This window comes from Lipophrys pholis (genome assembly GCF_963383615.2).
Source record: "Lipophrys pholis genome assembly, chromosome: 19".
Classification (NCBI taxonomy): Eukaryota; Metazoa; Chordata; class Actinopteri; order Blenniiformes; family Blenniidae; genus Lipophrys; species Lipophrys pholis.
The window spans coordinates 5,165,262-5,306,391 of record NC_137647.1 but is presented as its reverse complement, the minus strand read 5'-3'; the positions used below and the strand labels follow the sequence as shown (position 1 = coordinate 5,306,391).

At 41.3% G+C, this 141,130-nt stretch overlaps 8 protein-coding genes across 9 annotated transcripts; 7 read left to right on the top strand and 1 right to left on the bottom strand.

Moving 5' to 3' along the window:
• The first annotated feature begins 31,480 nt into the window (after positions 1 to 31,480).
• Positions 31,481 to 35,979, top strand: pvalb6 (parvalbumin 6). The gene is made up of 4 exons (XM_080487760.1): positions 31,481 to 31,543; positions 33,928 to 34,060; positions 34,189 to 34,298; positions 35,220 to 35,979. The coding sequence occupies exons 1-4, from the start codon at positions 31,483 to 31,485 to the stop codon at positions 35,243 to 35,245; spliced, it is 330 nt and encodes a 109-aa protein (XP_080343886.1). The 5' UTR covers positions 31,481 to 31,482; the 3' UTR covers positions 35,246 to 35,979.
• A 418-nt stretch (positions 35,980 to 36,397) lies between these two features.
• On the bottom strand, positions 36,398 to 51,686 carry baiap2l2a (BAR/IMD domain containing adaptor protein 2 like 2a). The gene is made up of 14 exons (XM_080488257.1): positions 51,452 to 51,686; positions 50,950 to 51,025; positions 49,349 to 49,435; positions 47,496 to 47,557; positions 46,245 to 46,316; positions 45,959 to 46,036; positions 45,714 to 45,845; positions 44,171 to 44,278; positions 42,643 to 42,694; positions 41,943 to 42,147; positions 40,401 to 40,466; positions 39,628 to 39,853; positions 38,102 to 38,142; positions 36,398 to 37,651 (listed from the first exon to the last, which is right to left on the bottom strand). Exons 1-14 carry the CDS (start codon positions 51,503 to 51,505, stop codon positions 37,570 to 37,572), a joined length of 1,341 nt encoding a protein of 446 aa, XP_080344383.1. The 5' UTR covers positions 51,506 to 51,686; the 3' UTR covers positions 36,398 to 37,569.
• A 4,958-nt stretch (positions 51,687 to 56,644) lies between these two features.
• nptxra (neuronal pentraxin receptor a) lies at positions 56,645 to 64,212 on the top strand. Its single transcript, XM_080488640.1, has 5 exons — positions 56,645 to 57,715; positions 60,942 to 61,224; positions 61,632 to 61,873; positions 62,667 to 62,846; positions 63,904 to 64,212. Exons 1-5 carry the CDS (start codon positions 56,990 to 56,992, stop codon positions 64,132 to 64,134), a joined length of 1,662 nt encoding a protein of 553 aa, XP_080344766.1. The 5' UTR covers positions 56,645 to 56,989; the 3' UTR covers positions 64,135 to 64,212.
• A 20,536-nt stretch (positions 64,213 to 84,748) lies between these two features.
• Positions 84,749 to 92,962, top strand: LOC308124290 (extracellular serine/threonine protein kinase FAM20C-like; the record flags this gene model as incomplete). Its single annotated transcript, XM_080487213.1, has 10 exons — positions 84,749 to 85,299; positions 86,058 to 86,236; positions 88,027 to 88,105; positions 88,347 to 88,439; positions 88,933 to 89,048; positions 89,152 to 89,332; positions 91,629 to 91,738; positions 91,836 to 91,917; positions 92,527 to 92,586; positions 92,728 to 92,962. The coding sequence occupies 10 exons, from the start codon at positions 84,749 to 84,751 to the stop codon at positions 92,960 to 92,962; spliced, it is 1,686 nt and encodes a 561-aa protein (XP_080343339.1).
• Positions 92,963 to 95,697: 2,735 nt separating this feature from the next.
• LOC308125111 (uncharacterized protein) lies at positions 95,698 to 104,588 on the top strand. Of its 2 annotated transcripts, none has more exons than XM_080488627.1 (7): positions 95,698 to 95,998; positions 97,216 to 97,387; positions 98,139 to 98,255; positions 98,368 to 98,466; positions 99,932 to 100,065; positions 100,328 to 100,352; positions 102,278 to 104,588. In XM_080488627.1, the coding sequence occupies exons 1-7, from the start codon at positions 95,855 to 95,857 to the stop codon at positions 103,507 to 103,509; spliced, it is 1,923 nt and encodes a 640-aa protein (XP_080344753.1). In that variant the 5' UTR covers positions 95,698 to 95,854; the 3' UTR covers positions 103,510 to 104,588. The 2 variants fall into 2 exon arrangements, with proteins under 2 accessions (XP_080344753.1, XP_080344752.1); XM_080488626.1 differs by having other exon boundaries at positions 98,368 to 98,481; positions 102,278 to 104,582.
• Positions 104,589 to 105,761: 1,173 nt separating this feature from the next.
• aldh16a1 (aldehyde dehydrogenase 16 family, member A1) lies at positions 105,762 to 119,101 on the top strand. Its single transcript, XM_080488870.1, has 17 exons — positions 105,762 to 106,034; positions 108,898 to 108,997; positions 109,590 to 109,716; positions 109,812 to 109,969; positions 110,049 to 110,126; positions 110,979 to 111,166; positions 111,255 to 111,413; positions 111,491 to 111,649; positions 112,494 to 112,650; positions 113,174 to 113,249; positions 113,631 to 113,736; positions 113,867 to 113,991; positions 114,067 to 114,237; positions 115,851 to 116,055; positions 116,138 to 116,323; positions 116,574 to 116,699; positions 117,428 to 119,101. Exons 1-17 carry the CDS (start codon positions 105,945 to 105,947, stop codon positions 117,587 to 117,589), a joined length of 2,373 nt encoding a protein of 790 aa, XP_080344996.1. The 5' UTR covers positions 105,762 to 105,944; the 3' UTR covers positions 117,590 to 119,101.
• Positions 119,102 to 121,699: 2,598 nt separating this feature from the next.
• Positions 121,700 to 123,412, top strand: LOC308124183 (ferritin, middle subunit). Its single transcript, XM_080487055.1, has 4 exons — positions 121,700 to 122,236; positions 122,564 to 122,710; positions 122,810 to 122,935; positions 123,014 to 123,412. Exons 1-4 carry the CDS (start codon positions 122,135 to 122,137, stop codon positions 123,167 to 123,169), a joined length of 531 nt encoding a protein of 176 aa, XP_080343181.1. The 5' UTR covers positions 121,700 to 122,134; the 3' UTR covers positions 123,170 to 123,412.
• Positions 123,413 to 124,644: 1,232 nt separating this feature from the next.
• Positions 124,645 to 140,307, top strand: LOC308125192 (histone acetyltransferase KAT7-like). The gene is made up of 15 exons (XM_080488742.1): positions 124,645 to 124,851; positions 126,559 to 126,703; positions 129,356 to 129,586; positions 131,538 to 131,819; positions 132,100 to 132,182; positions 133,103 to 133,189; positions 135,269 to 135,367; positions 135,480 to 135,590; positions 136,258 to 136,449; positions 137,186 to 137,275; positions 137,416 to 137,556; positions 138,407 to 138,500; positions 138,665 to 138,811; positions 139,793 to 139,899; positions 139,972 to 140,307. The coding sequence occupies exons 1-15, from the start codon at positions 124,837 to 124,839 to the stop codon at positions 140,068 to 140,070; spliced, it is 1,923 nt and encodes a 640-aa protein (XP_080344868.1). The 5' UTR covers positions 124,645 to 124,836; the 3' UTR covers positions 140,071 to 140,307.
• The last annotated feature ends 823 nt before the right edge of the window (positions 140,308 to 141,130 follow it).

Sequence of the window (141,130 nt, the reverse complement as noted above, 5' to 3'; positions counted from 1 at the left end):
TCTGCATGCTTTCAATGAAATGCTTAAACATGTGAAGAAATGCCCCCTGACTTCCCAGAGTTTAGCCGATATAGATGTAATATATATAATAATGTGTTTATTGAATGCTCAGGAATCTTACAATGGCAATGATAAGGCCGGCAGTTTGTCTGCCTCATGTTAGGGGGCGCGCGTGAGGCCAGAGACTCTTGTGCTACAACTGCAGAGGAAGAAACCGCGAGCTCAACCCTTGTTTACAATATCCAATTTTTACACTATGAGGGATTATGTATCCTATTTTCTACTTTCAATCTAAGCGGAAAGTAAATAATTCAAGGGATTTTTGTCCCGAAGAATCTGCATATGAACTCCGTTTATAAGTAAAGGTAAGAGCTAATAAGCGTCACGTGGTCTACAGTTTGTAGCACTTCCTGTTGTTTGCTATGTTTCCATTCACTGTTTTTACCACCTGTAAACCTGTTTTCTTTTTCGCTTTTGGTTTCTTTCTTCCTGGTGTGTTGATGAGTTTTACTCTGCTCTGACCAACATGCACAAGTGAGCACTTATTTTATGTTGAATGTCCAGCTGGTTTATTTACAGGAATCAGCTGATTGCTTCTTTGTAAATAGTTTTTACTGTCAAACCTTTCACTGTGAATATAATTATTAACTATTTGCCATGTAAATATTACTAGTTCTGTGTGCATATTGATATTTACTTAATTTATATTTTATTCTTACTTATTTTATATTTTAATATTATATTCTGTTCATATACTATTCTACCCCCACCCCAAATAGTGAATAGTATTGTTTCCAGTTGCCCATACTTGATCTAAAATATCAGACAAATTAAGGAAATCCATCATCTCCAAATAAAGAGCACTGTTATACTCTATGCAAATGTCATCCTGCGAGTGCTCCAGGACAATGAGTCTGCACTACAACACGGTGAGGAGCAAAACTCAGTTTTTCTGCATGAGCAGTCTGTCTGAAGTGCCTCTGAGCAAGATGCTGAAAGGGACTGTTCCCTGTCATCAAGGACAAGACCTGTGACATAGTGACCAAGGCATGGGTGAAGCAAGCTGTTAGTCTTAACAAGGCAAGGTTGTCCTGTGCCCCTTACAGACACTCTGCACTGAGTCAGAGGTCTCAGCCCATCGGCTCTCATTAAAATCATCAGAAAGGAGATGGCTGCCACTCACCCCATAGGATCTTTTGCTTTGTCTGCGGGGTAGAAAGGCGGAAAGGCAATGTTCGTCAACTCGTCAGCTGCCCTTTACATTTGTTCCTTTTCAACACCTGACAAAACAGAATAAAGGATGATCAGGATCAACATCAAAAAGCAAAGGATGTTTTTGTTAGTTTTGTTTCTTTGTGAAATGCCCAACTTTTATATTCGGCTTGTGTGTGTCTGTGTCTGTGTCTGTGTCTGTGTCTGTGTGTCTGTGTGTCTGTGTGTGTGTGAGAGACCATAGAGCCTGAAAATGTGGTTGCCTGTATGAGTAACACAAGAGACACGACTCTATCCGACCCCTTTAACCACACAGATCAAACCATATTTGTGTTACAATGCCCTGAGTGCAACAACAGCTACTATGCTCACAAGCTATGTCTCACTGGATTTAATGCATTGCCAAAACAAAGCCTTAGACAAACTGGACTCCACCACTTTAAAGCAGCCGAAGAAGAAGAAGAAAAAACAGAAAGAAAGGGAGGCCCTTACATCACACTGCTGTGAGGCAGCCGGGCGTGACGAAGACTGCAGTATTTTCAGCCGGGGAGACACAGACCCATATACACTCACCACAGTGCTGAGACGATATGGAAAGACAGTGACGTAAATAAAAACCTCTTTAATGTTGCACATTCATTCATAAAATAAAGACAATTACAGATTTCTTTTTTCTTTCACCTTACCCGTTCAGATGAATGTTAGAAACAGTTAATAAATCCGGCGATCAAACATGTCGTCAGATAGTGGCCTTGTTTTTGTGTATTATCTGCTGTGTTATTTTACGTGTGCGTATCTTTCTAAACACAAAGCTTCTATATCTCTTGTCTTCCGTGAACTACACATGAGTTGTTCCACACAAGTTTTGGCTTCACTCCAGTGGATAGCAGCTCTTAGAGGGCATGTATGTTTGATTGTGTGGCTGGATGGCTTTTTGTGTGTGTGTGTGTGTGTGTGTGTGGGTGTATGTGTTTGTGTGTGTTTTGGCAGTATTCTTGCCTTCAGGCTCCATCTCTTGCAGTCGATAAGAGAAAAAAAAAAAAGCTCAAAAGAACAAGACAGTAAAAGGGATGAGGCCGCGCTGTAAAGTGACAGAGATCCTTCTGATTGACGTGCAGCGTTCAGGATGGTGACACTGATCGCACAAAACACTTTAAAACAGAGATTTCACAGTCAAAGTCAAGGTGCTTCTGGAGTGGAAGAGTAAACTACAGTCAAGGTTTACATCGTGTTTTCATAATGAATATCTTCTGCATCAAATTTAATTTATAACATTAAAGAAAACACCAAATAATTGAACCGATTTTCAAACCAGTCAAAGAAAAAAAAGGAAATCTAATTTATTTGATCTTTCATCCAGACTCTCAATTTTCAATCTCAAAGTCCAATTTTCTCTTGACTGGCTCCCAAAGAAAGACATCAAGTGTTTGTAATTTAACACCGGCCTCACCCACTTTTCAGCATACCGAGTACCTGGAGCCGATGGCCATATAGACAACTGTGACAGACTTGTGTAAACGTGATCCGAATGCAACTTTTTTAAGTTGCTGATTTGATGCTATTTCGTGTCATTTAGTTTCCACCAGACATTATAACACTGTAAATACAACAGAAGATGTCGAAAAGTGACACTTTTAAGTTAGTATTTTAATATTGCGTTGTGGTCAATTGGACATGAACCTTCACTGTTTATTGCATCCAGTTACTCAGCTCCAGCGCTCCTGTGTGTGAGCATTTAGAGAGCGACTGACTTTAGCGTTAACATTCAAGACAGGATGAGGTGCAGCAGCAAACTTTTTTTTTTTTCTCCACATTTAACATTTAAATTCTATGTAACTCCGAAGGCAGATTGTCAGTGGCATTTATACGGCTGCCATGACGAGGGCTTTTCTAATAGGCCTCTAATAAGTTCCTGTGCTAAAGTCAGTTTCTGATGTTATTCTTTGGAAAAAGAGTTCTTAACCTTGTCAGCAGCCTGACGCAGAGCCTGCCCTGAGCCCATTATCTGCTTCTGCAATAGAAGAGTCCGTCTCGGTATCATTCAAACCACTCTTCATGCCACAGAAGAAAATGCCAGAGCGTGTATATACTGAACGCGAACCATCTTCTGCAATGACGAGCACTGCATAAATACACAAGACTGCACGCAAGGGGTGAAAGTATTGTTTATTTGAGACTGAGACGGGATAAATTAGACATTTAACTTCTTCTGCCGACACTGGTTTGCAGACGTACTCTGCATTTCAGAACGATTTATCGGCTCCGTCTGATTTGAATTATTAACAGCGGGGTTCATTTTGTGATTAATGTAGAAAACTGCACAAATCTGTCCCTCAAGCCAGTCTCACACAAACTATCAATGGAAAAGTAATTAATTCAGAAGTTGTCACCAGCAGCTGCATGTGTTTTACTGATTGCTACTGTTGAAGATAACGTCCATTCAAAAACTTGCGTCCCGATTATGGCGATTCTTCTGTGTTCCCCAACAAGTTATTATAGCCATTTTTACACCTCATTGAGCCTCGAGGCAAAATTATGACGGTGCCATATTGATGTTGTTGTCTATTTAATCAGCGAGATGAATTAATTCATTTGGAATTGGAAGAAAAGGGACGGCGGAAGGGAGGGGGGAGGGGAGGTATAGAGTAATGGCTTGGCTTTGGACCGAGTGAATGGGGAGACGGCATCGGAGACACATTTGTCACTGGGCCCCGAAAAGGGATTGGACCATGCTTGTTTTTGTGTGCGCTCTTTCATATCCATTTTGGGTTTTGGATGCTGGCTACATGCATGGAATGTGTGTTTTTACATTTACCCACAGAGTGAGAATGTTGTCCAAACCTCATATTGTAGCCGAGGCTGACTGGCGGAACATGACAGACTCTTTTCTTGGAAAGAGAGAAAAGAAAATAAAGGAAGTGTTGGTGCAATGATGGGGCTGCACTTAGTGCGTGTGTGTGTGTGTGTGTGTGTGTGTGTGTGTGTGTGTGTGTGTGTGTGTGTGTGTGTGTGTGTGTGTGTGTGTGTGTGTGTGTGTGTTACACACGGTCCTCCTGTGGTCATCATTCAGTGCAGCACACCTGGAGTTTAAGAGCCCATCAGCTGTGAGCAAATGATCCAACCAGCAGGACAAAGAAAGAAAGAAAGAATTAAAAAAAAGGAGTGTTAAGGAATTAGGAGTGAGAGAAAAGATGAGATGCAAAATGTGCAATGAGGAAGTGATGACGGTCCGGCTTTAGGTGTGTGTTGCCAATGAGAATAAAAGCGTAAAATTAATGGGGGGCGAGTTGGGGAATGAGGGAAAAGGACAGCCAAATGAGAAGGAGTAGACGGATGGAGAGGCAGGAAGACAGATGAGGGTGTTAATTTGGTTTGCAGGGACACATTGTTTCTGTAGCTTCAAGAGGATGGAAAGCAGCCATGGCGATAAATGAGGGAGATGGAATTTTCCAAAATAAGAGATGGATGTGAAAAGAAAAAAAAACAAGAATGAGAGGGAAGATTACGTCAAATTGTGAATGATAAATATAGAAAACGTGCGATGGACAGAGCAGGTGGGAAAGCCTCAGAGGAGTTCTGTTCAGTGCTTAATGTTTTTAACTCTGCTGCTCAGTGTGGCTCCAGTCCCACTGGATGACGTCAAAGCGCTACGCTAAATGTGTTCTCGCATTGCTCTGGCATTAAAAAGATAAAAGTTAAATTAAAACACAGCCACCTCTTCCCTCAACTACAAACTCACTGTGAAAAGCACCTTCAATCATGTAGCTGGCAGACACACGCGCTGATTATTGTTTTAATCTTGAGGCGAGAAACATTTCTTCTGCTTGTGTTTTTCCTGTCATGGAATGAAAGAAAATGGCACATTGTGTTAGAATAAGACTCCCTTTTGTGCAAGTTGAACCCAAAAATGTTTCCTGTGGGTTGAAACTGTCCTGCAAGGGGTTCTGATCTGGTCTGTAAAAACCACCAAGCAAATTGTAAAAAAATTCAAGGAAAATATTGATTAAAAGAAGAACTAATTTAAGAGTAGTGGAAACAACACAACGCTGAGACCCGAGCTGAGATATTGGTGATGCTGCCATGAAAGAAATCTATCTGGTTCCTATCAGACGAGCCTCATCGCCATGTTGTCAGGGTGAGTTTGTAAAAACACCCATAATGCAACAGCGAAAGGAGAACTGCTTTGGACATTTTACTGTGTTTTGTATCAGATGGTGTTGCATCGATAGAATTGGCTTTATGTTGAGATTCTAATCATCTTCAGTGGTAATTGTTTGGCTTTGTGGAAACACAGACATGTTCATTATGGACTCTCTGTGCCACACCAACTAAATGGCACTATTGTACTGGTCTGTCCCAGTCAAGATGAACTTGTGGTGTTTGCGGCCTCTGAACTAAGATGGAGATTTAAAATGGAAATATGTATTCAAGAGTGAAAACTTCAGTCCTATCGTTTGTAACTATGTTACTGGGTCACAAACATAAATTTGTAATGCCCTTTGAACTCAAAATCGAGCGGGTCAAAAGACAGGGTTGCAGATCAGAGGGTGCTCGGGGTTCAGTATTGTGTTGTGATTTTGTGATTCACCAATGGACAGTTTGGTGCTCGTACTGTTAATCGTGAGAGACGTGAAAAGTCATTCACACCTTGAAGGGGTCATATTGTGCAAAATTGACCCTCTAATGGATTTCCGACAATAATATGTCAATTAGCCAATCCCAATTAGGCAGCTCTGCTCTGGCACATGGCACCAAGAGAGGAAATACTTCCTCCTCCTCCCAAGATGGGCATGTGTGGGCGGAGCCAGTCCGGCTCACACAGACACAGCAGATTTTTTTGACCATGTGAAAGTGTTGAAAAGCTGTAGAACGTGACCCCCTTTAAGGCATTTTAGAGTCGCCACACACCCAAGCTGAGCACGCTTTAGATTCCGGAATGTACTTGGAGAGATATTTACTGGTTGTGTTCAGGTTTTGTCATTGTGAGGTGAAAGTGCCAACCACTGCTCCACCAGGTGACCCGGAAGAAGGTCAGTTTCTCATGAAAGGATTTATGAAGTTGTGCTTGCTAAAATAAACAGATTCACACAGACCCGATAATGAAATCCCTCAGTTGACCAGCAGGCTCGGACGCTTGCATGTCAGTCTTTTGTATATTTGAGTTTTTTTTGGTGATCCTTTGGAAGCTGCTTGAGATGCAGAGAGACACCTGCCCATTGAGGCGCAGCATATGATCGTACCTCGTCTCGGCTGAATAGACGACGGCATAGTGATGAAATGAGAGAAATGAGGAAATCATCGAAGACCTTGACTCGACTGACAGCTGCCAGCCTCCAGCTGGGGGAGAGAGAGAGAGAGAGGAGAGAGAGAGAGAGAGAGAGAGAGAGAGAGAGAGAGAGAGAGAGAGAGAGAGAGAGAGAGAGAGAGAGAGAGAGAGAGAGAGAGAGAGAGAGAGAGAGAGAGAGAGAGAGAGAGAGAGAGAGAGAGAGAGAGAGAGAGAGAGAGAGAGAGAGAGAGAGAGAGAGAGGAGAGAGGAGAGAGAGAGAGAGAAAAAGAGAGAGACACACCTGCAGAGGAACAGTGACTCTAACAACAGATGTTACCTTGAGTATAGAGAGGATTGAAAGAAGAGTAACAATATAAAAGAGGGAGAATGGAAGGGGTAAGCAAAGGGAAACAGAATAGAAAAGTGTGTTTGCTGTATGTTTAATGAAGTGAAAGATACGGTTCTCACATTTTTTGAAGGACGACTGGCTGCTCGCCTGGAAAATGCTTCAAACATTAGTCTAATTAATTTTACCAATAATACAAGCAATCGATCTTTATTTATATTGCACCTTTGATGCAAGTTAATGCAATTGTATTTTTTAAATTGTATAATTAGAACACAAAGAAAAAAGACATAAAAAAATTTAAATGGAAAACAAATACTCCTACGAATGCAAATGAATGAAGGTTGAATGTTAAAAATGACAAAAGGAATTTATAACTGATATCAAAAAACAGATAAAATTAAATTTGAAAATTCTGATTTGATTACATGAAAGCTAATTAACATGAGTTTTTAAGAGGAATGAGCCAATAAAATAGCTCGTATAATAAAGTTGAAGTATTAACATAGAGCACATTCGCTCAGTCACATTTTGGTTGTTGCACAGTAGCATTGTACGTTTGTAGAAGACAGTGATGTGTCCAACGTGTAGTGATGCTTCACAGACTGTGTCTCTGTATTTACAGGTTAATAAAAGTAGTAACCAGATAGAATGAAGCAGCAGTGAATAATTTGTTATGGTTGGAATAGTAGAGTACAACAAAATGGACAACATATGAATGTCATTTTCCTCAAGTACTTAGTGAGACGTTGCACTAATAATTGAAGCTCACTGAGAAATCACCACTTAGGATAACAATAATACATTTCTCACCAAAATCTCATGATGCTCCATCCATCAGCCGGTGAGCTGTTTCAATCTGGAATGGAAAGTAATGGATGAACTTACAAGACCACTGAGAGCAAAAAAAAGAAAAAGAAAAAGAATGGGAGATAATTTAAAAGGTCCAGAAAGGTCTGCCCCATTATTGGCTTCATTAAACTGTCAGCACTGCAGTTGAATAATTTTATTCCTGTACGGCCGCTGCTTTGTTTATGCTTTCTCTTTCACGTCAACCGTTTCCTACGTCTGTTCTCCACTTCATTCATGCACCCTCCTCCTCCCCCCATCACACGCCTTTCCTAATTACTCCCCCTGTCTGTCTCCCTGTCACCCGTCCTCTCCCCCACCGTCCCTCCCCCTCCTCACCTGCCTCATCTGTCACCTCTGATTCGGAGTCAGGAGTGCTTATTGGCACGCCCAGTTGAGGAGTTACTCCAGCCGCAGTCCTCGCCGTCTCAGCGGGGGTGCGTGTGATGTGACTCAAGGCAGGAAGAAGGAGAGAAAGAAGCGTGTGTGTGTGTGTGTGTGTGTGTGTGTGTGTGTGTGTGTGTGTGTGTGTGTGTGTGTGTGTGTGTGTGTGTGTGTGTGTGTGTGTGTGTGTGTGTGTGTGTGTGTGTGCGCGCAACTGGCAGCTCCTGTTCATCATCAGGTGCGTGCAGGGAGGACCGACAAACCGCTCCTGAACAAAGGAACGAATGATAAACTAAAGCTTAGAGTGGGGATCAGAGGAAAATCTCTGAGTGGAGCGCAGCGCCTTCTCTTTCTGACTCCCGGTCGCTTTGCATGCTGCTCTGTCCCTCGTTCACTTATCAGCTTATCTGCTCTGTATTCACTCCATCTCTGTTTCTTCTGCTGTGTGGCAGAAGTGGGGAGCGAGGGATCTTCACACGCACGCACACACACACACACACACACACACACACACACACACACACACACACACACACACACACACACACACACACACACACACACACACACACACACACACACACACACACACACACACACACACACACACACACACACACACACACACACACACACACAGTGGGAAAAGTGTGCGGACACTGACATGCAGAGGTGTAAGTTTTGATCCAGGGTGCTGAGCACTGAATCCCCCGGGTGTTGAATCTACCCTTGAGAGAGAACAACAAAAGGTCAAAGTATTGATCATTATTCATCCTCAGGAGCTCTACGAGTGAACAGTATTTCCTTTTTCTTGTATATATACACACACACACACACACACACACACACACACACACACACACACACACACACACACACACACACACACACACACACACACACACACACACACACACACACACACACACACACACACACACACACACTTCTTTCTCGCTCCAGGCTAAATGATAACGAACACTTTACATATCACATCCGCACACAATTAAAGCAGCAACAAATCCAATCACATATGCTCATGTAAACATGCGTTCAGCCATGCAGACACAAACATTAATATTTACTCCGTTCTTATGCACCAGATAATTAGCATTATGTAACGTGTCCCAAAGGCAGGTAAACGGGTCAGAGAAGAAATGCAATCACTGGATTGTCACTTTGTGTTTGTTATATTAATGTGCTATGAGGGTTTCCATCTGCTCTGCGGCAGGTGAGGAAGGCTAATGTAAAAGAATGAAGAGGGTATATTCATCCCCATGACCTCATAGTGCTAAAAACAACTCTGAGTGGAGTGTGTGTGTGTGTGTGTTGTGTGTGTGTGTGTGTGTGTGTGTGTGTTCAGAGGAATGAACAAGTCAAAGGGGCTAAAAGCCAGAAGCAGACAAAGCTGCAATTGCGTGAGGCCGTTTGATCCAAAGCAAACTTGCACAAGAGAAAGAGACGAAAAAAGAAATTGAATCCTGAGGCTGCTGGATGCTGTTCTCTATGCAAAGACACTGTGAGAACTCTTCTCTTCTCTTCTCTTCTCTTCTCTTCTCTTCTCTTCTCTTCTCTTCTCTTCTCTTCTCTTCTCTTCTCTTCTCTTCTCTTCTCTTCTCTTCTCTTCTCTTCTATTAAGTTAGATAAGGACTCACGTTTAAAAGCATACCTCATTGAATTAACTGTTCTAAAGTATGCGTTGTCCAACGGGTACCGAGGGGATTTTTTTTTTTTAACCTTCCATTAGCTGTATTACATTAGTAAAAAGTAACCAATTCATATGCTTACATGTGCTTTAGAACAGGTGCAATTAGGATTTAGCCTAATGTTTGAACCAGCCAGAAAATATTCTAAAAGGACAACACACACGTGTCTTTCTGGCTGCTTTGATTACACTTTCACAAGACAAGGAACAGCGAGAGGAAATGTTCCCTGGAAGATTTATGATATCCCTTTATCAGAGAAGTGCGTTCAAAGGCTTGAAGACACCTCATCCGAACAGCTCAATTATAACTATTCCCCGCACTATTTGTTCCATAAAGTGCATTGCAGCTGCTTTCATTTCATCCCAGGAATTCAAATGAGAGGTTTATTTTTTTCAGGGCATGGAATTCATTACACTGCAACATTCACATTTTAAAATTTGAGACGAGAGAAGAGAAAGGTGGGCATTGTTTTGTCGACTACATTAAACCGTCCTTGCTGCCGCTGATGCAGCATACAGTTACAGGACCAGTGGTTCAGCGTGAACGATACCCTTTTATCTCATCAGATCTTACTGTGGCTGTAGGTGTGCACTTAATAAGTCTAAGGAGTCATACCACCATGTGACATTAACACGGAGTGGATCGATGCACACGAGAAGCCAGTGCATTAACTTGACTTAATTACAGTGTCTCTCTGGTGTCAAACCGTCCTCCTACTCTGCAGCATACAAATAGCCTACACTCGTGGGTTATATACTCAATACACCAAGCTTCCATCAATGATAGAGCTTTCTGGACTGGTTATATATATATATATATATTATTTTTTTTTTTTTTGGGTGCATTATTGAAAAGAAAAAGCTATGTATTCAGTTGACATGGCAAAAACTAGGCGAGTAATTGACTAGGCTATTAATCAATGACAATTTTAATATGGGTAATTAGTTTGACTAGTTTGACCAGTTTATCCTGTTAAAAGCTCCGCAATGGTGAGGGAGGTAAGACGCTTTGATGTTGATGGTAAGTGCTTGTTTGATCAATAATCTGAGAAAGGCTGGAAAAGAAAATCCCTACTTTTGGTTGGATTAGAAAATGTGTGATTCCTTCAACGTGGTCTACAAATGCTGATTGTCTAAATGTGCCGTCAGGAGTGGAACTAAATGCAAACATATCCAGGAAAACCTTCCGCTGTGTGCTGACAATATATTAAGACAACATACGTGAACCTGAGATCTCAAGCTGAAGCCATTGACTTAATTATTTACCCTTTCAAAAAAACAGAAAATACCCAGAATAATCTCTCATCCAGGTATGTCCTTGAAGGAATTAGGACTATAACTGCAATGCGGCTGGCTTTCAGCGCACAACAAACTGTTGTCCAGCAGGCATAATGTGTGTTAATGGAGCGTTCACTTAGGGATGTCTCTAAAACCTACACTGTCCATAAAGAGCAAACGAAGTCGGACAGGATGGGAGAGCAGTGCTGGTGCTCTCGTCTTTATGGATGTCGTCCTTCTTGTCACTCTATTTCCTCTAATATACAGCATCAGCGTCACAACAACAAAAGGCCTGCTTGAACGTCGAGGTGCATCTGACAGACAGTCCACCTTGGTTATTATCATAACCCGCTGATGCAATTCAAGTTTCCGAGGATTTAAGAGGGGAGTTATATCGAGAGATTTTCCCTTTTATTATTACCTGACACAAGTGATTTGCTCCCGCCTCACACCTGTCCTGCTGAAGACGTTTTCTCTGCTCGCTGATCTTCAAGGTCAAACAGTTCCTCCAGTTCCTCCTTAATTTTGTAAAGACACATGTTTTCAGTTTGTGTGCAGGCTTGTGGTTGCAAGGGGACATTTTGTCCTGATGTTAATGTTAGAGCCCAGTTTCAATCACAAGTATCGGATGGAAGAATAAGCGGTGCAACAATAGATGTTGGGAATAAAACCTGACCCATGTGGTGACATCCAACACAACTGTAGCTGAAATTGCTGCAGAAATGAATGCTGGGTAATGCCAGAAATTCATCAGTAAAGCTCAGGTTGTTGTGCATAGACCATCCACCAGCAAATATTCTACTGAACTGAACATAGAGCAATGGTTGAAGGTGGCCTGCACATTGCTATACTCAGTCTTACTTAAATTAAATTTGTGGCTCTAGTCTCGAACACATTTTTTTTGTGTTAGGGACAGAGTGGCTGAATCCCAAAAGCATCAACACACTTGTTTTCAGGATATAAAGGATTCAAGATTCAAGGATAAAACTGGTTCAGCATTCACACAGTGTCATATCTGGCTGCTGGAACTCATATGGCCTCTGAAGTCAGTCTCAACTACTCAGGCACCTGTTGCCTGAGTTCACACCATTCCTCCAGCCAAGGCTGGCACCAGATACTGTGTGAATCACACAATCAACCCCCGTCTCCCATGTCGGGAGTGCACTTCACACACTGCAGCTCTCCTCAGTATTCCTGCTGTGTGCACGAGCCGGCATGCATATGTTAAGCTGATGTAACACCCTGCTTCTTACAGATGTTTTTTTTTTTTTTTCCCACTACACAAAAAGGTTCACCTCAAAAAGGTTTTGACGATGTCTAAGATATGAACAAAAAGGTGGGACAAGGCCTTGTTTGTCCAATCCTCTTGTCAACAACCGTAAACATCTGGGAGGTGAAGGAATGGAATGAGGGCACATGAAAACAAATAGATTTGGTTTGTTTAAAGCCCGATTTACACAACAATGACAACGGTTCAACGGAGCCACTGAAAGTGCAACTTGTCGATAACGCTCCAATTGGGGGAAAATGCAACTTTTTTAAAACTCTGCCATTGCTCATGTGCACCACGGCCGTAGTAAATACTTTTTCTGCACAAATGCAAGGAGATGGACAATAACAACAATGTTTTCCTCCTGAGAGCCATGACTCCCAGTCCATGCTCTCCTAGGACTTGGAAGTTTTATAGTTGACAGTCACTGTGATTTCACAATCCAACTCGGTCGTCCATACAAATGTCCATGTACTCGCCTTTGTTAAGGTTAATGCTGTTGTCGTCATACATGTGTGTCGGGTTCCATTTCAAACAAAAAACAGCAAAACGATGTATTTTCACATGAAATGTCTTGTCAGTAGGGCCTAAACCAATGAACAAATCAATTGACAACCATACATTTATCACTGCAGTGCTGAGATGCTTCACTTTGATTGGATTTATCCAGATAGAAGTTGTGTTGAGTTTGTATTTGTGGGTCTGCCTGTCCACTTCATTAGGCATTAATGTATTCCCCGAGGAATAACTCAGCAATTACTTTGGCAATCAAACAACTTTTCCACTATTTGATAGTTCGAAATCCTTATTTGTATAAAGTTTTGGTAAATTACTTCCTCCAAAAGTCATGACATGAGCTGTGCTTCTTGTTCAGTCCTAAACAGAGACAGTGAGGAAGATTTAGTCACTGTGGTCTGCCCTCTAAAGCCTCATAAATGTGTATCACCACATTAAATCTCCATCAACTGTTTTTATTACATCTGACTTAATGTTATCGTTTGAGAGATCTGAGATTGTAAGCCAACAATATTGAGATAAGTTTCCTTTAAGTAAATCGTACAATTTTTCCACCTGTTGAGCAAACAGGATGACGTTATCAATACGATGAAGATGGAGATGAAGATAAAAAAAAGGAATGAAATGTGTTGTGTCACACAGCTTAGCATAAACATCCCATTTTTTTCAGACTGGGACAAATTGCCTGATGTGGAGATGGATAACTGACAGGCCTGTTTCACCTCTTTCATACATCTTTCTCCTTGAAGGACATCCGGCAATTCCTCTTTCCTTGTTTTGCCCTCTTTCAGCCTATCTCCTCTCCATCAGCGCAGCATCCCTCAGTGTGTAGATATGGGCGGGTCAGTCATTCCGCCTGTCGTCCAGTTCCTCTGCTATCTTTGCACAGCGGACAGCGGGTGTGTTCTGTCCAACATCAGCAGGCGACAAGTGGTTCCTTTGTATCGGAACGTGCTCGACTTGTGAGGCCTCGTATCGTTACAGGATATCTTTTTGTAGCGTAGGAGGTGGGGAGGACTTTTCTAAATGCCTTGATATTTAATCTGGGGGAACAATGATTAAGCGGCATTGTGCTTTCGAAGCAGCAGGTGACCGCATTGACACGGACACACAAAAAGACATCCACTAAAACCGACAGGGGATGAGATTGGATTGGATTTCCTATTAACACCAGAATCATTGCTCTCATCTGCTGTCTCATTCTCAATTATTTTCCATCAAATCTCATATCCCACCCACATCATTTGTCTATTTATGTTAACTAGCTATCTTGACTTGATTTGTTTTTTTCTGTCATTACAAAGTGTCTTTATGATTTGTATTTGCTTGTAAATTGTACATTGTATTGCCTCATCATCACAATTATGTACTTCTATGCACACAGATACATTAAACGTCTTTGTTTGGACCACAAAAAATGTTCTTAGCTCCCCCCAAAAAAATGTTTGAATGTGCCGACCACAATAGAAATTATTGCTCTTTCTGCAAACACTTTCACTTCCATGTTTTGTCCTTCTCTCCTGTTCTATGCCACTTTATTTTTCCATGCTTCCCTTTCCCTCCATTGGTAGAAGCTTTCCAATGCACCTTTCCAATGTGAGGGAGACATTGAAGGGACTGCTGAGGCGGAGTAATATAATAGTGCACATGGAGGCCAAAGATGGTGCCATGTCACAGCTCTATTCTGTCCTGTTGTCTCCTTCGTGGCTGCCTGTGTACCTCAGTCATGATGCATTGTGACAAACCTTCCCTTAGAAATCAGGCGTATTTCTTCTTTTTATATTACCATATCCCATTTATTGCCGTTTTTGTAGCTCAGAAATGATTTATTGATATTGCGAAGTAAAGTTTTTCATCACCTGCCATCCATAAGGGCACACTTGACCATTTCTCAAATGGACCTTGACAATATTTATGTACACACAGCACGTAAAAATCTTAAAGCAAGCCTCAGAACTAAATGCCTTTCACTTCAAAAGTACTCAAGTGTTACCCCCGTGAGATGGTTTGTGCCTGCTTCAGCATTTATTCCACACTGCCTTTTCTCCCCTCTATCGTGTCTGTGTCTATCAGTCCTGTCACTTCACTGAAGTTCCAGCGCCTGAGTTAAATAAATCAAACAAAAAGGCTGGAAAGAACTATGCCGAAGGTCGGACTTTGTTTTGATCAGTTGTTAAGAAAAGAAAAGAAAATCACTCTCTTGTGTTTAGATAACCTGCGCCGCACTGACAAGGAGTTGGTAAAGTTGAGTGTGTAATCTATAGAGTAGATACCATAAGAGTGAATCAGGCATCCATCTTTTACTGAGCTGTGCTAGAGAAGCGCTGCAGAACGTCGGAGGCTCAAGAATACACTGTGGACAGGTCACCAGTACATCGCAGGACTCACTTTAACACAGCAATTAACCTTGAATGCATGTTTTTGAACTTTGGGAGGAAACTGGATAATCCAGGTCAGACCAAAAAACCCGGGATCCTTCCTGATATGAGACAAGAATGCAAACCATCATCATGATTACTGTGCTGCAGTGGGTGAACAAAGAGAATCCCTTATGAGGTGATAACAGTGTTTTGGAAGGCAATCAAAATCACACAGCTAAGTGTGTAGGTAAATTATTAATGAAGAGGGATTAGACTCAAAACATGGAGAGACAATGGTCTGTAAATACGTTTTAATTCCCACATGGATTCTTTTTTTCTCGAAATAGTGTTATATGCTCGAAAACTGCTCTTTTATTGTGGTGTAGGTGTTTGTGTTCTTCCACTGTGATCTGCTTAATAACCAGTGTTGTGTGTAATTATACCTCATTATAACATCACTATAATGACATGACATGATATTCCTCTCTAATGTATTATGGTGAGATAGTTACCCATCAAACAAGCATGTTTGTATTGCATAATATACATTATTGGATGACCTCCATAATCAGCTGTTCGAGCTTGCTTCTCATGCATGCACTTAATGCACACTGACACTCAAACCACTTGACTTCTTGTCACACAACTCCGGCAAAACCTAACGTAAGAAACGATAGTGAGGGATGACAGAGCCGCTCACAACTGCTGAAGGCAGAGACAGAGAGACTGCCGATCGAAAGGACAAGAAGACAGTGATATGCAAAACGTACTGGCAGCCAAGCTTTGTTGTGGCCTTAATATTTCCCTGTTTTGTGCTGCTATTTTCTTGAAAAGTTTAAAAGAAGGAGGATGAGTCTGCCTCTTTTAATATGCCAGGAATCCATGTTGAGGATCAGTGTTAATGGCGTTTTGTTTTAAACATTTTTTATTGATATTATGGTGATTGGAAATGAGAAGTAATATGATCGAGTGATGATCCAGGTGGAGGCAGTTGATACAATGATGCTGATGGTGTTTGTTGGTGGAGACATGTCGGATGTTCTGCTGGAGTATTGGAGAGACTTTCTGACCTCAATGAAGGTTATAAAAAACAAACTGACCACGGGAAGATAATTGCACAAATCACAAGCTGAGGCTCTTTTAACAGGTTGGATATGTGGTCACAAAGAAGAATGTGGCTAAATTAAGACAAGATATGAGTGGGGAGAGAGTCTTCACTCAATTTATGTTTCAATACAAGTTTCAATACTTTCTATTGGGAAAGAAAGCATGTAGGGGTTAGTACTCCTGCGTTAAAGAGAAAATATCCCCAAATCAAGTCTGTCTTGGTTCTGAATGTTATTTATCAATTTTTTGTGGGGTTTTTTGTCCAATGCTAAAAGCAGTGGATTGTGGGGAGCTACGATGGGTCAATAGCCAAAGGACCACAGTGGTAGTAATCTGCTGGCCGTGGGATTCAAACATGCAAACTTAGGTTTTTTATGCTCCAATGTTCTCAGCACCGAATACAGTCCGACATGGACGGAGCTTTTTGTTGGTTTTCTGTATCATAAGATCAACTTGGTACGTTTCTGGGGAGCTTACTGATGCTTAGCAAATGGAGAATTACCACTTATCACCTTTGGGGGCAGTGTTGTGTTGTATTTATCATGTGCGACCAGCGAAAGGAACAAAAAAGTCAACTTGAAATGAACATCCCCTTGAGGAAAGACTGCAAATCGTGTGTGTGGATACAAGCAAATCTACAATGTTACCTCATCTGGATGACTCGTGTGAACAGTTTATAAACGTCTTCCCTCAAAACCTTTAAAATATTATGCAGTCATTTACCACCCAGACCAGTTTTTAGAGACACAAGTACTTATTTTAGCAGGTTTGAACCTCTTAAATCGATATTTAGATTAGAAGTGTTGTCCTAAGAGAAAACAACAACATGCACTAAAATTGCGTCAGTATTAGAAATGCACATACAGATTAATGGAAAGCAATTATATTTGGCTTTTGAGTTTCCGGGAGAACACTCCATGTGCATGTGCATTTCCCCCGTGTACTCCGATTTCTCCGATTATCTTTTTTTGCAAAGTAACTCATCATATGTAATTTCTTTTCGATCGATGAGCCCACAATCTCTGGTGGTGGTGCAGACAGTTGTTATCGGCGCTGGTTTTGTTGTCGCTGAAAGAGAGACTCTGGAGGCGGGATTCACAAATGATGGACAAGGTTGTGGAGGACAAATGGATCTTTCAGTCAGGCATACTGCGAATCATTCTTCAACCTCTGTGTCAGGGGCAGGAAAAAGAAAACGAGATGTCATCTTCTCAGCGGGACACTGGCATGTCCTGTAGAGTGTCGTCGACAAAGAAGACATTCATATCAGATGACAACAGGATGGCGGAACAGATTTTTAAAACATCATATGAAGGCCAAGGGGGCCTGCTGTAAGTTGATACGGAGGCAGGCAGTTGTTTGTGAGCGAAAAAAGACGGCGTCTCTGTGAAACATTAAGAAGAAAGCAAGTCTGGCCAAGAGATCCCAAGGTCTACAAAGGTATCGATGTCAGAAACAAGATAATCACAGAGAACATCTGAGGAATTGAAGGTGGAAAGAGGTGACAGAATGGGGTTAAAAAAACAGATCAGAATTGGCCAAATGTTGACAAATATTTAGTAAATACTGTCGGTAATTTTCGATTATTATTTTACAAAGCTTGGTGAGTAAAATTAAAATGTGTTGGGGAAAAAGAAAGCTATAAATACACTTAGTGTGTCCCTTTGTTCAGGTTCACAGTGTGTCCACATTATGCTGGCTGGCTTACCTGGACTCCGGTTGAAAGGAATTTCTCTCCCTCCTGTTTCCTGACATCTGTTGTTAGCATAACTCTCCATTTTCCTCTCAGGAATTCTGCCTCATGCTCTGTTTTATCTTCCTGCTGATCCCAAGAATAAGTTCCCTTTGTTCTGAGTTACGTGACGAATGTAACCTCATGTTTTACTCAAAAGCTGCGTTGGAAAAGTTACAAGCCATAAGTTGAGGTTGAGGATAAGTGGAAATTAGTAGTCAGAGACAGTCTCAAGACTCACCTAAGTCCAAATTAGAAATGTAATTAGTGTATTTTTTATTTTTTATTTTTTTTACATTTCGCCCTACAGAAATAAATATTAAATCATGATTTGACTGATAAACAAAGTCAGAAGCCCTCTGGAGAGTTTCATAATGAGCAGAGAGCTAGTTTGCATGATTACCAGTTGATCTGGTGATGGTTTGCGTGACGGCTGAGAAAAGCCCCCGTGGCAAATTAATGTAAAACAACAAGGGAGCAAGGTCGGAATTTTCCACTTGCTTTGCCAGTCGGCACACAACACATCCGTATCCAGCTTAAAACAATCCGAAACACCCCTCAACAAATAGGTAATCACAAAGCCTCTTAATGGCAGCAGTGCAGCTGAAGGTCAATTAGGACTAAAAGTCAGTCAGAGCTGGAGAACAGACGATTCTCCTTTGATGAGAAAAACTGTTTCATCTATTCGATCTCCAAATGTAAGTCAGGGCTTTAGGGTGAATTCAAACCTGTCACGTTTGGTCCGGTTAACCCTTTATATGGCAATCAATTAGATACCACAGCGTACATACTATTAAAAAATTTGAATTCTACTTAATGTACCTTGACGACATCTTACTTAAAGCGGTGGGAAAGTTGAAGCTTGCACTTATTTTTCATCGGTTTTCTGAAGTTCTTTTTTTTAATAATTTTTTTATATTCACGGTAAATGCATCAGTCAACATATGTACCGCAGCTCTGATCTCAATGTTAAGCAAATTATTTTAGTAATGTATTTTATGATTTTCATCAAAATACAAGAAACAGCACAAGTATAAACGCTTCTATCTGAACCCAGTATGGGCACAAAACAAACAGTCTGGGTACATTTGAAAGTCAGATCTCAGTGCTACCAAGCAAAATCTGGTGTGAATAAAGTTTCATCCCAGATGTCTGAACACAGGAGGAAAGGAAGATGTCAAGCAGACCATTTTACACAAAAATGCTTTGTTTGTGTTGGTTGTAAAATATATGGGAAACATTCTCTTTTTTTATGATAATTGCCACACCTGTATATTTTATACACGGTTTAAGATTGGTAAAGAATGTCTACACAATAACCCAACGTTTCATTTAATCCATCACACATGAATCTAGTGGGAGATTTTCCAGAAAAGAAATGTCCTAACAGCCGTCCAGCCTGCGTTATTTATCTACTTTTAGGATAAAACTGCAAATAGTATTACAAAGAAAACTGAACTACAGTGCAAACTTTTTGATTTTTTTTTTCTCCAAACTGTGTTACACAGTCATGGAGTCTGATTAGTTCTTTGGTCTTTCCTTTTGCTCACTTCTGCTCTCCTCCCGTCCACACCCCACCTACCACCGACACTCCCTGGCGAGATCCACCGTCGACCTCTCACCCTTCACCACTTCAGTCGGCCTCATATCTCCCCTTCTTACTTTGGCTCTTTCGCTCGCTTTGCCTTCTTCTTTCAATCTCCCCTTTGCCATTGCTATTTTAATTCCACCTTTTTCATCACGCACCTCCATGTCCCTACAGTTTTCGCTTGTCACTACGCTGTCACCTCCCTCCATCTCTCTCCCTCCTTCCTTCTGTCACCCTGCCCCATGCCTTGGCAGGCGGCTGAGAGAAGCAGCCGGGCACATCATGGGATCAAGGCAACCCTCTCTGCGGCCCGTTGGCTGCTGCTCGAAGGTGGAGCGGGTGATAAATTTGGAGGAGTAGGCCACAAGAAAGAGCAGTGGACTGATGAAGCAAGAGAGTGAGAGAGAGGAGTAGAAATCCTGGTCATCAAATTTAGATGAAGATAGTTGAGAAATAAATGAGAGCGTGGAGTGTCCGAAAGATTCACCGCCTTGTGGTGAAGCTCTGTGCCTGTGAGCAGTTTGAATACCAAACAAGTTTGGGGAAAACTCGCAAAATGGCTTTCATTACTGAAGAAAGGTTTCTTGAAGGGACTTTCTATTATGATTAAGTGACAGGGGTAATAAATCTGTCCTCATTTAAACACAAATCTGTCTTAAAAAAAAAAAAAAACACATCCAATGCCAATAAAAATAAAATCCCAGCATTAAATCAGACAAGTGGCTCATAAATTAAACATATTGACAGTCACCGAGATAATACCACCTGTTGTTAGAGGTCGTCCACAGGCAAGAATGCACAATCGCTCTTTTTTTTTTTATTTCTCACACATTCACACCAGTCCCCACTCCCTTCATCCACACATGAAACTCAAACTCACATAAATCTATACCTCCCAATAAAACTTATTTACAGCCTTCCCATACACACAGCGTCCCTGCAGTGCGTTATCGGCCCGGCTCCGCCGGAGCTTCCTAAAGGTCAGCGCAAGAGGTTCCTCAGTAATTTTGCAGGTGGAGACAGCTGACGCGTGCTCTGATCTGTAATCACTTCACATCTATAAGTGTGCCTCGGGCAGTATTCAATATCCCACCAGGATGTGTGCACTCTGTAAGTGTGTTGTCAGTGTTTGTGATGAAACGGCTCTGCGGCCGCATTGCAGGTTCTTCCTCTGCAAAGTCAGAATTAGGCCTGCGTGGTGGACTGTGGAGGTCGGGACCTCTGAATGTCTCAGTCTGGGTGTTGCTCAGTGGCAGTTTGGGCAATTTAACTTGGTGGATTTTGAGAGTAACATTGACCAATGCATGGCAGCATATTGCTGAACTTTCCAAAAACGTTGCTACAAGTAGAAGAACATTATATCATTTGTTTGTTTAACACCTTGAGGACGTGTATTTTTTTACTGTATGCAATAATATATACCTTGTTGGGTTTTACACACTTCTTATACACGTCACCAGAAACCAGAAGATCTTAGCTTTAATTTATAGCACAATGTATGGATGATAAACACTTGTCGACAATAAGCTTTGGCATTTGGAGATGTATAATCACAGAAACTCAACTCACAATAGATCAAATCAATTAACTTTAAAGTTGAAATAAACAAGTCCAAAAAAACTTCAGTTCCTTTCACCTTGCAGCTTAAAGAGTCCCACAATGTTTCTCATATATTTCCTTGAGATAAAGCACATTGACAGCAACTTCTGCAGTTGATTCTAATAGTGCAAATGTACTGCATGCATACATATTACTTATACGAATAGCAAAGAGAGCAACTCCATATTGATCCAAACATCAAGCTGACAAGATGAACAGGTGAGAGCATTAAATATACTGGTGCTTGTCAAGTCCAAAACCCCCTAAAAATCCCATCAGGAATTACATTCATGGCTCTGATTGGAAAACAAAAATCAAGTATGCACTTATATGTGAAAGGACAAACATACAGCTTGCAATGTGCACAGAGACACATAAATGTGACGAACAAACGTCCTTATGTCAACTGTTTGGTCACAACAGTAGTGGAACTATTCGAGCTAAAATATCAGAGGATATAAGTTCAAATCTTCGGATAAGCCTTGCAGTATCGGTGAAAATTAAGATTTTGTAATTTTTCATTTCTGATTTGACACAGACAAAGCAGTTAAACTGTTGATAAACAAAACACCACGTTGCTGTTATAGTTTAAAGACTGCTAACCATGACACATATTAGTGGCTTCAGTTAGAAATCTAGGATGCTTTTTTTTCCCAGCTCAAAATGAAGCTTTGAATTTTAAGAAACCGTACAAATCGGCTTCTTTCAAACACAAACAAGCTTCTGCTCGCAGTTTAAATTGGAAAGAGAGAAATCGGCCATGATAGAGACGGAAAGCCGGGCCGAGTCATTTGTCACCGATGATGCAAACTGCCTTGAGAGAGTTAAAGGTGGACGGGAATAAAGAGTGAAAATTAAAAGTTTGGGCCAGAAGAGACAGCGAGGCAAAGAGAAGGAGAAGAAGCCGAGATGAGATCAGAGGGGGATTAGAGGACGGAGAGAGATCCCTTGAGTGGAAGGTGTGAGGAAATTAGGTGGAGAAATCAAATGGCTGCGAGGAGGGAGCGTTGGAGGGAGGGAGGGAGGAGAAAGGGTGGACACAAGAAAAGAAACCTGGCTGGACTGAAGGGTGGAGATTGATGATTATTATTAGTAATCTTTGATTAGCATGAGTGAAGCCAGTAAAGCGATACGGCCCGGCATAGCTGCCTGAAAACACCGACCCCACACTGAGCTGGGAGCCCTCCTCAGATAGGTGGAGGAGGTTCATCTATAAAACAGAAAGAGCAGAAGCTCTGATCTTTTACTGGACGTGCCTCCTGCACCCTGCGAGGTAAGAGATAAAACATATGAAAACAGAGGGAGAGAGATTTGACAATGAGTGATTCTAAGCATTAGCAGGTTACCAATAACACACGGCAAATGTGCATCTTTAATGGTTAATTTTTAAAGACAGCTGGTGTTGCTTTGTAATCAGAGGCTGTGATGGATTTACTTAATGGCGAAGGTTTAAGAGGGAGACGTGCCAGGAAAGCTAATGCATCTCACTTTACCGGCCTCTCTAAAATTCAGATAAGCTTAAGATAAAGAGAGCTATATCTAAAAGTAATTGCGTTCCGATAGCGACGGTTTGCTGCCGTAATAAGAAACACAGGTGTTATTTCTGGGCCTTACTTTGTGATATCCTTCCAAGGTCAAATTTTAATTACAACTAATGAGATTGGACGGCGCCTCACATCTCCGCTTCAGGGTAACGCAACTTTGTCAAAATGCTGATGCAGGAAAAGGCTGAGCGGCTCCTCTTGAGAATGAATCGATGTGCGTTTATTCAACATTTGATCACAGAGAATTAAAAAATGTAGCATGCACTCATACTGCCAGACCGTGGCGTGAATATTCATGGGCAGAACAACACTTAAATGGAGGCCGTCTCAGTTAATTAATGATGATGTACGTTATTTTGTTTGGGCATTAGGATGAAATATGTGTATCTTTAATGCTGATGCTTTCTCTGGCAGATTAAATAGAATTTACATCTTTAATTTGTTTGGTGATATTTTATGCAAATGTGTGCCGAGTTTGATTGCGTACGATTGTTTTTGTCATATTTTTCTGCCACATGTGTGTTCTGCAAACTCATTAGAGTTAATTATGAATATAATTGCCCCCAACTAAAGTGTTCACCTGTACATCTTGAAGTGCTGGGTTCTTTTTCAGCATCGACTCAATACGGCGCTGAACATGTGTGTTTGGTTTATATTTACATGACAGCGCGACACGGCTGGAACAGCTGCACATAACTGATATGAATCTCTTGTGCCGCCACGTCCCAAAAGTGCTCCAGTTTCTGAACATTTTGGTTTTGTGTGCTTGTGGAAGATGAGGAACTGTGGCTAGAAAGAGATTAAAAAAAAAAAAGAAATTCTCTTCTCAGGTGTGTGTGCTTCTGTATCAAGGTTAAACATGTTTCTCATTCAGAAAGATGTTTTTTTTTCTGATCCACTCCCCGTATTCGACATCACTCTACCTGAAAATACAATTGGATCAGCCCTTTGTGACACACAAGTGTCCTGTTTACACAACATTTCAAGTGAAAACTCATTGTTTCTTCATTTCGTGACAAGTCTATCTTGTCATTTTTCTCGGTCTCGTCTGTGTGTGTGTCATGGTTTTAGACAGAAATTGGTGTTTTGGGTGTCAATCCAAAAATTTGGAGTGTCCAAAATGTATTTGTTGGGGGGGTTCAGCTTCATAAGAGTAATATAATTCCTCCTTCTTCCTCCTCTCTGCTTAAGCATTTGAACGTGCCCGGATGAGTCAGAGAATTACGAACCAATCAGAGGCCGCCTTTAAAAAGGTATGGTATCAATTGACCAATCACATTGCTCGTTACTGGGCGTAATACAAAACCGGAAGTCAGTTGCAAGTTGTGTACACGAGCTGATATTTTGCTATATTTCGACAAAAAAATTATGAATTTAGGCAAAATTAGACTGTGGTGAGTAGTGATGGCCATTATACGCATATTTTAGAGGCTTTGAGCAACATGTCCGCTGATGGCTCGCTGCCTAAAACCATGGTGTGTGTTTGTGTGTCTGCTGCTCCTGTGCATCTTCCTTCATGTTTTCAATCATCCCTACTCTGTGCGTCTAATTACCCTCATGTGGCTCACGATGACCCCCCCCCCCCCCCGTATAAATACCTCCCGCCCTACCTCTTGTATCTGAGCCAGATCGTCTCGTTTCTCAGCATTCAGAGATTCAGCAAACACCTCATGTGAGTTCCTAGTGTTCCCTAGTGTTTTTGGACTTTATGCCTTTTCACTTGAAAGCGCTGTCGAGTAACAGGCCGTTTTACTCCCAAACACATTCACCCAGAGACAACTCATTGTGTAATTCTTTGTTAATCACCTTAATCACCCTAAAACAGAAAACTCGATCAATTTGATTATACATTTAAATCACCCCTATACAAGATCCTCAGGTCTTTTAGTCTATAAACAATTAATCAACAATTAACTTTAAAGTTGAAATAAACAACCAATTAGGCTTCAGTCAGTTTCACCCTGCAGCTTAAACACTGAGCACAATTTAAAGTATGTATTGAAACAAAAATGAGCTCTTAAACTGACTTAAATCCCTCCACTGAACTCCACATCATCTGTCTGGAGGCCACAGGTCAGACTCATAATACAGAACATCACAGGAGTCAGTTATCATAAGCATCCTCCAGTCGAACTTATACTTGAGATTGAAACGATCTGATTTCTTGATAGACTGAACCAGACAGGTTCAGTTTGAGGTTGATGAGAAAGGAAGGTTACAGGTCGCACAAAAACAAGGACTTTCTAAAGCAATCAGATCGATCAACATGTTTTTGCTTGAGTTTATGGAGGTGCTGGAAAGAAATTGAAATTTAAATGTTTTTTTAAAGATGATGTTTCATTAAATTTAGAGACATTTAAAAAAAAAAAAAAAGGTTTAACTTTCATTGTTGCTCACTTGCAATGAATCATGTAAAAAGGACGTTTGGTGGCTCAACCACATTCACCTTGACTGGAACGTTTTAATTTTCTCATGAACAAACGGTCATTTAACGATTTACACACACACACACACACACACACACACACACACACACACACACACACACACACACACACACACACACACACACACACACACACACACACACACACACACACACACACACACACACACACACACACACACACTTTGCCGCACCACAAACACGAGGCTATTATTGTTGGCACGCTGTAACTGTGTGGTTAAGCTATCCCGTCCTGTACCTGCCAGAGGATTAAGCAGTGAACAGCAGCGATAACGGCCACATGATCCCTGAGTCTCTGCGCTCCTCTTATCAAATCCATTTCTCCTCGCTGTGCGTTGGTGGTTGCGCGTGGCTGCATGCGTCTCTATTTCTCTCTGTTTTTGAACAAACACCATTGTCCTTTCCCTTTCTATCAGCGGCCATATAAAATCAATAGACTATGTAATGCATACTGAAGAGGCTTTAGCTTACATTTAGCCACTGAGCTTATTTTTAAGATCAACTGTGCAGATCAGTGGCCGTTCTGATAAAAAGCTTTCGCAGAGGAAGAAAACCGCCGGGGTCTCTGCTTGCTGCAGCAAATGGCCTGTTTCAATTGTTCATCATCCTCACATTAATGGTCTGACTGCAGCTGTCGGGGCTCTTTAAGGAAGCTGCCGCTGTCCGGGGCATAGCTATAGGGACTATGATAAATATCTGTAACATACACTTCGTATAATTTATGGTTGGAGCAAGAAAAAAAATAACTTGGATTTCAAGGTGAAGAAAGCTCCCGGCGCTTTTCCACCAGTACCTGTTCGCCTTTTAGGCTTTTCCATTTCGTGTTAGTAGCTGATACCAAGTACTTTCATGGTTCCTCCTCGACCGCGGTTCCAAGCGAGCTGAGGCGAGTAGACAAGGTGACGACGACAGATTGCAGGCCGCTGATTGGCCGGCGCGTGACGACACACTTGATTCAGGAGAGCAGCTCGTCTAGTCAGCTGTCTGGTGGCCAAAGCAGGAGCTATGTGTCCATAAAATATACATAAAAAATACAAAGTATCAAGGTCACATGACCCACATTCCAATAATAATTCCACAAAACAATGTTTATTTAATTGCCTTTTGCTTAAACAGGAAAAAAGCTCAACACAATACCATCAAAGCTCACGTCTGCAGAAGGTTCATTTCTAGTTCATGCTGCAACATTACAGAAGAGCTGTACTTTTCCGCCGCATTATATATCTCCCTCTCCTCTGAAACCTGACATTCCCGCAGCTTTTCTATTGAGCGCTTCTCAAAAAATTCACTCTCAGATGAACACAAGAGGGTCAGATTTGAGAGAGTGGAAGTATATTCTTCTTTAAGCCTCATCTTGGCACCTCAGTAACACACACACACACACACACGCGTGCACACATATGTGCACGTTCACGCAGCTGTTACAGTTAACTAGAGAGCTGGCAGTCCTGCAGCACGGTTGGGTTAATCACACCGAACAAGATCATCATGCTCATAAGACTTGAAAGGCTGCGCAGGTCAACCTCAGAAGCTCTGGGCCGACAACTCAGATCTTATCTCATCGGGTAGAAATGCCATTTTTAGGTCACATTGTCTTGTTTGTTTTTTTCTTCCCTCTTTTTCCTCCATATGCAGTCATATGTGTTCTTTGAACCATTTTCTAAACATCTGGACTGTGTAATTATTTTTAATTACCCTTGTTTCAGTAATAATGACAGTGAATCGTGAATTTGAGGCTGTGTGTAATGTAAAGCAGTTCCAATTCAGATGTGCTCAAGTATTTATGCACAGCGGAAAAAAGAAGAAAAAAAAACCTCTCAAAGAAGGAGTCCGTACTGATAAAAATGGGGACTTTCTGACAACTTAAGCAAAGTTTTAGTTTTCAGGTACATGCTTTCTCTGCACCCTGTCTCTCTGAAGCATTTTGCCTCAGGATGAAAATGTTGATTCGAAGTGAGATTAAAGAGGAAGTAAACACCACACCTCAGGGACAAACTTTCAGGTCTACAGAAATCGGTGTTGCTAAGAATAAGCAAAAAAAAAAAAAAACAACAACAAGGGCATTCAGTACAATTCAGGTTGATCTCACAGAGATTAAGGTTACTCAACAGCAATGACTAAACAATAACCTCCTGCTGCGCATACCAACAGAGCAATGGCAGATAACCTTGGTGATGCCAGACTTATGTTCATATCACACCTTCTTATGTACAATGGAAGATTAAAAAGGGTATTTTATCTCTTAAAATTGCGTTTTCACAAGTTAGTAAATCATCTCTAGGCTTAGACCGGGAAGGTCGGAAGAAGCAAGTTTTCAAAACTGTAATTTTCTGAAGAAAATAAGACTTATGTTGTGTAACTACATATGAACCTTGGAGTCTATAAATCTCTATATATCCAATCCAGTCACATGTGACTAAATTGAGAAAGGCGGACTGGAACGTGGATGAATGGATGGATACTGTAAGTTAATTAATCACGAGTCAAGGCATTGTTGTCACTTCCTCATAAACAATCAGATAAATATTCATCTTTAAGTTTTACAATATTATTATGAGTTGTTTAATAACTTTTGTACTTAATTATTAACTGAAAGCTTTACCGGAACTGATACCTGAACAGGCTACAATATTTCCATTCATGTCTTCATTAAGTTAAAAATTCTTCCGTGCTTCCCTGACGACGTTTCAAAACAACATAACTAGAAAGTTTGTATGAGAAACCAAACGGCCGTTCTGCATTAAAACTTCTACCAAAACCAATTTGATTATTCTTTTAGATAGCGTTGTATCACGTATCAAATGCTATTATTTCAAAAGCTGTAGCTTATTCCTGTAATAATTCACGAGGTTTCTTTGGGGCGTTTGATTTCTAGCACAAGATGAGCATGTTTAATCCTAAAATGTACCGATGTTCACATTAAATCAGAACTATTTCTTTATTGTCAATTCTTTATTTGAGTCCTGTTATTTATCTCTGTGGATTTTTGCCACACTTGAGCACAATCATACTGAATAGTTCTTCTCTTCATTCATCACCGACATGATGGCTCCAGCTCTGCTTTTCATCAAACTTTTTTGCAAGACAGTGAACGAGTGATACTCTGAAAAGGGACGGCTTCTATTAAATCCTCCCTGAGTGGATGATCATTCACCATGCACAAACATTAGCACAACCGCCACCGCTGGTCTGCTATTCTGTTAAACGGATCAACGTGCCATACTTTATACAGTTCCACCGGCAGTACGCGACAGAGATATCTCAGTAAATCAATCTCATCCTCCTCATTTCGCAGCGAATTGTTTCTTTTCCCAACGGACACCTTTGTGGTAAAGGTCAGGGAAGAAGGCTGTGCTTTTAGAATGGCAAACGATTGCATGTGTGGCCACGCAGGTGGAGAACCGTTCACTATTGATCTGCGTGTGCAGCCATATGTTACCGGAGCAGATAACGCTGTCGTCCTGCAGAAGCTCATACATCACGGTGTTACGCCGCCACAAACAATCTATGAACTAGTGGGTAACACTTCATTTATTTCTCAGTGGCTTATATCTAAAATCACTGAAGAAGCTGCCTGATATGGTGTGATAGCCTTTGATATGTATGTTTGGATATTTCACCTGGTTTGGAAGGGATCCAGTCGTGTAGACGAAGCTTTCAAAAAGAGTTTCAATGCTTCAATGGTGGGAAAACATCGGAGCATGACAGAGCAAAAAAAACGGACATACAAGCAACCCGGACTGTATTTCCAACTGAGAAGGACGAATTAATGATATTGGCCAGTTCAGCATTATCTGTTGCCCAGACAGTACACAGTGATGATGCTGTTACAAGGTGATGGAGTCACTCCTTTGACCTCTGGACGAGAGGGTTCACCGTCATTTACTTTGTGGCAGCGTCAGCGGTTTATTCTTTCTCTTGTCTTTTATGACAGTGTGAATATGGCGACTCAAACACACTGTAAGCATAGACAAGAAAAATGTATCCTATTCAATCAATTGATGAAATAAGTCAAATTTTATTCAGGAATTACCTTTCATTCAAGTGTTTCACTTCAACCCGATATCACAAGTCTTTTGGATGGACGATTTATGAAGAGACAAAATGTCACTTTTCTGAAATTATATTGGAGCACAAAAAAAAATAAATCCAAAATACCAGAATCACAAAAACCTGGAGATCACAGACACGATCATTGAGACACTGTAAACCAACCCACAACACTCAAAATAACACAGGAAGTGAAATGTGTGACAAAATCGTGATAGAAAACAGAAAAAAATGTCAGTTTAAAGCTGATATTTGCTTTTTTTTAAACGGTTGTAATTTCTATATGCTAAAGACGACCTACATTTTTCTACAATAAGCAAACAGCCATGAGTGTGTGAGGTGTGACTGTTACAGGGTGATATAAAAAGGACCTACTCACCTGACTTCCTGCAGTTAGCGTGCCTTTTCACCGATGGATTCAATCAACTGTGAAAAAAAGAATCATGTAAGAATTTAGAAAGTGCGAGAATAACCAAAACCACGTGCCATCTGCGATATTAGAGTTAATAGTGTGGCTTTAAAGTGGATTTATGCAAGTTTGCAGGAAGGAATAGCTGTGTAGTAGTTAGTTCGGTTGCAACTTCATTATTACAGATTTTTGGCTTGATTTCAGGTTTCTTCAATGTTTTTACAATATTAAAACATCATTTTTAATAGTCCACAAGCAATAAAGTGCACAATGAGCTTGCTTTCTTGAATTTCAGTTTTTATTTACTGCTGCTTTTATAACAGTGTTATTGTGATTGAGGGTACTGTCATTGTCACTTTCTTCTGCATGTTGATTTAATGTACTTTCATACAGCTCAGATGTGCACAGGACGTCAAGTTGGGAGCTACAACTTGTAATAATGCCGCAAAATTTTTTCTGTAATTTATTGTCCAAGCAGTAACATATAAAATCAATTTATCATTTTGCCTCTCTAAAGAAGGTAAGAGACTAAATTCGCTCAACAAATTGCTTCGACTCCTAATGGTTTTGTTTGATGTTTGTATCTGCCAAATCAGTCGAATTAAGTTTTTTTTTATTATTATTGCTCCAACTTCATAAATATTTGATTCCAGTAATTATTTGCCACTAGTGAGTCAGATGGAGCCAATTTGTCTTCTGTTAGCATTCAGCTTTCCTCTGTTTCCCAATTAGTCGTGTTGACGACTTTACAGTGCGAGAAAATATATCCGCCGACAATCTGCGACGCCGTCATCAAAAAACGGCAAACAACCTACTCAGTACTGTGTGTGTGTGTGTGTGTGTGTGTGTGTGTGTGTGTGTGTGTGTGTGTGTGTGTGTGTGTGTGTGTGTGTGTGTGTGTGTGTGTGTGTGTGTGTGTGTGTGTGTGTGTGTGTGTGTGTGATCTGTCAAAATATCATGCGACGTGCTTGAAGAAATCCCCGTTAAGGTTTGCCTGACCACAAAGCGAAAGCGGAGAACTGCTTCCACTAATCTGCAGGTCACACTCTTCTTCTCAACATCTCCAGGGCTGAGGCTCCCCCGCTCCGTGTGTGTGTGTGTGTTTGCCTCTCGTGCAACAGCCCTTGTGTGTGTGTTTGTGATACAGACAGTGAAGAAAAGAGCATCATTCAAAGTCGGGGGGGGGGGGGGGGGGGGGGCGGGGGCGACAACTTCATAAGCAGCGATCGGGTTCAGTCACACACACGGAGTAAAAAGTCAAAGCGCTGTTAAGTGCCGGCTCACCTTTCACAGCGTGAGGTAAACGGGGGGGGAGGATTCTCCCTCAGTATTTCAGACACAGCAGATGACTCAGATGGCCTGTTAAACCCCTGCTGACATGGCCTCTGGTCCCGTGTCCTGCTTTCATCCCCTACAGCTCGCTGATATCACACAGACAAAATGGAAAACACTGACATGGACACCTCGCCAGTTGGTCTCTCTGTCTGCCTGTTCCCTTTATATCCCCATCTTCCTAAATAACTGCAAACAAACCCTCATGTTCCCTCCGACAGCACCTTTCTCTTCCCCTTCCCCTTCTCGGTATCACTCCACCTCACCCGTCACTAATTCACTCCGTCACTCATCAGCTCTTCTTCACATGCCCTGATTTCCTGCTCCATTTCTAGAGTGTCACCAGTGTAATACAAGAATGTCTCCGAGTTCTCCTGCTGTTCTCCAGCGACCTTGATTTTAACCTTGTCCCCTCGCTGTCCTTCCCTTCTCTCTTTATCTCTCAATACGTCTTCTGCAGCAGCTGAGATGGCAATGAGCAGCATCCTCAACGCTGACGACATCAAGAAGGCTGTCAATGCATTTGCAGGTAAAGGCGAGACGATTCACTGCGTTTCTGCTGTTTGTGACGCAGGACAAACCAAACACGAGGCAGATTAATGCAGAACTGGGAGGTCTGCACCTCGCAAAATAGATAACTGCCACCCGATAAATCATTTTTATGAAACTTTATGACACAAATAAAATGATAAAAGCGAATACTGAAAATGCTGCTTCCAATGATTTATTCGGAAATATACCTAAATAAAGCTTATCAAACTCTATGGATTGCACTATAAATTAATCCGGATCAAGTGTCTTGAACCCATAAGTCATAATGTGCTGCTGTGCTTCTCTCGAGGGCAGCAAATAACTATTATTTATTTATTTATTTTTGTGGGAGCAGCGCAGCAGTTAAAGTAAACCATTAAACCGAACCAGAGCTGAGCAAGTCGCACAAACTGATTCATATAGATTGACTGTTGTAATCTGTTATAATCTACCCCCCCAAAAAAATCTTAACTTTCACCATCAAAATGCCACGCTGAGCATTTGTCTCATTATTTATTGAACATAGATCACAATCCTGTGATTAATCATTGAAATCGTCAAAGCTTTGCACTGAATGATTTCCTTTAACAGAAAAACATTGATTATGGGAAAAGATGTAATAGGAAATCTCATCCTCACACACACACACACACACACACACACACACACACACACACACACACACACACACACACACACACACACACACACACACACACACACACACACACACACACACACACACACACACACACACACTTTGCCGCACCACAAACACGAGGCTATTAACAGGCCTGGACTATATTGAATTGAACTATAGTTCTTGCATGATATCAATGAAAACTCAGGAAGTAGAAATAAACTAGAAAGTAGAAAATATATTTGCACAGTGAAAGAAAGCTGCTGGATTTCAAAGCTGTTTCCCCCTTTATATGATGGAGGTCTGGTTTTACAGCAGAGGCACAATGAATTTAAAAAAAGCATACATAATTCATAAAACCGACAAAAATTACATTTAAAATTGGATGTTTTGTCCATTTGAGATGGTACACTGCTCACAATACTGCTGTACTCATGAATCTTATTACATTAGCCTCTGCCACGATGGAGAAAGAGCTGGTTAGTGGCTCCAAGGAGAGCGGTCCACCATTCAAACGCCCCGTCGCTACTGAATCATACACAGAATCCCAAAGCGAAATGATTCGGGACATTGCCAGTCTTCTTTTTATTGTTCGCAACACAAATACCCACTGCTATTGGGCGTTTCTTGCCAAAACTGCAGATTGGGCCTGATAATGAAACGGTGTGTTATGTTCACATTGAGTCGTCTGACATGTTTTCAAACCCAAGCTGTTCACCCATTTGTTCTCATAATGGGGTAATCAAAACTTTCATGTTGACGCAAGTGTTGAACATGCGTCATCGTGCATTTGGATAAAATTACTCATGCAGCACAGTCTTGAGGTGCTTCACATTACGTGATCTATCGATGACGGCTACTGTTACGCCCTCACAACTATTGGAGGGTAATTTTGGGTTTGGCGTCTTGCTCAAGGACACTTTGACACATAGACAGGACAAGATCGGGCGTCGAGCCACCAACAGTTGCACCGGAACTCTTTATCAGCCTGAATGTGTTTGAACAGCTCAACCTTCTCGGCTGGCCAAACCGTAGGGTTTCTCGCTCTCATCTTTGAAAAACACCACCAAGGAGGTCCTGGACACCATCATCATCATCATCATCATCATCATCATAATAATAATAATAATCAATAGGCAGCAACATGTTAATGATTCTGAAATAATCCCGCTCCTTCACCCTTAAGTTTGTATGTCTTATTGTTGAATCTCTTACCTTCTTCATGAAAAATGGAAATTTACAATGAAACAAATGGATTAAACGAAAAACAGAATTCAAACTTTTCAAGTCAAGTCCTTTTTTTCCATCACAAACCACAATTATATGTCGTATAATGTATAATGTGCAGTGAAATGTTTTAAGTACCTGTTCCGCACCAAAACAAAAACAACAGGTTTTATGGGATCGAAGAATAGAAATAAAGATCTAGAACACAAAATGAAAATAGCACACGAAATAGAACACTATATGACATTAGACATAAAATAATAAAAAAGAAAATTAAGGCGCACGAAAGAAAAAAGATGAATAAAGATGAATACATTTTGAGTTTCAAACCATGCTGTTTGAACTAAATTAGCTTCTCAAGGCTCATGGAAATGTTACTGCTGGTGAATGAAAATGGCACAACTAAAGAAAAATCAAGACAGCAGTAAAAAAAACAAAACTTAATTTAAAAAAAGTTTGCACACCTGACATCATAGGATTTTCCCATGAAGGATTCATTCAATATTTGTTTGCAGCTCCCGAAAGTTTCGACCATAAGAAGTTTTTTGATATGGTGGGTCTGAAGTCCAAGTCCAAGGATGATGTGAAGAAGGTCTTCACAGTGCTGGATGCCGACAACAGCGGCTACATCGAGGAGGAAGAGCTCAAGTGAGGAAAACACTCTCAGACGCACGCGAACACAAAGCGTCACGCTCAAAAAGACGTAGCAATGATTCACACAAAAGCCAAGCGCTCTCTGTGACACACTTCCAATCTGCTTTGTTTCCTCTGGTTAGATACGTCCTGAAGGGTTTTGCCAAAGATGGCAGGGACCTGACAGACAAAGAAACCAAAGCATTTTTAAAAGCAGCCGACAAGGACGGAGACGGCAAGATCGGAGTCGATGGTAAACGCAAAACCACACAAGGCCACACAGAGACCGATTTCATTTCCACATATTTCTTCAGGCTTGTAGATTATACTATAGTTATCGTAGTTCTAGTAGTAGTCTGGCTTAAAATGCTTTATATTGGGACGATGTTCAGATTTAGATTTTTGACTTCTGACCATTGTTTCTGTTACAAATATTGTTTAAGAGAGCATTTAAGTGTATTGGAAGAGGAATTATTACAGTTTTAGAACCTGCCAAATTTAAAACACCAAGACACATACAGTCCCTCTGAAACTAATAAGTCCTTTACGATTTCTGAGAAAATACAGTAGATTCGGTAATAAAACTAAACATTTCCACCAACATTTTGGTGTATTTTGCTGAATGAAACGTACAGTTTTGAACTGAATGCTTTAATTAACAGTGAAATTAATTCAAATGAAATAATAGACTCTAAAGTGTATGACATTTGCAGGCCGTAAATTACCTCCCTTTCTCTGGCACACTAAAGCGTTATACACATGCGGGTCAGTTTTCACTCAGATAGTCTCACTTGACCCTTTCACTGGTTTACCCCTTTACCTTCTTTGGACTGCTTTGATAAACACTTTCCTCTGATTCTTTCCACAAGATATATAGTTTAGGAGATGAACCAGACGTCAAACCAATCAAACACTATGGCTGATTGATACAAACTAGGAAATTTTGTAAATAATTAAAGACTTGTGTGTAAGAAGGAGTGCATGCACTCATTTAAAGGGAATTGCATGAAAGTTGGTAGCATTCAGTTATATATAAATATGATTTTAAGTGTTTTGTCTTGTTTTTTTGGTATTTGTTTTACTATGTTTGTACTCAGGTGAACTTAACATTATCAGCATTAACCTAACCCTAATATTCGGACATCTTTTGCTTTTTTTTCTTGTTCTCTTGCAGAATTTGCCGCCCTCGTGAAAGAATAAAATAGTCACTTATTGCAGTGAAACATCGCCTCTTAAACCGACACGACATCCCGACACCTGCCCCCCCCCCCCACACACACACACACCTGCTGCCCTTCTGCCCTTCTGCCCTTCTGCCCTTCTGCCCTTCTGCCCTCACACACCGAACCCCCCCCCCCCCCCCCCCCCCCCCCATCACCACCACCACCCTCACCCCCGCCCCTCTCTTATCAGACTAAAGCTACTATGACTCCTCCTCCCAACCTTTCCTCCCTTATCACCACCTCGAAATACCCCCACCCCCATCCTATTTATTTTATCCTTTTTCTACAAATTATTTGGTTTGTCTTTATGTGTAGATACATAACACGCCTGCAGGAACAAAGCTCACATTTTAAACCATAAGATAGATATAGAAGCAAAAGCCGATTCTACGAGAAAGGATCTCATTTCCCTCCGTACCTCAGACTTCTGCCCTCCTCCTTACCTTTTTCCTCAGCCACTACTTCTTCTCCCTTTGCATCTTTATTATTTTCTATTTTCCGTCCCCCACCTTGTCTCTGTTAAAGTCACTTCTGGCTCTGCGCCCTTAATGGACCCCTCTATACTCCCTCACACCATCACCTCCTCCATCCATCCACCTATCCACCTATCCATCCATCTCTCCTCTGGTAATGAGCTGTTGTAAAACACACCAAAAGAAGAAAGAAGTCAAGCTGTGAAAGAATGAAATAAAACTGAAAAAAACCCAACCCAACAAAGCCTGGAGTAGACTGAATCACTGAGACTTTTCTTTTAATGCCTTTCTTTGATGTGGCTCTTATCTGATTTTACACTGTTAATCCCGCTGTCCCTCTTTCTGTCTGCCTCCTTCTGTTTCACTCTTGATTTTCCCTTTCAACCAAAGCAGATTAACTGAAGCGAATCATCAGGAGCTTCGTAGTGTATAAAGAGGGTGTACTAGAAAAACCTTTCTCGATGAGGGAGAGGTGTAAAATTAGCCCTGGGTCTCATTTCTTATTCTGCTGTTTTGGCGCCAACAGGAAAAAAAAAACACAAAAAAACTGAAAATTGCATTCAAACAAACTCGGTGTAATTACAGATCACTGAGGAGTCACTTTCTGCGCTGTGGATGTCAACTCAATGTACGGGAAGGAAGAGGGACACATTGTTTCATCAGCCAAAGCGTCTTTACTCAGAACTGCGATCATGCCGCGCTAGTTTGAGAACCCGTCAAGCCATTAGCAGAATTGGATTCGCACCGAGGTTCAATTTGGGTTAAGTATACCCAGCGGAGGACCCAAACAGGCTATGCGGGAATCTTGATCTCCTTTAGTAGGACATTTTACTGCCTGAGCAAATGAAGGCAGACTCGGAGCTCAGAGGCTCCGGTGCAGCTCAGACGGCGGCGCTCAACACACAGTAAAGGTCAGTTTTACTCACGAGAAAGACACTAGAAGAAGTACAGATTTATAGGAGAGCAAAACTGATAAAATTGTGTGCTACTTTCAAATACTGAAGATGAACCACAAGACCCTTGTCGGCTCACAAACGCATAAAAATATGAGTTAGAGATGCATGGGCTCAGGTGGACACGATGTTCATTGATGAAAGCAACAATAGGACGCTTAGAAGGCAGTTGTACATTCCACTAATTTATTGCACCATTTATTACATTCCTCAGAAAAATTATCCCATTTTTTACAAGACAATATAACATCTGGCTATGGTTAAACTACAACTACACCCGTAGGAAATGGTAAAGATGCAATACAAAAACATTAAAAACACAATAATCAAAATTGGAAGTATGGCTTCAAACATCTGCTCCTGAGACATAAATGACAATATCTTACATAAAATGAAGGTAAATCTCTCGGTTCTCACCGTCGCTATACAATAGATACATTTCACAGAAAGTAGTCGTTCATTTTCCAACAGATTAAAATCGCCTACTTGTCATTTGTTGGTGGAAAAAGATTCAGTGTTGGTAAATCATCAATATCACGTAACCATTTCAAGACCTGCCGTAGTGGATTCACATATTGATTAGTGTAGTGAAATAAGAATTTATTGAGCAGTCATTAATTTATTTCTACTTTACAAATCAAATGGAGATGGAGTTTGAGTGAGATTCAATACACACATGCCTTTCGCGATCCCCCAACATTTCTGAAATACATTGCTTATAGATGTCCTTTTCCCACATTCTAATGTGCATGTATATCACTGGGCAGCACGTAAGACAATCACATGACCAAATGACTGTCTCTTTAAGGCTCATTCAGTCATTTTTAGGCCGTTTGTGGTGCCAAGGTTAGAACTTTGTGGCCAGCTGAAAGACGTCATCTGCGATTCAGACGTGGAGCCGATCTGTCGTCGGTTGTCGTGGGTTTCAGCTTCACTGTGGCAAATGGATTGGTGCCCCTGTGAAACATACCAAGGTAAGGAGTGAAAAAAAATGTGGAAGAAATGTTGGAAGAAGAGAAATAAAGAGCGATGAAGTAGAAAAACCAATATCAGAAAAGGCCCTGATGAAAAATAACAATTTTTTGAAAGTGGCAGTAAACGGGTTATGAAGGTTATGACTGTAGAAATGAGCACCACATTTCAAACCCTACAAACATCCTCTACTATTCACCTGAAGTGCGAGCGATAGTCACGGTTTCCAAACGCCCATAACTGAAATGGATTCAGTACTAGACTGCACTTCAAACTCTAATGGAAGAAAAGCGTTCATGGACCGCCTTTTTTTTTTCTTTTCTTCCCCGGCTTAATGGCTTCATGATATACTTCTAAAACTATAATCTGCGGGAGAACATGAGTGGCCGTCGTTTTAACAACCTGTCTCCACTTTCAAAGCTACATTACTCTTACCTCGGGAAGAGCTCCGGTCGCGATCCATGTGGCTCTGATCGCTATAAAAAAAGAAAATGAAAATTCAGGACGGATTACAGCGAATCTGAATGACTGGCTGAATGTGGATGCTTGCAGAGCAGGCATCGGCCTTTGACCCTCTCAGCCTGCTTCTTTCTGTCAGTTCACACCCAATTAGCTCAACGATGATGCGTAAGACCACTGCAAACCACAAACACAAACTTAACAGTATTACTTGTAGGGGTCCATGTAGCGTACGCCAAGGTTACAGACCCCATAATGTAGGAAAAACAAGAACACACACATTTCACACTTTGGCAAAAATAATATTTTTGCAATATCAATTGAAAAAGGAAGCAATAGCTGGGACCATGCACAGACATCTGAAAATACAAATTTACTGAAGCGATTTGATTTGTTCAACTGAGAATATCACAATCCATAAAGGCGAGTTGGATTAAACCATTAAGATTCCAGCAATATCACAAAAAATGTTACTTATACCTTTGAATCCACTGGTTTTTGACAAATGCAGTCTTTTGCTCACATATGAGCTGTACTTGTTTCTTTATAATCTTAAGCTCTTGCCTGCAAAAGTGTCCCTGCATGTTCCTGAGAGGCAATAATGCTATTCAAAGCACCGCAGAGAAAAAATACTGTCAGCAGCCTCTATAGCATCAGGCCTATAGGGTCACAGTCGGGTATTAAGTCTACCACTTTCCCACACAAAGTGCAGCATTCTCACACACACACACACACACACACACACACACACACACACACACACACACACACACACACACACACACACACACATGCACGTGCGCACACACACACACGACCTATTCCTTGGCGTCAGCAGCTGGAGCTTCCTCCCTGCATCCACCAGAAGGATGGGTGCGGTGCCATGGAGAACAGCACCCTCCCACACTGCCCCTGCTGGAGAGATGCTGCACTTTCAGCAATATGTGATCACACTCGATCCATATTTTCCACATCTTTATCCTAATCGTTGCTCATGTAGTCACTTACCTGCAGTCAATTATGGTCACTCAGATCACCCTATGGGTTATACCCTTTAAGAAAACAGCTTGAATGCTGATAAATCTGAGGAATGTGTAACATAATTTGTTAAAGAATACTAAACAAAACCCAAAATGACAATATCACTATTTAATGAGACTATATTATAAAGGCTTTTTAAATAACCCATGGTCTAGCGTGAAGACATTGCATAATTGATGTTTTGTATTAGAAACAAATACTGAACAATTCATGTTGTTGTTGTTTTTGATGAATGCCTTTCTGGACACCCAAGGTCACTGCACACAATAAACATGTTAAAAAACAAAAGTGAGTTTATCTCATCTACATTAAGCCCTATTAAGTCTTGTATCGTAATCTTACAAAGTGGAATTAATCAAAATTCATAGTGTGATCAAGTCCATTATACACGTAGTATTGCCTGAAATGCTTCTTAAAAAGATTACAGACAACATGGCTGACGATGTGAGCGGGGCTCGTACCTTGTTTTCTGGCTTGGATTGAGGCCTTCGGTCAGAAGCCTGCGTGACTGGCTTCACATCAGATCTTTTACTTGAAGAGAAGGACTCGGGTGGGGGTGGAGGGGGCGGAGCCGGGGCAGGAGCCGGGGTATTAGCAGAGCTATGGCTGCTAAATCTCAGCTGGTCAAAGTTGCTCATGGCGCTGCTGCTGCTGCTGCTGCTGCTGCTGCTTCGCAGGGCGGAGCGACTGAAACACAGTGTTGCACACAAAAATTAGAATAACCTTGTTTATATTTATTTTTGATCACAAATCCTACGTCACAGCTGCTTTACGTTCTGTTTCAATCTTTTAATCCTGTAAGACTTTACATTTGGAGATGGGTGGCTGAAAAGGTTTTAGCTGAACAGCTGCTATGCTTTCCCTCACAGCAGTGGGTCACCCAAATATCTGAAACAGTTCATCTTGTTATTCCAGGTCTGAGTTGCATTGCTGACCCTTTTTTTTTTTTTTACATTTTTTTCATTATTTAAAGAGTTTGTCCCAAAAACAATAAGGACAGCCTTCGGCAGAGCCAGTCTGCACGCTGCGCCGCACTTACAAGTCAATAAAAGCACAATGCAGATGATTTAATCTCTTTATTTTTTCCCTCAATCACTCTTAACAGTTTTGAATATTGAAGATGCGGCATCGCACTGTGAATGTGGAGCAGCTAATTGTGTTCCATCTCTGTAACAGCCTGCATCGAACGTGGCAGATTGTTATTACAGTCGTTCAGATTTAATGTGACTCTCACCTGAAGCTGCTTGACTCTGGAGGATCGTCCAGTTCTTCCACATATGAGGCAGGAAACCAGCCCTGCCTGAAGACACAGATGTGTTGGATTAACTCTCATTTCTTCCAAAATCACTAACGTCGCAGATGACACAGACCACATGACTGAGCATACACCCAACCCGTCATGCAAGTCGTTTGTTTCTTTATTCAGAATGGTTTGTATCTTTTTTCTAACTTTTATTCAGACGACAAATACAGTAGCAACTAACTAATAAATAAAAGCTCAGCATATAACAAATCCTATTAAAGTAGATTTACACTATGTAATGGTAACTGGATCTGTTTTACTACTAAATTCATGAGTCACAGCTGAGCTTCAGCTGTCTATTTAAAAAAAAATGTTAAAACCATCTTCATTCCTTGATTTTTAACTAAGCTTCAGACTCTGCCCCGGTTTTATATCTCGCCATTTTATTGTTGTTATTGTGTTTTATTGTTTGCACTTTGGTTCAGCTGTAGTTGTTTTTAAAGTGCTTTAGATATAAAGTTGAGTTGCATCATTTAGCCACCTGTCGCCATTACCTCATGATAGTTTTCCTTTTAGACAAATGTGGATGTTTAGGTTAAAGTACGGTGCACATTCCTCTCACATTAATGTTGATGATATGAAGTTTGTTTCAATAGGAGTTTTGGAGTTTGTTGTATGGCGGGGTTTTTTTTTTGTACATATATATTTTTTGGCCTGTACATAAAATACAGTCTGTAGGTTTATGTATTATGAAAAATAAAAGGTGTTGTTGAATGTTGCTGCAGTTGGGTCCTCCTCGGCTGAGCTGGGGTGAGATTGAGATCACCTGTGAGCTGATGGCAGAGCTCTGATTGGCCAGTCAATCAGGAGCATGGAGGATAAAAGAACAATGAGCAAGCGTTAAAGGACTTTTTTCTTTTGTGTTTGCAGAGGCTGTGAGAAGCAGCCAGTCGTGACATTATCGTGCTGCTGTTGATCTAAATAATGATTTATTTTTTGTCACTTTGCTGCTGAAGAATCCAGACTTATGCCACTCTACTTTGCTCAAACTGTAGACAGTCTGAAGTACTTTGCAGTTTGAATTTAAGCAAAGTCATTCAGTAATGTTTCCACCTCTGATTAACTGCATTTAATGCTTTATATTTTTCTATGGAGACCAGAGACAACTGTTTAAAGACAATAAGTACATAATTGTTCATGTCTGTTGAGAGCTATAAGAAATAAATAGCTTGTCCTACTTGAAGTTTTTCAATGTGTAGGTCATTGTACATAGTCTGCAACTGTTCTCCCTTCTCATGGAAGTTTATTCTATAAATGTAATTTATCTCAATTGTACCAATAACAATTTCAGCAATACAAATGTAAAATATGATTTTTTTAAGTCCACTTGTTTTTATCCATATAATAAAAACGGACTAAAATGACACATATTGCATATTTCATAGCTTGAAAGCTACAAGCGACACCATTAGTTCATTCTTGTTTATTTAGAAGAGACGAGGAGACTGTTACAACTGTTAAAACAACTCTCACCGCGAGTTGTTTTCCGTCTGTCCGTACAGCCAGCCGTTCCTGGGCTGCTCGACCAGCAGGGTGATGATCTGTCCCCGGGCGAAGGGCAGCTGGGTAGGGTTGGAGCCAGGGGGCTGGTGGGCCACCCTGGCCCTCATGGATCTTCTTCCACCGCCGCCTGCCACTGAGCCTGCTCTGGAATAAATGCTCCCCTGTGGCGACGGGGCTGAACGAGCACAACAATGAGACATGCAGATACAGAGAGAACAGCTTGTTAGATGATAAAACTGCTTATATGGCCAGTGTAGTGTTCTTTCATTCATTGGGGCTCTGGCACTCATAATTCTCAAGGTTTTTATATCAGTTGCATGAGTTTGAATTTATTGGGCTGTGCAAAATAAATATCATTATATCTCTCTAGTGGAAACACATTTAGGCAGTAACTGACAAAAAGGCTGCCGCATGCAATGGATCAGTAAATACAAATCTGTACACAAAATCAAGGATTGGTTGTTTTTGTCTTTTTTACAGAGTAATACTAAAAAGAGGTGTGATGTGCATTATAAAGAGGAAGAGAATCTGGGAGAAAGAAGGCAGGTGTATCATGAATACTCATCTCTTCTGCATCTGTTTTCAGCTTTAATTTCTGGGCTGAAGATGTAAGTGCACTCATATTTTATGTCATTAAACATGCATTAGATTTAATACACAGACCACTGACCTCTCGATGGGCTCTTGCCGAGCGGCTCCTCTCTGATCTGTCTCATCAACATCTGTAGAAATATCACACATGCATGGAGACAATTGCCGGCGCATCACTGCAAAGTAGAATTTGCAACTTTAAACGGTATAGGCCAGGGGTCTGCAATGACTTTATGACCATAAGAGCATTTCTTACAATTTTACACCAAATATAATTTGTCTGGAGCCACAAAACATAATCATCTGGAATAAAGAGAGAATAAAAGCTCTACATTCAAAAAAAGGTTGCATTATTAATTGTCACAATTACTATATATAATAATGCATAGCTTTTATATAGCGATTTTCTGGACAATCAAAGACACTTTACACTTCATTATTCATTCACTCCATACTTGATGGTGGTGACCTACGTATGTATGTACCCTAACCCTAACCCAGTTCTATTCAATTTTATGACAATTTATCAGTTAGCTGCAGTTTTGATTATCTCCTGCTCTGCATCAATATTATATTTATAATATTTATTGGTGAGTTTTCCTTGGTAATTGAGATTTTTCAATGCACTTTAAAGCATGAAATACATGGACCACAAAAGTTATTATATCACATTGATTCATTTTAATTTTATTCATAATTTGTCAGGCCTGATAAGGGAAAGCTAAAGGCCTGTGTGTGACCCATGACCTGCAAAATACACAGATCTGACCTACATCCATCACACTTCTGCAAGCGTTTGATCATGCATAATTTAGAAGTCTGATCAAAACTGACGGTACAAAACTCATATCTGCTCTTGGGCGTCTCTCTAATATAGAGAAGCATAAACACCACGTCAAATCCAAACAAACACCCGATCCATTCTAATCCTCTGATAGTTATTACAAAAGTGAGGGATCCATGGAGTTCATCGGCATGCCAGACTGGCAGTTTTACTCCCAGGGGAAACTTTGTTGTTTACATGAATAGTAATTGCAGTTTTCAGATAGTGAACCCATATGGTGTCCATTCGAGAATTTTTGGAGTGTTGAAGCTCCCGTCCAGAGATGGAAAGTCATCACATACATTTTTATAAATCTACTTTAATTTCTATCTTCATTCTATAAAATCTTTCTCTTCAATTTCAAGTTCAGGTTCAATTCTCCTCTGGTGGCTCAACTAAAAGCAGGCCACAGCCACCAGAGGGCGCTCTAGTAGCAGAAATAGTCACTGCAGTAACTGGTTTTCCCCATAGTGCACATTGTGTTGTGCCTCTGGGCTGGTATGATTCATTTAACTGTCTCCCTACTTAATATTTCGTTAATAATTTCAGTCCTCTTCAGAAACTTTAAAATAAAATTGTAAAAATTAAAGCTGGTTTTCAGCTTCTCGACACAACTCCCCGAAGAGAATTTCAAGCAATTTGTCCAGAAAACAGATCGGATTACGCCTCACGCCAGCTGCATACTCTTATAGCTGTGGAAGTTTCAAATGCAATCAGGCTGAAGCTCTGCACGAATGACTCATTTGCTTTGTGAGTCAGTGGCGTTGCTGCGCGCTCCACTCACAGTGTTGTCCGGAGCGGCGGGTCGCCGGGCCTCGGCGGCCTCGGGACGTCTGGTGGAGCCGATCTCCTCTATCCAGACGTCAGCCCTCTGCTGGAGAGTTCCTCCTGTCTGCCACACAACACACACACACACACACACACACACACACACACACACACACACACACACACACACACACACACACACACACACACACACACACACACACACACACACACACACACAAAACACTGCATCAACGTATTTCTGCCCCATTAGTAAGTGAGGATTAACACAGTTATCAGCTTATGTCGTTGCAGCTTATGTTAACACTCATTTGGCAGAAAAAGAAGAGACTTGGTCACACGAATCGGTCTGCAGAGCTGCACATGGAAAACACAACTTGTCGTGGTTTGATGGAATTACTTCATTATTTGTGTTGCCTTGAAGAATGTCCTCAACATTGGATTAGCTTCTGCTTGTTTAATAAATCTGCTACGGAATTTTCTTTTTTAAAAAAGCCAAACTTCTGAATTATTTGGGTTTGAATGTAAGAAGATTGAGGTGAATGAGCAAATTAAAGTCATGAAATTGTCAAAATAAGACGCTCGGTTAACCTTGATCAACTACTTCCACCTGTTTTTATGAGAGCTGTTTTAAATGTGACGTTAAGTCGTAGAAAGCACGTAAAAATGAGTGATAACTCATCTCATCACTTCTTTCTTTGGCTTACCGTAATACTTCTAGTACTTTACAGAAGGTTTGACCAAGTGAGAAAAATCCATCTGACCTTTATCAAACTAAAAACAAAGGATATTGTAAAATGTTGTGAGGAGCCAATGCTCTTTATCTCCATGAAACACTTCGTCTTTATTTGATACTGATGTCACAAGCATGATTTCACCAGCATGGGTTTAACTGCATGGTTACGACACCTTGTGTTTATCTGTGGAGTTTCATGGAGCTCGGCCAGTAAACACTTCGAGTTGGGAGTTCCAAACTGGTAACACTCTGATTTATTTTATAATTAATACAACCCCTATGTGGATTATTTGTCTGCTAACCAGGCAGTAAAATATGGATAATATATTATATACTTCATCACTATTCACACTGTGGTTTCTGATATGTTAGTGGATAATAATTTAAAAAACAAACAATTAAATTAAAAAAACACATTTAAAACTTCAGGTTTTGATACCAGAGAGCAGAGAGCTGCCGTTTCCTCGTCATTCAGAGTATTTTCTAAAAGATTAACAGCAGAATGAGGCTAAGACATAAGTTACTCCTCAAAAGTGAAAGACTTAATTTGGTCATAAGAATTGATTCCGGAGTTCAAGAAGACAACCAGCTGCTGTGTCTGTCGCCTGAAACGCTGCAGCTCTGTGTTTGACCTCGGTCGTAAAAGAGGCCAACGCCCCTCCCGGGACTGATAACGTCTCGCTTAACGTTTCCAGATTATCACGGATTCTCTTTTCTCTTCTGATCCGTGAGGCGCGTGCAGCCACTTAACCAAGTTATGGAATATTGAAGTTACAAATGCTGCGTGAGGTAAGGCGAGCACCTTGTTCATGAGGTGGGCGACGGACTGGATCAGGCCGCAGTGCTTCTCAGCCACAAAGCGGTATCGCCTCTCCTCTTCCTTCAGAGCCTCTCCGTGGCTCTCCCAGAGGAATTGCACATGCTCACTCCCATTCTGAGGACACACATAATTGACATACAGCATACTGTACCGGGACACACCCATATATAACCCTGCTGAATCCCCCTCCTGGGTTCAGACGGAGCAGAGCTTAGATCCACTCTCACCTGGTAGTTTCCTCTCCTCATCTGCCTCTCCATCACCGCCTGTTTCTGGGCTTCCATCTCATAGTGGTCCCGACTTCCCTGCAAGAGGATCGATGCCACGTCTCTTTAAAATGCTCCTGGAAACTTTTTCCAATCTTCATTTATATTGAATGTGACTGTAGGGTGAGTTATATTACGACATGAATAAATTACAAACTCATTCCAGACCCACACAACTTTTTTTTCTGTTGGAAAAAAAAAGACTTGTGTTTTGGCCTTGTTGAGACGATGCTCTGTTTCTACTCACTGATATGAAGTCTATGTCCAGTTGGATGTTGTTGTCCATCTCCTGAAGGACCTCCTTGCTAAACCTGCGAAACTGAAACAAGCAGTTGAAGAAGTGGGAACAATATATATTAATGCCGGCAAACTCGGAATTTCAGGGGAAGTCAAGACGCTTTTGAAAGTTTTGAGGTGCGAATGTGACGTCACTTCAAAACGCAGCGTTTATCTCTGTGAGAAATTCCTTTTATAATCAATATAGAAGGCCAACAATGTAGCTCTGAAAGTGAAAAGACGGCATTAGCGCCTTGGCTTGAATTGGAAAATTCCCAATTTCCTAGTTTGATTGCCAGCTGGCAACTTTCCTTGTTGCATATTCCTTGTTGTTTGCTTCATAAACACGTCATCAAGACGCTATTACTGACAGGTTTAGTGAGCATGTTTCCTGTGCCATACAAAGCTGACGTAAAGCTGCTGTCTCGCTCCCAAATCAGCTGACCTCAGCACTATTTCCGACCGTACCTAACTTTAAAATGAGCCAATTTGTTTATGTCAGTGTCAAATGATGGAGCATCTTCCTCCAGCTGACTAATGTCATTTAAGTGGAGCGAGAGATCATGAGTGTCTCAGCCACATTACAATAAGACGTCTATGGGCACATTATTAAAACAGAACAAACCAAAGAAAACAGTGGGAAATAATACAGAGTTTCCCCACAAGTTAGAAGTTTTTTTTTCTTTTAGGCGAGTAGCATGAGAACGCCACTACATTTCAAAGATGTAACTGTAATCCAGGGGTGTCAAACATAAGGCCCGTGGGCCCGTAAAAGGATCCAATAGAGCCCATCAACCCATCAAGGAAATGGTAAAAACTTCAAAGAAAATATAAATTGTTTTTGGACTTTGGTATGTGTTTTTGGACATTTCACTGTATTTTGCAAGAAGGTTTTAATTAAAATTGGTTGTATGTTGACATTCTGGTAACTTTCAGTAGTCACGGTTTGATTTTTGTAAAAATATAGATGTTTTTATCACATATTCTCTACCCCAAAAAAAATAAATATTCAAATTTAAAAGTTTTTGGGGCAATGTTTTACCAGTCTAGGCCGCTCAAGGGGAGACAGAACTGTATGAGGCCTCTGAACTAAAACGTGCGCTGTGATCCGTCCCTATTTTTCACTAACTGACGCGACACTTGAAATGAGATGAAAAAACAAGAACGTTTTACTGAAGTGAATCACTCGTCTGTGTGTCGATCAATGTTGACGTGAACTCACCACTCCATCCAGTTCGGTGGTGAGTTTTCGCTGGTTCTCACAAATCTGAATGACGACTTCGCCTGAAAAAAAAAACCCCCACAAAAAACAAAAACCATTCTAGAAACTGTCTTTCACAGTAAATACAGTTATACATGAAATGTCAGTGAAAACAAACTGAAACTAAGGGGAAACTTTTTGTTAAGATGAGTCTGTTTGTTACAACACATCCAGTTGCGTGTCAGATCTCTAACCAACCAAATACTGGCAGCCATCTTTAATCTAGTCCTCCAGTCTGGGATTTGGCTTCAGTCGAGGCAGTTTGGACTTCTCCCAACTTTATTTGAGTGAAGAACCTTTTTTCCTGCTTGAGTGCGAATTCCTCCTCTGAAATGTGTTCAGACAAAAAGCAAAGCCAATTTGACCTCTGGGCCATTTTGTGTTTATTTGTCCCAAAAGAGTCACTATGGCGGCTGCACAAAGTACCTGCTTCTTCTATCTGCCCTTTGCAATCCAGTCACGCAGGCAGCAACTTTGTTTGCTGGGAGTCACAGCTTCTTCAAAATTGTTTTTCGTGTGTATAATTTAGGAATAACAATTACCCACACCGATGCAGTAAAACACACACAAAAAAAAACAAAAAACAAAGTCGCTGTCGTTTGGTGAAACAGATGCATAGTTACGTGACTGAAATGCAAAGAAGACAATCTGGTGTACATTTTTTTTTTTTTTGAGTTGTGTTGTGTGAAACTAAAGTGCTGTTGATATAACCTGAATATAAGCTTGATTACCACGTGCATTCCTCTATAAAATACTGTTCTACCTCTTGATGTAATTTAGTGTGAATGTTTTACTTAGAATTAGAGTCAATTTATTTATCAAAATGTGAATAATAAAAAATTAATAAAGTTGAAAGAAATTTTAATAATATGTGTAGGAACAGTGTTGTTATGTCTTACATTTAACTTTGAGGATCTTTAGATGTATTTTTCATGATAAAAGCTGAAACAAATTCCACACTATGTGATAATTGTTAAAAATCTAAAATAATGGCGATGATGTTTTCTGGCATTTTATCTGTTTAGGATTCCGTTGACTGATTCAACTTGGCACCGTAAAGCCAGGAAACAAAGAAAACAAAGCATCCAGGAATAAATTCAGGCGTAGAAATAAATACGCCAGTGGCGTGCCACATGGTGGAGCGTGGTTTTTCTTGTTATCCCTGATAATCTCATCATCTCACTAATATCACATCTGCAGTTGCCCTGTAATATCTTGCCTTTTTTGAAAATCCCATTTTAATTGTGAGCATTTCCACTGCTGAAACATGTTTTTTAAACGCATACACGTCTTTCTCTGTGGGAGGTCGTGAAGTAAGAGGCGACAAATGACTCGGTGTCTCTCCCAGCTGTTTAACCTGACATACCTCTGACATTAAACGGTCGGGTTAAGTGAGCGTCGGACGGCTCGATGTCTGTACTCATTTATAATTCATGTTCCCTGATGACATCGAACGCCCGTCTGACAACCGTGGCCACGAGAAACACTGAGTTGGGCCACGATCTGTGTTGGAAATGATTAGCTCTAGATTATTAAGTAAACATTTGCTGTGTTTTCTGGTTCCAGTGGAATCGATCAAAACATATATATTCATTAAGTATTTATAGTGTGTTTCACTTATTTACACATAATCACACGCACACACATTGTGAATGCAGCCATTGTAAAAGGAGCAATAAAATGATGTCAGAAAGTAAACTTTGCTCTCCCTGAGGAATATATGATATGTTTGATGAATGCTCATAAACACCTTAAAGACAAACCGTCCACATCGGAGTTGAAAAATTTGCTGCAGACTTTGTGTTTCCACGTACCGAGAGAGCGTGACGACGCAGTGTGGAAGGCCTTCTCGCCGATCCGTGAAAGTGCACTGAAGTAAGCCTCGCTAGTCAGAGCGAAGGCTGAAAACACACACATACACACACCAAATGCAATTATTTGCTACTTCACGTTTCATTTTCTGAGTGGGCAATTGCATACCGAGCCACAAATAAAATAAAATCAAATTATACAAGGGGTTTCCCTAACAGTTGAAAATGTTCTAATGATATACAGTATATAGAATATTTCTGTGTCTGTTCATTTTGAAAAAAAAAATGAAAGGACCTGCCTCAAAAGCACTTAGATTGTATTGTATCATCATTGTTGGTAGTATAACCACATGGTCCTGCTATTTTTCTCATAATGTGTCCAAGTTAAATCTTTTGGCTTTAGTTTCCTCTGGAGCGCGAGCGCGACATTAAATCCCTGTGGTCTCCACGTCTCTTTGACTCGGCTGAGTTTCGGTGAGCAAAACATGTCCTGTTGAGCTGGGACGACAGCGAGCGCCACACACAAACACACACCACCCGAGGCTGTGAGACTGATGAATTTTAATGAGGGAAAAACTGTGTGCTGGTAGATCACAGTACAACTTTGTAATTTACCAGGAAGCGGCTGCATCAGTTGAACAAACACTCTCGGGTTGTGTTCGTTCCTGGTCTTGGCAGGAGTTCATCAAATTGTCGTAACTCTGCGTGTCAACCTTTGGCACACATCGGCCAATTAGAGAGATCTGCAGATGGCAGGGAGACGTCTCGTAAGCTATATTTTATCTCTGCATGGGGTGTCGGTGCTATCAGGAGCTGCGATGGGAGGATTTTATTGTAGGTATTGGTCCTGGGTGTTCTCTGCTGTCGCTGCTGCGACTCTAAAATAGATAAAGAGATGAAGAATATGGACGGATGAATACCTTCTTTTGAAGGTACATCGGTACATTATGTTTAGAATAACGGCTGATGATGGGATGATGGGAATCCTGACTGTATATACACCAAGAACACGAAATGGAAGCTTGTTTTTTTAAGTATATCATGTCTTTTGATTTTACAAAAAGACCCCTGCAGGCAAAGCTTTCCTACATGTGAAATTCTCCATCTGTTACAAGCTGCCATACTTTACTGCTTCTACATAGGAGAGCGACACCAAATGCAAACCCAGGGGAAACTGTCAGAATGTTTACTTTCTAAGTCAGAAACCTAAAAACAAATATAGCTTTACTTTCACACGGGAAAGTAATTTCTCTACTTAAATGACTGACAGGGGACAAAGTCAAACAGCGATTGTATGAATAAACTATAGGATCGAGACTCTGCCTGTCTATTGACATCGAATCAGATAGTCTCTGTTGATAAAGTCGTCATAACAACTGGTGCTGTACTTGGTAACAGGGCCGTGACTAAGACTATAACACGACCAGGATTTACCCAAAGCAGCACTTGAACTTTGGAATCAGCTGGGTAGGAAGCGATACCGACAAGTTTGTTTAGTTTACTGCACTTATAAAAGATTGTGAGCGTCGCAGAAAAGGAGCAGAGAATGAGAAACACAACGGCAAACTCTGTAAAAACCTTTCTTTCTTTCTGATCTTACTCACCCCTGAAAGCCTGGACGTAGCTGCTTCCAAGAGAAACCAGTTTCTGTAGACTCGGATTGAAGTCGTCCAATAATCTCTGTTTGAAAAACAACGAGCACACACCCAAACCTCGGTTCAATTTTAAGTCTGTAAAATAAGCTAAAGTCTTTTAAGAGAGAATCGATAAGAATCATCTTTTATTCAATCTGTATTTACTTCCCCTGCCAACGCTGAAGCGCAGACAGCCTGAGACTCAAATCTTTGCTGGTATCAAGTGCAGAAAACTCTCCTTCAGTCAGAAACGACATTGTGGATTCACATCATGCTTGCTTGGCAGATATTATATCTAAGAGTTTCACTGAGCTGCTTTTTACCAGTTGGAGAGGAAAAAAAACAATATAACCCCCCCCCCCCCCCCCCCCCCCTTTCCTATATTTTAACAAAACTGGCTGAACCTCTTCAGGACTTTCTTCAAGGAAAAAATCAAGTTTTATTTAATTTGAGTTGGTGGTGAGTCACTTACCGAGTAAATCCCTAAGGTGGAGCGGTGCAGCTGATCACTGTTCATCCCAGACATGTTTATATCCAGAGTGCCGCTGCAAACAGTCTGTGGAAACCTTGAGAGGGGTCCTCGGGCTTTAAATCATGCGGCGAGCGTGCCACAAGCCCCAAGAAAGAAATGAGGGAGAACAATATTGGAGTGGACGTGGAGCTGAGGAGAGGAGGCAGCTCAGTGTGGCGGTAATCAACACCGCTGTGGCCTCAGAAAGAGCCAGTGAATTATTAAACATGGCCATAAAACACTGTGTGTGCGTGTGTGCGTGTGTGTGTGTGTGTGTGTGTGTGTGTATGTGTGTGTGTGTGTGTGTGTGTGTGTGTGTGTGTGTGTGTGTGTGTGTGTGTGTGTGTGTGTGTGTGTGTGTGTGTGTGTGTGTGTGTGTGTGTGTGTGTTTTCCTGCCCTCCCATGTTTTATTCAGCACTATAACAGAGGCATTTTTTTCACACTGTGATAAAAACAAACAAACAAACAAGTGAAATATGCAGTCCTGTAAACAAGCTCAGATCTAAATGTGTGTTTACACGTTGCTACAACAGCAACAAGTGGAAAAACTAATAGTTGGTTTGGGATTTTTGTTTTAATGGGATTTGTTGGTAATAGGGAGCATGTAAACACCATTAGTCTTTTTCTTTAATATCAATAGTGAGCCACGAACGGAACGTGAGTCCACGGTTTCAACCTTTGGTTTCCTAAAACAATCACCCTGGTCACATTAAGTCCTGTTATGGAAAAAAAAAAAAAAGTCCACAACAAAGCTTCAGTGAGGATTAATAGAGACAGGGTTGTCAAAATGAATTTGTAAAGTTTTGATGTAAAAAAACAATAGATTACATCAGAAATCAAGCTCTTGGGCAATAAATTAAATAAAAGTGCAATTATTACTCTTAAGATACTGAATCCCAAAACAGAACTGTATTGATGTTACTGATATGCCATATTTTTGATGGGCTGATGCCAAATTGAGATATCATATCCGTGGAAAAAATGCATTATCTTCAAAATTGTTTAGTTTGAAATACAAAAACATATATTTCATTAAACCTATTATAAGTGTACAAGCCCTGAACCGTAGAAGAACTGATTCCTATTGGTTAATATATGATCCTAACACAAGTGTCCTCACACCCAGGAAATAGATTTCATCTCAATAAACAGAAAAGAACAGCGGCTTTAGGGCGTGATCTATAAATAATCTACTGGGGTGGGGGTGTCCAGACGCCCTCTGTTTCTCTCGTGAGTGAAACTTTCTTCTTTTATCAAAGTTGTTTTTCCACATTTAATTCAAACCTCAGAAGACTTGAGTGTCAATCACTGACTTTGATTTTTGTACATCAGTTTAGTACGATCCCCAAAGTCTGCTCTCTGCCCTCATCTGACAGGTTTGTCTGTCAGAGTCGATGAACTCTGCATGAACCCTCAGCGGAGAGGTGGAGGTGCTACAGGAAGTATTGTTCACGGTGGGGGTTTTAGAGTTTATGACTGTGGTTATGGATATAAAACAAACAGGGAGAAATCTACTGCGAAACCTTTGGTACATGAGGTAATTGTTTACAGTAGAGAGAGAGAGAGAGAGAGAGAGAGAGAGAGAGAGAGAGAGAGAGAGACTAGAATTTTAAACACTCATCCAATCACTTTCTTATCTTCGTCTTCGTCATCTTCTCCCGCTGAACACTGCTTGTAAAAGGCAGAATTAAATGATATAAACTCAGAAACCAAATGAGATCATATGGTTGATTCTGTCATGTACATGTTCAGTAATCTGAGGAATTGTACTGACGGTCCGATAAAGAGACGCTCCATGAAAGCTCAAAGATTGTTTCAGAAGAGTCATGAGCACGTTGTGAGGTGAATCTGGGATATCACTAATCGGCAAAATAAATAACTTATTTAGAATATAATGTATCATGTCAAACTAATTAGATTGAAGCTGTGGTGGAATGTTTCAGTTTGTTTTCAGCTCAATGCATTCACTGATCATTTGGAAGGAATTTTATTTCATTGATTAATGTGATGAACTATGAAGTGGACGCTCACTGCGGATATTTACTAAACCCTTATGTGTTCAAACGTACACAGTCATAATGCACAAGCATGTGGAAAAACTTAGTTTAGGATGGGGCAACAGCATTTTGCATGTTATCCCTGTCATGTATTTGAGATTAATTGTTGACTGTGAATTGCCTGTGATAGTGAGTGAGAGTGTTCCGGTGTGAGTCCATTTGCCCTCCGATAGACCGGTGTGCTGCGTATGACGTACACCAGGGGTGTCAAAACTTGTTTAATTGATTCATTGATAAACATTTAAATAAACAATACAAATGCAGAGAAACAGCATAATCAGTCTTCCATACTTGCTCGTTTATATGATTGAACGGGAGCAAGAAGAAGTATAAACTTAGGTGTTGATCTTTGGGTGTATGATATTGTGATATGAACCAGCTACTCCACTCTGAAGCCCCGTTTCCACAGTGCCCCTTGGTGCCGGTGCGGGTCAGGTCGGAACCGGTTGTTGTGCGTTTCCACTGACTCAGAACCGTTACCAACCGGTACTATTGGTAACCATTTCTCGCTACCCCTCCACTTGGGGTACCAGGCACAATGTGCCGGATATGAGGGGGAGGAGCTTCAACACTGCCGTCTGCTCATTGGTCCGTGACGACCGCTGTTCTCCCAGCAAGCAGCCATTTCCAATCAGTTCTTCTGCAGCAATCAGGAAACTTTTTTGAAAATGTCCTCCCGTTATGGCGTCACATCCTGCATGATTACGCAACCGTTCATAACCCCGCCTACATTTCAAACCGTTCCCCGTGTAATGGAAACGCGGCACTGATACGGGTCTGGTTACGGATAGTCAACCCCCACCTGACCGGCACCGGTACCAAGGGGCACTGTGGAAACGGGGCTTTACAGATGTAGGTTGATGTCAAATTTTAAAAAGTTAAGAGTTAAGCTATTGACGGTTGGCGGACGGTTTGGACTTTCTGACGGTCCAATTCTGGCCCGCGAGCCTTATGTTTAAAACCCCCCAATGTTTATTCTGAATTCCCCCGCAGTCAGCTCAGATCCTGCAACCTTGATAAAGTGGCATACATGATGGATAAATTATTCATGTTTTGTGATATTTTGCTCTACATGAATCCAGCAAAGTGAAAGATGAATCAGTGTGCAGTCATGTTCACTTCTCCTGCGCTTTACTGCAGATAGTAAAATAGAAAAATCTGCAATTTCACAGAGAGTCTGTTTGACTTTAATCTATTTATGCATTAGTCACTGCAGATTCTCCAACCACAACAAACTCTCAATCATTTGATTAAAAACCTTCCGGTACGAGATGGAAATAGAAATGAATTCAAACACTTGATATCTCAGAGAAAAACAAATGCGCCGTATAAAATGAGTTTTGGTCGAGTTATACGTGTAAACATACGCAGTCACTGAAAAAGCCACCAGCTCACAAAGATGTCAACCGACAGAAGTTTCCTGTGAATGTAAAGCTTTGAGGCTTTCAGCAACACAAACAGAGCGGCTCTGAATAGAAAACCCTCTCCGAGGTTTCAGATAAAATCCTGAGGAGAATGTGCACTAACATATTCCCAAACGTTGAAGCTTTAACATCACAGCAAATAAATACATTTTAATGGTGAATTTAGCTCACAGATTTTCTGGTCACAGAGAAAAAATTAAATAATTTATAGATAGAACAGATCAACAGTATATGTCAGGAAGTATTGCATTTCTTACACTGACATTTAAAATTGGGTTTATATAAATTGGATGGAATGAAATATGAGTATTGAGCCCATGTAAATACCAAAAAATTATTATTTATTTTTTTACTTGTTTGTTGGATTGGAAGTTAAAAAAAACTCCAACAGGCAAGATTAGGGCCATTAGTGAGGCTACCTTAGGGGAAAACAACCCTGCTCCACTGCAGCAGAGCTATTTGCAGCCCGAATGCCACCAGTAACATTTAGGTTATAAAGTGAATACAAATGCGTTTGCTCGGGCATCAGTGTCATTTACCTCTCTGGTTTGTATATATATTTCACATCCCCATCTCCACAGGAGTACTTAACCATATCTTTTACTATTCTGGTCTCCCAGTGAAGCCTGAGAGCTCGAGCTATTTCTGCTGCACACATATCGGCTGCTTCCTCCCTCGCCCATCTTAAGTTGCAGCTTTCAGAGCCGGTGACTTTGCGAAGTCTTTGCTCAAATCCCCCTTTGTTTCTTGTGTGAGAGAATGCACATCACAAGTTGAAATACATTATAGGGCTGGGAGTTTCCTCCTACTGTGAAGATTTCTTTTTTTTCCCCCTCCCCACACACCTGTTTGTCTTTCTCTGGGTCTCGTGTTTCTCCCCCTTTTAATTATTGTGTTTGCACCACAGTGTGATTTGCTTGTTTTTCCTGTTTTAACAAGGCGAGCGAGGGGAAATTAAAGTTACACACACACACACACACACACCCACACACCCACACACCCACACACACACACACACACCCACACACACACACCCACCCACACACACACACACACACACACACACACACACACACACACACACACACACACACACACACACACACACACACACACACACACACACACACACACACACACACACACACACACACACACACACACACAGAGTCATGATTCTGTCATCTCTGCTGCTGTAAAGCCGCTCCATGGGGAGCCTTGAGGCTGACTTATGGCTATCCACACATCACGTTGCAGATTGCCTGTGATGTGCTGCTGAGCTGGAAAATATTGAACCAAAGGAGGGGGAGGAAGAAACTAATTTTCTGATGCAACGTGGGTTGTTATGCGTGCGCTCACCATCTGACTGGGATCTGCATGTTCACTGGAAGCTGGAGCAACAAGAAATTGCTCTTTCGCAGGAGAACATGTTGAATATCACTCAGTTTGGCCGCAACGACACAGATCACAGCTCAATGCCAACAAAGAATGAGAGATTTTGTTTTTCTGGATACAATTAACTGAAGAGAAGGAGGGGTTATCAGTTCTGCAGTGTGTTTCCATGTATAACTCTCTCTCTCTCTCTCTCTCTCTCTCTCTCTCTCTCTCTCTCTCTCTCTCTCTCTCTCTCTCTCTCTCTCGGTATTAACAGGCTGGATTTTGCCTGAATACCGAGGACATGCGCGCTGAACGGGGGGAGGAGGTTTAACATTCTGCTTCAGATGTTTTGTGTTGACTCCATCATCACTCAATTATGGTGCGGAACTCTCACTTTCTAATCGCGCGTCCCTGTGGAAAAAGGAAATAGACAGGAGTGTTGCTGTTTGGTTTTTCTTTCTTTGTTTGTTTTTTTCTTTTGTTCTTTTTACTCCATTTTTACATAAAATTGACGACTTTTCTGTTTTGTTGTAGCTCGTATAGTTCCCTGCAGATCGGGAGTGTTATTATTAGGTTTTTCTAATAATCGATCGCGCCCGCCGCCACCCTGAAGTTCATCGTTATCATCTTGGCCGCCGGGATGGTGGCCTTCATCGGAGCTGTTATCTGCATCATCGCGGCCGTCCACACCGGATCCTCCCGGGCCACCGCGGCGCACCAGCAGCCGGCAGCCGACAACCACTCGCTGTACCCGGACAGCGCGGCGCAGCCTCCCGCCGCCGGAGGCTCCATCGCGCGCGCCGGCTCCCTGGGCGCTCTCCATGGTTCTGAAACGCCCGATTCCGAAGCGCCCACTTTCAACATCGGGCTCAGCGGGCTGGACGGAGTCACCGGGCTCACCGGGCACGACCCGACGGTCAGCCGCCTCATTTGTACGCCGATCCCCGCCGGGGAGTGCAACCCCAAAAACTTTGAGCAACAAGCGGACGACCCGTCGCTGTACGCCGGGGAGGACTGGGGCTACCTGCGCACCAAGGCGGAGGAGCTGCGGCAGACGGTGCTTCAGCAGAAGGACCAGATCCTGACGGACCAGAGGACCATCAGGGAGCTGACGGGGAAACTATCCGAGTGTGAGAAGGGTCTGGACGGCCGGAGCGGCGCCGCGGACAGACGCAGGAGCGCTGCGGGGCTGCGCGGGGCCAAAGGCGCCCCGGATGAGGACAAGAAGGGGGCGCACCTGGAGCGCATCATGGTGCGGGACAGCCCGGCTTTCACGCACGACAGCGTCCACTTACTCACTGTCAGAGCTGTGGACGAGCTGGAGCAAGCCATCGCTCAGCTCAAAGACCGCATAGAGAAGCTGGAGGTAGGTCAGATGAGAACAAAGTCGCATAAATCATCCAACACCCAACAAACGGCTTAATTAATCCCAGAGAGATGTGTTCAGCCCCAAGTGGTGGAAGCTTGGCGGTATGAAGAAGAAGGTCCTATAAGATTTAGTACCAGTGGTGGTTCATTAGTCTGATTTGAATATGTGTGATTTACTCTGGTCACGTTTGGCTGTAATGATCAGCAGAGTTCAAGGCTATATTGGGCCTCTCTTTACTCTAAAACCCCTCTTAGGAGTTCTGGGCATGAGTGGTTTATGAAATGGTGTTTAATTTTGAATGAGAACAAGTGAGTTTACCAAAAGGTCTTCTGGGTTACGGCTGCCAGATAGAAAACAGAAAGCTGATGTCATGTCCCTCTTCACTCTGTCACCAATCTTTTGTTAATAGTAGTACTATATTCATAATGCTTATAACATCTATTTTGATTCTCATCTTTCAGTGTCAGTGTCCTCAATAATGCATGAGCTGATTGATTTTGAAAGGTCCCTCAGAAGATAGACTGATATGTCAGATTAAAAGAAAGACACACAAACATTGAGGCGAGAGCAGCAGAGAGAAGCTGGTGAAAGAAATCTGACCACCTCGAGATGATGTGTCACCTCATTTTTGGCTGAAGAAATGTCATAAATATTGTATGAAGTGTCTATATTGGTTGAAAACAGGAGTGAGCATGCCTTCCTGCTGCATAGTACTCCTCATTCTGGGGCTCATTATGTAGGACATGGTTGTGTGGGTCATTTCCTTTGTTCTGTGTTTTTTTTTTTATTATTACAATTTTTTATTCTTTAATGTCTTGCAGGTTACATTACGACTTCACAATCTAGAAATTTAAGAATTCCTCTCGCACACGTTTCCCCATGCCAAAAGACATCAGTGATCTCTGAGTGATGTTACTAATCAATAAGGACTGTGTGTTTTTCTCATCCCAACACTTCTGTTATTTTCCAAGTCACGTTTTCTCGGCCTACTTCGGCTGCACAGTGTGACGTTCACACCAGATAGAAGAAGAGCCTTTATACTCGGGTTAGAAGTCCTCTCTGCTTGAAAGAGGTCTGCCGGTTTCAGCTGAGCATGCATGATGAATGCTCTCCTCCACCAGGATTGGTCTTTACATGTCAGGAATGTGACTAAACTTAAACAAGCATTTATTTGGCTGCATTACATGTTTGTGCCCGTTGTTTTTACGCGAGGAACAAAGTCTGGCAAGACCATCAGTCACGATGCAAGAATCCTGTGGTTTCCACCACAAGCTGAGGTGGAAGGAGGCTCTCGGAAATCTGCATAATGAGAATGAAAGAGCAACATTTCTTAAACTGTCATTTAAACATTTAATCAATGCAAATTGACCCAAAAATCAGGGTTCTTCATTTGCATGTGATTTTCCTCATTTAGACTTATAATGGCGCAGACAATGTGATCCCCACAGTTCTAATGTTGGTATTTGATGAAGCCAACATTTTATGTTTTTGGTTAAAAAAAATTATCAATAGATTAAAGATGCCTTGCAATCTGATTTGTTGTCTTTCCACATCAAGAGGCATTCAAGTCAGGACTAGAGGTTCATATAACGTCAAACAGGAATAAAACGCATCAGATGTTAAATCTGATTAAATGTAAAACAGCTCAAAAGCAGAATCCTGACGAGAAACTGAAATGAAAGAAATTTTCCTCTGACAGTTAAAATACGACAAAATCATTAGACATGTGCAGGATGACTGAAATCATAAAAATAATAATAATGATAATAGTAGTTATTTAGTATTTAGATGGATATAGTGTCATAATTGATTAATTCAAAGGGCTCTCTTGAGACAAATAAAGTTTTAAAAATATACAATTTTATGTTCTCCATATATTGGAAGCTGTATAACAAAAACAAAAACCACTAATGAGAATGATCCACTCTTATATTAGTTTCTTTTGAAATTCTGATAGCTTTCTTAGATGAAATGTTTCACGTCGGTCCGTGTCCTTGAGGTTCCCTTGGGATTGGTAAAGTATGTAACCTTGGAGTTGAACTGCAGGCTCCACAACAGAAATATCAAAAATATTTTTCAGTGGATCCTTTATCACACGCACAGAAACATTTTTAGTTTGCGTTGCACAACACACATAACCACTAACCACTAAATCCTCAGGTGTACTGGATGGTATTGATGCTGCACACTGGGAATTTCTAATGCAGTGAGAGTATTTTCAGCTTTCTCCTGTGATTCATGTACATTTCAGCTGCACATAATAGAACAATGACAGTTGTAAATATCCCAGACTTTTTGTTTGTTTGAAAAACACAACGTTTTTATATGTGGTGCTGCTCCCCTTGTGCTGAGCATGTTTCTACTTAGCCAAGCATCATGCAGGGGGAGTCGGGCAGTTTATCGCTGACTGAAGAAGTCCATTCTCTTGGCAGCCTGTCTGCTTTCTCATGTGTAACTCAAAGAAGCAGTGAGAGGACAATTTTTGATTTGGGACGGTCCCAAAGCTTTGTTTATGGTTAAAGACATTTTAGTGTTGTCACCAACACAACAACGGCTTTGAAATCGTCTCTTCCCTCTCAGAGTTGTACCACAATCTGTTGTTGTTTTTTTACTTAGATCTTCACAGCAAAGTGATACTTAAAACTCAGAACGGCATCAATTCTCTGCTCAAAAGACAAGTTAAATTGTGTCACAGCTATGAGGTTCAATTTGAAGGAGGAATAACATCAAGTTTAGAGAAATACGTTTTAGAGAAAGGCTTTAACCTGATTTTTTTTGTGTGTGTTTGTGGGTGTCTGTGTGTGTCTGGTACTATTCTTGTCCAGGTGCTTGGCAACCTCCGATGAAGATAGTCCCTGACAAAAAAACACAAGTTTTTGAGTTTCTCAAAATGCTAACATATTCATTGAAGGCAAAGACATGGAATTAACTACATCATTGTGGGATCTAATTAATTCAGCCCCTTTGGTTTGTCCCAGGGCGTAAAGTAATGTTTCAGAGAAATCAATTATTAATTGGATCTAAGGAGCCTCTTTTACGTCTGCATGCAGCTCGCACGTTATAAAAACTAATGCTTTTCAGTGGCTTAATTCAAGATGAAGACCATGTGTTGTTTAAACTGCTCATGTTTGGATATAAGTTTAAAAAAAAATAGTGTGGGCAAAGTATTGTCTTCAGGCTGTAAAATCCACCCTGAACCACTTTCCATCTCCCTCCTCTGCAGTCAGACATTGGCCCATTTCCGCACAACCAGACGGACAGCAACACCTCCGGAGTGCCAGAGGAAGGCGGGACGTCTGGCGGCCCAGAAAGCTGGACCGGTCCTGGCCACAGAGCCGGCGCTGACAGGCCCTGGAGGATGGAGGACCTGGAGGGCGAGCTGGAGAGAAAGATGGAGCTGCTGGAGAAAGAGAGAAAAGCCCTGAGGCTGGAAACAGAGAAACACAGGCAGGAAATCGACCAGGGCATCAATAAATTACACCACCGGATCTCAGGGCTGGAGGAAGGTGAGGTATTATGGAAGAGTTAGTTGGTTAGTTAGTCACTTGAATGATTTTATTTGCACTCTGTATCACTTCTTGTTGGGAATATTCACAACAGGAATCACAGTCTGGAAGTTTCATCAGTACCTAAAGGCTGTACCTCCTTTGGTCGCTTCTCATTTCATCAACACTCTACATTAATTCCACTTGTATTTGGCTTTTATTGATTTGTTTCTTAATATAAATCACTGTAAATAGTTATTTCTTTCTTTCTTTTAAGATTGTGTGACACTGTTGTATGTATGTTCATATCTGTTTCTGTGTTGCTGCCTCTTGGACAGGTTGTCATTGCAAACAAGAGCTGGTTCTCAACTGACCTGCCTGGTAAAATAAAGGTGAATAATAATTTCCCTTTTATTTTTCCCTTCAAGGTGTTGCAGGTCACTCCTTCCCAGAAGGCTACAGACTGTCCTTCCCAACGCGAACGCACCACATGTACGCTGTGGTGAAGCACCCCATCCCAAAGCTGCGAGCCTTCACTGCCTGCCTGTGGCTGCGGTCGGCGGAGGTGGGCATCGGGACTCCTCTGTCTTATGGCGTTGCAGAGCAGCCAAACGAACTGGTGCTCCTGCAGGGTCTGCGAACTCCGGCTGAGCTGCTCATCAATGACAAGGTACTGCACAAAAATGATTTATCTGACCACTCCACTTTTCTCCCACAGTCTCTACGTTCCGAGTATTTTTCACTCAACCCAAACATTTCAGACTGTGTAACTAAGACATAGTTATTGGATCCAAGGGTCTTTTGAGCTAAATTCATACAGATACAGACTGAAAGACTTCAAAAACACAGTATCAGTACAGATGATATTGTACTCCCATGATGAGCCAAGACTCATCTTTAAAGAATGGTCACTGCTGCTCTCCGTATGCTTCACCTTCTTTGTGATTTTCTACCATTTGCACAGGACATGACAAACATTATAGTCTCGATTAGATTTCCCAGTGCCCGTTAGGAAAGAAGAAGTGCTCCACATTAGCATACAAATAAGACGAACACATCAAATAAAGGGGGCCAATTTAGTCGACGCGCTGAACGGCCTCATTCGTGTTGAAATGACAAACTAAGGTATCACCTTGTCAGCATTGCAGGGCAGTGCACTACAGCACAGCGGCGTAAGGTGGGATTTAGTGAAGTCATTATGGTAATAGATGCCTGGAGGAAAAGGTGTGTGTCCTTGGAGGTAGCTCAGTGTCTTTGGGTAAATGTGGTGTAAAAGCCAAGTCTGGACCCTGAAGACTCCCAGAGAGAAAGATATCAAAGGGATATCAAATATATGGCTGTACAGCTGCATCTCTATTATGCAAATAATAGATGCGAGTTGTCTTTTCCTGTCGAACGTGTGACACTCCAAACAACCAGACATCTGTTTCATACCAACCCCTCTTTCACTTCTCCGTTCCTAGGTGGCACAGCTGCCTCTGAACCTCTCCAGGGGCAGCTGGCAGCACATCTGTGTGAGCTGGACCCAGAAAGGAGGAGCGTGGCAGGCCTACCAGGGGGGCAAACTGAGGGGCGAGGGCCACGGGCTGGCCGCCGGGCATCACATCAGGCCGGGAGGAGTCCTCGTACTCGGGCAAGAGCAGGTAAACGCCAGACATGAGAGCTCAAAAGACAAATCGAGTTTCAGCCCATGTGGGGTAGGAAATGCTAGCTGTTTGTTCCAAGAGAAATGTAATTTGGCGAGTGCTTCAGACTATTGCTGACTGCAGCACTGCGAGCAAAAATAGTTCTTTACCTTCTGCTGCAGCTGTGGAGCTGCTCACTTACCGGCCTCACTATTAAATATAAACACAAGTGGGGAATAAATGCATGAAAGAACCGATGAAATATGATTACTTACAAACCAACGCTTAGCGGAAGTGAACTCAGGCCCCGTTTACACAACGTTTCAAGTGAAAATGCGTCATATTTGTTTGAGAAAACATTTGCATTTACATGACAACATCTTAAAAATTATGTAGTTTTCATGTAGTGCCACTAGTGGGTGCTGTTGTTTGTGTTTGTAATGAAACCACACACACGTACTCAGAGAACAACTTGCTATAAACTCTAACAACGGAGAGTCTGCAGGCATTTATATAAGAAGACAACAAAGTTGGTTTGTTGTTATGGTGACTGTCGACTATAAAACTACAAAGTCCCAGAATAATATGGACTGGGAGTCATGACACACGAGGCCGCCACTGTTGTTATTGTTGTTCTTCTCGCGCATGTGCAGAAGAACTATTCACTGCAGCCATGGTGCGCATGCACAGTAGCAGCATTTCCCCCAGCTGTTGTGTAAAGAGACACCCAAAACGCAGCAAAAGGTTTGCGTTTTCACTTTGAAAATGTTGTTGTGTAAACGGGGCCAAAGTTTTAAGGTAGCGAACGAGTTATGTCTGTTCTGGTTGTAAGCAGGTGATAGCCTCAGGGAGCGTACGCTGGAGCTAAAAGTATTCCTCCCATAAGGCCGGTTTATTTGTTGTATTGTTTTCATACTGGTCACCTTTCATGGTGTCCTCTTCATCTTCCCAAAAACAAGTCCACAGTCTTGCCTGAGGCTGTAAAGCATCCAAAACCGAGCTGTTGTTTGCCTGAGAGTCAAAGTCTTCTTTTATTTAATCATACAGCCAGTCAACGATGGTTTTCTTTTTCCAGGATTCCCTGGGTGGAGGCTTTGACTCATCCCAGGCTTTGGTTGGAGAGCTTTCCCAGGTGGGCGTTTGGGACCGGGTCCTGTCCTCGAGCCAGGTGGCCAGCTTGGCTCGCTGCGGCCGGGTCACCCAGGGCAACGTGGCCCCCTGGACGGAGAACGGAGTGGAGGTGTACGGCGGAGCAACCAAAGACCCCGGAGAGCCGTGTAGTAAACACAGCAGGAGCCCTCAGTAACTGACAGGAAAAGAGTCGACCTGCCCAGGATTATTACTGAACACTGACATCGTCTGAAACTCTTTGTGGCATGGGATGAAAAAAAAAAAAAATGGAAGAAATGTATTCCTTTATATTTATATGACATGATTAGAGGCTTTACAGCTACTTCATCAAACCAACAGCACAATAGTTCATGTTGAGGACGTCCACTGGAGAACTGAGCAATACTAACTGGGATTCCTGGGCCTGGTCAAACGCTTGTTAGTGACATATATTTCATAAGGAAACAAACGTTAGCATTTTATATGTATAAAAGTATGTTTTGGGATCCACAATAAATTTGAATAATATTGATTGTCATTTATATTGGGTTAGAAAAAAGGCTCTTTAGAAAAATAAATTTTAATTTGGGAAATTAATCCAAACATTGCACCTTCCAGAAAGCTTGTGATTCTGATTATTAATATAAATCCAACTGCAATTCCTTTTTCGACATTATATACAGTATATGCACTATTTGGAAGATCTCATACATACAACATATAATAAATAATAATGTACCACCACACGGCACCAGGTATTATTACAATATAGATAAATGCTCTGAAATTCTAATTGATATCACTACAAAGAATCACCGTTTACTGATGCTTATTATAATAATTAAAAAAAAAAGCTTTTTATTTGTAATGTTAATCAATGCCTACAATTACCAGCAGAAAATCACATAAACATGGCAAGGAGCAATAACATTTTACAGGAAATCTGTGTTTTTTGACCAAAATATAAACAAAAAATCCTAACAGGACTTAAATAAATAGTTCAACATTTCCTCAAACGCATTTGTTGAGAGTTGCAGAGAAGACACGATATCACACATGCATTCAGAGTAACCTTGCATTCACGACGAGCATCTGGCCCACTTTGCCAGTAAAATTACTTCTTCGTGTCACATAAGACTTACGTCCATAACTGAAATGCACCTTAGTATTTATCAGTTTATCTTCAGTTCTGTTTTTTCTTTCTGTCCGGAGTCAAGCACAAGTAAAAGAATGTTTAAATGAATAGATAATGTTTTTTTGGGCATTATGGAAGTCTGTTGGACCTCTGCACATTCCATCGATATAAATAGAACTTTTGTTTTTGAAAATTTGGTAACAAAAATCTTTTTTTCTTTTTTTATTGTTTTGTTTTTTTTTACCTTTGGACCGGGACAAGATATCTTTGTCTCACTCCTTGAGGTGTTTGTGCTGCGCCAACTATACCGATGGATGCATAATTGTTGCTTCTCCTGTCTGAAAGGTTGGATTTTCCCTCGTTACTGATCAGATTAGCGCAGGGAGATTAGTCACAACTGCGCAGACGTGATCAGGACCTGTTTATTGTTCCGAGAGCACGATGTGATAAATTCAGCTCGTTCTCAGCCTCAGACGGCCGAACACCAGAAGTCGTGTCAAGCCGGCTGAAATCCCCCCATATGAGCAGCGGGGGAGTTAATTAAAGGCTGTGACAGCTTTTAGAGTTCAGAGTCCAGGTGAGGTGATGGAAACTCTTGGAGACTGTGGAGGGAATATTAACTTGTGGGGAAAAGATGAAGAAAGAGGAATAGAAAGATGGATGAGATTGTTCTCAACTCTGCATGATGTATTCTTCATATACTTTTAACTGCAGCGTGTTTGTCAAAAGATTTTATAAAAGAGGACGGTGCTTCTTTTGTATCGGAGGCTGTTTTTATGCCTCTGTGAAGATCTGAGAGGTTTTTTTTAAATCCTTAATCGCGTTTTCTCCAAACAAACAAACTCAGATTGTGCATTTTATTTTATTTTCTCAACTGAAGGAGCCATCAGACTGATACTACTCACTCGCTATATCACCGTCCTTAAATCTCGACTGTTTCCCCAGCCCAGTTTTATACACGACACCATGCTTTAATATTGTGTGGTAAAAATCAACAACTTGCAAACCTCTCTCAACTCTTTCCAACCTAAATACATTCCATGCATGAACTATACTATTTCTTTGTTACCTGCCTTGATGTAGTTTGCAAAAAAATAAAGTTTCATTTGCTGTATGAGACATGGTGATGATGCAAATAGTGGATTTCAGTTATTTACAAATTGCTTCTCCCCTGCATTGAAGAATATGAAAAAGAAAAAAACGATCCTTAGTGGAAAGTGCCTGTCAGGGTGTTTGTACCCATATAAAGAAATCATTCAAATTATTATCCTCACACGGCAAGATATTTTGATCTAATTGAGCGTCTGTATTTCTATGAAACTCCCCGGTCATTTTTTTTTTAAGATTTAGGAGGTTCGATAAGAGATTTAAAAAGCATTACTTGAACTTCTGTGCAGTGCCGTCAAACTGATGCTAAATCAGGTCAAAATCTATCTTGTTGTGCCTTCTAGTGTCTTTGATGATGCCTCTGGGTCTGCGGTGTTATTATATGTCATGCTTTGCGTCTGTTCCTGGCCGGAGCTTTTTTGGGCTTTTTGATATTAGTGCGGCGTAATTATGTCTACTGAAAGTGGAAGCTACTACAACCTTTTCTTTCTTTTTTTTTTTAAACGAATGCATCGGTATCTGTCTATTTCCATGTGGCTGTTTGTATACTGTACGTCCACGTCTTGTGTGGTGTTGTATTGTTCTTCATATGTGTCGTATTCTAACCTCTAATCTTTATGGAAGTCTGAATTTTCAGACGCAGGAGAATGTGATGATTTTTCTTATTATGTAACAGCTTCACGATGAATAAATGATGTCTACAAGAGATTATGTGAGCTTGTCTTTTATTTGAGGACACACCAGTGAACACACTCGGATCTGAAGTGCGGCAGTAATACTATGAGAGCTCTCCGACTGGCTTGTTGAGCGAAACCCCACACGAAAAGCAATCATTTTCTCACATGTTTTGAATTTTCTTTTCAAAATTATAGGCAAATTCAAAGGAGAAAACTTTGAAGTGTTTTTATTTTTCTATGAGCGAAATGGGAATTTGGGGGAATCACCATGTCATTGGTTATTCTCTGCAGATTTTTCAGCCTTGTGTGTTTGTATGAAAGTTTAAGTATTTCAAATATAAGTAAAACAGGGCTGTCAACTCATAGACAATGAAGTCGCAAATAATTTGAAATTAGCTCTCCTGCACTGAACATGCTGAAGTTAGATTGTTATTCCGGTAACTGTCAACTATAAAAAGTCCCAGGAGAATATGGACACGACACTCAGATGGACATTAACAATGTTTGCCTCCAAAGTGCGAAAGAACTATTTACTATGGCCGTGGCGTGCATGCGCAGTAGCACGGTTTCTGCCATTTCCACTGGGACGGAGTCGGAGCGTTCAAAAAGTTGTGTTTTCAGTGGCTCCAAGCACCATTGTCATGTAAACGGAAACCCAAAACACAATGAAAGTTTTGTGTTTTCAGTTGAAAACATCATGTAAACAAAGCCTCGGGCCACATTTAAATGTGGTACAACTGATATTTCTCTGCCTTGCATTTTGGGCCTTGCATTTACACATAAACGCGGCTACGAGTCACCATAAACGATGATTATTGAAAACTCCGACCACACCGAAGATTTTGAAAAACACTGTTGTCTCAGTTTGCTTTTGTTACGTCCACTTCGGTGGAAAAATGAAGGGACGCAACAATCTCAATGGGGGGAGGCAGAGATTTATGTGATGTTTTGTGGCATGGTGTTTGTTCCAGGATTCTGATTGGCTATCATGGTTTCATGCTTCTCGTTACACTGCCCCCTACAGGTTTGGCATGCTCATAGTAGCTCTGAACCAGGTGTGTTTGCTGGTCCGTGTAAACAAAGATATTTTTTTATGTAAATATAGAGGGGGAAATATCCGTTTTTGTAAAGACCGACGTGCAAACGTGGCCTCTGTCTCTGGGTTCAGGCTTCTCGTCTTCCCCTCCTTGTGTCTGATTGCTGTTTCCCTGATGTCTTTCACCTGTGCCTCAGTGTGTGATTGTTTTCACCTGGTGGCTTTACTATATGTTGGCCGCCTTTTGTGTGTTCTGGTTGTTGGCTTGTCTGTGTTTCGGTGTGTGTAGTTCTCTTGTGTGTCAGTCTCAGTTCCTGGGATCATTTGGATTTTGAATATTTTTTGTATAGAACAAAGATTCATTTCTGTTCCACCTATAGCGGTGTCTGGGATCTTGAGTCCTCCTCTGAAACAAACCTCTGCACTTTCATTGCTGGAAAGCAGCAGACATGGGAAGTGGGAAAGTTCCTACCTGGGAATAGAAAACGATCCAAGCTTGTTTCTTCCTTCATGCAAAGTTGGAAATTTCAAAGACCACTGAAGCAAATTTGGTGTGACTGAACGTTACAGCATGAATCCAAGTCGTTTCTAACTTTTGATCTTAACACAGAAAAAATACACCTCTCAGAATTATAAAATTATTCCTGTGGGATGTTCTTGTATAATCTCTGCATCTCCCACTTGTACGTATAAAAACAAAACATTTAATTCTCTCTTTGTTCATTCTCCCACCTCTAATCCGTGTCATCTATTCTCACCTTCCTCTCACTTCTCACTCCCTCTCTCCTCCTCCTCTCCAATGACACCTGCCGTTTACCCAAATCCTGCATTCCTTGCTCTATTTCTTCAGCCGAGACGTGTTTACAGACAGAAGGAAGGACCAAACGCAGCATGACGTTCTCACTTTTGATGACTGTCACGAATCTTGTCATTGTCACCAATGCGATTGGGAGCATGTGCCCAAACGCTGAAGGCACCCCGGATACCAGAGTTGTGTAAATACAACGCCACAAGAGGGGATTTAACAACAAATCCTTTTATTCTTTGCTGCTTTGCCTCAAGACACGAGTCACGCAACGTTATCCGAGTCCTCTTTTGAGCCTGTGCACCAAGAAACTGAGGTGATGGCATCACACAACTGAATTTGTACCACGTAGAGAGGAATAGGGCAAACTAAAGCCGCGCTGCATAATTAGCGTGTGTCAATCTGCTCGGCCATTCCAGCGGATAAGAGGCAGATCAGTGTCATCCCTTCACGCAATCCCCTCTTTTAGGAACAGACTTACAACTTAAGTCAATCAGCAGCTCTCCGGCTCGTGCCAAACGGCCGCAGTCATCTGTGCAGCATCACACAACTCGCATCTTAGAGCACTTAAGATCCCATTAACCTCATTATTGCGCGGGAGTGTGAGAAACTGCTTACACTTAACAAAGTTGGAACTTACGTGGATGCTAACTCCATTTTACGCTGACGTTTCTCTTCTCTATGTTTGGAAAATATTCACATGGTTCTGGTGTGGAATCCTTGCAGTAAAACACACCTGGGATTTCAGAAATTACACTTTCACCAAGGACAAATACCATTATAATAAACTGGTGTCTGTTTACAAGTTATATTTGTTTTGTTTGTTTTAAGGACAATAACTAGTGATTTGAAAGGGTTTGTCTGTTTTAAGTGAATCTATACAGCAACGCTTTATTGAAGATCAGTAACCTTACATTCTTACAACTTAATTTGATTTTATTTTGCAACTGAAAAAACAAGCCTAGCAGAATTACATTAGACAAAGTCCATTGTTTTAATTAAAATATAAAACATTTTTTATTCCAATACAACTTTTAGACCTTTACTCAGTGTGGCGATAACGTTGTCGATTTCTCTAAGATAGAATCTAATGACTGGTCAAATTGGCAAAACATGTTGATGCGATTGTATTTTTGTTTGTGTGGAACGATGGGGGCAGTGGTTAGTGCTCTCCCCTCACGGTCCTGCGGGTGCTCCTTTTTCCTCCCACAGTCCAAAAACATGCAAGTGAGGTGAATTGGCGACCCTAAGTTCAAATTCAAATGTGTTCAAACATGTTTGTGTACATACTTGTATGCGTCATGGATAACCAACCACATCGTGTGTGTGTAAAAGACACTCGAACATTATGTAATACGTCTGACTTAAAGGCAGGTTTCTGTTGATGCTGTGTGTCTCACACCTGCTGCAGAGCTCGCTGCAGCTTTAACAAAAACTGCCTGTCACAGACACTTTCTAACTCTCCTGGCAGGCCGTCGGCTGTTAATTTCTCTCTCTCCTCTCACCGGCAGTGAGCGGAGGAGACGTGGGAGGAGACACAAATTCAATGTGTGATTCTTCCACATTAATTCAAATCACATACATTTTTTTTTTTTTTTTTTTTTTTTTCTCTCTTCTGTTTTAACACCTCAAACAAAGACATCAAACCAAAGAACCGGTGCTTTGGTTGTCGCTTTTGCAACATTAAAGTGAAGATTGCTGTGCAGCCCTGCAGCAAATGGCCCAGGCGCGGGTATACGGGTTTAATCTGTGACCTCCACGTTAAATCTGCACGGTTATAAGGCTGACCATCTTTAGCGCACATCACATATCATCCACGGTGCGAAGATGATATTCGAGGGCGGATTTATGAACCCATATCTAATCCATAATGTTTCATCTCCGAATGAACAGATTGCGATTCAATATAATCCATGGAAATGACGGAGAGTTCATCCCATACTCACTCAGGGCAGCAGACAGAGCTGAAAGATCAAATAGTTCCTTACTCCACTTTATTATATTACTGCGTGGGTTATATTTTTAGTCTTGTCCACCCCTGTTAAAGCATGCCTAAGTTACTTTTACTAATGAAATATATTTATTCATCAGATGAGAGGACAGTTCTCATTCACAGATGTATTGATGACATTTCCTTTGAGCAGCTATTCACCTAAGAGGTTCTGCAGTAGCCTCTGTTTGTGTGTTAATCATAAAAATGAAGTGTTGGTCTGCTGTGGTTTGACCTCAGGGAAGAAACACTCCGTTTACAAGCCACGGTAAATATTCATTCAGCTACTAGATTGGAAATTAAATACCTTACATAAATTAATACTGGCCGCTTTTAGATCTGTGCTGCTCTTCATACTGCCAGGTACACGTGTTTTCCATTCCCTCCTGTGTCAACGTACGTGTGATGTAATGTGGATATTTGTGGGGTGTTTCTCCAGAAGCTCTGTGAGTGTCCGCTGCAGTCCCTCCCTGCAACCACACACTAATCACGACTTGTTATCTGATGATGTACGTATGCCATGTAAGTTGTGTATTCTGTGGGAATCTCCATGATGCACTTGTGAATGTACATTTTGTAATTTTACAACATATTTTAACCATTTAACATGAGCTAAATTGAATAAATAATGCTTATCTTGTCTTATTTTATCTTATCTTCCTGCAGCTGATTGCTGAAGGAAATAATACTAACTTTAGTACTTCAATCTGTTTATATAACTGAGTAATTTTGACAATGATCACAACAGCTTCCTTGTATCAAAATGTTTAAATCCACCTCCTCATCATTTTTCTTTTCCCCTGAACCAGAATAGGTAATCCACCTACTCATCCCCCGCATGGTATCATAGCGGAATCATTACTCTCCACGCACACGCACAGACACACCGAGTCCAAAGATCCCATGGAGGCTCCATCTGGACAGGAACAAGCTTTGCTCTTCCTCTGTGTTTGTCACCCACTTTGCATCTCATATCCTCACATCCCTCCTTCGCCTATTCTCTGTCGCTTTGTTAATGCACCAGCACTCGTTCACAGGATGGTTTTGTTGGCTTTGTTCTCTCTGAGGCCCCATTATGAGAAAAATATGGTCTGGTCGTTGCGTGAAGATGTTGTTAAGCTTCGATTAAATTCAGATGCTTATGTTGGTTTGGAAGTAGAGGCCTCTGCTGTTGGATACAACTGTATGACGCATCTTTATGGAGAGAAGACAGGAAGGTGAACAAGAAGTCTAAATTTGGTTGGAAAGCAGATGGATGATACCAAACGAGTACGATAGTTTCACTGTTGAACCTCTTTGTTGCTGCTATTTGTGGCCATGTTTCGCTTGCACAATATCTTTGATCTCACCGGGGCTAACCAGAGTAAACAAAGGCTAAATAAAGACCAAGTGCAGAAAAATACATTTAAAAAAAAAAAAAGACTGCCTTGCTGGATGTTACAATGAAAGAATCTCTGATTAGTAGTTTATCGGATTAATAAACCGTACCACGCAGGTCGGATGAGCATAAACCGTGTCACGTGAGATGAATCAGATTTTCTGTTCGGTACCTGACGCCAACAGGCTCCTTCCATTTTTACACCATTATAAATAATCACAACACCACGAGCAGGGAAGTGATGTGATTAAGACAGCAGCCTTCTGCTGGTACGCACGCTGTGAATTCATTTTGGTAACAGGAGTCTTCATGACGCTTTTAATAAAAACAGCAACCTGAGAAAATCTAATGCCTGTGAATATCTATTACTGCTGTTGAGGAATCGTTTCTTACAGCTCAATTCTCTAAAATACTGTTCAGTCTTAGTTTTTACGACGTATACCCTATTTTTCTTTTTTTGTAGTTGATTTCTATTTCAGATAGAATATCCTGTGTAATATAAACTCCTCCTTGTAATACCTGGAGAATACAATTGCTCTCTAAGCATCCATTCAAATTATGATGACTCTGCCTTTCTATATTTTCCAGAAACTTCTCCATCTGGTGATCCACACACCGATATAATCCCTCCGTGACATTTCCTTGAAGATCCCACTCTTTGTCTCTAATTACTTTTTTGTGATGCTTTGGTTCCCCACCTTTTTTTCCTGCACTCTCCCTCGGACGGCGCGAACAGATGCATGATAATTTGTTGCGGCGCGTGACTCAGTTCACAGAGGGCCTCGGCTCTCTTGACAGCAGCGCGAACACACCTTCCCGTCTGCGACAATCTACTTTGTCCCTTCGTTTATTTATATCACTGAATAATTCATCTCCATCACAGAGCACTTGTGTTTGTTTAAACTTGAGCACATAGACTCGCTTACATCTATGCCCAGGTGGACGGACCTCGCTTCATGTATGAAGCTTCTCCTCTGAATTTAGAAGTCACTGTTCATTGTCGTTAACTTTGCATTTCTTTCTCCTGAATCTGTTCATCTTTATACCTTTCTTGCAGGTTTTGCAGAATGTTTTTGATTTTACAGAAATACCGATATCGATACTAATATCAGGTATTGGGTCCGATACCGCACAGAGCACTCGTACTCATACTCATAAAAGATCCCTGATACAACTTGGTGAGTACAGCATGAGAGAGGACAAGAGATGCCGGTGGTATCGATGCATCCCTGGTTGTTTTATCACATTGTTTACTTTCTTTATTATCCTCCGAGGGTTTAAAGCAGATGTCCACCATGTCTGAGTCTGGTTTTGCTGGCGATGTTTCCCCGTTCCTCTCCAGCATCACAGATAATTGTGAGATTTGTTAGATATATATAAGAATAAAAAGAACATAATAAAAAAAAAAGATGGATCCCCCTGCTATAATTTTCATACAGTGAGCAAGCTGCGTCTCCAGGGAAGAACGATTTTGTGATATATTGATCATAAATGATGTTTCATTTTGTCTTTCTCTCAGTTTCACTGCATTCAAGCTGATATATCTAACAAAACCATAAATATTTTCTTTTGTATTCAGCCCCAATTGTTTCTACAGTTTATGCGCTCCAGCAGTAAGAAAAAGCAAGAAGAGAAATAAAAGAATCGGATAAAAAAAAGTCTGGTCTGGAGATGAACGAGTGTCGGATGACGAGTGGGATGTGAACAGACATGCCGTCGGACAACAAGAATCAAAAAAGGGTCCAATTTTCACACAGGGAGAAGAAGAAATCTCCTCTGTTGTATCATTTCTTTCCCTCCACTACCTATTATTAAAACAAAGTGCATGTGTGTGTCTGAACAGGCCTGTTTAAAAATGCATCCACCTCAGTGTTTTGTAGTTTGTCCTCCAAATATCTTCTGAGCAAAAATACTCCAAGGGCTTTTCATGCCACCTGCTGGAAATCAATTTCTCCCCGTGAAGAAAGAGCTACACACACACACACACACACACACACACACACACACACACACACACACACACACACACACACACACATACACACACAGTTCTTGGCTTTTTGCTGACAACCATATCTCAAGAAAATTAAATATTACTCCCTCACCTCCTCAGCCACCTCTCTCTCTCCTCATATGTCCTCTCAGCTATCTTGTCTTCGGTGCCAAGAAACACAGCCCACATCCTCGGGCTGACTTCATGAGTAATGGCTTCTCCAGCAGCACCACGCTCTCACTCATAATAAAACTCATCAATTAGGAATCACGAGCGTGCATTAGCGACACGACACCGATGCGGCTCCGAGTCGGGAGCCATATGGCGGGTTTACAGGTTGGGAACTGCAATCTTTAAACACTCCCGCTGTATATGTGAATTCCTCTGTACCTACAAGTCCCCTTGCTTTTCGGTTTTGCACAGCAGAGTCTGCCTGAAGACATTCATACGTTTCAGATATGGTGAATGAAAAGTAGGATGCTTTAATCCGCTGGTATCGTTTAGAAGAGGGTTGACAAACGCAGAGTTTACGGGCCAGATATCAGGCAAATGATGATAACAACCTAAGACAATGCACAAAAATATGTACAACTCTATTATCCAGTATGCCTATATGGTATGATACTGTTTTTACTTCACCAACAATACATTTCATGAAGAAGTAATAAACTACCTTTCACAGGTACATTTCTTACTAGGGATGCACCGATACCAGCGTCTGGTATCGATTTAGCATCGGCACAGGATATGTGGTTCGCGTCAAGGCATAGCCGTCACAAATTGTTTGCATTTGGAGTATAAGTTGTTTTGGTTAGATCCTCTGTCCGTCCATCTTCTGTTCAACCTTTTCCAACTGAGGATCAACTGCTGTCGGCCAATCAAAGCTTACAATGGGTGAACAACAGCCGATAGTTTTATTGAAATATTACAGTCAAGGTCTCCTTTAATAATTTCCGGCAGGCTGGATTGAACCTACTTCTGGGTGGGTTTTGGCCCCCTAGGTCACTTGTTTGACGCCTCTGATTCAAAGAAAGTGTGTGTCATTACAGATTTGGAGAAAGCGTCAAGAAAAAAAAAACCATCCTCACGGAAGTGCAATGCTGTCAGATCCAGGGTCAGTGGTTCTACAGAGCAGCAGGCTGGTCCCTTCAAAGGCAGAGATATTGCTTTATCATAGAACACCTGAGGCTTTGTCTGCGACGTGAGAGCACTGACCTCTCCTATAGTTCTGTGGTAATAATCCTGCTCCTGTTGTCACCTAAAGAACTGGGGAGAACGTCCTCAGCAACAGTACAGTGGAGAGAAACAAGTCCAAGAAGGCTTCAACTAAAAAGGACTGAGAGAATGCCAGGCTAAAAAAAAAAAAAAAAAAAGGATTTCCCTTAACGGTTTTTACATATTGTAATGCCTCCTCTGGCAGGCTGTTTCCAAAACTAGGGCCGTGACATGAATATCCACCTAGCTGTATTTCATTGTCCTCATCGTGGGAACAACTAATAGGTCGTTGTACATGAGCAATCTACCGGGAGCGTACATTAAGGCGTCGAGGCGCTCGTACGTCTGCTGATCTGAATACCAATAACGGGACCTTGAAAGCATTTTCAAACGCTGAGCGAAGAGACTGCAGGAAGGATGAGGTATCAAATTGTCCCTGTGGCCCTTGTAAGTAAAGCTGCATTCTGAATGAGGTGAAAGTTATTAATAGTTTTTTAAGGTCAACCAGAAATGTAAGTATGAGGGTAATTAAGGCCTGTCAGTATCTGTCTGCTGCACTTCAGACATTTTTCTCAGGTGGCAAAAGACAATTCTACTGATGTTGCTTGTATGAGACTCAAATGTTCAAGAATATGATTATATTTATTCCAGGAGTCTTGCATTTGCAATTCGCTCTTTTTTTTCATTGCTTTGATAATAATAACTCAATCTTAACTACTCTCATTTGCATTAGATTATGAAAAAAAATTCGAATTAATGTTTTCAAACAGAAAAAAAAGCAATGTTTTAAAATAAAAAGCTCCTTTTATACAACAAGTACTCAAAGTTAGGAAATCTCTGGCCAAACGGCATGTGTTTGTGGGTGTTTGTGAGTGAAAGATTGGCTCCAGCTGCCTACAACCTTGGACATTTCCAATCCCTGCATGCACTTGCGCTTGCTTTAAGAAGGTTGAGTTCTTTATAAAATGAACCGACCATATTATGCAGAAAATAACAAATCAAACGTTACCATATGTATTTCTTCTCTTGAAATTTGCCACTGCTGAGGAAGCAAAGCATTACAGCATAACGCGAGCATAGGCTATTACCGTGAGTGGAATTACACACTGGAACATACAAACATCTTGTTCAGTTTTTCACACTGTCGAATCAGACTAACAGCCTTTTACATAATTCAGGCTCGGGGTGTATCCTACATCATCCTTATTTTCTGACTTAAATTCATTGCCTTTATTACGCTCCACCACCCCACCACCCCCAACACAGCTTCGCGGGGGAACATGCACGTTCATAAACACAGATCCCCTCACTGGATGTGCAGCAAATGACAGATTGTCCCATGCGGGGAGAAGCGAGATTAGATTATCTTTCAAGCTGTCACCTTGAAATGGATGAGGATACAAGAAACAGAGAGATGGAGAGAAAGAGTGGATGGAGCAGAGGAGTGCAGATGAAGAGAGAGATTAAAAAAACTATGAATACAAATGCAAGAAAATTGGATTCCATAGAGTTTCCATAGGAAGAGTGTTTGTGTGGAGACTGCATGTACGAAACTACCCGTATCAAACAGATTGTTGCTGTAGCTCTAGTTGGTATTCCACATGAGTGTAATCTCTGTAGTTTCACCCTCCTCTAACATCTACGCCCCCCCACCTCCATTACACTCACTCTGTTTTTATCTTGCTCCCATCTCTTTCCCATTTTGCCATTTTCCTTTGTCTTTATTTGTACCCGCTGCTGTCACCTGTTTCGCCCCCGCCACTTCTGTCTCTTCATCTCGTCTCCCACATCTTTCAAACCCCTGCCACCTTCCTCTTCACCTCCATCTTTGCTCTTTCTCTCCCTCTCTACAAATCTTTGTCTTTATTTGTACCTCTCTCTCTCTCTCTCTCTCTCTCTCTCTCTCTCTCTCTCTCTCTCTCTCTCTCTCTCTCTCTCTCTCTCTCTCTCTCTCTCTCTCTCTCTCTGTCTCAGGATGAAATATTCATGCCCATCCATACTGGGAGTCTAGCAGCAGCAGCCGGAGTCACAGGAGTCAATGCCTTCAAAGACTTATGGCCTCTGAGCTTACAGAAAGAGAGCAAAGAGAGAAAGAAAGAAAGAAAGTAAGAGGGGAACGAGTTGGAGGAGGTAAAAAAAAAAAACCAGAGAAGAAGTGCTGGCAAACAGGTGAGAGGGAGAACTAGAGCGATGGGATGAGATGTGATGAGAGAAAGACAGAGGAGCCCCTCGATCACATCAAACACCAGGAAACATATGATGAAACGCTTCTTTTTTATTTGACATATACATGCAGACACACACACACACACACACACACACACACACACACACACACACACACACACACCCTCACTTTCAGACAGCCTGTGTAGGTTAAACACAAAGAGAAAGAAAACCACAGAGAGGTACAACGCCTCCAGCAGTTCAAACATCGAGTGACACATGATTAAATGCACTGCTGCACTCCACCTCTAAAGAAAGCCCTCGCACCCTTGGGTGCTTGCAATGCTACTCAAGCTGTATTTTTTTCTTATGTTGATAACTTCATGAGGTCGCACTACATTTCTGAGTTCCTTATACAGTATAATCTTTAACGATCACAACTAAGTGTCTCGCCCACCATTGGCTTTAATATCATATGGCAAACTTTAAAATAACGAGCAAATACATGTAAGGTGTTACCAGTTGCTTTACCTCACATAGACATTAGAACAAGCAGTCCCCACAAAAACACAAATAAAATGCAAAATTGTACTTGTGTTTTGGGTGTCTGTGTACACAACAACCATGAAAGCGGAACAATTCCTGATAACAGCTCCCAAGGTGGAACTTTTTGAAAAAAAACTCAGTTCCATGTAAACCAAGGAAAACGCAACGACTGTCTTTCTAAATGCTCGGGCTCCGTCTCCGTGTAGACAGCGGAGACGTTGCTACTGCGCATGCCCACCACAGCCGTACTAAATAATTCTTCTGCACACGCATGAGTGGATGGACAATAACAAGAATGGCGTCCTCCAGAGTGACATGACTCCCAGTCCCTGTTCTCCTGGGACTTCAAGAATCACGACTTTTATTTGACAGAAACACAATTATACACAGGATATTGTTTCAGGTTCAGCACCTTTAGTCTTTAGGCAGCTATGACGCCGCCCTGACGGCCGCAGAGAGAACACTCTGTGGCTGGGGGTGGGTGGGTTCACTCCTGGCCTTTAACCTGCATCGTTTCTTGTAAATGTCTTTGTTGGGAAGAGTTCTGATGGTACGCTCCACTATTGATCACTGAACTGAAGTCCACAAATGGCATTTGCACATAATTCTGCTTCCTACTATCCAGGAGGACCACGGCTGTGTGCAGCAGGTGATTGATGGCAAGGGAGAGGAGATGATGAAGTTTTTGACAAGTTTTTCAAAACATCACCAATGAAGTAAGGGCAAGGGCCTGTGGTGATCAAAACAGCGGGGCTTGACTTTCTTGGTTGTGTTTTAGTTGGAGGTCACCTGTAAAAACGTTGTCAGTCCCTACGAATGTCCGTTTACTCACCATTGTTAAAGTTTATAAGCTATTCTTCTCTGCCTGCATGTGCGCGTGGATTCATTATGAAAATAACCAACAGCATGGACTAATCGCCTGACACGCTGACTACATTGTTTTCAGCGTTTCTGCCGTTTTGTCGCCGTAAAAACATGAAACTTTTCTGAAACGTAAACGCGAATACGACGCGATTTCACTAGAAACGTGTGCTAACCCTCCCCTGAGCCTACCTTCAAACACGTCTTGATCTCAAAACTGAATTATCTCACATGTGGGAACCCTGAACAGTCCCTGAACGGTAACGTGCAACAAGCATGATGACTATTTATTTATTTTTTTTCCTTTTATTGATTTACATTGATTTCTTGAGACTACTTCCATAACCCCATAATCTTAACATGCACACACACTCTCTCTCTCTCTCTCTCTCTCTCTCTCTCTCTCTCTCTCTCTCTCTCTCTCTCTCTCTCTCTCTCTCTCTCTCTCTCTCTCTCTCTCTCTCTCTCTCTCTCTCTGCAGGTCAACACTAAGACGCACACATGCACTTCCTCTCTGAGGGTTTCACTGGTCAACCCCTCAACATGATGCAGTCGTCTCTGTGCTGCTCACTCTGCTCGCAGTGTGTGCCAGATGTGGTCTTGAATTCACTTTGTCTAATTATCCTGAGTTTGCACAACAGAGTCGCCAGCCGCCCTCCTTGCCTGTTGGATGAGCACGCACGCACACACGCACACACGCATACACGCACACACGCACACACGCACGCTCACACGCTCCAATTAGGTGCCAAATTCTGGGTCGTTTCCAAGCAACCTACATTAAGCCACAACTGCTGTGAGGGAAGCTTCAAAGCTTTGAAGAATGCTCAGCCTGTTTGAATGGGAGCGTTTGAGAGTGTTTTATGTGTGGGAGCAATGGGAGAAAGGCAATAAAAATTGGAAAGATATAAAGAAATTGAAAGCAACACAGATCTACAATATGTAATTACAGTGAGTTTGCTGACACATTACCATCACATCAAATATAGTGAAAGTTTGATGCGGATTTGTAATTTTTTTGTAGTTTTGAAACAGAAAAGCAGATTTAATATCTCTTCATCTTGGCTGTTGTGAAGAAGCTGACCCTGACACGACCGGTGATGGGGATAAAAAAATAAAAAAATAAAAAAAAAGGGCGATTCATGATGTAATTCAGCTCCACACCACAGCGTGCATATTCTATGAACTCTGATTATGTCTGTGCCCTGTGCACTTCCTCTACTCACACAGCAGCTGTCAGTGTTACAGCACTCTCTCCTTTTCATTTCCAGCTTAACACTCAGCTGTGGCCTTAAATTACCTGAGCCGGCAGTGTTCGCCTTCTCAAGGTTCACTTTTACAGCCAAAGGTGCTTTTGCTGCCAGGGTCAAACTGTTTGGAAAAGGGGCCTCTGTCATTTATGATAAGCTGTGCTTTTTGCTTTTAGCTTTTCAAAAAATGTGTCATGTTTCCTCCAGTGTGTCAGCAGATATTCGGTGTGGTTAGATCAGTTTGCAAGGAGCTATTAGATGGATTTCTATTTGAATTATTTACTTTTCAAAAGCACAAATTGCCACCATACATTTTTGTTTTAATCCTTCTTTTAATGAGAGATATATTCTGTAAGAAAAGGCACAAAGCAGCTTGATTATTCTCAAAATACATACTCATTAAGTCTTATTACTCAGCTGAAAATATTTATTAAGAAAATGCACCTTTCAGCCATGCTTCGGGGCCTTCAGTGTCCCAATGTTGTGAGAATCCATTTATCCTTTATTAAGAACGAAACTATATAAACTGTGAGCTCTTTTTAAATATTTATGTCTTCAATATGAAACAGTGGGCCTGGGCAGAGTGCTACAGACGGACATAAATAGTCTTCACATATAAAACACTTTTCCCCAGTATTAACAACAGTGGCAACAGAGCTTCCATAAAAAGGTACTCACACTGGATATCAGTTCGTAGCCAAAGGACACTTCTTCACAATAGCAGCTAAATCGCCATTACCTTTCAAACCAGGCCCCCAAGGAGGCTTATGTTTTTGCTGGTATATGATATATCCAAATCAGGGTCTAGTGGACTCCTTGGACAGGTCAGCATTGTGTCACAGGACTCATACATTCACGCCGAGAGGCAATTTATGGTCACCAGTTAACCTCGCCAAACTGACAATCGTGTCTCTGGGCTGTGGGAAGAAGGTTTAAACACAATTTGTTTCCTTAAGGATGAACTGAAACTTTATAGTGCGCTGAAAAATTAAAACAACAAAATGAATACAGCATTTAACACGAGCTCTTTCTTCTGACAGGTATTAATGGTAGGTATTGCCACAAGTTGGATCCAAACACGAAAATGATTTCAGAAATATTTTCAACAATTCCGTCTATACTGACATTTATAATCCATTGAAAATGTATTAAATCCTTTCACGACTTGGGCACAGCAGAGCATGAATTTAATTAATCAGTAAATCCCAGTGGTTCCACTCTGCATTACATCCAGGGATTACCCCAGTTTACAAGTGCAAAAACATCATCATCATGAATAATTACATTGAATTGGTTGCATTATTGCCATATATTTTGCATTTTAAGTACTCTTGAGAAGCAAATATATTCCCTCTCAGTGTGTGTGAGCGTTTGTTCATAGAGTAGATTCATGAGGGACATTAAAGAGTGGTCTTCATATCATAAAACACTCAAAACCTCCACAAAATACAGATTCTTGTTGCTGTTGGCTTGAAAAACATCAACCTATTCTGCTGGGACCCTCAGCAATATACATAATACATTGTCTCTCAGAGCAAAATTTGCTCATTAACAGGAACATATAGTCAGCTAATTAGCAGTATGTGAGAGAATGATGCTTCAACCCCCAGAAGACACAAAATACTGAAACCAAAAGGAAATGAATTAAAGTCACAGTACATGGTTTGATGGATAGTTCCTGATGAAGGAGACTAGTAGGTTCAAAGAGCGACAAAAGGAGGCTGTGTTGCAAGGATGAACATTTGATGTAACCTGAGATTCTTCAGAATATCAGATAATTACTCCGCTGTGCACGTCCACCTACTCCCACACTCACTTTGTAGATATCATTCAGTCTCCTACAAAAGGCTGCAAAGTTTGGCTCTAGGAATTTGTCGACAAAAAAGAGCAGAGAGTAGAAGTGAGGAACATTCCTGACGAGGCCCCGGTGCTGCCGTGTCACCCACAGGACCCTAAAGCTGCAGGCATGATTAGACATCTCCGCTACACTATGCAAAGTTGCAGCTTTCGATGTGTCTTTTATTTCTGGTGTCTTTTATTTCTATTCAACTCAATTCAAATGAACTTTATTTATGTAGCGCAGAATACAACAAAGTCATTTCAGGGCAATTTTACAGAGAAAACCCAACAAATCCGCATGAACAAGCATAAGCGACTGTGGAAAGGGAAAAACTCACGTTTTTTCTTGAAAGAGACCTTTGCAGAATCTATGACGCATCAAAGCATCATGAAAAATAAAACACAGTAGTGTCACGTCAAAAGTTCATATCAAAAACAAATGCATGCATGCACAAATCATGCACAAACTCGCAGTTCGGAGTAATCGATTAACCTAACCTGACAAATATGAGTCTCTGGATTGTGATCGCAGAGTACAGAAAGCAAACATTCACATGGGGAAAATGCAATCTCCACAGGCTCAGAATAAACTCAGGGTTTTTCTATTTTAGAGGCGAGGCTGCGAAACCGCTACACCCTCTCAAAACAACCAGCTGCTTATGTCACCTTTGTTTGTTTTGGTCAGATCTTCTTAAAAAAAAAAAATAAATAAATAAAAAAATAAGACCATAATTCAGCTTAAAAGCTAAATCTGTTTATCAGAAAAGTGTTCTTCCAAAACACAACCAGTATCATTGTTAGCACGGGTCAGGACTATTTGGCACCATTACGGTCGCTCCACCCGCATTGATCCAAACAGACATTTGGCAACGGAAAGAGATTCCCTTCCTTTCATCACTGGGTCACAGACACAGGTCACCTCCACATTGCCCATTTTCACTTCTATTTGCATTGCCGGGGCCACATGACATCAAGTAAACATTACATTATTCCAGGGAAAGAAAAAGATAACTGAATTACAATCCTACTGCAAGAAGAAGAAGAGTCGAGTGAAAACGGGGGGAAGAAAAAGATCTTGAAGGGAAAAAGATGTAAGTCATTCTCCAGGCTGCTTCTGCTCACAGGGAATTCGGTAGCAGCAAATTGTTCAAAAATTTATTGATTTTCTTAGTGGGGTTTTCTTTCTTTGAAGGTTTGATGTAAATGATTATCTGAGAACTTATGACTCAACCAGTGCAGAGAAACTTCATGTGCGTGTGGATGCCTGCTAATCTATGACAGGAAACTCTTTGAAATATTTGGAAAATTTGACAATTTATGGCTTAAAAATTTTTATTGGCTCTTAATATGCACATTTCTGAGTACTACAATCAATCGTCAACAGTAGTAATGATGATAAGCTTTACCTCAACATATAAAAATGTGAAAAAAAGGTCAATTTTGATGTAATCGAAGAACCCTAAATATGACTTTTTAGACACATTGAGTGTATTTTAAAATTTTAAAACTGTTTAATTGGCTTTTGCTTTATTCTTAAATTGAATGTCAATAGCACAATTGTTTAATCATGTATTCTTGGATCGCTTTAAATGCTTTATTGTCCATTTGAAAGAAATGTAAGGGAGTGTGGATGTTTTTTACTGATACATTAAGTGCAGCAAGTATTACTGTACAATAGATGAAATATGTGTTAACGTTGCAATCTGAAAGTTCTTTGAAGCACTTTCACCTGTTAGATTGTTTGACAGTCAGTGAGCTAAACGACCTTCCTCTCGTGACTCTCGCACGGAGCACTGGAAACAGTCGGCGATGTTTCGAGTGCGATGTAAGATGGAGAGCCTCACTTCATGTTGATCGGCTTGAAGTTCTGAAATCATGTACTTCATATTATTTTTATTGGATGTTTCGTGTTGCCACTTATGAATAGATACTTTGTTAGCTGTATTCATTAATTTGGTGGAGTAGTACAGTAGTGAATAATAGTTAGAGATCCTTTCTGTGAGGAGCTTGCATCTTCTACCTGCGCCTGCATATTTTTTTTTATTGTGGATACTCCAGATTCCTCCAACAATTAAAAAGTGGGCTCATAGGTGTGTGTGTGTGTGTGTGTGTGTGTGTGTGTGTGTGTGTGTGTGTGTGTGTGTGTGTGTGTGTGTGTGTGTGTGTGTGTGTGTGTGTGTGTGTGTGTGTGTGTGTGTGTGTGTGTGTGTGTGTGTGTGTGTGTGTGTGTGTGTGTGTGTGTGGCATCTTATTACTAAGGTTATTCCCCAGTCCTTGACAACCTCACTTAAGTTAAAAAAAAAAAAAAAAAGGATACAAAGGATAGATAGATCTGTAAAGTAAAAAGAACAACCAGTGTGCTTTTACTTACATGTTGCCATGGAAACCGTACAACACAGTAGTTCTCTGGTTCAGTTTAGGAATTCAAAAACTTGGTTGAGCAAAACACTTTTGGCTCTCATAACAATTTCAATTATATATGGTATGTGTCTTCTTGGCATATACAGCCTTAAATTCCATGTATGTTCTTTTTTTATTTTACAGGAACACTTCCCTTACCTTGGTCTCAATCTCACGCTCCCCAGTATACATACATCATGTTTCTACCTCCCTTCCCAAGTATGCTTTTACCGGAATTACTGCATACACGAGAGATTTTTATTTCATAGGTCTGGTATATTTGTTTTAAAGGTTAAAAGAGCTGCTCTTTTTCTTTATTTATACAGTGAGTGTAATACACAGCTGTTTCACCATGATTAGCTTTAAAGTGCTGACACAGCTGGTTTGTTGTGTTTCCTTCTATTTTTCCAGCATGGGGAGCTGTAACCTGGGTCAATCCACTCGCTCCATCTATCTGGCTCTGGCATGTTTGTCCCTCGCACTCCATCTCGTTCTGGCGTTGTTTTGCCTCTCGGTCCTCCAGACCTCCTGCGTCCCTCCCGCCTCGTCTTCCTCGTCTTCCTCCGTTCCGAGAACAGACGCTGAGCATCATCGGTCTGTCTCCCACTCCTCCTCCTCTTCTCCTGCTGCCTCTTCCTCAAATAAACCGCCAGCGAGGCCCCGGAAAGAAGAGCAACACGGACCACCTGCCAACACGTTGCATCACAGAGAGACGGGCTTGTTCAGCGAAGTCACCGGGAAGGCGAAGCCACCGACCGAAGCAGGGGAAGAAACACGGAGGGTCAAAGGTCATTCTAAGCTGGAAGCGCTGTTCAAACATCCGCTGTACAATCTGCCACTTCCAAAGCTGCAAGAAGACGACTGGCTTCTGAGGGTGAAGACAGGCAAAGAGGCAGAAGACGAGGGAAGTGAGGAAGAGGAGGAAGAGAAGGAAGAGGACCCCGATTCCATTGATATTGACTGGTAAGTGTAAAATACGTGGGAAACGGATCAATGAAATTCAATCCATCAAATGCCCTATTAAACAGCATTGAAGTTCAAAGTCCAGTTGGGAAGCAACAAGTTGTTCCTGCTGACTTCAACAACATCATCAAAATGTGAACTAATGTTAATTTCTCAGCTTGCCTTGGAGGTGAGATCCTCCACTCGACGGATTTCCCTAAAAAATCAATGCAGACATTGTTGGTGGCCACAGAACGAAAACTTCTCCTATAGTCGCAGGAGGTTTAAAAGAAAGAAAAAACATGATTGGATTGCAAGAAGGTTTAGAGGAAGGATTCAACGTCGGCAGATTTTAATGCCCAGGATAAAGTAAACACACCCAGTAGCACAGGAGCCATGTTGCTTCAGTAACACACTCGTGCTGCTGTTGACAGCCGAAGCCTTAAATGTCTGACGAACAGTTGCCCACATTATAGCCTCCTCATTTCATTCCTTCAGAAATATTTCAACATAGTAACATTCATACCTCAGGTACAGCTGGAGAAGCTGCGTTGCCCCACGGGCTCAGGGAGTGCTGTACCTGATGTTAACACATATAATAGGAAGAAGCCATCATAGTATAAATCATTTATGCCCTCTGGTATATACAGTGAGTTCATTATCAGTTGCGAGAGTCCTCAGCCAACGCTTCAATGGAGCAAATAATCTTTACCCTTCAAATGTGTTTTAAACCTAAAAGTCAACCGTGTTTGTCAATAATGTGTTATTGTCTCCTCAAGGCAGAGCACCAGTGAGGAGGAAGGCTTTGACAAAGTCTCCTGGACAAGCGATGTGGAGACCCACCCTCCGTGGCTGCGCTTCCACCTGGGCATCTCTCGCTGGCAGCTGTACGACAGGAGAGATCCCAACCTGGTCCAGCTGACTCACTATCTGGCAACGCAGCACATCCTCAGTGCTGGTGAGCAAGAAACAGGAGAGAGGGGTGGAAGGTTATAGTGGAGTACGACTGAGGAAAGTGGAGGATTATCTGGCATTCAATTATCTTCCTTATTGCAGTGTTGTCTTTCTCGTCTGGGAAACTGCATCCTGAAGTGTCACACTGGTGAAATTGCATCTCAGTGCCACAGAAGAAAACCTACAGCTTGTGTCATTTCTCTCACACAACTGAAACGTATTTGTATTTTGCTCCAAACAGGGATTAAATATAATAAATCACCTGAAGTGATTACGCAGACTTTGAGTAAGATTTCATAAAGGAATGTACATTAGGATTCCTCTTGGCACGGTTGCAAAGTCACTTCTCATTTCAGCTGTAATCTGTTCATACAAACAAGCTCGACTGGGAGAGAGCCAGAGGCAAGACTAAAGTTTTCACTGCGTGAAGACAGTAAACTGTGACAAAGCTCATGTGCAGAGCAGCGAGCACTCCATTTTTAAGAAAACACATGGAGGCAGTCACACATATCCACGATGACGGATCTTTCATCGGCTCACGTTCATGTAATGAAAAGGCAAAGAACATTTTACACCGAAAGAAATCCAGCAGCTTTCAGCTGTTTTTCTCTGACCCACAAATCCTTTTGGTCAAAAAGTGAGAGGATGGAAAAGGTGGAAAAAGTTAACAGCGAGACGGTATGTGAAACTTAGACTGACTGCTTGGAGTCCAACCGTGAAGAAGGGCACACACACACACACACACACACACACACACACACACACACACACACACACACACACACACACACACACACACACACACACACACACACAATACAAAGTGAAATTAAATTATGACTTTAACAACAAGTGAAAGCACAGAAGTTCTGAGAAATATTTTGACACTTATTATAGTAGACAGTTTAAATTCAGAGCTAACTCCTGTTATAGCTCCATGGTTAAAAGCTTTCGACAAACTTTCACTGCGCCTCAACACTGAAATTCACACATGCGTTTGAACACACGTTGACATACGCCTCCTCATCTGCATGCGTGGCCCATGCATACTGAACACACATGTATTAACACGCAGCATCTCTGCGCCTTCGTTTTCCTCATCTCAGGCCCTTCTTTCCCCAGAATGAATAATGTATTGCGATTAGTGTTGTATGGTAGAGATTAAGCATTAATCTCAGCTACAGGCTGATTTATTTTTTCCTTACTATGTCATCATTTTCCATGTTTAACGTTCATCTCACCACAGCATAGTAATGTGTGGAATAGGGGGGAGAAAAGCAATTTAATGAGTAATCCAAAAGAGGTAAAGAGAGGAAAATGAGCCAATATTACTCATGACTTGCCTAAACAAATCATGTTATGGAAAATATTAAAACAGCCTATTGTGTGAAGGTGAGGCGGCCTGGTTTGAACTGGAGCACATAAAAGGGAATGAAAACATGCTTTGATTTCGCTCATTCACCCTGCGTAGTCATCTGAAGTGTGAGTCGGGTGGATCGGAAGGAAGAAAATATCCCAAACTGTCCGATATACAGCTGTGTGCGAATGTAACAGGAGTCTTATTTTAAGACGAAGGAGCTAAACTGCCTCTGTTTCTGTTGCAGTATTGTTCCGGTCTGAGAAGCTACTGGTAGATTAGATATTAATGTAACAGTAACATAAAGCACATAATCTTTATGGTGTGTTTCTTACCAAGCCTTGTATAAAATGATGAAAATAAGAAAGAGCATAACGTATGAAATGTTCAGTAGCAAGGCATTTTTAATGCATTCTTATTATTCACTTCTTTTTCAGTCCAGAAGAAAGGAGGAACCCAGCTGAAGCTGCTCATGTCGTTCCCCAACTACGGAGAAGCTCTGCTCAAGCCCATGAAGTAAGATGGAGACGGCGACTGACTGGAATATTAATGAATCCCTGAAAACATTTCGACACTCTTAGTGTTACATGAAACAAGACCTGTGTGTGTGTGTGTGTGTGTGTGTGTGTGTGTGTGTGTGTGTGTGTGTGTGTGTGTGTGTGTGTGTGTGTGTGTGTGTGTGTGTGTGTGTGTGTGTGTGTGTGTGTGTGTGTGTGTGTGTGTGTGTGTGTGTGTGTGTTGTGTTTTTGCTGCACAGACAACCGAGGGATGCAGAAACAGATGTAAACCTCTTCTACTTCTCAGACTTCGAGAGACACAACGCCGAGATTTCTGCCTTCCACCTTGACAGGTACAAATGTTGACACGCCTTGCCAGCAGGCGTCCTTTAGGGCAGACGGGCCACTCGTCTGCCGCTGGAATCATTCATTTATGAGGCTGTGCTACAGCGTCTCTGAGTTACAAGCGGGGTGAAAAATATTTATCTAGGGCAGAAGAAGAAGTGTAGACGTACGTAAAATACAAGCGGAGCAAGTCTCTTTGATGCAAAGATTTTCAAAATGGCCCCGTCACTATACGTGTGTGTTGACCCTCTCTCCCAGCTCACCTGTTTACGCAAATACTGTTGGCACAGATGTGGTTGAGAACCAGCTGCCAACACGACACATGTGCCAGTCGACCAGGCAGACGAGTTGAGATAAGAGGCAACAACCCAGCCGTGTTAAACCTTTTAAGTTGCAGGGTGGACTACAGCCCCACTGAATTGTCAGAGTCAGAACTCTCTCTTGTCTCATTTGTCTATATTTTGGTGTCTGTTCTCACGTCTCTTTCTTGCTCTGCCTCAGATTGCTGGGCTTCAACAGGATCCCGCCAGCAGTTGGTCGACTCATCAATGTCACATCAGAGATCAGAGAGATCACCACTGACAGCAGACTATCGGGGACCTTTTTCACCTCCCCTGGTACATGTATAAACACACGCGTGTGTGTGTGCCAATGCAACACGCGTGTCGCACGAATCCTGTGTTTTTAAGAAGACATGCTCTAATTGAAATACTCCTCCAGCTGGAAATGTGTGTTTCTACGGCCAGTGTGAGTACTACTGTTCAACGGAGCATCCAGTGTGTGGCCGGCCACATGTGTTGGAGGTTTCACTGGCCACCATGTTGCCGGACCTCACCCTTGCTCCACGCAGGTCATGGCGGTCACCGTGGAGGCGATCTTACAGCCGCACAAGGCGGGCACAGTGAGTACATTTTACTTCGGTTCAGTCAAATTTGATCCAATCCAAAACATTCACAACCCTTCCAGAAGATGCTATGAATGTGCGACCGGCTCTAGTAATTAAACACAAACACATATTCAAGTAATGCAAATTTCTTTTTAAATAAACAGTCATCTTAGTTAACCGTTCGAATTGCAATTGACAATATTTGCAAAGTTCAGCATGTTTAACTATCTAATTAAAAACTAAATTAAAGGTGTTTTAAAGACATTGACATGAGAATAGCTTGCGCAGGATTTTATGACAAGTCTGCTTCATATTTCTCATAATAACAAAAAACACGGTTGTGTTTTGTCAAATTGACACCAAGTTTGATGATATGAGCTGTTTATTGTAATTTGTGTGTAATTTATTCAATTCGCATGAAATGACATTTATTTTTCCATCTAAAGCCATTCACATAAAAAAGCAAAGTCTTAAAAAATATACGACAATAACAAGAACAAAGTAAGACAAGTCAAGAAAATCAATAAGTGTTCCATGAACGGTTAATACCGTCATTTGAAACCACATTGTTGGTGTATAAATATTGGTTTCCTGTTGCAGACTGTAATAGATTTTCCATTATTAAGGTAGAAACAGAAAGATAATTACTTAATAAATACACCTGTCCCACCTAGTGATGTTTATCTGGGGTGTGTGTGTGTGGGGGGGGGTTCAAGGAATGGCTTTGTCCGTCAAATCTAGTCAAGTATATGACGCAACCTGCAAAAACTTGCTTTGGCAGCCCCTTTATTCGGTTCCTGAAGTCATTATCTGGGTTTGAATGTAATTGTTTTCGTCCATCTGTCCTGCATTGCTTGAATATGAAATGCTTTTGATTTAAATTATGATTTTCTACTGCTCTCTGGTGGTAGAAACTGCAACACAACTCTAAAGCAGGGGCGTCGAACAGATTTGACTTCAGGGGCCACACACAGCCCAGAGTGGGCCGGAACAGTAAAATAGTATCGCAAGAATCTTCAAATTTAAACTTCAAAGGTTTTCTTTGTTGTGGAGCAGAGTTTATGTAATAACCATGTCTATATTTTCACACAGCTAATCAATTACTACTAAATATGACTAAAATCTCAACTTATATTCTTCTGGTGCAAATACAGTAGAAAAGAAAAGGAAAGGCTACAGCATTGTGATAAGCGGGAGAAAATGGATGGATGGATGGTCAATTTTAATATTGTTATTTAACTACATGTGGTTGACGGACTGAAATGAACAGAACATTTATGTTAAATTATACTGCTACCAAAATACAAGCAAGTTGTATAACTGAAATTAGTTTCATTATAACAGAAATGTGCTGATATTTTGACAATACTAGACATTATTCTGTCTTTGGTCTCATCCTCATCCATATATGTTGTGCAGCTCTCCTAACAGCTTCAGCTCACTGAATTACTATTTACTATGAGGTCAAAAGAAGCCAAAATACTGAGTATTCCCTAAATTTGAGCAGTGACACTTTTGCGTATTAGGTGGCAGTTCTTTGATTTTCTGCAAGTTTTTAAGGGGGTTTATTTTTTTTACTTAATACTTATAAAGAGTTTGAGCTCTGCTGTTGTTCACTATTCAATCCACCAGCAAAAGCTCTGAAAGTGAAAACTTTCATTGCTTTTTTTCGTGTCTGTGTACAAGACAACGGTGCTTGGAGGCCCTAAAAAATAAAACTTTTTAAAAATGCTCCGACGTGGAAACACGCTAAAGTCCAAACTTCTCTGAAACGTTGAGTTGATGGTCACAGTCGTGTTGTTCTCCGTGAACTTGTGTGTGTGGTTTAATTAACAGCACCCACTAGTGGCCCAACATGAAAACTACATCATTTCAGCATTTCTGCCTTTTTCGTGTAAACAGACATTGTTTTCAAAACATTGCTGCGTAAACACGGAAGTTTTCCGAAACAAAAAAAACAGAAAAACGGTACGTTTTCACTTGAAACATTGTCGTGTACATGGGGCCTCAGACAGAAAACAGATGAGACACCAGATTTACAAGACGGGATAGGCTAAGGTTAGCTTTTTAGTTTGCTAAATTCAGTATAACAGCACACTACATGCGAGGACCGTTGAGTTTCTATTAATTGTTCATTTTTAAAAGTTTCTAATTAAAAATGATTGCCTGCTGTATCTATTAGGTTATGATAAAAATGATAGGAGAGTCAAACTTATCAATACATTTAGCATCAGTGTTGTTTGAACTAAAAAATAAAGAAGGAAGAGTTCAGAAATGCTTTGCGTCACTGCCGCTGCTCTGTTGTTTCCAGGTGGGAGAAAAACCCGGATTACTGCGACACGGTGAAACAGACGCCTCCTTACAGCCACGGCACCAGACTGGTGGATCTCATAGACATGGCGATACTGGACTTCCTCATGAGTCAGTTAACAACACTCCTAAAGAAGAATCTTGTCTTTTAAGATGCTATCATCCTTCTGCCTTAAGTTAAAACAAATTCAAAAATCTTCCCTATAAGGCAACATGGACAGACATCACTACGAGACGTTTGAGAAATTTGGGAATGAGACATTTCTGCTGCACCTGGATAACGGACGAGCGTGAGCAGTCGCACTTCATGAACTCACTGTTTGAGTTAATTTCTCAATAAGATATAAATTTGATCAAAATATTCTGGCATGCAATCATTTATTTGACTTTAATAAAAGAATAAACGATTGAAGACATGGAGGCACTGAGGCCTTTAGTCAGCCCACATTTGAATGGGTTTTGCTCTGTAATTGATTTTCTTTTTAACGAGAAAACTTAAGATTGTTGTGGATGATCGAACAATATTGTCTCACTTTTTTATGTGGCAAGGGAAATGTATTTATGTAGCCCCATTCAGACACAAGGCAACTCAAAATGTTTTATATGGAAATAAAGGAAATACGTGAAAAAAAAATGCCATTATGAGATGCATACAAAAGATAATAAAGTCAAACCTTTATTAAGATAAAGGTAATAAAACAGGTAGATTCTGTTGTTTAATGGGAATCCTGGGCTAATATGTTTTCAGTCCACGGATGGGTGTTGAGAAAGTTGAGCGTGAGTTTAATAGAAACAGCAAGTTTTGAATGTTAATTCAAGGTGCTTGATTGGAACTAAGTACTTTCATTCAATTGGAAGGATTGACATGACTAAAATCAATGTTGTTGACATTCCTTCAGGTTTGGGCGGCACTCTCAGGATGAGCCATCGATATTAACTCCTCTCACACAATGTTGCAGGTAAACGAAAGTGAAAAAAAGACAGATGAATGACTGATAAGCACAATCAAACATTAACAGAATCCTGTAAGGTGTGATTGGACGAAAAAAAAAGAAATCAAAAGAGAAGTTTCAAAGTCCAATATCTTCATCTCTCTGCAGGATCCGCCACTCCACCCTCCAGCGCCTGCACCTCTTGTCCCTGCCTGACCTCCGTTTGAGCGACGTCATGCGGGAGTCGTTGGCTCGGGACCCTCTGGCAGATGTGGCCCCCCTCCTCTCCGAGCCACATCTCTCTGCTTTGGACCGACGCCTCAACACCGTCCTGAAAGAGGTTTCCACCTGTCAGGCCTCGCACAACGATGTGATTTACGACGACATGGAGGGAAACGATTAGACGAATTTATCCTGGCTGAATCATCTGTTTTGTATCCTGTAAATCTCGCTTTGACCCTGAAATACTGGTTTTGCTTGTTTCAACTAAAGGTCATGTTTGTTCATGTTTGCATTAGTCACTGGCTTCAGACACGCAATGTGAGAAAGAAGAAGTCGTCGTCATCAAATGTTTGTATTTATTTTAAAGTATCGAAGATGACTTCTTGTACTTCTCCTCCACTAGTTTATCCACCTCAGGCTCAGTGGGCTCTGGAAGTGACAGGAGCTGACTTTGGGTGAACACATGGTACAGAAAGCCCAGCTGAAACACATTACACCGATGTGGTTGTACCGAAGTCCCAATTCATTCTCTCTTTGTGGAATAAATGAACAGATGCTCGTGAAAGGAAACTGCAGTCTGTGTAATATTTGGCATATGTGTATTCCCCTGTTATTATTAGGTCATAAGAAATTATATTTATTAATGATTTTCTCAGCTGCCTTTTATAAACCAACTGCCCAATTCAGTTCAATACAATTACATTTATATAATGCCATTGCCATTGGATTGTTGGAGAAGCTCGGTGTAGGTCTCCTCTCTTGACCTGTAGTAGCTTCACTAGAAAATGGTCCGGGGTGGCCTGAACCAGCCCTAACTGTAAGCTTTATCAAATAGAGAAGTCTTAAGAAAAACCTTAAAGGTAGATTCTCTGCCAGCCTCCCTAACTGAAACTGGAAGCTCGGTCCATATGAGAGAAAACCGGATTGATTAAAGTATGTACAGTATGATCATATAAGTGGATGAATGTTTGTTGACAGGTGAGGATGAAGCCCCACTGCAGAGGCTTCAGGAGGACAGTAACACCACTGCAGAAGAAAACGGCAGGGTCACAATCCACTTGTATTTCTTTGATTCTCCTCCAAAAAAAACAAAACCGTCAATCACCCCCAACAAAAGAACTCCTACTGCCCTATCAGTACAGAGCACAGGATTTTCAATAAACAAAACACCATTTGGTTAGGGAAATTCAAAACAAAACAATTACTCTTGAGGCCCAACAGGCTGGGAGGAAGCTGGTGCTTCCTAACATTTCTCCACTCGTCCCCCTTCTGGTTCACACGTCGGGTAAACAGGAGAGATAATCTGCAATGAGAGTCTTCTGACCAGGACAATGCTGTACAGTGAACTGGTATGGCTGGAGAGCTAAGCACCAACAAAGGATTCTTCCGTTCTGATGTTGTTTCCAGTGCATCCAGGTCAATGGTCTATGGTCACTTTGCAGGACAAACTCTCCTCCCAGAAAATAATACTTTGATGAACCAATAGCCAACTTTATAACCAATCCTTCTTTTTCCACAGTAGAGTATTTTTTTCTCCCGATCAAACAGTTTCTTGCTCAGAAAAAGGATCGGCTTCTCCTCTCCAGGTTTTCCTTGGGCCAGCACTGCTCCTAATCCAACACCAGAAGCATCCACCTGTACGAGAAGCTGTTTGGTGAAGTTTTTAACACCCAGACTGAATCTTCACAGTCAGTACTCCAAATCACTTTCGAAGTCAATTTCTTCATTTAATGAGTGAGAGGGTCTGCTATTGTAGCGAAATGGGGATTGAATCTTCTATACCACCCCACTAATCCTAGGAAATACCTTACTTGCTTTTTAGTTTTAGGCCTGGGAATCATTTGTACAGCCTTTATCTTCTCTATTTGTGGTTGTATTTGTCCACGACCAACTAGGTACCCAGGATATCTCACCTCTTCTTGAGCCCAAGAGCACCTAGCTGTGTTGAGGGTCTGGCCGGCTTTCAGTATCTTGGCCAGGACAACCTCTAGATGCTGCAGGTGCTCCTCCCAATACTCACTGTAGATTACCACATCATCGAGGTACACTGCTGCAAATTTAGGGGCGCCGTTAACCACGATGTCCATTAATCTTTGGAAAGTTGCAGGAGCCCCATGAAGCCCAAAGGGTAAAACAGTGTAATGGAGCAAACCCATTCCGGGAATCTGAAATGCTGTGTATTCTTTGCGAGATAGGTCAAGAGGCAACCAAACAAAACCATCAAGGGAAAATTACCCCCAACAACAGAACCATTTTCTTCTTCATGAGCTGTGTCCCACACAATACATATGTGGCCTCCTTCCCCAGCCGTCTTCACTCCTCATATCCTCTCTGCTCCTACCTAGTCTTCGCCCCACTTCGAAATTCCTATTGCCCTGTCAGTACAGAGCACAGGATTTTGAGGAAACGGTTATGGAAATTCAAAACAAAACAATCAATGTTGAGGCCCAACAGGCTGGGAGGAAGTTTGTGCTTCCTCAGAATGTTCTGCCTCCCATTCTATTTTTAGAAAACCTATAGGAAGCTCCAGTAAGTCGGAACTCTAACAACTAACTAACAGCACCAACAGCTCGCGAAATATGAGTGTCCAGAGCTTTATGAGTTGAAAGGAGAATTGTTTAAATTGTCACCAACAAGCCAATGAAGAGAAACACAAATTGGATTGATGTGATCTCTCCTGCTGGCTCCTGTCAGTATTTTAGTGCAGCATTTTGATTGAATCAATTGAAGACTTCTTAAGTTAGTACGACAAACATCGATTCATTCATGCTTTTAGGTTTTTGAGACAACTCAAACTTGTTCAAAACAAGTTCAACTAACAGAAACTACTTTCAGTTTCCAGTGGGAGGAACTAGGTATTTGTGGGCAGTGTTGACTCACAAGGTAATTTAAATGAACTGGAAAGCCTTTGTGTCTGACACCAATTCCGGACTTTGATCTCAAAAGGTGTGTCGCAGGAGGAGTACAGGACTGCTGGACGGTAACATATCGAAAAGGACTCTAGTGCATTGTTGCTGAACCCAGTGAAGCTTTTTGCCATCAAATTGCAAGCGGGAGACCACAAGAAACAACAATGGACTGGCTGGAATTTCGAACTAACAGTCAGCTGCTGAACTATTTACGTCACAATAAAAATACAATCGCTCACATGGAAAACCCGGGAACCTTTCTCAACCAGCTCAAGGATCACGACATTATCTCAGAGGAGGAATGCAAGGTAATGTGGCTAAAGAGAGAAATATCCTGTGTTATTCTCAGTCAGGAGTGCTGTCAGATGTCATGAGAGACCCAAGAAAATGTAATTAATTGAATTAATAAAATAGAAATAAAAGTTAGTAAATACAAATAGAATTAAGAACAGAAATAGAAATGGACTAAAACATCCATTAGCATCAAACAGATGCAAATCGCGATTTGTGGGGATGAAAATAAGCCCAACTCACTGAATCATGTGACGTCGTAGTTAAACTGGGAGCTTGTTAATTCGGACTCTGGTGGGTTTAGGGTTAGGGTTTAATCTCTTAGACTTGAAATGAAAGTAATGGAGCAACTGTGTTTTTCTCTATACACTGACGAGGTTATTGAAATCAACTGGAGCTTGTCATTAAAGTGTCTGCCACACAAGAATATTACTGAAAAATAATTATTTCAGTTGTATGTCATTAACCTGAATGTTGTTTGATTAGTTGTTTTGGGGGGTTTTTTTGCGTTGTGTTAAGTTTTTGTTAAATTTTGTGTTGTAACTGAAACAGAAACTTAATTGCAGATTATTTCATTCAGATCTTTTATGTTAACATTGTGACCAGTTTTTCAATGCATCAACAATCAATGCATGTATACGGTCGACTCACACTGTGGACTCAGCCCAGAGGTTTAACTGTTGTAAGGCACAGGGGTAGAAAATATCTGAGAGCTATACATCTTTCAAATCTTTAAAAAAGAAAAAGAAATGGCTGCCTCTGTGAGACTAACGTCATCCTCTCCTTCAGTTGTTTGTAATCGTCTGTCACTATACCACAGTGTTGTAACAGCTTGTGGGACTGCTCTGTATAATAAAGCAGCATGACTTACAGAGGAATGTTTGAATGGGCGCAGTAGTAATAGATCAGCATAGAAGGTGTGAATCCAGTTCCGTTTAAGTGACTCCATCAAACTCATTTTATGGTTCAACCTCTCAACACCTGAGTTGAAACAGTATCAAATATATAATGGGAATTTGGCCTGAATTTATATTTTATTGCATGTCTTGAATTGAAACGTTTATTTCAGACATGTGGGCACAAATTAATTTATTCAAAACAACAACAACAAAAACAACACAGAACAAATAAACATAACAGATCAAAGCAAAGCAAAGCAAAGAACCAGAAAAGTAAGTCTGTCTTAACACTCAATCACTCAACACTGATTGTTTGTATGCTTTCTTGGTTGCAGAGGGTGATTGACATGGAAGGTTGTGAACAGAAAAAAGGCATTTATGAAATCCTTGAAAAGGTGGTGAAGACTCAGCAAAATAACATCCGACAATTCTGGAAGTGTGTTTTCGAGGATGTTATTAGGCAACAGTACACTGTAATAGAAAATCTGTACCAACACCTCTTGGACGGTAAGAGATTTAATATAATGATGTTAATGTTTCTGTTTGCTACTTTTTTTCTTTGTTAATATTGTATAAATATGGGTGCTTCTGCAACTATGGGCACTCATAACTACTCTATATCAGTTTAAAAAAAACAACTTCTGCTTTGTTTGTTGTATTAGTCATAGTGTGCAAAATATATATATATATATATATATATATATATATGTTTGACAGGTCTACTGTCCGGCTGTGTGAAGCAATAAAGAAAACGACTCGTCAACTCTGTCCGTCTCCTCTTTCACGGCTTCCACAATATAATAGTTTTAAAAAAAAATTGGGCTGTAAGGAAATAGACAAAACACAAACCAATTGTGAACATTGTCACACCACAACACAGAGGTAACATGACTAACTTACATGTTCACCAACAAAGACACCACGTTGAAAAGTGTTGCCTCCACAGAGGACAGCAGACCTGAAACACAATTAAGCACAGGACATAGTCAGATCAACAAGATAAAACCAGATGAGATGCAATTGTTGGCTTTTCTTTGTAAAAGTGCCCTAAAATGACTTTGTTGTATTTAAAGCTATGTAGATAAAGTTGAAATGAATTGAATTGAATAAGAGAAAGAGAAAGCATATACGAATAAATAAAAATAAATAAATAAATAAAAACCTTTTTAAAGACTCGTATCAATACCGGTACCGGCAAGTAGCTAAAAGTTAGTACTTGAACTTGTCCTTTAAAAAGCTGGTATCTGTGCTTTCCAAGATGATAAGTGGCAAACAAGCTCGGCAAAGAAGGAAACTGAAAGGACGCAGGAGCAACCAGGTCCCTCATCCAAGGTTCCTCCTAGGAGGGTGGCAAAGTCTGTGAAAACGCCTCAGTGTAAGTCAACTCTTAACGATGTTGGTTTTAGCAGTCAGATTTCATATATAAACTACACATTTATCCATCTAACAACTGTTGTTGAAATGTTTTTTCTTTTTCAATTCTTTAGCTCCTTCCATGAAAAAGAAAGAAATTTGGCGTAAGCCTCGGCTGCCTGTGACTTGTGGAAAGAAGACGGGAACCTTACATAAATCAAAACTTTCAAGAGGTTGGACATACAAAAGTAAAATAGAAAATATCAAGTAACTGACTGCTTTTATGAAAGATTTCTGGGTCTAAATGCCCCTGTATGAATACATCGCTTCACCCTGTCATATTTGGGATCATATGAAACTTCTCATACTCTTTTTAACAATCCCAAGTCCAACTCATCACCCGATGACGGCCCTCATGTAAACCTACAGCACAACTCTGCCTTTCACCAGCTGCTCTCAAATCTTTTGTTTACTTTGAAAAAAAGAAATACACCAAATCCTCCAACAATTGTGACAAAAAGTAACCGAAATCATCTTTTGACCTTGTAATAGCTGTTCTGAGTCTAATTAAAGAAGAAATAAATAATTAGAATGGAGTTCGATCATCAAGATATCCAACTGCTTATTTGTACAGTGTGTCGCACAGTTAAAATCAGAAGAGATCAATTTGTTGGGCGTTCTGATCTCTTTCCAATGAAATAAGACACTTTTGTATTGTTTTGTCCTTCTACCTGTGGTAGATGTATTTCACTTTAGAATAATCACGACGATGTCTGTCTTACTCCGTGACTTTATTCTCCATCTTGGATCCCGTGACGTTTCCACTCTCGTCATACACTCTCGCGGGATTTTAACAACAGTACAACATGTACATAGTGCACCATCTAGTGGGCAGGACGAACTTAACACAATATGTTACAACTTTGATGTGAAGAAATCTTTTTTGTTATAATTATCTAAATGCGTCACAAATAGAACTCAAGCCTACAAACCTGGCCGGACGCTCTTCACACTGCTACCTTCAGAAATTAATTGTCTGATGTCTTACTTTCAAACAGAGATCAGGTTTGTGCATGCAAACTGGCTGAATGTGAAGTTATTATTGATTTATTATTCATGTATTTATGTCTCTTTAGGTGGAAATAATGGAAATCCCCCTCAGGGCTTACTGAGTTTTGCAACAGAAGTTCCCTGAACATGACATAGTAGACACATTTGCAACATGTTTTTAAAATGCATGTCCTGTGACTATTACTTATCTAATATGGTCTGATGCAATTTTTTCTCACTATTTCTTGATCAAGTTTTTTCTCATTTCAATTTCAAGGCATTTCGGTGCATCGAGTGAGAGTAAGAGATCATTTCCAATCATAAAGGGGCCAAAGACCTGTCGTTTTTGTTACCAATATGATGTAAAGTAAACAATTTTAAATATTCTTCACAAGCATGACATCTTGGTGTTTAGAACAATTAATAATTCATGTTTTATGTTTTATGTGACTTTCATAAATGTATTTTAATTGGTGTAAGAGAAAACAGTAGAAGTGTGTTAGTTACCCAATATAAACTCCTGCCCAATATCAGACTTGAAATACAAACTGATAAATGACAATAGAAAGTAAAGATAGGTACCCTATATAGTTCATATAATTATGTTGTTTATGTTTTATCTGTACAACCAATTCTCTGATGTTTCAGGATGGAAATGCATTACTGCTGGTGGTAAATGGTTCACGGCCAATGAATTTGAGATACATGGAGGAAGAAAAAGGTCCAGAAAGTGGAAGGAAAGTATTCGATGCATGGGAATCCCTCTTGGTGAACTCATAAAGGTTTGTTTTAAGGCAGCTTTTTTTTTGTTTTGTTTTGTTTTGTTTTCTATTTAATTTAATTTAATTTAATTTAATTTAATTTAATTTAATTTAATTTAATTTAATTTAATTTAATTTAGTTTAGTTTAGTTTAGTTTAGTTTAGTTTTATTTTATTTTATTTTATTATTTATTTGAATTTGAATTTGAATTTTTTTTTGTGGGGGGGTATAACTCACTCACATTTTGCTGTGACATGTGTTTCCTGTCCTCTTTCTTTGTAGGACGGCCACCTGAAAGTTAAACGCCGTAAGTGATCACAATAAAGAAATTATTATTTTGTTGAATGTAATTAATAAAGTGATGTCAAAAATTTTCACACACAAAGTAAAAAAATAAATAAAAGACGTTCTTAATGTAGAAACAGTTGACTTGTGTTCAACAAAAATTAATTTATGAGGTAGTTTCATCATTATTTAGTCAATTTAACTGGACACTGACCTGTTATTTTAATTTTACAAAATTAGAATGAATAATTATGAAGAATATATAAAGATAAATTCAATATGATGAGGATTTTTGGGGGGTAATCATTTTCATTTCATATCATTTCTTTCTTCTTTTTTTTTCCCTTGTCCTGTTCGGCAGCTTGGGCCAACAATATGATGTGATTGAGAGCCTTCTGAGTCAGAACAGTTTTTGGTCTTGCAACAGGGAGAGACCTGGGGTCTCCTCCTGTTGCCTCCTCCATCAGAAGTTGGCATGGCTGCCGTACACGACCGGGGGGAACGCACAAAGAGAGAGAGAAGAGAAGAGAGAGAAGAGAAGTTGAGGGGGAGGGGGGAGGGCGGAAGGGGATAATATACATACCCTTGTTGTGCTACATATATTATTTGCAGTTATCACATTGATCCAAATACTTTACAACTGTTTTTGGATTAAACCAGCCTGAGCAGCTCTATCTAGACAGGAACATGAATTAACAAAGAGGCAACAACAAAAGAGGAGAATATCATCACAAAAGATTTCATATCATTTCAACAACTTACTGTATATTTCACTATGCTGACTTAACTTAACTACGGTATGTAAAGTCAGTTTAACTATTGACCTTTGCTACTCAACTATAGTTAGTAAAGCAATCTAAGCCATATCTTGTGTTTCGCACTTAACTCAACTAAATATATGTGGCGACTGGATTTGTATTCACTTAAAATCATTATCACGACAAAGAGAGTAGCCTAAGGGCTCATTTACATGAAAACGTTTCAAGTGAAAACTCGCATTGCATTTTCATTTCAGAAAAGTTTCACCTTTTCACGACAGCATTCTGAAAACGAATTCCATTCTCACCAGCAGAAACACTGAAAATTATGTAGTTTGCATGGAAGGCCACCAGTGGTTGCTGTTGGTTGTTTTGCTATCGAAATCACACATGTGCAGAAAACAATAAATAACAAGTACACAGCCATTTCTATGGACAGACGACTAAGTTGACTTGCTAATACGAGTGACTCAAATATAAAACTACCGAGTCCCAGGAGAACAAGGATTGGGAGTCATGACCCTCTGGAGGAAAACATTGTTCTTATTGTCCATCTACTGAGCTTGTGCAGAAGAACTATTTACAACAGTCATGATGTGCATGCGCAGTAACAATGTTTCTACATCTATATCTATCTAAATGGAGCCCAAGGGTTTCCAGAAAGTCTTGTTTTTGTCCGTCTACACGACGACGGAATCGGAGCCTTTTAAAAAAGTTCCACCTTCTGAGCCGTTTTAAAAAAGTTTTGACTCAGAGCAACACTGTCATGTAACTTGAAAACAAAAGTTTTCCATTTTCACTTGAAAACGTCATGTAAAGGGGCCCTAAGGTACACCTACTGAACCTGATGATGTCAACGACTTCGACACAATATAGTTGAGTAAATTCAAATGAAAGACATGATAAAAAAATCTCATGCCTCACATAATTAATACATACAATAAATAAATCTAATAATTACAAACAAATCTGCTCAGGTGGAGACCTGCTGCCAACAAATAAGACCATATCAATGACAATAGCAAAACATGTGGTTGTTTCAAATGTCACTATTAAACAATATTATTTGATTTGTCATCCTGAGCTAAGATGGTGTTGAATAGCTGTTGTGGGTGAATTTGTACCTGAGTGTATTGAGCACCTTAAAGTAAAGTATATTAATTCTGTTGATGGTTTTATCACATTGTAGGGTGTCAGAAAGGTTTGAATCGTCAGACCATGAATCAGCAAAATCAGCGTTACCGGCAGCAACAAGATCATGGCTACCGGGAGCAACAAGATCATGGCTACAGGGAGCAGCAGACTCAACAGGATCGTGGCTACAGGGAGCAACAGGATCATGGCTACAGGGAGCAACAAGATCATGGCTACATGGAGCAACAGTATCATGACTACAGGGAGCAACAGGATCATCGCTACAGGGAGCAACAGTATCATAGCTACAGGGAGCAACAGTATCATGGCTACATGGAGCAACAGGATCATGGCTACATGGAGCAACAGGATCATGGCTACATGGAGCAACAGGCTCAACAGGATCATGGCTACATGGAGCAACAGGCTCAACAGGATCATGGCTACAGGGAGCAACAGGCTCAACAGGATCATGGCTACAGGGAGCAACAGGATCATGGCTACAGGGAGCAACAGGTTAATGGCTACAGGGAGCAACAGGATCATGGCTACAGGGAGCAACAGGCTCAACAGGATCATGGCTACAGGGAGCAACAGGCTCAACAGGATCATGGCTACAGGGAGCAACAGGATCATGGCTACATGGAGCAACAGGTTAATGGCTACAGGGAGCAACAGGATCATGGCTACAGGGAGCAACAGGCTCAACAGGATCATGGCTACAGGGAGCAACAGGATCATGGCTACAGGGAGCAACAGGATCATGGCTACATGGAGCAACAGGATCATGGCTACAGGGAGCAACAGGCTCAACAGGACCATGGCTACAGGGAGCAACAGGCTCAACAGGATCATGGCTACAGGGAGCAACAGGCTCAACAGGACCATGGCTACAGGGAGCAACAGGCTCAACAGGATCATGGCTACAGGGAGCAACAGGCTCAACAGGACCATGGCTACAGGGAGCAACAGGCTCAACAGGATCATGGCTACAGGGAGCAACAGGATCATGGCTACAGGGAGCAACAGGATCATGACTACAGTGAGCAACAGGATCATGGCTACAGGGAGCAACAGGATCATGGCGACAGGGAGCAACAGCGTCATCGTCACAGGGATCAACAGAGGATGGGGTATGGATCAAAGAGAAAGGGCTGGGGTCGGGAGAGGCCAAGGTGTGAGAGAGGCCAGAGGGTGAGACCAGTGTACTGGACAAATGGATGCAGTACAAGGGTAGTGTACAGGGGCAGAGAAAGAGCAGTGAGGGAAAGAGGGATGTTTGACTAGAAGAAAAGGAGTTAATTTTCTATTACAAGCTAAAGCTAAGCAGGCATTATTAGTTCTCGATTATAAGGCTTACGGTGTGAAGTTTAACAAGAAATCATGTTTGAACTGGTTCAATGTGTGATCTTTGTCTTGCTGTGAAATGAAGAATGATAATATGACACACACACACACACACAGAATCAGTTACACAGCAATTGACAGTTTGTTGTACCATCTCCATTTTGCACATAGCACATGAACAATCACGAGCACGAACATGCACACACAACAAACACATATAGGAGTAGAAAAATACAAACACAGGTTTCACGGTCAGCTTGAGCAAGAACCAAAAAGAGGAACCAGGCGCGGCTGGAAAAGTACCAGAAGATGGCCTCGGTTGAATTCGAAGATCACGAGCAAAGAGGGCATTCTGATGTTCACTGCGGCAAAAATGAACCAATAATGTTGTTTTAAGAATTTATAAATAATGATGTGATGAATGCATTAAATGACTATTCAGTGATACTGACACATGCTGCAAGTTTCTTTTTTTTAAACAATGTCCTTGTGTCTTAAGCCAGGACCATAAAACCCAACCCCGACAGTACCAAGTGCACGTCAACAAAAGAGAGGTGCGGTCGTTAACAGAGGTGGTTGTTGTTACACAGTTCTGGCCTTAGGCTGCTGCGCAGAACTGGCAATGTCGACTGAAGCATGGGCATGACCTCTGGATGCTTGATCGTGAGAGCATCCTCACCACCCAGCCTAAACAGTTACTCAGTTGTGTTTCTCCTGTCTACTGAATCGCAGCAGGGACTGGGTAACCTTACCCTTGAGACGGAGGGCTGGAGACCTGGTGGAAGTCAGGTTAATTTGCAGGTTGACAAGGGGCATCAGTTATATCAAGCCTGCAGTAAATGTCCATGGTGGAGAGTGATGGTGGTGTTTGGGTTCAGGTTCTCTTTGTACCTTTTTAAGTAATTATCATTAGTTGTTTGTTTTTTTTCTCCTTAACAGTTCTGGGATTTTTCTTTATACAATACAGTTAAAATACTTTTTGTAACCTCTGGGGAGCACTGTGAATAAAAACAACTGGGAAAGAACACTCCTGCCTAGCTGTGTGCTTCCTCCAGCACTAAGCCAACCATCACTTTCAGTTTTGGTCGAGTAATTGTCTAATAGTTAACTTGATTTTAGCCTCTTCAATGCAATTAAATAAAAACAAATAATCACACAAAAATAAAGTTTCCAATAACAAAGATCAACCGAAAATAATTGTTAGGTGCAAACTTACATTGGAATGAATAAAGTCGCCAAGGTCACTGTATACAACAGACTTTTTAAACTCCCTTCACTTCCAAACCACTAGGCAACATATGTAGCTCACATTTAATTTGGATTTTTGGATTTATATGAAAACAATATTTTGCTTCATACTATCTCGTTTACAGATGGACATTACACATTAACACATTCGCTTTGCCTCAGGAGCTTATCAAAAGAAGGCTAAGTGAACAATGAAGACGTGTTAACTTAACCTAAAGACTCCATTTTACAAAACCGGAATGTGCTGCAATTTTATGCAATTGACAAATAGTACATCATAATAATTTATTTCCCACAGTGGCTCTAGCAGTGCGGTTTCAGTTTATGAAAATGCTTCAGTCATTCAACGATATGAAATCTAGACTTCAGCACAACAGTCTTTTAGTCCTGCAGAAGGTCAAATAATATAAAAATAGAATAGAAAGTGGACCACTTCGTAAAAGGATACAATACCTGAAAAGCAAGGGAAGGAAACCTCTCGTTTTAGAAATTTACAATACTATGACAAATTGTACTGTTGTATGTCACAAGCAAAAACACGACAGTTTGTTTAATCAAAAGCTTTTCCATTGAATATTCCAAAGCTATCTTGTTTCTAGATTAATAAAAATGCAGATGTAACGTAACCAGCGTTTAAGAAAACGAACTTTTCGTGAACGGATACAACGCAGGAAAAAACGTGGCGGTGAACACTCTTGTGGTTTATTCTTTGACGTGTTCCTTGGTTAACGTTGCCAGGTTGGGCATTTTCCAAGTCCCCTTTTTTCACTGTAATTTTATGCTTATTGCACTATATGAACGATATCAGAATAAGTTAATAGTTACCTTGAGATTCAGCCCAGTTTGTATTGAGTTGAGCGGGTTTTATCTAATGTTCGAGATGGAAAATGTTGCGCAGATCTGGCAACCCTGCTCGGCTCAGCTTCGGGACGCACGTTGTATGTTCCTGTTGGAGGCGGAGTGACGGAGTGACGACCCTGTAGCCTTCCTGTTAGCTTCTTCTGCAACACTTTGTGCACCATCTCCAAACATTTAGTGAATAATCTGCAGATTCTACCATAAATAAATCTTCCACGCACTCGGAGACGGCGACACTGAGTGTCCATTCTGTCTGACCCCTCCTGATTATGGCTGGCAGCACCACCCGGACGGTGTTTGACATATTTCAGAGTATGGAGTTCGGACCGAACGCGGGTTCGAGCCCCGCCACTGCACAGGTAAAGTTTAAATCAGATAAGTTTATTAAAAAAGAAAGAAAGAAACAAGTTGCTTTAATTGGAGCTGGCGGTCGCTGGGGGTCGTCGTGTCCCTGTGAGGCTCATGTGAGGTTCATTAACTTTAACTCACATGGAAACATGTGACTTCACTGCGTCTTTACACAGTCTGCAAATGAAACGTCAAAGTGAAAGTTATTAATGTGGTTTTAAAAGTCACCAGTGAGCCGGTTTCTGCCACTAAGACTCCTCAATTGTGTCTGATGTGCAGAAGACGTAAAACAAAATGAGCTAAAACAACTAAAAAAGCTTTAGAAATATGATATCTAAATACTCCCCTCGATGTCTTCTTTTAAAGGTGATTGCATTTTCTTCATCAATTTAGTTATTTGTGGATAATTCAGTGTCATTTATGCTCCCTTTCTGTGTATTTTAGGATGATTTTCATCTATTTATTGGTCATTTTTCTTCATGTGTTTTTGTATGCAGTTTATAATGAATATGTATTTTGATTGCTTTACATCTTTTTATGACTAATAGAAATTGTTTTTATTTTGTAGATGATTTATGTGTCTTTATAGATATTTGGTGTGTTTGTTCATTTATTTATTGACAGTTTAATACCTTTTAATAATTTGGCCTCTTTGTCATAGCATGTTTTTCTAGTCCTTTCGAGTTTTTTGTTCAAGCACTTGTGATAAACTTTGTGTCTCTGTATGATGCTTTTAAATTATTTGCCCATTTCGCTTTTCGTTTTTTTTTTGGGTGTCTCTGATTAATTTAAAGTTTATTTCTATGTGCTTCGCACCTTCTTACCACTGTTTTTGTTATGTTTTTCGCAAAGTCTGTGGTCCTCGAGTGTCTTTTCTTCTTTGTTGTGTGATTTCATAATTCATTATTTTTTTATCATCAGTTTTGTGTCACTTTCAGGATCCATTCGTCCTTGAATTCCCATGCATGAAACAGCTCTTGGAGTTCAACGAAGTATCAGAAACACTTAACACTGACTTGATTGTACAAACAGAGCAATACATATCGCAAATAATTGTATTTTTTGTCTGAATAAATTCCCCCTATATTCAGCTTATTTTTTGTTCTTTTGCACATAGTTGTCCTGCATACGATTTAATATAAAAAGAAAAATGTCAGCATTTTGTCCAAATGTTGAATGACCCACGCTGAACATTGTACCTGAACGCCTCACATGAACTCGCTGCTCTGCTGAAGGGTTTGAAAGTGTTTTATGATTTGTCTCAGTACCAGTGAAAGCCTTTCAGTTGCATTGTGGGAAATGGAGTATCCCGCTCTCATAATATTATTATCTTTTAGGTGAAACCACAGCTTTGCAGGGTTTCCATGTTACTCATAAAACTCACATCCTTTTGATTGATTTTTTTGTTTGTTTGTTTTAATCGGCTATCAACAAGTGAAATGAATGACTGAAGTCTCTCTTGAAATTGAGACTTGTCCATTCAGTTCATGGAGAAGTGGGGCGCTGCACTTTGGTCTTCGCTGGGTAAATAGTTGACTCGCTCCTCTCGGCCTGAACATTTTTATCAGTCACTGTCCGAGACAGGAGGCGTCGTCGCGACCAATAGAAAACGAGGGTTTGGATTCTGCTGCGTTTATATGGCCACTTTTTTTCTTTTTTTTTTGTCAATATTATTGAATTATTTCCGTTTCTAAGATCAGATTGTCCCATTTGAATAAATTGATCTGAATGTCGTGCCTATTTACGGGCACCAGGATGTGACCCGATTCATCTGGGTTGATCAGTCCCATAATGCTTTGCACCGTTTGCGACATGCGCACAGACTCGTTTCGTCCATCAGGCCTCTAAAATAATTGTTTCCTGCACCGGCCAGTTTTGTTTTGCTCCTGCCGTCTTTCTCAAAACACCGGCGTGTCACAACGTCACAGACACCGCAGGCAGATCAACAACTGGACTTCACCACCCCCTACCATCTCATTGTAATTTCAGTCGGATGGTGTAAATATAATCTGATTAAAGTGTTTATATGGTGCAAACCACAGCTAGCGTTACCCACCTCAAGCTTCAACTTTCTTTCTTTTAGTTCACATTTTGAGATTTTTTGTTCATTTATTTATTTTTTTTACTTCCTGACTTCCAACTTCATCCCCTCGATGTTCATACTGAACTTCACATTCAACATTCTGAAGTGTTTCCTGGCCTTCAAGTAATGTTTCATTACAACAGTTTCATTTATGTTCTTTGTTCACATGGTGTGATCGTCACTGCCTTCATATTTATATGTGTCCCTTCATCTGGAATGAGGAGTTGGTGACCAGTCTACCAGAAGGTGCTGGTCTAAATTAACATACTGGCCAAATGCAAGGAGTTAATAGGAGCTTATTTTTAGTGTGAAGAAGAAGAAGAAAGTCAACGCTAACTGACAATGTGATGGCAGAGGAGGTTATACTAATGTTGGTATAAATTTTTATGCTGTTTATTTTGCCCAGTTGATGTTCCTTATATTTCTTTCTACTGTATGCCACCCGTTTACACAGCTTCCCCTGTTATTTCTGACCTGAACGCCACACAAAATGAATGCAGAGTGCAGGCTGATGGTTTTGTGTGCTTTAAAAGTTGAGTTTAAATGAGATAATCCCCAGAAATTATTGTTGAATGTCTGTATTTCTCCATCAGTTTTTCATGGCGTTGTGGCGACAGAATAAGAAGCAACAAATAAATGATAATCTGAGGTTCTTAAGTCACAGTTTTACATGGATGATTATTATACAACGACTTGGGCTTCTTTTTTTTTTTTTTAATGGAGAGAAGCTCAATCCTGTATTTCTCTTTGCTCTGGAGCAGGTATAATAACTCTTTATTTTCCTCCGTCAGGCTTGGCTGGAGCATCACTCTCGATGTCTCGGTTTCTTCATCCACGGCAAGTTCGTGCTTCCTGCAGACAGACGGAGTCGCTCCCTGAGCGACGGTAAAGGTGAGAGCAGCTGGGAGGTTCACATGACGGAGGTTTTTCACTTGAGACGTCGTCGTGTAAACAAGAGACTCTCGGCCTGAACACCGCAGGTCTCGACGTATTCAACAAGAGGGGGTCAAACATTCTGAAAATAATGCTGGATTACTCAATATATTGCAAATGTATGATTATCTCGATAACACAGACACGGTATAATCGCAGCTGATGTAAATGAGGGGCAAGAGAAAGAGCACTGTTAGTCATAAGAGGAAATCCTTTAGTAAAGTGTTTGCATTTATCACAGAGCGTATCATTATTGCAATACTTGAATGTATTGTCTCGTTTCGCACATTCACCTGTAATCATGCAGTCCTGAAATCCAACAATGGACTGAAACACGTAATCCATGTTTTGTTTTTTTAATCATCACATTTCCTCTAACCAGATTTTATGGATCTCAATGGGCTCAGTTTTAACGCTGCGACTTTTACTAAGATTATGGGCTCTTCAGTGGACATATTAGTGTTAATGTCCGTCCAGCACGCCTCTTGCGTGTCGGTTCGGGCCCGGTGTCTCATGTTTAAAAACCCGTTTTCCTCTTCCATCTCTCCAGGCGGTGAGGTGTGTCGCGTGGCCTGCGCAGAAGAGGCCGACGTCTCGCAGTGTGCCGCCTCCTCCGTCAGCGGCTTCAAGGAGTGGAGCGGCATGACCTGCCACCAGAGAGCCGACGTGCTGCTCAGGTAAAAACACACCGAGCGTCTCGTTTCAGCGTCTTTTTTTTTTTTTTTTTTTTGGACTCTCACCTCCCCGTGTTTCCTGCCCTCCCTGATAACAGCCTGGTGAGTGTGCTCGGGCAGCACGCGCAGTGCGTGTCGGAGCTGTGTGAGCTGTGCGAGGCCTCGGGCTCGCCCTCCGCCCTGGTCAGGCTGCTGCAGTACTACAGCAGCTGGGCTCAGCTCAGGGACACACTCGTCACCGGATGGACTCCTCTGGGTCAGCAAACACGAGCAATCTCACCTATAAGGTGGATGGTGTGCACGTTTATTTTACTTTCCTGGTGTCGGTTTCTCAGGCGTGGTGGAAGTGGTGACCTCTGATGACTGCTCTCTCTACTCCCTCATGCTCAAAGTCTTACCAGCGCTTGCCATGGGTAAAGCAAACACCTATGTTTTGTGTGTGTGTGTGTGTGTGTGTGTGTGTGTGTGTGTGTGTGTGTGTGTGTGTGTGTGTGTGTGTGTGTGTGTGTGTGTGTGTGTGTGTGTGTGTGTGTGTGTGTGTGTGTGTGTGTGTGTGTGTGTGTGTGTGTGTGTGTGTGTGTGTGTGTGTGTGTGTGTGGCTCTCACTGACACACGGAATTATAAGAACTCACAAGCTTTTAATTATAGATTTAACCTAACAGCATTCATGGATTGCATTGCGCCATGTTAGGTAACAAGTTCATCTAAGATAGTTGACTCCAGACGTGGTTTAATTTGGTCAATAATCACATTTTGACACGTCTTGATATCAATGCATCAGACCAGCTGTTGTATTCAAACTAATGCGTTTACAATGTGTACAGATTAAATCAAATACACAAGATTTGTACTGCAGCTATGAGATATTCTGCACTTCAGAATGGTTCCCTTTTGGCAAAATGTGGAAATTATCCTTAATCTACAGTCAATTCTACATCTGTGGAATAATCCTGAACCCAAAGTGGAAAGAGGATAAATGCGACACATATGCGCCCCTGGTGGTCAATATGTATACTGCAGTTAATGTCATAATATCTCAGCTTCAAAATGTCATCCGGACTGGACTCCCTAGTGGGGTGCTTCTGGCCTGTGGGCCTTACTGTAAAATGAAACAAAAAAATAATCATTCCTTTAGGTTTATGATGAAATAGCTGTGTTTTTGTCTGATTGTACAGATTTAAGCAGCGAATTAAATTTATATCAGCTGGTTGAGTTTTGTTTGAAGTTCGTGTTGTGAATTATAATCCGATATCGCTTCCTTCCAGGTAACTCTGTGGTCGTGGTCCCTGGTCGGAGCTGCGGCCCTCCAACCCTGCTGCTGGCTCATCTATTCACGGGGGCGGGACTTCCTAATGGGGCTCTTAATGTCCTAACGGGATGTGACATGACGCTGGCGGCCAAAGTGGCTCAAACTCCCAGCATCAGCTACGTGTCTTACAGCGGCAACAAGCAGGTGGGTAAAATATGGATTCTATCCCTCAGCAGGGTGGAGGCCTGAGGCGTGCATGTATTAAAAACCTGATGTGTTCGTTGCCCTCCAGGATGGAGTGATGCTGTGTAAGTCCACGGCGGGGATGGGGGTCCCGGTGTCCGTGTCCCCGTGCATTGGCGCCACCTGTCCCTTCATCGTCTTTGAGTCTGCTGATATTGACAGCGCCGTGGAAGAAGTTATAGAGGCTGCCTTCAAGAAGAGGAAAGAGGTGATGGAACTATATGTATTTCCTCCAGGAATCGACTCTCTCCGGTGTGTTAACCTCCCGTCCCTTGTTTGTTTCAGGTCCACTGGGTGTTGTGTGTGCAGGAGAGTGTGTATGACAGCGTTGTGGCTCGCCTCAGGCTGCGGATGTCCGGGATGAAGTGTGTCGCTCTGCTCAGCGAGTCTGACGGCGGGCTGGTGGAGGCTGCAGTACAGGAGGCTCAGCAGCAGGGGGCCACGGTGAGTAGAAATTAGGCTCCTTCAAAAACAATCTGTATTTATTGGTTTAAAAATGAATGTATGTTAATGAAAACAAAACAATGGCTTGTACAGCAAGAACAATACATTGGCTCTGTGCGTATCAGTATAGCCAAATATAGTTTAAATTTCAGCACTTTAGTAGATATTTAGATTCTTGTAATTGAGTGTTGTTTTTCTACTACTCACTACTATAAAACATTACACTGACCTAAAAATCAAATAGGGACACTGTTAGACTGCACACCAATGAAGTAGTGAGATCCCTCATTTGAATTCAGGCTTTTTTTTTTTTTTTCTTTACTTTGGATGTTTGAATGTTCTTCCTACGCTTGCAGGTGTTTCTCCCGGTTCCAATTTTCCCTTGCAGTCTAAAACATTGATCTCAAACACATTTTAGAGTGAGCTGGACTAGAAACATAATGCCATATTAACCTTTTCATTTTAATAGTTGTCTTTATTGTGGTGAAGATTATACATGATGAAAATGTCATATGATTTCACAAAACCAAACAATTGCTACTGAAAATGACTACAATCTCAACATAAAGCCAATTTTGAAATGAAACTTTCTGGTGCAAAATGCAGTGAAATGTCAAAAAGAAATAGCCCTAACCTGCTTAAAGTGATACACAAGAGTCACAACATGCGTGTCCACGTACACCAGTAATTTGCATATAAACGTTTCAATCTCTTTTAGAATTTCAGTTAAAACCCTGATCGTTGAAGTTTCTTTATTCAAAGACAACCCGTGTGAATGTACTTTTGGAACAAGGCTCTCTTGTGTGGAAAATGAAATAAGATGTTTCTCCTTCTCTGCTCTCAGCTGGTTCAGTCCTCTGCTGCCCCTCCCTCCAGGGCCCACTACCCCCCCACAGTGCTCTGTGGTGCGGCCCCCTCCTCATCATGTGTGGTCAGCCCCTCTCCTGGACCGCTGCTGCCTCTCATGACCTTCAGAAGTAATTCGGAAGCAGTCACCCTGGGTAAGCAGAGCCGTGTTGAATTCAGGGCCTGTTCACTGCAGCTGTCGTTGTTTTTACTGGTTTTCTGTTGAGTCAAACAAGTTGTGGTGGAGTTATGCATAAATGATCGCTTTGGGTTTACCGATCAGCTTTGACATTTTCATCTGTAGGGAGATTGATTTTTATGAGCGTATTTAATTGTTTGATTCTAGTATAACTGTTGCAGAAAAGTAAAGATTAAACACGGATGGCAATAAACTTCATTTCTGTGAACTCTGTATTTTGAGGCAATCAGATGGCGTCCTTCTGCCTGCTCACTGTGTCTGGTGTAAATTAGGGGCAAGATTGTTCAATGATAGCTGCATGAATAAAGCTGTTTCTGTAATCTCTATGCCGAGGAAAGAAGGTGGATCAAAGGGGTTTTAGTAAACTTGGTAAAAGTTCTGCCCTCCACTTATTTATTTCCATCTTTGTTTCTTCTTAAGCATTGAAGTGGACTTTATTCCGATAGATAAGAGTGTTGTTGATGGTGTTCGTCCTGCAGGGAACCACAGCCCCCACGGCCAGGCAGCGTCCATCTGGACCGAAGATCTGACTCTGGCTCTGGAGACGGCAAAGAGGTACAAACCACACTATATTTATTTCTTTTTACCTTTAATGAGCCTTTAGTTTAAATAACTTTCTGCCCCATATGTCACTTCTTTTTTTTTGCTTCACATTATTCTTATCATTCCAAAAACTTGTCATCAGCTTCAGCTTATTATATTTCTATCATGTTTAGGTTTCACTTTGTGTGCCCTCATATCATTTTTAGCTTCAGCATTTTGGCCCAGCATGTCTATGGCTGCACTTCTTGTCACGTGTGAGCTTCCAATGTGCACATTTGTCTCAAATCCCGTGTATATACTGTGTGTTTGCAACCACATTTGTCAGAGTGCAGACAGGAGGCTTCAGCGAACAGACGTTTACTCAGTCTACACTTGGTGCTTCTATCTCCGCAGCCTGTCGGTTGGCTCCGTCTGGGTGAATTCACACAGCGTGTTCGACCCCTGTCTGCCCGTCTCCGGTCACAAAGACAGCGGCACCTGCACCGACGGAGGGCAGGAGGTGAGTTTACCGACTATGTCATGTGACACCCCCTCACGTTAGCGTGGCTTGTAACTAAAACAAGTAATGGGCGGATCATTGTTAAACAACTTGTTGCACTGTTTTACTCACACTCTCTGTCGTCTGCTAGGGTCTGTACCAGTATCTCCGACCATCCTCCTCCTCTTCTCTTCCTCGCTCCTCCCCGGTCGCTTTGGACTACTCGGCATTTGGAACTGAAACGGCTCCACCTGTCATTCCTGCAGATTTAAGCGGGTATGTTATTTAAGCTCACGTAAGGCATCATATTGTAGGTGCAATACAATGATATTGTGCTTTATGTCTCCGCAGGGCTCCTCAGTCCTACCTCCAGTTGGTCGGTGGGAAGACGTGCAAGTCGGTGTCGGGTGGCAGTGTGGCAGTGCGCCCACCAGAGGGCAGCAATGTGCTGGGTTATTGTCCCGATGGCGGCCGCAAAGATGTCCGCAACGCTGTGGAGGCTGCGATCAAAGTCCAGCCAGGGTGAGAGCTTGTTTGATGGTTAATTGTTACTGATTCTGGACTATTTAAAAATGTATTGATGTTCCTGTAGACTCATGGATCCTCTTTAACGCAAATCAAACTGCAATTTTAAGCCATACTCTGATTATGCTGTCTAAAACACACTTATTCAGTTAGGCTATTATAACTTTAATAATCATCATAGTTATAGCTTTCGCACTTCACTAATCACTAAAAACTGACTGACTTGGAATAACCAATATATTTCCAAGCACTGTGTGTTCACACTCTGCATGTCAACATACTTGTCCAGTCACATGGTGCACCGATGCACCAGCTTGTGTTGACAACGGATCATTGTTAAGAAGTCCAGAGATGCAAATCTTTCCAGGAATTGTTTTTAAAATCTTAAGCAATTTTGAATTCACAGTGACTGTATTGAATTTGAACACATACACATACTTTGCAAAGCAGCTTTATTTGTTTTGCACTTTTCAGCAACAGTGGTGTTCAAAGTGCTTTACAAATGTTTTACATGAACAGCAGCCAATGTAGAATGATGACAAAAAAATGAGAATTAAAAACAAGGGTAGATGGAATTAATCAGACATAATTGAACGATGTAATACGGGAGTTAAAGATACAGTGCAGCGTAACATGAGGGATTACTCTACTTTATCCTTTAGCGTTCCAAATATTTGTTGCATGAGAACTCAAAGCAGCTTCTGCCTATTTTTTTCTTACTCAGGGGACAAATTGCACATTTGATCCAGACACCTTGAGACGGCCTGGATGGATCATTCATAGCTTTCTCGTCGGGTTTTATGAAGTCTATTTCTCTTAATGGCAGGCAGCCAGTGCAAAGACCTGAGAACTGCAGTGATTTGGTTAAAGATTTATACGCCTCTGATTGATTTAGCACAGTTTAAAGCATTTAGAAATTAACTTTGACCTCCATAAAATCGTTTATTTAGGTGTTCAGACTGTCACAAGTACATCTACGTGGTGCGTTATTTCACAATCTGGCCGGTGATGAACACACAGTGCTGACCAAAGTTCAACTTGACAAATAGGCAGAGTCATACACGGTGTATAAACAAACTAGAGTTTAATTACACTGAAATCCAGAGTGTTTTGTTTTCACTGTCTACAAACTGATTTAAAGATTTTCATTGGGCGTTTTAACACCAGCTGACTTTGTATGGAGGGAAAAGTCGCAAAAGAAACCGCATCAAATGACTGCAGCTCGTGTACAGCTTCTCCAGGTCCTTTAGATATGAGAGAATGTTGCACAACTTCACATGCTGAACTTGCAGTTGTACCTACGGGCCCCCTACAGGCAGTTTAACTAATAAGTCATGTTCCACCCATTCATCCATCTTCTCTACTGCTTTATTCAATGGGACCATGACACTCTGGAGGCTTTCAATGTTATTATTCATCTACTCGCGCATGTACACAAGAGCTATTTATTTCCGCCGTAGTGCGCGTGCGCAGTAGCAGCCTTTTCAAAAAGTGTCTCGGCCAGGTTTCTGCCTTCTGCTCAGAAGAGCGTGAGGTTAACTGTTCATTGTGTTTCACATTCGACTCCAAACACGGGTTAAAAGTCTATTTTGATGTTTCCTCTGCTCAAGCTGGATGAAAAAGACCCCGTCTGCACGTGCTCAGTCGCTCTACTCTCTGGCCAAGGGGCTGAAGGCCAAGTGGCGGAACATAGCTTCGTCCGTCTATATCCAGACCGGCGTCTCGGTGGAGGAGGCCAACACAGAGGTGGATCTCAGCGTGGCCAGGCTCAATGTTTGGGCAGCGTACTGTGACAAAGTACAGGGAGGATCTCTGGTGAGGACGTTTAACGATGCGACGGGCCGTGTCCGTAGACGTATAAACCTAATGTGCCTCTTGTGGGTTACCTCTCCTTCAGCCCATGCCAAAGTCTGGTTCCGCCCTCTCTTTCCCTGAAGCCCTGGGGGTCGTCGGGGTCATCCTACCCGACAAGCCTTCCCTCCTCTCCATGGTGTCTCTTCTCGGGGCGGCCATCGTCGCGGGCAATGCTGTCGTCATGGTCCCCAGCGAAAAGCACCCACTGCCCGTCCTCTCCTTCATCCAGGTGAGTGAAGAAGTTCAGTTCGCCTTCAGAAGAAAGCTGACAACAGCCTGGGAATGCTACCTGGGTAGGTCCACCGCCAGCTGGCAAAGTCACGAAAGTGCCACTGTAGAAAGTCTCATCCAGCAGCAGTGCAAGAACAACTGCAGGTCATTCATCCAGATACAGATCGTTTTCTCCTTCACTTCATCATTCTCCCTCATGATCAACAGGATTTTTGATCTTCAAGGAACTTTTTCCTCCTCCTCCTCAGGTGCTCCAGTCTTCCGACCTACCTGCAGGTTTGGTAAACGTCATAGCAGGAGGTCGAGACCAGCTGACGGCGGCTCTCGCCAATCACAGCGTGATCAAAGCCGTCTGGTACTGGGGCAGCGCTGAGGTGAGACGGCAAATAAACACAAGTCGATAAGCGGGCTTTAGTGTCAACACGCTGTTATCTGTTCTGGTCATTGGGTTAACTGTACCTGTTAAAGCCACAAGGTGAGATTATTGATGATTTCTAGTGGCCATGATAAATATGACAACAACAATGTAGAAAAAATACATCCTCTGTAATATAATTGTTAAATATTTGTCAATATTTTGAATTGAGGGACAGGATTTAGATTCCTTTTTGGTCATGTGAAAACTTGTAAGGAAAATGATTCTAAACCAAAGTTAGACTAACATCAGCATGATTTTTTTTTTTTTTTAAATGTATAATCTATAAGATAAAATGAATTAATGATATATAATTACTTTGGCTATCAGATTGAAAGCTGTTTTCCCCAATATATAATATGTTGACAACATTAACACTGTTTCTATTGTTCGCACCATGAAAGCTTTTGAAAAACGTACATTTCCTTCTGCTCACCAAAGTGTTTATCTTTTTACCGCTATTATACCAAGCTTCCGTTAGAGTTCGCTGCCTACCGAACAAACTAGTAGGAAAAGATGATGCCAAATCCCTCACATCTATGAAACTAATAAGAATTTAATTGTGTTCGTAACATTTAATATTTGGATTTGATTCGGTTCAGTTTCCAAATGAATTCGTACCTTTTAAAAAAAAAAAACATTAAGCATCTTGCCCACGCTCACTGATGTTCTGACTTTCTGCTGCAGGGTTGTCAGTACCTCCAGAACACCTGCACCAGCCCGCTGAAAACCCTGAAACTCTCCTGCCAGACAGAGGAGAAGGACTGGACTCGGTCCGATCCCGCTCTCCTGGAAGAGCTGTGGAGGGACGCCGTCCAGTGGAAGAGTGTTTGGATTCCCACCGCTTAGGAGGACAGGAGGAGGGAGAATGAAAGATGAAGGGGCGCTCAGATATCCTGGGTACTAACATCAATGTTAAACTGTGACGGATAAAATGTAGATTAATAACTTTTCGCTGCAACTGCAGCCATAAATTACTTTATTGAACGGTCACTCATCATGGATTAAGGAAAATAAAACAAGAAGTGAGTAAACGGATAATAAATCTGTATAAAAGATTATTTTTGGTAAGTTGCTCTTAACAAATGTATCAGGTACCGAAACGGAGAGAAAACCCTGCAATCAAAACAATCAGAACTGGTTATTCTTCTCCCATTGTCAAACTAACAAGAACTGTATCAACACAAAACCACAATGAACAGAGAATGATCGCAGCGATATATTTGACGCACTTGTAATGGAAAGTCGGTGTTCGGACTAACTTGATAGCTATGCTTTCGCAGATAATCACAGGAAGAATGCAGGAAAACATCTCGTCAGCCTTCACATTGCAATTGCGAGCTGAGATCTATTGTGATAGATGTCTCTTTTTGCAAGGATAACAACAGGCTGGAACGTACGCCAGCAGTAAACTGCTGCCGTAATGAGTCTATAAACCACAAGACAAGTTCTGTTTTCTTTTTCCCCAAATTCTGGGTCATTGTCAGTTAAAAGTCTGACTACATGGAAATACCTCCTGAATGATCTGGACGCTCATGTAGTTTTGATGGCCAAAGATTAACCTCGTGAATCCAAGAACCCTTTAAAAACTCAGAATTCTTCTTTTTTTTTTGACAAGAAATCTTTGTAACAGCATTTTTAATTACAAGACCTACAAATGTTCTACCTCTGTTTTCTACCTAAATGTCATCACACCCTTGCCAAGTCCAGCTCGAGTGGCTTTAATGTTATACTTACTGTACACAACGTTGGGTACGGTTTTACTCTTTATTCTGTGTGTTGTTGATTCTACACGGTGCTGAAAATCATCCAAATAGACTAAACTCCAAATAAACATTATAGTGTCCCACACTTGATGTGGGTTTGTTGGCTGTTGTTTGAAATAAGACATCATCTTGCGTACTAAACGAGAAGTGAAACGCCTGTTTTACAACGTTTCAATGATTTCTGTTTCCGTGGTTCTGGGAAAACATAGTACAGGGCCCCCTGTCGGGGTTATCAGAGAGCACAGGGGGACCCGGGGCTTTGCCTGACCTCACTGCTGTTACCGAGATTAGATTTACAAAACAATGTGTGAGTGAATGCATACGGTTCTGCAATACTCTGACTGATTATGACTGAAAAAACATCGCCTGCCTTAAAGTTCATCATGTATCAATTCAAATACACAAATATACTGTGAGTCTTTCTTCCTGTACAATAATACTGTGACTTATAGACATTGAAGGTTGCTACTTGTTCTGTGCAGACATTCCCTTTGAGACTTGTTTTCTTATTCCAAGTTGTCGTTTTGAAGAAAACTTTCCCACACACTTCTGCTTGGTCTTGAATGCCTCGATTAAAAGATCATTTAAAACATTTTTCATTGTTTGGTAAATTTATTTATCCATTTTTCCGTTCCAGATAAAAACTACGAAGACGCAATCCCAATAAATAAACACCAACTCTCTGCTCTATACAATAAATCATTCCCAACTGCCTCCACTAAGTTACTTCTGGCAAACACTGAAACTAGGTAAAATGGTCACAGACGTGGGACAAACACTGTGGTCGACACATACCGTTTTTTATTACTCATGTCCAGTTTTGCTTCCTATTTTCCCCCCCCCTCCTCCACCCTTTTCTTGCTCCTTCCCCTCGAACTGGTTTCAGCCAGCAATGCGCGGCCATAAACCTTCCAGTCAGATGTTTGTGGTCATGAGACTCCTGCCGGTTACTGCTGAGTCACAGCAGCAACTGCCGTGTCATGGTGGTGTTGCAGCACAATCCTCTGCTTCGAGAAGAGACTAGTAGTGTGGCATGACAAAGCACAAAACAGCAACTGCAGACGCCGCGGGTTCATCATCAGCGTGAACAAACTTGACTTTAAATGCTCATGAGTGTATTTTGTGTTTGTCGTCACGCAGATGTGCTTTGTCATTTGGTTGGATTTCACCGAAGAGATTCTCCGACGACTTATATGATTCAGTCAAATCAGCCATCTTTTATACTGCCTTACGCTGGACAGGTCAGCGTCCCATCACACTGCAAATACAAGCAGACCGACGGCACCACTTCTAAATGGTAGTTGAAATAAGAGCAATCTTCAAGACAACTGTGCACCGTGGAGCTTGCCGAGTTAAGTGTGTTCCTAAACCTCCTATTATCTCACAGAGGATGGTAATTATCAGAGCATTTAGAGTATTTAGGGCTGTATAACACTGATGATTTGCACTTTATGTGTCCAACCTTCTTTTATACCACTTTATCCAGTATACGAGTCCATCACGGATCAAACACACACATATACACACACACACTGACATGCAATTTAAAGTCACCAGTTAACATCAAATGTGTGTGTTTGAGAGAGAAAACACACACATGCACAGGGAGAACATGCAAACTTCAAACAGAAAGGCCTGGAAACTATGACCTTCTCGCTATGGGAGCGAAGGTAATACCTACGACAACATTGTGCAATCCTGTTTGCTTATCCTCTCATATTAAATAACATTTGCACTCATTTTCGTACCACATTGTATGATAGTGTCTTTAAATGAGCTGGCCGTTGTGAAATTGGTTCTTGTGCAATGAGACGTTTAAATGCACCTTTGTGGATAAAGAGAATTATCTCTTGGACTTACATAGTCTGAACTACAAAGACTTTAGTATCGAGCAACACTGCTGTGGTGTTGAGTAATGCAATAAAAGCCATATCAGTTGTGACTCACTATATGTCACATGGTGCCGTTAAGGTAAAAATAAGACCAGTTTACAGTGGCTGTATGCCGTTTACAGCATCATAACTTCACTGTGTCTGAAATACTCCTGTTGTTTTATTATATTTTGATAGTTGAGACTCTTTATTGCTGTATTTTATTTTATTTTTGAATGTAACTCATTTATTCTGTCATACTCTTTATTTCATATTCTGTTAGGAATTTGCTCTGTATAATCCTCTTATTTGTCTTACACCTTCAATATTGTTTAATGTTACAGTTGTTTTTTTTCTTTCTCAAAGCAATGAACTGCTTTGAGAACATGTTCCTCACCAAAACAACTGGTTTTTTTTAATAGGATAGAAGAATAAATAATAAAAAAAATCATAATTCAGAACACCAAAATAGCGAATAGCACACTATATTGCAATACTTATAATAATAAAGAAAATTAAGGTACATGAAATATAAAAGATAGATATATAAAGGTAGACCAGAGATAATAGTTCAAGTACACAATATATACAAGCCAAATTATTGGGTCTATGTACTGGATAATTCCTAGAAAATGTATATAAAATACACAAACATATTTGAAATTGTTTATCTCAATGGTGCATCCGTATGATCGTTAAAATATTTAATCATGACTACCATTTCTTTATGTATCATAACTAAATATTTACCATTTTTAACCTCATAAATCAGCTGCAACTCTTTTTAAGAAAATCAGCAAATCATGACTTTATCTTTGAGCTCATGCGTCACTAGATTTGTACATGATTTAACCAAATACTTATGGTAACATTGCCAACCAGCTGCAGTCTGGTTAGAATAGAATGGAATAGAATAGAATTGACGCACTGTATTTACTCCAGAGGGAAATGTTTTTACAACGTTGATGGATGTGATTTATACTATTTCTTGGTTATCAAAATTAGAACAAGAAAATGACACATCATTTGTTTTCGTTTTTTTTTTTTGTTATTTTTGTTTTGTTGTATTTCTTTGTTTTAAAATTGCAGCGCAGTTAATTGAGCTTGATCACATTGTGCTGGTTGCCACATCAGGCTGAGAATAATTGTGAATTAGGCCGCTGTGAAAATATTTTGGAACATAATATTCTAAAATGTATACAGCTGGTTTTAATTTGTGGCTTTTATATGTTCTAACATTACCAGTTTAGATTTATGGGAGTTATTTAGAACTATAACTCAGTTTGGAGATTATTAAAAGTGCCTCGTCATTGCAGGAGGATGGCAGTCAGCAGATTATTTCCAGATTGACTGAGGAACAATGATCATTCATGTCAATTATCTCCAAGAAAGAAAAGAAAAAAAAAACTGCTTCTTCATCTCAATCTGACGTTTACGTCACTGCTCGAGCTCGCTGATTGGCTGAAACGTGCGGCGTGACGTCTGCTCCCTCGCGAGGTCTTCTGGGAGTATAAATAGAGGCAGCCTCACTCTTCCATTTCACACCAGGGGAAGAAAACCTCCAGAAGTTCTTGCTTCAACAGTGTTTGAACGGAACTTCTTATCCTTCGTCCTCGCTCTTCAACTCATCCGCTCGAAGATTCGTCTACATTCCGGAATCGGCAACAACTCCTTCTCTACTTGAACGCTACTGTGATAAAGTCGACGTAAAGCTTTATTTTTTGTACCGTCTTTGTTAAGAAAAACAACCAGCCAAAATGGAGTCTCAAGTGCGTCAGAACTACCACCGCGACTGCGAGGCCGCTATCAACCGGATGGTCAACATGGAGATGTTTGCCTCCTACACCTACACCTCCATGGTGAGTCCAACGCCTGAAATGATATGTTTATCTAATCGTTAACAGTGCATCAGCATACACTGCATTTTTGTTGGTGGTTTATTACTGATTGCCATGTATGGAGTGTCTCGTTCCTAATCTCACTGATCACAACATGCTGAGTCATGCTTGGGTTGCCTTTTCTTGCTGAGGAATCATTTGACACCGAACCAGCTTTCAGCCATGACTCATGTTACTGACCACTGCCTGGCAGCATATAACGACCGTTTGTCACATTGTGTGTTTTCTTCTCCGGCCATATAATGATGGGTGCTGTGTCCTAATCACTGCCTTTGTCCTCCCCTCCAGGCCTTCTACTTCTCCCGTGACGATGTGGCCCTCCCAGGCTTCTCCCATTTCTTCCAGGAGAATAGCGAGGAAGAGCGGGAGCACGCTCAGAAGCTTCTGTCCTTCCAGAACAAGAGAGGCGGGCGCATCTTCCTCCAGGATGTCAAGGTTCGTACAAGTTATCAAGTTCAGGCATGGCTTTACCACCCTGTCTAGGAGGATGAATTGGGATTAAAGGGCAGTGACTCAAAACTTGTTTCCTTACAGAAACCTGAGCGTGACGAGTGGGGCAGCGGACTGGAGGCCATGCAATGTGCCCTGCAGCTGGAGAAGAACGTGAACCAGGCTCTGCTGGACCTGCACAAGCTGGCCGCTGACCACACAGACCCACATGTAAGTTCAATTCTTTCTTTTACAAAGACTTTAAAACTTAAATGTTGGTCAGCTACTAATGTCGTCTTTTATTTTCAGCTGTGCGACTTCCTTGAGAGCCACTACCTGAACGAGCAGGTGGAGTCCATCAAGAAGTTGGGTGACTACATCACCAACCTCACCCGCATGGATGCCCACAACAACAAGATGGCAGAGTATCTGTTTGACAAGCACACCCTGGAAAGCAAGAGCTAAGAAGCCTTGGCGCCATCCCGGAGAGAAACCTCCTCTGGGTTCAAGCTAAACATGACTCCAGCTGCACATTAACTAATCATGTGATTTTTGCCTAACTCGTAAAGCTGTCGTCTACAAAGTGGTGACTCTTTTGAAATGTTGCCAAGTAGGATCAGTTTGTCAACGAACCGCTTGTGTGGCGTTTTCAAATGGTTTGTGGCCATTTCTGATGTCTTAATCTGAATAAAACATTTTTGAGCTGGATATTTGGTCTGTCTGGATCTTATAAATTGCACTACGAACTGCTTCTAATTACATGACAGGGTTGATTACAATTTATGCAACACTTGTAAAACTCTAAAATAACTTTCAGTGCAGCAGATGCTCATAAGGTTTAAATGGGCTGAATCCCTCGCATTGAGTAAATGCTAAAGCTGATTGCGCAGATGGTTTCCTCAAGTATTAGTCATGATGCTGAAGTATACCAGGTCAGCAGACGTAACTTCCGTATTCAGCTTTTCTTTCTTCTAAAAGTTACATTGACAAAGATTGCTGTTCCACCTTGAGACAAAGGTTTCACAAATGTCTTTAGCAATCCATACCACTGCAAAAAAACCCACAACTGTCTGTTTTGGATTTAAAAAGGTATGTGTATATAACCACCCCTCTGCAGAATATCTTTAGATGGTACAGGTTAGCATAAAGGAGAGACTGATGAAATAGAAGTACCACAAGCAACTGTATTTACCTTTTATACTGGTGGACTGCTGTGATCGCTTTCTGTGGCTTGGTCTCGTCAACTGGAGAAATTTATTGGAGACACTCCATGGCCATCTGCAGGAGAGGTGTGAAACTGTTTTCTCGAATACTTTTTTTAAAACACGAATATAAAAGTAGACATAACAGCCAAATTCAGAATTCGTGAGGGTACTGCATTCACATCAGGCTGCAAAAAAATTAACGAATAGATAAAATTACATTCACCAGGGGGTTGAGCAATACAAGTTCCACCAGTGTTTGGAATTATTAGTGGATGTGAGAAAGGCCACCAGCGGCTTCCTTTTTTTTTTCTGACATATTAAAATGCATTTAGTCTATCTTGCAATGTAAACACCTTTTCTTAATCTTGGGAGGAAGCCTAGTCTTTCCATCTCATTAATCTCTCTGATTATTTCAGTCCAGTTATGCACTGGAAGTGGATTTGTTTCCAACCATTTATGAGAAATACTTTCTTTGCTGCTATTGTATATATTTTCGGGATGTATGTCATTTTCTGTTTCTTGTTTAAGATCACCTAAATAACGTGATCGAAATGTCAGTAGCATTTTTTTTTGTCCAAGAATATGTTTCATGATCTCCCAGCTGTTTTCTCAAAATATCTGTATCTTGGAACGAGCGAAACAGTTCATTTAACTTGTTATGTAATATGTAAACACGTCAATTCACTACTGCTGTATGTTTCCTTCCGGATGCATTTCACCAACGGACCCCGGGATGCAGTACGCATGCGCAGTGTCCGGTAGGAAGTGCGGAGAAATTTATGCGCTTTTTTTTCAGCTGAGTTGGCTCATGTCAACCACGGGCGGTTTGTTGTTGTTGTTGCGACTCCTGTGCAGTTTCGGATTAACTGTTCCCAAACTCCGGGGGAAATTATCGGTCTGAGGGGGACTCGTCAAGTCTTTGGAGCAATGCCCCGCAGAAAGGTAACGCGGACTCAGCTGTAGTGCACACAACATCACGTCATAGCTAACGTTGGCCTCCATGGAGGGACAAATCAAACTTATGTCAGATAGCTGAAGGCCTTTACGTGTAGATGCGACTCCTGTAAGAAGGCGAAGTGTTTGTGTGATGATTTGTAACTCTTGGTACGGTCACACATCGATCCGTGTTGTTGCTACCAAGCTGCGTTAGCCTCTGTTGGTGCTGAGTTACGAAAATGCGCTGTTATTCATTAAGTGCCACGCCTCTCTTGCACAAAAGTGCAGAAAAGGCAGCTTTATTTATGAACTTTATGAGAGGGGGAGCGGTGAAAGCAGCACGCAGCTTTTGACGTTAATAACGGCAGCTTTGGCCAACTGACGTAAATGGTACAGGCTGTTCTTTGGGTGCGAGGACGCGGCGAGTGTTCGCACCAAAACAACGCTGTGATTGGTCAGGCGTGGGATGAACTCTGCGTCGATTGGTTGTCCTTTTTTAAACCCCGCCTCATCTTTAATTTAATTGGTCGTATGCAAATGAAGGCGCAGCCCCCTCAACGTGAAGTTACTGTGCTCTCGTTAACGTGCGCTGAAAAATGACAATATACTGTATATATTATTTATTTATTTATTTACTTACTTATTGTTTTTCACAGGTCTATTCTAAGTAATGATTTTTTGATATATCATTCGGACATTTTTTTATTTTTCTTCTATTTAGAAAAAAAATGCACGGTAGTTATTAGCTTTGAATTTTGCGACGTTTTTCTTGTCTTTATTTGATCGAAAATATTATTTATTAGCTTTATATCATTATTGTGAATGCTCTGTTGATTTGTGTTTTTATTTGTCCGTGAGTGACTATATAATTTTTTTCCTTTAGTTCACGATTCATGTCAAGAAATAACCACCAGGAAAATGAGAATAAATAGCTCATATTGATAATAATTTATTAGGTAGTGGTTTGCAATGATTTCCTTGTAAAGCACAGTGAATGTGTCTAAATGTTGGTTTAAATAAAAAAATCTTTAAAGATTGCCATTAATCAAATTAAAAAGCAAGGGGGAAAATATACAGGTATGTCTATTTTCAACACAAATAAGTAGGTCGCTTCTGGTGAATGCTTCTTATTTTCGTGCAGGAGCGACATGAAAAGAATTGAAGATTTCCTGGTCTTTTATGTAGCCCCAGCCCCGGTGCCCCTTACCCCACCCCCACCCAGCAGGCTTCTGCTCTCTCATGGGGGAACCTCCGTTATCACTATTCGTCTTGTTTGGACAGCTGCAGTACAGCTTTCCTTTTTTTTTGAAAAAAGAATTTCACTCCATGTAGCCATATTAACGGAATATTTTTTTATTGTATATTTAATCATTTTAGTAATGATTTCCTAAACTGGAAGCATGCTGAGCAGACTACCATCTGGTAATTCAGGCGGAAGGTGTGACAGAAGGGTTGTTGTCGGTAAACTGTTATACCCTGGTGAAGGCAATGAGACTCGTTCTGGGTGTTTATTGACAAGTGGAGGTATACTCAGGTGCGGTGTGGGATTGATTGGTGATGCTCTTCTCCCAGCATGGGATCTTTGTTGAATTATCCGCTGGTAAATACGAAACGAAACAAAAATCACTTTAATTAGCTGAATATAATCTATTGTTTGTGTTGCTGTCCATATTTTGAGTGAAAACCATACTGTTGGTTGGGCTTTTTTTCCAGAGGACCGCCGGCAGCAGTTCGGATGGGACCGAGGACTCGGATTTTTCCGCCGATCTCGAGCACGCCGAAGCTCCCGAGAGCGCGCACAGGCGCAGCAGCACGCGCCTGACGCGCGCGTCTCTACGCCTCAGCCAGAGCTCCCAAGGTAAACAATAATTTTTTTAAATCTTGCTTTCTATTATTTTTGCAAGGAATTTCATGGGCGGTTTTTACATAAACGAAAAATATAAGTATAGAGGCAAGACTTTTAGAAAGGAGAGATCTGGAACGATGTCATATTTAAAACGATACTCAGACAGCAGTTGAAAACAAATTGATGTAGTTGCTTAAGTTTGTTTTTTTCGTAAATAAGCACACTTTTAGACTGAAATATAAAATATAATACATGGCATTGATTGGCAACTTGATAATTGATGGCTGTAAAAACCACCAGGCGGCAGAATTTATTGGATTTAGAAACATGACAGGTAATTTCATGAAAATAATGTATTGTACGTTTCTAATTTAAACATGTATATCTTAGGCTTTATTTTAATTATACCTAAGAATAGACTCAAAAATGTGAATTAGAGTCATTTAAATAGGTGCCTTGTTAAAATGTGCTTTAAATGACTATCGTCCTATCATTATCTGTAAACCTATCCATCCATCTTCTACACCCTTTATCCTGTGCAGGGTCGCGTGGCACTGGGGCCAATCCCAGGTTACTATGGGCAAGGGCAGGGTACATGCTGGACCGATCACCAGTCCATTACAGGACAAACAGCGACAGACAATCACACATTGTCACATTCATACCGAGGGGCAATTCAGGGTCGCCAATTACCTTCAAATGCATGTTTTTGTACTCTGATAGGAAACCAACGCACGAGGACAGAACATGCACAATCTGAAAAGAAAGTCCCTGATAGTGTTTGAACCCACAACGTTGTGGCTGTGAGGCGAGAACAGAGCGCCAACCACTGTGCCATCATGTGATCCTGTGAGCCCAATGCTTTAAGAAATATGGAAATTGGCTTGTAGGCTGCAAAGTCTTTGGATGGGACACTAGTAGGTCTTTCGACTGGTCATGATTGCAATACATTTAAATATTAGTTTGATGAAATTCACAAATATTACCCAATTGATAGTAACCAGTCTATTTAAATTAAATAGTATATTGCAAAAATGTAAAAAAAAAAAAAAGTGGCCTGCAGAGTGGTGCAGTGATCAGTACTGTTGCTTAACAGCATAAACACACAATTTTGAGTTCTGGGGCCGTGATTTGGAGGTTTGCATGTTCCTTGTGTGTCTGGCTGTCGTACAGTTTCCTCTCACAGTCACTCCAGATCAAATAGTGACTCTAAATTGCCTGTAGGTGTCGGTGTTTGTGTGTACATCAATGTATGATGTGATGTAAATTTAGTGCATCAGTTTTTTTAAACCCGTTAAAAACAGACTGTTTAATCCCTTCTAATGAAAAGAGATTAGATCAGTTTAAATATCAGTTTGTATGAGAAGTCGCCTGGTTCAGTCTAATTGATTAAGGCTTTGTTTACACAACAACAAAAATGAGTGTATCCGCAAAACTTTCTTCACTTTTCCGTCCGTTTACACGACACCGGTGTGCGGAGCCGCTTGTGTCACTCCATTCACTCCATTTTGTTCACATTTATAGCATATTTTTCTCTGCACACGTCTGTGTGGTTTTATTACAAAAACAAGTGACAGCGCCCTCCCTTGGCCCGGCATACTAAAACTACATCGTTGTCAGTGTGTCATGCTGCTGCAGTGTAAACCCCATACTTTTTTTTTAACGCATCAGCTATTGTCATGTGAAACAGCGTCGTGTAAACGGGGCCTGAACTGAAGTCCAGGATCCTGTTAGGTGGTGCATCAGCTGTTATGTTCAACATGTCAAAGAAAACAATAAGAAGAGACACACAAAAAACGCTCCACAAATAATTCTTATCATCTTCAATGATGAAGTCAAACCAGACTGTTTACTTTCGCCGCATTTGTTATCAGAATGAACATGTTCACAAACCATGGGGGGACTTCAAACCTTCCTCCACTTCACCAGTTCAGAAGTAGCTTTTGTATATGGGCAGCCATAAAGCATGAATGGATTCAGACAGCCTGACCTCCCCCTCTCCTGCCTCACACACACAAACTCTGCGCCCACCCCCTGTGTGACCTCTTTCTGCTGTGGCTGCCAGAGGGGATTTACAACCGAGAAAGAGCGGCTGACACTCTTTTCTTCTGCTATTTGTTACAAAAACAAGTTGACTCCGTCGTCCCAGCCGTCTCACAGACGCTGAAAAACAGCACCGTGGAAAGATATCCGCTGAGAGAAGTGGGATCAGACCTTGAGTTTTTTTTTGTCTTCAGCAGGATCTGCATGAAATCTGAGGCCGTTTGCAACAAGTAACTCTTTCTTGTTTGTGCTTTATTTTGCATGGAGTTTTTTGGCTACTGGCCATTTGTTTCAGAACATTCGTCTGGCAGTTCAATGAGCAATCTGCAGCAGATTTTATTAGAGGAAACCCCAGAGACACTCAGATATGGCTTTTGTTTAACTTTTGATCGGTTTCTGACTGAATAACATGAACCCAACCTGTTTTTGTCAGTTGAGACAAAAAAAACATGATAATTTGCAAGACGGTGTTGAATGTTTTGTGCTTGAAAAGTTGATTGATGTCATTATTTTTGGTGTCCAGTCAAGACCACGTCTTTAGGTCAACCTGACAACTGCTGTGGAGATCATCGTGTGGAAATTCCTCGGTCTTTATCAATGTGTCATCATTTTTCATTCCAGATAATTGCGTCTCAGCACGGAGCAGCTCTCCTGTGGCTGTTTGTCCCAACGAAAGCCCGGACTCAGCAGCAGAGTCGGCAGCAGCAGCAGCAGCAGCAGAGGCGGTGGCAGCTTCAGTCTTCTCCTCCGGGCGCAGGATCACGCGGAGCCAGCAGGGGGCAACAAACACCGCTGCCAAAAAATACCCCTTAAGACAGAGCAGGTCGTCTGGTTCAGACACCGAGGCGAATGGTGAGGTCTTTACCTGGGAAGTTACATTTACATTATAAAGTATAATATGTGAAAGATTGCAGGAAGAAATTACAACTGAAGGCTGTAGATATTTAAAAAGTTGAGCCGTAACTTGAGGAGACATAATTTGGATTTGCTATAAACAACAGTATATGATTAGTCTGATAAATAGAGAAAGGAGTGTGCGATTGAAGTGAAGAGGAAGTGGTGATATCCATGTTTCATTCTGCCAATACAAAGCCATTCAGCTGATGCTGCCTATGATCAATGTGTTTCCAGGTAGAAGGAAGATCAATGTTTCTCTGTAAATACCCCAGACTTGTGTTATGTCACTGGAATCAATTAATTCCTTGAAAAGAGGAGTGCCAGACATTCGGGCCGTGAGCCGCATCTGGCCCGCCGGAAAATCTTTATACGGCTGGCAAGGAGGAGTTCAATGTAAAACCTGAATTTGGAAAAAGTTTCAGTCGACGCAACATGTTGTTTTCATGTGATTTAACTGTTTTAGTCACATCACAGAGACCCCCCTGAACTGAACAGCAGGTGGCAGCATTGCCTCAGTGTTAGAGGAGTGATGTGGCATTGGAGTCAAAGCCAAACTGTGAAAGTGGAATTGGAAAGGCTTCCTACTGAAGGCTGCAGGAATCATGTGTATGACTGTGGATTTGCAAATGAGGAACTTGTTATGTAATTTTTTTGCAATTTCAGGTGCAGCATAGTTCATATTGGAAAATGGAGGCCTTGAGTTTGTATTTTGCACCAGAGGGATATAGTAAAATCCCTTAATATTAAAATCGATCACATTTATATTTGTCATTTTTAGGTTGTACACGTTTTCTCTACTTTATTCAAAAAGCAACTGACTCAGACATTTTATGTTGAACTAGAAAGGGTTTGACATGTCTATATATAATAAAGAGATCAAGAACAGTTGTATACCTTTAGCAGATGTTGCAGAAGACGATACTTTGACATTATCAAAGCACGTCTCGAAGGAACAAATTAATTTATAGTTGAGGTAAGAAAATAACAAATACAGAAGCTTCCACAGAGGTTTTCTTGATAATTTGATCGGAGAATCAACTTCCATTTAAACTTTGTGCTCGACAAATAGTATTGATTATGAATTAGTGTCAAGACGACAACTCTCAAAAAGTGTATTCTCCATTTAAAACGTTTAAACATCAAATCAAAGTATGTATCTTAAAGTGACCATTTCGCTTGCTCACATCACCAACACATTTTTATTCACAATGTAGCCTGTCAACAGCAAAACTACGCCTTTTCATGGTTGCATAAAAACTTGTGGAATTCCATTATATTTAACTATGATCCTAGTTTTTCAAGAGATTCGTTCTGCATTCTAAACTCTGAAATCTCTCTCCAGCCTTCAGAGATAAACTGCCCTTCAGGTGGTCTCAGTTAAGTTTATGTCAGTGTTAAAATATTCACCAAAAGAACTAATGTTTATTCCTGAAAGACACTAAATGTGATGCCAAAACATCTTAAAAGACCTTTATGCACGTAATGACTTTTTGGGGGGTACAGATGGCAGCAGCCTAATAAATGGAGTTTTAATGGACTTACTCATGTATAAGTAATAATGCTTTATCAGTCTCTATGTGCTGTACAGGTTTTATCAAACTCCCTCATTAACACACACACAGTCTGTGGCTCCACGAACAAAAGACGGGGAGAGGAGTGGCGAGGAGTGGCCCCTGTGTCCCAAACAGTGAAATCGTTGGCGATGAATCCACTATCCTTCCACATATTGTAGAGAAGGCCTCGTATAGATTGCCAAAACAACTTTGGACGTGACCAAAACATTTAGTAATGAGGCTGCGGCTTGCTTACAATCATCAAATGTAGGATCAATAACCTTCTTGATCTTTCTTTGGTCCAGTGAAGACGGTGCAATGATACGCTTTTCATGTCCTGATTGGTTGAGCAGACAATAAACAGGGGGCCGACCGGGACGAGACCCCTCCACGAACGCCAACAGGCAACGCCCCCGAGTCCGAGTCCGACCTCGAAGTGTCCAGCCCGAGCAACGACCTCGTCTCCTCCAGCAACGACATCGTAGTTTCCCAAGAGGAGGACGAGCGGCTGGCGAAGGAGCTGTCGCTCAAAGAGGCCGCCGCCCACGACCTCTCTCACCGGCCCAAGCGACGGCGTTTCCACGAGAGCTACAACTTCAATATGAAGTGTCCCACACCCGGGTGCAATTCACTGGGTGAGAGCAGATGTCACATGTTTCTCTGGATCGAGATCGAGATCGAGTCTTATTTTATAGAAAAAAGATGCTTTAAACTCAGAGGGAGCAAGAGGAGTCAGGCGAGATGTGATCAGTTGCTGTAGTGAAAAGCAGGTTTCTATATAAAATACTCATCATGAAGTCCGGTGATCCATTTTCATATATGACTCTGTGTCAGTGTACATTAGATAAAACGTTATGAATTCTTTCAGTTGTTGTTTTGTTATGTTTAGATTTCCCCTTTGTTCATGTTTTTCAGGTCATCTAACAGGACGACACGAAAGACATTTTTCCATATCAGGATGTCCTCTTTACCACAACCTCTCTGCTGACGAATGCAAGGTATACACGCACACACACACACACACACACACACACACACACACACACACACACACACACACACAGCGTTAATACCACTGTAGTTGTCTGCATAATCTATTCCGCTGCCCCGCAGTCTCACATCAACCATTTTACAGAAATGAATTAGATCTTTTGCCCAAAACCTTGTCTTCGCCCGTCACGGTGCAGTTTGGCCAAATTGAAGTACGGCCCATTTGATGCATTGGGTGGCAGTAAAGATTCGCCGCAGTGTGTTATCAGTACTGCTCTTTTGAATTTACACCAAAAAAACATTTTGTAAATGTAGTTATGATCGAGATTTATCGGCCTTTATTATTTTTTTTCTTACTGCACTGAGAACAGACTTGATGCTGGATTTAAAAGACGAGACTGGCTACCACTAACATCGACGTCAATGGAATGACTGGGATTTCTTTGGGGGTTTTTTAGCAGCTTATTTTCAAAAGTATGTAATTAGAAAATGTATATTTGCTGTACCGTTGTGTATGTTCAGTATTTATTTCAGAATGTAAAACAGGTAAATGAAGAGCTCTCACACAAACGAACACTTGAAGATGTAACAGTAAAGTACTTGAGGCTAAAAGCTCCGACCAGAGCACAAAGCTAGTTTTTTATTCACACTCTGTGATCTGCCCATTTTTAGCATGTTGTCTTTCACTATTTTCCAATTCTTGTTAGGAATACATTTTTGCTTCAGTTTTTCTTAAATGTCGTAGTATTACCTTTAACGGAATCTAGTTTTCTGCCGACACACTGAGACGGAGTGTCAGGTTGGTGGACGTGAAGGAAAACCAACAGCAAGAAATTGAAATTGTCAAGCTGTGAAGCCTCCAGGAACACAGAGGGGGCTTCTGCGATGTTTCTGCTGCTGTTGGTATACGGTGTTGATGTTCTGTCAGGGCAAAGCATCCACACGGGACAAACAGACCGAGGAGAGGACGCTGTCGCACCGTCAGGACGAGAACCGGCACTCCACGAGAAACCAGGTAACACGGACATCATCGTGATGACGCACGCTCACACCTAAAACAGACAGATACCTGTGTGTGTGTACCAGGGTAACCCTGCCCGTGTGACACTGCTGTGTCTGTGTGCAGAGAGGGGAAGTCCCTCCAGACAGCAGAAGTTCCTCACCTCGCTGTGCGATTTGTCGCTGTAGCAGGGTCAGAGCCGACGTGGAAAGAGTGGCCAACTCCTGCACATATTATGTAATTTATTAGTTTAGCACCAAAATAAACCGAGGTACAGTATGTTTTTCTAACTGACATTAGGTTTTAGATACAAGTCAAGTGATATTGTGGTGGCTGGCTGCGATTTGTACAGAAAGATATAACGAATCTGCATTTTCTGTAGTTGTCCACCTCCTAGAGAGAAGGTCCCCATGTTGAGTCTTTGCTTGAGTGTGTGCAGTTTGCATGTTCTCCAGGGCTTTCTACAGATCCTCCCTCGGACAAAAAAGCAGTGACTCTGTAAGTGTGTATGTGGGTGCGTTCACCCTGTGATGGACTGGTGGACCTTTACAGTGTGTTGCCTGCCTTCATCCAGTGTTGAGTGTTCATATATACTGCTCCGTTTGATCTCGTATGGGCAAAACAAGCATTTTAACCAAATACTGACACTACAAATCTTTCACATTGTTCACAAGTAGAAATGAAAACATTCACATTTACTGCACTTTTTACAAAACTTTCATGAAAAAAACATATATTTATCTTAGAAAACAAAATAAATCTTCCCTCTCTATTATTGTATATGTATTGTATATATTGGCAAAAGCCTGTTGCTTCTCAAATCAAAAGATTTCTGCTGCCTTTTCAGCATGTATGATTCCACCGCTTCACCCGCAGTGTATGATTAGAATAGTAATGTGGTTTTGCTACTGTCAGATGCCCAATTCTGGGTCTCAGTGTTGCTCATCTAAATAAAAGTGCAACCTGCTGTACAAAATTACAAAATCTAAATATCTTCTTTTTTTAAGTGTGGTGAGAAATTGTAATTTCTACACTTGAATTGACTGGAACTATTCTGTTAACCTGCCCTCGGGTTGTTCGGGCTGGCAGTAGGTGAAATAAAAACGACGTCTCTTGCCCTTAAAGTCCAGAAGACTTCACACACTACAACATTTACACACCAACTCTTTGTTGCCCCGGCAACCTTTCCCCAGAGGATGCTGCCTCTTCTGGATGAGTGCTGCTGCAATAAAGCTGGAGATTTATAGGGTAAATTACAGGCGTTAACTGTGAGGAGAAATTTCTAAGGGAACTCTTTTTTTTTTCCTCCCTTCGGGACAGCAACATGATGACTGACTTCTCTTCAAATTCAAATTTAAAATCAAAAGCTGTCCAATGCTGCAGTGGCTGAAGTTGTTTTGAAAGATTCAATTTAATCTTGTTTTTTAATTAAAGAATCTGAACCAGCCTAAAATGAGCCTTAATGTTTGAAGAAATAAGTAAAAATTCTTATAAGATTATTTTGTTGCCGTGTTTCTGTCAGTATTGTCCAGTCCCAGTATGCTTTTAGGTACTCAGATCATGCATTGAATAAAGGTTGGCTGATTATGATACTAAATACCATATTTGTTTGTAAAGCAGTTGCGATATCTGATAAATTAAGAGATTTTAATCCAGGACAACGTATTCATTTATTTTTTGACGAGGGAAATTAGAACCTAGAAGATATTAGAAGATATTTTTGTAATAATGGTACATTTGTCATTTTCTGATTAATGGAGGGGAAGAAAACTGAGGTGTGAAAGCAGGATACCTCCATTAACAGATTACCAGTCAATCACAGTCGGACACTTAGTGAAAGTCAGTCACATTCCCGCCTGTGAGCCATTTATTATCCCCAATGAACCCCACGCAGGTTTTTGGACTTGTTGGAGGAAGTAGAATCTGGAGAAAACCCACAAACACCCAGGACAAATGGGCCTGAAAGCTCGGCGACAGTCTTTGGATCATGTTGCTGTGAGGCGAGAGTGCTGTCCACTGCACCACCGTCCCACTGCCGACCTACAGAGATCAGATGGACGTCAGCGTTACAGTGTTTATCGCGTGTCTTCTCAGGCGCCCACGGAGCGTCAGCTTCGCTACAAAGAGAAGGTGACGGAGCTGAGGAGGAAGAGGAACTCGGGCCTCAATAAGGACCAGAAGGAAAAGTACATGGTGAGTATGTGTGAAATAAGTCACACAGCATGGATTAATTATTTTGTGTTTTGTTTTTCACCTCTCTTCGCCAAAATGTATGAACCGTTCTCACCTCCACCTCCGTCACCAGGAGCACCGGCAGAGCCACGGCGCGACCCGGGAGCCGCTGCTGGAGAACATCACCAGCGACTACGACCTCGAGCTGTTCAGGAAAGCGCAGGCACGTGCATCGGAGGACCTTGTAAGAGAGAAAACTCATCATCACCTCCCTCCTTGGCACTTTCCCTCCCTTCCCCCTCTCCCCCTCCCTCTTCCCTTTCTTTTACGTGTGCCCCCTTTGCTACCTTGTTCCTCTTCTTCTCTGTTTCAGTCCGCACACCCTCCCCTGCAGGCACAGGAAGAGTCTGAGATATTTTTGGTAGTTTGGACGATCACTTTGTGTCATTCTGTGTTTGCTCTTATATCTGCTCTTTTCCTTTTGTGACCCATTCTGACAGGAAGACGTTTTTCTATGGCGTCAGTTTCCCTACCAAATAAAAAGCTTAGTGAAGCATTAGTAAGCAGCTAATATGTTTCATTAATTTGTGAACTTTTTTCACCCTGTTAGTGGTATACAATCATTGCCATGTATCCGTATCAAATGTAAATATTAGTGATCAAATCTTTTCAGATGATTTTCCTTCATATGCAATATTTCTTCATATTTCTTCATCCCAGTTTTTTCCTCTCATCCCTTTTTATTTTCTGGCTCCACTGAGGTTTTCCTGTGTTGGCTTTGGTTTACGTCAGCCTCTTCCCTGATTAACTGCGACATTTCTCCACCTCTTTCTCCCCCCGCCCCTCCCGCCTGCCTCCTCTTCACGCCCACTCCTCCGCCTCCCCTCGCCCGTCCGGTCCCGGCTGTGCAGGAGAAGCTCCGTCTGGCCGGACAGGTGTCGGAGGGCAGCAACATGATAAAGACCATCGTGTTTGGGCGCTACGAGCTGGACACCTGGTACCACTCGCCGTACCCGGAGGAGTACGCCCGCCTGGGGAGGCTCTACATGTGCGAGTTCTGCCTGAAGTACATGAAGAGCCAGACCATTCTGCGCAGGCACATGGTGAGGCAGCTCATAGAGGCTGGTCAAATCTCCACTCCAATCCCACTCAGCACATTTCCCTGGTATCCAAGCGTTTTCATTCTGAGTGGGTGTTGATTCAAAAGCTGTCATTTTTAAAATTTCAATAAGAATGTCAAACTCATATTTAACCAATTTGTTCTAGCAGTAAGATACCATGATAAACTTTAAATCAGTGGTGTCAAACATAAGGCCTGTGGGCTAAAACCGGCCCACAAGAGGCTCCAATCCGGTCAATCCACCAAGCAAATTGTAAAAATATCAAAGAAATTTTTTATTTTTTTTTTTTAAACAAATTACTGAAGAGTAGCTGATGCAACACAACCCTGAGACCCGAGCTGAGATAACCTTGTTGACATTTCACTGTATTTCGCTTCAAACGGTATCATTAAAATTTGATCGATGTTGAGATTTTAGTCATTTTCAGTACTAATGATTTGATTTTGTGAAAATGTCGATGTTTTCATTATGTAGACCACCACAACAAAGATAAGTTTAAATTTAAAGGTCATTGTGGCACTATTTTACCAGTCCACCACACTTTAGGTGCAATGTAATGTGTGGCCCCTGAACTAAAATTAATTTGACACCACTTATTTAAATAATGGAAAATTACAAATGTTTACAAAAATGTGTTGACAAAAATGACTGCAGGTGTTTACTACTTGCAGAATAGGCTTATTTCTGCTCTGTTTGTCCTCTTGTGTCTCTTCTAAAGGCCAAGTGTGTGTGGAAGCATCCTCCAGGCGACGAGATCTACAGAAAGGGGAACATTTCTGTCTTTGAGGTTGACGGGAAGAAGAACAAAGTGAGGAATCATCAGCATTTACTCATTTAAACAAAAAAAAAAAGTGCTTTAACACGATGATGAACCTGCCTACCTTGTGAGATGAGCCAGCTGTGAGAAATCATGGACTCTGATGTCTGTTTGTGCTCGTTCTCTCTCAGATCTACTGCCAGAACTTGTGCCTGCTGGCAAAACTCTTCCTGGACCACAAGACTCTGTATTACGACGTGGAGCCGTTCCTCTTCTACGTAATGACCGAAGCCGACAACACCGGGTGCCACCTGGTCGGGTATTTCTCCAAGGTATCTGCACCAGGAGCGCAGTCTCAGTACTACTAAGACCCAAAGTTTTTTCCCAGATATATAAAAATTGGAGTATTTCATTGGTAATATTAGAGTTATTTTACTGTTGTGCAAGTTATGGGACAGTAGATGACGTTACAAACAAAAACATACATGATTGATGAGGCTGAATTTAAGAATTTAAGAAACTTGTGGTTTTTAATTTAAAAGAATGTTTAAAAATAGTTTTCTCAAGTCATTTTTTTACTTTTACATGCATCTTGGACTATTGTCTTGCAATCTTAACAGTACACCATTGGATCTTGCCGGAATGAGCAGAACGCCAGTTGGAAAGACCATTAATGACGTGATTGATTTGCACAAAATGAATCAAGTTTACTACCTGAAGACACAAATACCTGATGCCTAGAGAGAAAAACAAATTCATCTCTTTCGTGATCAGTCTTTCTAAAAGGCTTTGAATTTATCTGTTATCTCATGTACATATGCTTTGTTTCATGTTTGTTTTTATTTTATTTTTTTGAGGCCACCTACTATTGAAGAAGGCAAATAAAGATTCTATGTGCAAACTCCCCCCAGATAATCCCCCAGTGCTCAGTCACTGACCGTCGTATGATATAATATCAGATTACTTCATATGTAAATTCTGAAACAAATGCTGTTTTTTGGTTTTTGCATATTAGAATAGAAATAGTTGATGACTTATTAAGTATTGTTATTGTTAGTTCAGTGAACCAGATTTATACAAAAAGGAGAAGTGATTGTTTACACTTTTGCAATGAGTTTGTGACCGGGAGGAACCTGTGTCTGTCGGAAGTGTTGTCTTCATGTGTTTCGTGTTTTCCCGCAGGAGAAAAACTCTTTCTTGAACTACAACGTGTCCTGCATCCTCACCATGCCCCAGTACATGAGGCAGGGCTACGGCAAGATGCTCATAGACTTCAGTGAGTACGCACACTGTGTGATCCCGCACGCTGGCCACGGAACAATAACACCAGATATAGATACTGCCTGAGTACAGACTCTTGAGATTACAATATTGCAGTCGTCAATCACACGTTGCGGTGGTCGAGGAGGAGTTTAAGCTCCGTTTGGTTCGTCCTCTCAGGTTACCTTTTGTCCAAAGTGGAGGAGAAGGTGGGTTCACCCGAGCGGCCGCTGTCCGACCTGGGACTCATCAGCTACAGAAGTTACTGGAAAGAAGTGCTGCTTCGCTACCTGAACAGCTTTCAGGGCAAAGAGATCTCCATCAAAGGTCTGTGCCTCACCACCGTCGCAGGTCTCGTAAGCATGAGGCAAGGATGTAGCCCGGGTCAGGAGCTGGAAACTCGCCCACGAAACGGCGTTCCTTCGACCTGTGACGTTATTCACATTGTGCATCCGTGCAGTCAGGTGTGACCTGTTTCATGAATGAATCAGAGGCCACGCCGTCTGAGCGGAATAGTGAGCAGCAGTGGTGGACGTGCACGAGACTTCACTGGTCGGTTGGGCAAAAGTAGGTCAACCAAACACTGAGGATGCAGGGCGGGCATCCGGCACCCTCCAATTTTCAAACCACAGTCACACCTTCGTTTTCAAACGGCTATTTGTTTATTAAAACAGTAACAAACTTAGAAATCTTCAGTATTGCAGTGATTCACCACAGTTCACAAACTGTTTTCACGTCAGATGAGGAGCTTTCAAAGTAATGGAAGTCGCCCTTCACCGGGCTCAGACGTAAACCACAGCAGGGTAACAAAACAAAACAGCCCAGTCACACACACTGCCCTCACATCCACCCTCCTCCGTCTTCATCTTCCTGCATTTCATTGAGAATTTAAGAATCTGTTTGAACCTCACACCCACAGAGAGAGGACTGACTGCTATGAGTCACCGTGTTCTGCTCTGAGAGCGCCATCTCTCCGTCCCTTCACGACCTCCTCTGTGACTGGAATAATTAGCACAAATTGCTTTTTTATCATCGCTCAAAAGGCTTTTGATTAGTTCGACCTAAACCGCTGCGTTTTTACATTTTATAAACGGCTGAGAATGTGTTCAAGTTTAAAGTTATGATGGAGTGTTTCAGAGGCATCGTCGGTGCTATGAATGTGGGAAATGGATGTGCCCTCGGCACATTGAGTGAAAAGTCCGACAGAGATGTAGAGTCTCACAGTCTGAAGCCGACGGATGCTCTGCTGGTACAGGAAGACTTCAGCTTTCAGCTCATACTCGATCTTTTGTTTGTGAATTTCTCCAGAGATCAGCCAGGAGACGGCGGTGAACCCGGTGGACATCGTCAGCACGCTACAGTCCCTACAAATGCTCAAATACTGGAAGGGAAAACACCTGGTTTTAAAAAGACAGGTAGGACACAAAGTTTATTATTCAGTGTTTTGTTTTTGTTTGTCCACGAAGCTGAATTTGTTTCCCTTTAAGGACCTTATTGATGACTGGAAGGCCAAGGAAACCAAACGGGGGAGCGGCAAGACCATTGACCCCACAGCCTTAAAATGGACCCCGCCTAAAGGGACGTAGAGGAGCTTCTTTTTTACACTTCATCCTCACACACACACACACACACACACACAGATCTCTGTACACTGGCATGCTCACAAATCCCGAGCTTAAACTGTCACACAAACTCACACTAATCGCTTCCAGTCAGCCGTCGCTCCGGGTTCAAACAGTCACCGAATCGGCCCAACAAGTCCAACAAACGCCTGATTGGCGCCTGTGAGGAGAGGAAACTGCGGTTAGATGTTTCTCTGAATCAGAAAAAATAAAAAATTCTGACATGAAATGTGTTGAAAACGTAGTGGAGTTAAAGTGATTGTAATTAATCCCAAATGTCTGAGTTCAAGGCAAATCTGGTTAGTAATGTGAATGATTAGTTCTCATGCTGCTAAAACTGTTCTTTACTATTTGTTTTTACATCTTCAAATAATTTAAATTTATTTAATTATAAACTTTCCAAAAAACGCACACAGAGCTCCTCTCTACCCATAATTAAAGGGGTTTCTACTCTAGTAGTCACAACAACAAACTTCTCTTTTCCTCAGCGTTTCTCCATTTCCTCATGTCAAACTGGAACACCCGCTTCTAATTCATGGCATCCTGTAATTGGACATCAGCCTCACTGCCTCACTGCCTTGCTGGCAGGTGCAAATTTAAAAAGATTCTAATGTTGTGACTACGTGAAGAAAACTAAAGCAAATTTTCCATTTTAACGTGATAACTGATGTATGAAAGTAATTTATACAAACAGAGTAGTGAAGTGATGAGCCAGTCGGAGACGAGGGGGGGGGCGGGTCTTGGGATATTCATGCTTCCCCAACACATGACCACATAATGAAAATCTAAGACGTCGGCATACGCAGAGTGTCGTTTATCGTTTGCCGTAAGTAAAAGTGAAAAGTAATCATTTCTCTCAGTCGTCAAGCCTCCAGAGCTCGGTGGATAATCTAATCTGCGACAGGCGATATCGAACAAACCTGTTTCCCTCCGGCAAACGCCTTCTGGCAGACACTGACCAGCCGCCAGTACTCCGGTACTCCAGTACTCGCTCAGCAGGGAGTTCCCACTCGAACTGGGAAAG

Excerpts from the sequence above, each read along its gene's own strand:
- nptxra (XM_080488640.1), top strand. The coding sequence starts at position 56,990 with ATGGTGGCCTTCATCGGAGCTGTTATCTGCATCATCGCGGCCGTCCAC. Across the intron at positions 57,716-60,941 it reads ACCGCATAGAGAAGCTGGAG|TCAGACATTGGCCCATTTCC; the intron begins GTAGGTCAGATG and ends CCTCCTCTGCAG. Across the intron at positions 61,225-61,631 it reads GATCTCAGGGCTGGAGGAAG|GTGTTGCAGGTCACTCCTTC; the intron begins GTGAGGTATTAT and ends TTTCCCTTCAAG.
- LOC308125192 (XM_080488742.1), top strand. Across the intron at positions 126,704-129,355 it reads CCTCAGCCAGAGCTCCCAAG|ATAATTGCGTCTCAGCACGG; the intron begins GTAAACAATAAT and ends TTTTCATTCCAG. Across the intron at positions 137,276-137,415 it reads TTGACGGGAAGAAGAACAAA|ATCTACTGCCAGAACTTGTG; the intron begins GTGAGGAATCAT and ends GTTCTCTCTCAG.
- aldh16a1 (XM_080488870.1), top strand. The coding sequence starts at position 105,945 with ATGGCTGGCAGCACCACCCGGACGGTGTTTGACATATTTCAGAGTATG. Across the intron at positions 113,737-113,866 it reads GCACCGACGGAGGGCAGGAG|GGTCTGTACCAGTATCTCCG; the intron begins GTGAGTTTACCG and ends GTCGTCTGCTAG. Across the intron at positions 114,238-115,850 it reads GCGATCAAAGTCCAGCCAGG|CTGGATGAAAAAGACCCCGT; the intron begins GTGAGAGCTTGT and ends CCTCTGCTCAAG.
- LOC308125111 (XM_080488626.1), top strand. The coding sequence starts at position 95,855 with ATGGACTGGCTGGAATTTCGAACTAACAGTCAGCTGCTGAACTATTTA. Across the intron at positions 98,256-98,367 it reads GTCTGTGAAAACGCCTCAGT|CTCCTTCCATGAAAAAGAAA; the intron begins GTAAGTCAACTC and ends TCAATTCTTTAG. Across the intron at positions 98,482-99,931 it reads AAGAGGTTGGACATACAAAA|GATGGAAATGCATTACTGCT; the intron begins GTAAAATAGAAA and ends CTGATGTTTCAG.
- pvalb6 (XM_080487760.1), top strand. The coding sequence starts at position 31,483 with ATGGCAATGAGCAGCATCCTCAACGCTGACGACATCAAGAAGGCTGTC. Across the intron at positions 31,544-33,927 it reads GGCTGTCAATGCATTTGCAG|CTCCCGAAAGTTTCGACCAT; the intron begins GTAAAGGCGAGA and ends ATTTGTTTGCAG. Across the intron at positions 34,061-34,188 it reads ATCGAGGAGGAAGAGCTCAA|ATACGTCCTGAAGGGTTTTG; the intron begins GTGAGGAAAACA and ends TCCTCTGGTTAG.
- LOC308124183 (XM_080487055.1), top strand. The coding sequence starts at position 122,135 with ATGGAGTCTCAAGTGCGTCAGAACTACCACCGCGACTGCGAGGCCGCT. Across the intron at positions 122,237-122,563 it reads CCTACACCTACACCTCCATG|GCCTTCTACTTCTCCCGTGA; the intron begins GTGAGTCCAACG and ends CCTCCCCTCCAG. Across the intron at positions 122,711-122,809 it reads TCTTCCTCCAGGATGTCAAG|AAACCTGAGCGTGACGAGTG; the intron begins GTTCGTACAAGT and ends GTTTCCTTACAG.
- baiap2l2a (XM_080488257.1), bottom strand. The coding sequence starts at position 51,505 with ATGTCTGGGATGAACAGTGATCAGCTGCACCGCTCCACCTTAGGGATT. Across the intron at positions 47,558-49,348 it reads TGCGTCGTCACGCTCTCTCG|GCGAAGTCGTCATTCAGATT; the intron begins GTACGTGGAAAC and ends TTTTTTTTTCAG. Across the intron at positions 46,037-46,244 it reads TGGACATAGACTTCATATCA|GGAAGTCGGGACCACTATGA; the intron begins GTGAGTAGAAAC and ends ATCCTCTTGCAG.